This window comes from Xenopus laevis, chromosome 6L (genome assembly GCF_017654675.1).
Source record: "Xenopus laevis strain J_2021 chromosome 6L, Xenopus_laevis_v10.1, whole genome shotgun sequence".
Taxonomy (NCBI): Eukaryota; Metazoa; Chordata; class Amphibia; order Anura; family Pipidae; genus Xenopus; species Xenopus laevis.
The window spans coordinates 158,237,430-158,367,813 of NC_054381.1; the positions used below are offsets into that span (position 1 = coordinate 158,237,430).

Genomic DNA, 130,384 nt, shown 5'->3' on the forward strand with positions numbered 1-130,384 from the left:
GCTTTGAGGAAATTTTCAGATATTTCATCAAAACCGACAATTGTGGGAAAGCCTTGCGACTCAGTAGTTTGGAGCAGAAAGGCATGGGTACCCATTTTAGATTCGGTAGAATGTGTACTTTCCAAAAATATATGGGTTTTGGGGGGTAAACATATATTTCTGTTTTTTACCCCACAAAAATGCAGTCAATTTGTTGATCTTTCATTAGCTGAAGTTACCCACGGGACTGTTTGTATGCGCTAACTTCATTTTGGGGCCTCTAAATGCCAGATACTTTGGTAAACTTATGAACAATGGCCACCAAAATGTTCAGAGGAACCCTGGCAATCATATTTAGGGTGCTTTTTCTTAGTACGTAATGACACATGGGTGATATGGTGCTGGGAAGTTGAAGCTTTGAGGCAATTTTCAGATATCTCACCAAAACCGACAATTGTGGGAAAGCCTTGCGACTCAGTAGTTTGGAGCAGAAAGGCATGGGTACCCATTTTAGATTCTGTAGAATGTGTACTTTCCAAAAATATATGGGTTTTGGGGGGTAAACATATATTTCTGTTTTTTACCCCACAAAAATGCAGTCAATTTGTTGATCTTTCATTAGCTGAAGTTACCCACGGGACTGTTTGTATGCGCTAACTTCATTTTGGGGCCTCTAAATGCCAGATACTTTGGTAAACTTATGAACAATGGCCACCAAAATGTTCAGAGGAACCCTGGCAATCATATTTAGGGTGCTTTTTCTTAGTACGTAATGACACATGGGTGATATGGTGCTGGGAAGTTGAAGCTTTGAGGCAATTTTCAGATATCTCACCAAAACCGACAATTGTGGGAAAGCCTTGCGACTCAGTAGTTTGGAGCAGAAAGGCATGGGTACCCATTTTAGATTCTGTAGAATGTGTACTTTCCAAAAATATATGGGTTTTGGGGGGTAAACATATATTTCTGTGTTTTACCCCACAAAAATGCAGTCAATGTGTTGATTTTTCATTAGCTGAAGTTACCCACGGGACTGTTTGTATGCGCTAACTTCATTTTGGGGCCTCTAAATGCCAGATACTTTGGTAAACTTATGAACAATGGCCACCAAAATGTTCAGAGGAACCCTGGCAATCATATTTAGGGTGCTTTTTCTTAGTACGTAATGACACATGGGTGATATGGTGCTGGGAAGTTGAAGCTTTGAAGCAATTTTCAGATATTTCACCAAAACCGACAAATTTGGGAAAGCCTTGCGACTCAGTAGTTTGGAGCAATAAGGCATGGGTACCCATTTTAGATTCTGTAGAATGTGTACTTTCCAAAAATGTATGGGTTTGGGGGGTAAACATATATTTCTGTGTTTTTACCCCACAAAAATGCAGTCAATGTGTTGATTTTTCATTAGCTGAAGTTACCCACGGGACTGTTTGTATGCGCTAACTTCATTTTGGGGCCTCTAAATGCCAGATACTTTGGTAAGCCTATGAACAATGGCCACCAAACTGTTCGGAGGAACCCTGGCAATCATATTTAGGGTGCTTTTTCTTGGTGCATAACGATACATGGGTGATATGGTGCTGAGAAGTTGAAGCTTTGAGGCAATTTTCAGATATTTCACCAAAACCGACAATTGTGGGAAAGCCTTGCGACTCAGTAGTTTGGAGCAGAAAGGCATGGGTACCCATTTTAGATTCTGTAGAATGTGTACTTTCCAAAAATATATGGGTTTTGGGGGGTAAACATATATTTCTGTGTTTTTACCCCACAAAAATGCAGTCAATGTGTTGATTTTTCATTAGCTGAAGTTACCCACGGGACTGTTTATATGCGCTAACATCATTTTGGGGCCTCTAAATGCCCGATACTTTGGTAAACTTATGAACAATGGCCACCAAAATGTTCAGAGGAACCCTGGCAATCATATTTAGGGTGCTTTTTCTTAGTACGTAATGACACATGGGTGATATGGTGCTGGGAAGTTGAAGCTTTGAGGCAATTTTCAGATATTTCACCAAAACCGACAACTTTGGGAAAGCCTTGCGACTCAGTAGTTTGGAGCAGAAAGGCATGGGTACCCATTTTAGATTCAGTAGAATGTGTACTTTCCAAAAATATATGGGTTTGGGGGGTAAACATATATTTCTGTGTTTTTACCCCACAAAAATGCAGTCAATGTGTTGATTTTTCATTAGATGAAGTTACCCACAGGACTATTTGTATGCGCTAACTTCATTTTGAGGCCTCTAAATGCCAGATACTTTGGTAAACCTATGAACAATGGCCACCAAACTGTTTGGAGGAACCCTGGCAATCATATTTAGGGTGCTTTTTCTTGGTGCGTAACGATACATGGGTGATATGGTGCTGGGAAGTTGAAGCTTTGAGGCAATTTTCAGATATTTCACCAAAACCGACAATTGTGGGAAAGCCTTGCGACTCAGTAGTTTGGAGCAGAAAGGCATGGGTACCCATTTTAGATTCGGTAGAATGTGTACTTTCCAAAAATATATGGGTTTTGGGGGGTAAACATATATTTCTGTGTTTTTACCCCACAAAAATGCAGTCAATGTGTTGATCTTTCATTAGCTGAAGTTACCCACGGGACTGCTTGTATGCGCTAACTTCATTTTGGGGCCTCTAAATGCCAGATACTTTGGTAAACTTATGAACAATGACCACCAAAATGTTCAGAGGAACCCTGGCAATCATATTTAGGGTGCTTTTTCTTAGTACATAATGATACATGGGCGATATGGTGCTGGGAAGTTGAAGCTTTGAGGAAATTTTCAGATATTTCACCAAAACCGACAATTGTGGGAAAGCCTTGCGACTCAGTAGTTTGGAGCAGAAAGACATGGGTACCCATTTTAGATTCAGTAGAATGTGTACTTTCCAAAAATATATGGGTTTGGGGGGTAAACATATATTTCTGTGTTTTTACCCCACAAAAAATGCAGTCAATGTGTTGATTTCTCAGTAGCTGAAGTAAAGTCCTGAACAATTTGGATGTGCTAACTTCATATTGGTGTCTCTAAATGCCAGATACTTTGGTAAACCTATGCATAATGGGTATCAAATTGTTCAGTGGACCCCTGGCAATCATATTTCAGGTGCTTTTTCTTGGTACCTAATATAGTTTGGGATATGCGGAGCAGCAAAATAAAACCTTTGAAATGATTTTTCAGAATTTTGAATTTTTTGTTGAAAAACCGCTATGTTCAGACAAGCTTTTATGTTTGGTAGTTGGGAGTAGAGAGACATAGTTACCCATTTTGTAATCGGCAGAATGTGTACTTTTCAAAAATGTATGGTTTTCTGGGGTAAACCTACGGTTTCAGGATTTTTTTGCCTTGGAATCTAAAGCATGCCGTTTTCTGCCTTAGTGCTTTCAAAATTCGGTAATATACTGCCGGGAGTTTTTGCTGTACAGAAATCCTAAATCTCCCTAAAACTATACATATCTGGTATTGGCACGTTCGAGAGACATAAGGCTTTCCAAATCAGTTGGATTTTCATCCGTAAAATGAAATATTTTTCTGGTATAAATTGATATACGATGAAAAATGGTAATTTTTCATTTTTTTTTGGTATTTAGCACTATAAATTTTTTTGCACAGGTGGAAATACATGAAAACTCAGGCAGATTTAGAAAGCTCAGTTTCTACCGAAAAAAACAATGTATAGTTTTCCTAGGTAAACTATAGGTTTCCCCTCAGAAAATGCCCCTAAAGTGAGAGAGCACAAAATGTTTCAAAAACGGCTGGCATTTCGCGTAACCAAAATGTGAAATTCTGCTGGCACTTAAAGGGTTAAACCCCATATAGGCATGGTTGAAGAGTAATTAACACAATAGGGTTAATCCCTCAAAGATTTTGATTGGTTTTAAACAAAGTGGGAGGGACTGATAGGGTATAAATCCCGCAGAGGTTCTGTGGTCTACAGATACACCTATGACTAAGCGCCGGAAGGTGCGAAACGCGTAAGGTGGGCCTGGGGGGACTGAATGTAACCAAATATTTTTAATGATAATTTAAATAAAGGATTTTTTACTGAAAAGTAAGCCTTTGGGACAGCTATCTTTTGGATACAAGGAATTTTGACGCCCTTAAGTAACTCAAAGTGAATAACCCTGTTGATAAGTATGGGGCTCATTTATAAACACTGGTTAAATATGCCCCTTGGCAGTAACTCATAGCAACCGATCAGGGATTAGTTTATTTTTTCATTCAGCTGCAGGTTGATCTCTGAAAGCAATCCTCTGGTAGCCTCTGGCTAGTGTTGCAACCTTTTCTGGAAAAAAAAATACCGCCCTTCCTATATATTTATCTTTATAACCTATTAATAGCATTGGGATCATATCACTGACCTTCCTATATATTTGTCTTTATTCCATATTAATAACATTGGGATCATATTACTGACCTTCCTATATATTTATCTTTATTCCCTATTAATAACATTGGGATCACTGACCTTCCTATATATTTATCTTTATTCCCTATTAATAACATTGGGATCACTGACCTTCCTATATATTTATCTTTATTCCCTATTAATAACATTGGGATCACTGACCTTCCTATATATTTATCTTTATTCCCTATTAATAACATTGGGATCACTGGCCTTCCTATATATTTATCTTTATTCCCTATTAATAACATTGGGATCACCGACCTTCCTATATATTTATCTTTATTCCCTATTAATAACATTGGGATCACTGACCTTCCTATATATTTATCTTTATTCCCTATTAATAACATTGGGATCACTGACCTTCCTATATATTTATCTTTATTCCCTATTAATAACATTGGGATCACTGACCTTCCTATATATTTATCTTTATTCCCTATTAATAACATTGGGATCATATCACTGGCCTTCCTATATATTTATCTTTATTCCCTATTAATAACATTGGGATCACTGACCTTCCTATATATTTATCTTTATTCCCTATTAACCCTTTAAGTGCCACAGAACGTAGAATCTACGTTCTGTGGCAAAGTAACTTGAAATGCCACAGAACGTAGATTCTACGTTCTGCAGCATTTGCAGGTTTGGGAACGGAGAAGCGGCTTCTAAAGCCGCTCTCTCCGTTCCGACTTGTTCCCCAGCCCCTAGGCAACGAGCCTAGGCGGGGAACAAGTGGCCCCTGGGTCGCGATCGCCCAGGGGCCCCAAGGCAGCAGCAGGCACGTGCAGCATATGTGCCCTGCTGCTGCCTGCACTTTCAGAACGGAGGAGTGGCTTTACAAGCCGCTCGCTCCGTTCTTAGTGGCCCAGGTAGCTTCCCCGTCCCCTAGGCAACGAGCCTAGGTGGGGAAAGATGGGCCCCTGGGTCGCGATCGCCCAGGGGCCCCAAAGCAGCAGCAGACACGCGAAATGTGCGTGCTCTGCTGCTGCCTGCATTTACTGAACGGAGGAGCGGCTTGTAAAGCCGCTCTCTCCGTTTCCGACTTGTTCCCCAGCCCCTAGGCAACGAGCCTAGGCGGGGAACAAGTGGCCCCTGGGTCGCGATCGCCCAGGGGCCCCAAGGCAGCAGCAGGCACGTGCAGCATATGTGCCCTGCTGCTGCCTGCACTTTCAGAACGGAGGAGTGGCTTTACAAGCCGCTCGCTCCGTTCTTAGTGGCCCAGGTAGCTTCCCCGTCCCCTAGGCAACGAGCCTAGGTGGGGAAAGATGGGCCCCTGGGTCGCGATCGCCCAGGGGCCCCAAAGCAGCAGCAGACACGCGAAATGTGCGTGCTCTGCTGCTGCCTGCATTTACTGAACGGAGGAGCGGCTTGTAAAGCCGCTCGCTCCGTTCCAACTCGTCCCCCAGCCCCTAGGCAACGAGCGGAAGTGGGGAACGAGTGGCCCCTGGGGCGAGATCGCCCAGGGGCCCCAAGGCAGCAGCAGGCAAGGAAAATCGAGGTGCCCTGCTGCTGCCTGCGCTTCCTGAGCATCAAGCCCCGCCTGCTCACCAGGGCCAAAAAAGAAGACGTCTCCAAATGTTCCAAGTCAGCCTCCTGGACTACCTACAGCCTGCCACCCCAGGTAAGTGCCCCCCCCACACACAAACACACACTTATTGCACTAATACACTTACATTCACACTTACACACACATACATTCAATTTTGGGGGATCAGGGGGGGTCACACATATTCGCAGCACTTACACACGCTTGCATACGCATACAACACGAATACAACACGCATACAACACGCATACAACACGCATACAACACACATACAACACACAATTTGCATATTGTACGCACACATACATTATTTTGTGTTTTTTTTTCTTTTATTGCATTGCCTGTTTTTTTGGCTGTAAAAACTGTTTTATTGCCATTGCGAATAGCGTATTTGCTAATTGCACTGCGCAATACCTTTTGTATGTTATTTCGATGACTATATTGCAATTTCAGTGATATTGGTGATTTTTTAGACATTTTATTGCATGTTTAGCCATTTTATTTCATTTTCAGTTTTGTGTAGGTGTTGTTCGCTTATTTCTATCCGTAAAACCTATTTAGCCATGCTAAAATAATCAAACTTTGATTCTGACTGCTAATTACATTAGGCTAAAAAAAAATCCATAGATTTTTGTGTTTTTGTTGGATTTTACTGATTTTATACCATTTGGCTCTGTTCTTTGTTACTTTGTTTTGCCCATGGAAATTTTGTCTGCTATATATTCATTTGGGGGTCTCTGTGCGCGACATAGTTTGGTTTATCTTTGCATACCAGGCATCAACCTGTTCAGTAGACCCCTGGCGTTCATACTTAGGGTGCCTTTTGCTGGTACGTTACAAAATGTGGGGTATATAATGGGGTAAAATGCAAGCTTTGTGACTATTTTTAGAAATTTCATAAAAACTGTTATGTTTAGCATAGCTTTGCAGGTTGGAAGTTTGCAGTAGAAAGATGTAATTACCTGCTTTAGATTCGTCAGAATGTGTACTTTTGGAAAATGTATAGTTTTATAGGGTCTCCATACTGTTAGGGGGGTCTTATGGTGCATAATACAAATACCGGGTGCTTGTATTGTAGAAGTCAGAGTGTCATACGTGAAAATTCATATGTACTATTTTCATTTGGGGGTCTCTGTGCGCGACATAGTTTGGTTTATCTATGCATACCAGGCATCAACCTGTTCAGTAGACCCCTGGCGTTCATACTTAGGGTGCCTTTTGCTGGTACGTTACAAAATGTGGGGTATATAATGGGGTAAAATGCAAGCTTTGTGACTATTTTTAGAAATTTCAAAAAAAGCGTTATGTTTAGCATAGCTTTGCGGTTTGGTAGTTTGCAGTAGAAAGATGTAATTACCTGCTTTAGATTCGTCAGAATGTGTAATTTTGGAAAATGTATAGTTTTATAGGGTCTCCATACTGTTAGGGGGTCTTATGGTGCATAATACAAATACCGGGTGCTTGTATTGTAGAAGTCAGAGTGTCATACGTGAAAATTCATATGTACTATTTTCATTTGGGGGTCTCTGTGCGCGACATAGTTTGGTTTATCTATGCATACCAGGCATCAACCTGTTCAGTAGACCCCTGGCGTTCATACTTAGGGTGCCTTTTGCTGGTACGTTACAAAATGTGGGGTATATAATGGGGTAAAATGCAAGCTTTGTGACTATTTTTAGAAATTTCAAAAAAAGCGTTATGTTTAGCATAGCTTTGCGGTTTGGTAGTTTGCAGTAGAAAGATGTAATTACCTGCTTTAGATTCGTCAGAATGTGTACTTTTGGAAAATGTATGGTTTTCTAGGGTCTACATACTGGTAGGGGGTCTCATGGCACATAATACACATACCGGGTGCTTATATTGAGTGTCATACATGAAAATTCATATGCCCTATTTGGATCTGGGGGTCTCTGTATGCAACATAGTTTGGTAAATCTATGCATATTGGGCATCAAACTGTTTAGTAGACCCCGCCACATTCATATTTAGGATGCTTTATGCTGGTAATGATACATGCACGGTACGATGCTCGAAAGTTGAAGCTTTGAGGCAATTTTCAGGTATTTCACCAAAACCACCAATTTTGGGAAAGCCTTGCGACTCAGTCGTTTGGAGCAGAAAGGCATGGGTACCCAGTTTAGATTCGGTAGAATGTGTACTTTCCAAAAATATATGGCTTTGGGGGTAAACCTATATTTCTGTGTTTTGACTCCACAAAAAATGCAGTCAATTTGTTGATTTTTCAGTAGCTGAATATGCGCTGACTTCATTTTGGGGCCTCTAAATGCCAGATACTTTGGTAAACCTATGAACAATGGCCACCAAACTGTTCAGTGGACCCCTGGCAATCATATTTAGGGTGCTTTTGCTTGGTACATAATGATTCATGGGCGATATGATGCTGGAAATTTGAAGCTTTGAGGCAATTTTCAGATATTTCACCAAAACCGACAATTTTGGGAAAGCCTTGCGACTCGGTCGTTTGGAGCAGAAAGGCATGGGTACCCATTTTAGATTCAGTAGAATGTGTACTTTCCAAAAATATATGGTTTTGGGGGTAAACCTATATTTCTGTGTTTTTACCCCACAAAAATTGCAGTCAATGTGTGGATTTTTCATTAGCTGAAGTTACCCACAGGACTATTTGTATGCGCTAACTTCATTTTGGGGCCTCTAAATGCCTGATACTTTGGTAAACCTATGCACCATGGGCACCAAACTGTTCAGTGGACCCCTGGCAATAATATTTAGGGTGTGTTTTCTTGGTAAGTAATGATTCATGGGTGATATGGTGCTGGAAAGTTGAAGCTTTGAGGCAATTTTCAGATATTTCACCAAAACCGACAAATTTGGAAAAGCCTTGCGACTTAGTAGTTTGGAGCAGAAAGGCATGGGTACCCATTTTAGATTCGGTAGAATGTGTACTTTCCAAAAATATATGGTTTTGGGGGGTAAACATATATTTCTGTGTTTTTACCCCACAAAAAATGCAGTCCATGTGTTTATTTTTCATTAGCAGAAGTTACCCACAGGACTATTTGTATGCGCTAACTTCATTTTGGGGCCTCTAAATGCCAGATACTTTGCTGCACCTATGCACCATGGGCACCTAACTGTTCAGTGGACCCCTGGCAATCATATTTAGGGTGCTTTTTCTTGGTACATAATGATTCATGGGCGATATAATGCTGGAAAGTTGAAGCTTTGAGGCAATTTTCAGATATTTCACCAAAACCGCCAATTTTGGGAAATCCTTGCGACTCGGTTGTTTGGAGCAGAAAGGCATGGGTACCCATTTTAGATTCGGTAGAATGTGTACTTTCAAAAAATATATGGTTTTGGGGGGTAAACCTATATTTCTGTGTTTTTACCCCACAAAAAATGCAGTCAATGTGTTGATTTTTCATTAGCTGAAGTTACCCACAGGACTATTGGTATGCGCTAACTTCATTTTGGGGCCTCTAAATGCCTGATACTTTGGTAAACCTATGCACCATGGGCACCAAATTGTTCAGTGGACCCCTGGCAATAATATTTAGGGTGCGTTTTCTTGGTAAGTAATGATTCATGGGTGATATGGTGCTGGAAAGTTGAAGCTTTGAGGCAATTTTCAGATATTTCACCAAAACCGACAAATTTGGAAAAGCCTTGCGACTCAGTAGTTTGGAGCAGAAAGGCATGGGTACCCATTTTAGATTCGGTAGAATGTGTACTTTCCAAAAATATATGGTTTTGGGGGGTAAACCTATATTTCTGTGTTTTTACCCCACAAAAAATGCAGTCAATGTGTTGATTTTTCATTAGCTGAAGTTACCCACAGGACTATTTGTATGCGCTAACTTCATTTTGGGGCCTCTAAATGCCTGATACTTTGGTAAACCTATGCACCATGGGCACCAAATTGTTCAGTGGACCCCTGGCAATAATATTTAGGGTGCGTTTTCTTGGTAAGTAATGATTCATGGGCGATAGGGTGCTGGAAAGTTGAAGCTTTGAGGCGATTTTCAGATATTTCACCAAAACCGTCAATTTTGGGAAAGCCTTGCGACTCGGTCGTTTGGAGCAGAAAGGCATGGGTACCCATTTTAGATTCGGTAGAATGTGTACTTTCCAAAAATATATGGTTTTGGGGGGTAAACCTATATTTCTGTGTTTTTACCCCACAAAAAATGCAGTCAATGTGTTGATTTTTCATTAGCTGAAGTTACCCACAGGACTATTGGTATGCGCTAACTTCATTTTGGGGGCTATAAATGCCTGATACTTTGGTAAACCTATGCACCATGGGCACCAAATTGTTCAGTGGACCCCTGGCAATAATATTTAGGGTGCGTTTTCTTGGTAAGTAATGATTCATGGGTGATATGGTGCTGGAAAGTTGAAGCTTTGAGGCAATTTTCAGATATTTCACCAAAACCGACAAATTTGGGAAAAGCCTTGCGATTCAGTCGTTTGGAGCAGAAAGGCATGGGTACCCATTTTAGATTCAGTAGAATGTGTACTTTCCAAAAATATATGGTTTTGGGGGTAAACCTATATTTCTGTGTTTTTACCCCACAAAAATTGCAGTCAATGTGTGGATTTTTCATTAGCTGAAGTTACCCACAGGACTATTTGTATGCGCTAACTTCATTTTGGGGCCTCTAAATGCCTGATACTTTGGTAAACCTATGCACCATGGGCACCAAATTGTTCAGTGGACCCCTGGCAATAATATTTAGGGTGCGTTTTCTTGGTAAGTAATGATTCATGGGCGATAGGGTGCTGGAAAGTTGAAGCTTTGAGGCGATTTTCAGATATTTCACCAAAACCGTCAATTTTGGGAAAGCCTTGCGACTCGGTCGTTTGGAGCAGAAAGGCATGGGTACCCATTTTAGATTCGGTAGAATGTGTACTTTCCAAAAATATATGGTTTTTGGGGGTAAACATATATTTTTGTGTTTTTACCCCACAAAAAATGCAGTCAATGTGTTGATTTTTCAGTAGCTGAAGTAAAGTCCTGGACAATTTGTATGTGCTAACTTCATATTGGGGTCTGTAAATGCCAGATAAATTGGTAAAGCTATGCACAATGGGCATCGAACTGTTCAGTGGACCCCTGACAATCATATTCAGGGTGCTTTTTCTTGGTACCTATTACAGTGTGGGATATGCGGAGCAGCAAAATAAAACCTTTGAAGTGATTTTTCAGAATTTTGATACATTTTTATAAAAACCACTACGCTCAGACAAGCTTTGATGTTTGGTAGTTAGGAGTAGAGAGACATAGTTACCCATTTTGGAATCAGCAGAATGTGTACTTTTCAAAAATATATGGGTTTCTGGGGTAAACCTAATGTTTCAGGATTTTGTGGCCTTGGAATCTGAAGTATGCCATTTTCTGCCTTCTGCTTTCAAAATTCGGTAATATACTGCCGACAGTTTTTGCTGTACAGAAGTCCTAAATCTGCCTATAACTATACATATCTGGTATTGGCACGTTCGAGAGATATGAGGCTTTCCAAATCAGTTGGATTTTCATTCGTAAAATGAAATATTTTTCTGGTATAAATTCATATATTGTGAAAAATAGAAATTTTTCATTTTTTTTTTGTATTTAGCGCTAAAAATCTTTTTGCAGAGGTGGAAATAGATGAAAACTCAGGCACATTTAAAAAAGCTCAGTTTCTCCCGAAAAAAACAATGTATAGTTTTCCTAGGTAAACTATAGGTTTCCCCTCAGAAAATGCCCCTAAAGTGAGAGAGCACAAATGTTTAAAAAATGGCTGGCATTTCGCGTAACCAAAATGTGAAATTCTGCTGGCACTTAAAGGGTTAATAACATTGGGATCACTGACCTTCCTATATATTTATCTTTATTCCCTATTAATAACATTGGGATCACTGACCTTCCTATATATTTATCTTTATTCCCTATTAATAACATTGGGATCACTGGCCTTCCTATATATTTATCTTTATTCCCTATTAATAACATTGGGATCACTGACCTTCCTATATATTTATCTTTATTCCCTATTAATAACATTGGGATCACTGACCTTCCTATATATTTATCTTATTCCCTATTAATAACATTGGGATCACTGACCTTCCTATATATTTATCTTTATTCCCTATTAATAACATTGGGATCACTGACCTTCCTATATATTTATCTTTATTCCCTATTAATAACATTGAGATCACTGACCTTCCTATATATTTATCTTTATTCCCTATTAATAACATTGGGATCACTGACCTTCCTATATATTTATCTTTATTCCCTATTAATAACATTGGGATCACTGACCTTCCTATATATTTATCTTTATTCCCTATTAATAACATTGGGATCACTGACCTTCCTATATATTTATCTTTATTCCCTATTAATAACATTGGGATCACTGACCTTCCTATATATTATCTTTATTCCCTATTAATAACATTGGGATCACTGACCTTCCTATATATTTATCTTTATTCCCTATTAATAACATTGGGATCACTGGCCTTCCTATATATTTATCTTTATTCCCTATTAATAACATTGGGATCACTGACCTTCCTATATATTTATCTTTATTCCCTATTAATAACATTGGGATCACTGACCTTCCTATATATTTATCTTTATTCCCTATTAATAACATTGGGATCACTGACCTTCCTATATATTTATCTTTATTCCCTATTAATAACATTGGGATCACTGGCCTTCCTATATATTTATCTTTATTCCCTATTAATAACATTGGGATCACTGACCTTCCTATATATTTATCTTTATTCCCTATTAATAACATTGGGATCACTGACCTTCCTATATATTTATCTTTATTCCCTATTAATAACATTGGGCTCAAGTATCATTTTTACAGACCAGGCGACAACCCTAGTTATGGCCCACAAGCAAATTGGCTCAGTATTTTCCTTCTCAAAAAACAGACAACTCTCACACAAAATGGAAGGAATCAATAAATGAACACACATTCTTTGCTTCCTTTTCCAGCAAAGTTGTTAAAAACAAATGGCGGGGAACTTGGCACCTCACATTAAACTAAAATAGGCGGGCACTTTGTTTTTCCCGCGCTCCCATCACCCATATCCTATTTCCAACCTATCAAAAGCAAGCCACACCTCCCTGCAACGCCATTGGCTAGAAGCGTCTAAAGCGGCGTGAGCGCACCAGATATGTGGGCGGGAACAATAAACGAACGAACGCGGAGAGTCGTTATGTGGAAGATGTGGGTGGAGCTGTGAGTGAAATCCCGCCTCTCAGGTCTGTGAGTCAGTGAGGTGTGCGCTAGTCAGGTAGTAGGAACTGAGGCGGATGCGCGGCTTTCCCCGCCTCTCTGGGTTGCCATAGAAACAGCCCCGGCTCTGTGGCGCGTCCCTTTCCTCAAGCCCTGGGCTCGGTGACTGGCCCTAGTCCCACCGTCATGGAGGACGCGCTGCCCTACGGATTGCTGGAGGTGTGCGCCCTGCTCGGAGCCCCCGCTGACAGGATCCGGGAGATAGACAAGGTAGGCAGTGTCCACTGCTTAACAACTACAACTCCCGGCATGCCTAGCGAGCCAATTGCCAGTGACATGTAGGAGCTCCTTTATAAACCAAGAGCACTTTATATTCACTGGCGTCTTTCATGTTGCCTCTCACTGTTCATTCAGAGGTGTAACTGCCAGTAAGTTTGGGGCTGCCTGGGCTCAGGAGTTGCTTATGTCTGTTTCATATGGACAGTTAAACAGAACACTACTTCCTGCTTTTCAGCTCTAACTCTGAGTTAGTCAGTGACTATAAGGGGGGCCACATGGGACATAACTGTTCAGTGAGTTTGTAATTGATCCTCAGCATTCAGCTCTGATTCAAAAGCAACAGTTATGACCCATGTGCCCCCCCTCAAGTCACTGATTGGTTACTGCCTGGTAACCAATCAGTGGAAAGCAAGAGAGCTGAAAAGCAGGAAGTAGTGTTCTGGCTATTATGTTACACATCCAGTCACTCCAGCCAGGGCTGCTATCCGTAATCACGGGGCCCCTCACCAGAAAATTATAACCCCCCCCCAAATTGTTAAAACCCAAAACTCACATTGGTGGCCGGGGGCTCTAATGGCCTTCATTAACTTCTCCATTAAAAAAGAAGCCTATTTTCAATATGCATTTCACTAAAAAGACAAAACGCAATCCCTTGCCTGTTATTATCCACTCATTTTGAATACTGATCGCACAAATCTGTCTGCATTACTTTGAAAGCATCAGTCAGTGCTGATCCGGGACAGTAGAAAAGCCGCTTGCAGGGTTGTTTCTGAGGAAGGTAAGCTGCTGTCCTGCCATTCAGAACTTGCGCCGACTAGGTTTCCTTCCCCTTTAATAGTTAGTGTGCTGCCCCTCCCTGGAAAACCAAATAAAAAAGTATTGGGGCTCAGTTTTACCGGCCCCTTGTATATAGAGGGGGCAGTTAAATCTATTTTGCAGTTTGCACTTTTGGTGCAGCATTTGCTGTCGGCACTCGGCAGCCATGTTTCTTACTTTTCATACCGGTGCATGTTGGGATTTGTTTCTATCGTTAGCTGTAGACCTACAGGCTAAATATCCCCCAATAAACTCTAAACAGACCAAATACATTTGCTGCTATAATTAAAGCTGTTGCCTCTCCTCTTAGTTCTTTTTGGTGTAACTCACTTTATGGCAGTGGGAAGTGTATGGAACTCGTCAAGCATTTCTCTTGCAAGCCATTTTAGTTTCTGCATTTATTTTAATCCTTTTTTTTTATTTTGCTTTGTATTCATCCCTTATTATTTTGATCTCCTTTCTTGGGTTTTCAGACACCCAATATTATGTGCCTGTGTAGCATTGATGTAATGCTTTCTTGTGTGCATTGTAATATTCACCATTGATCACTGATGCTCCCCATGCCTATAACATCTTCAAGCCAAAGTAAATTTAAGCACAAGAAAGAAATGAGGCACACAAATCCCTACACGTTTCCCACATAAGTGTGTGTGTGTGTTTTTTCTTGCACTCTGCTTATAAAACAGTTTGATGTTTGCCTAGCAAGAGGAATCTGTGGGGCTCATTTATAAACACTGGGCAAAACTGCACCAGGGCAGTAACCTATGGTAACCAATCAGATGTTTGCTTTCACCTGCAGCTGAACTGAAAAAAGCTAATCATTGATTGGTTACTATGAGTTACTGCCCAGGTGCAGATTTCCCCAGTGTTTATAAATGAGCCTATGTATGTGTTTTTTTGTTTTTTTTTGTGTTTGTTTTCTAAATAATATCAGTTTTAACCCTTTCCCTGCCAGCCGTTTTGTCCTAGATGCGAACATCTACTGCCAAGCAGTTTTTAGATATTTTGCACTCTTTCACTTTAAGGGCCTTTCCTGGGGTGGTCTTTTAGTTAACCCAGGAAAACAATATATTGTTTTTTTCAGGACAACCTGAACTTTCACAATATGCAAGAACTTTGGTGTAATTCTACTTCTGTAAAAAAATATTGGATTCTAAGTGTCAAATAAAATGAAAAAAATCATGTTGCACGAAGAACAATCACATATATCAGAAACATCATTCATTTTATGTACGAGAACACAGCCGATTTAGAAAGGTCTATGTCTCCTGAACGCGACAATACCAAATATATATAGTTTTATGGAGATTTCTCACTTGTATAGCTCAAAGTCTCCAAGCAGTACACAACCAAATTTCCAAAGCAACACTCCCCAAACGGCATACTTTTTATTTCAAGGCCAAACATTCCGCTAACAGTAGGTTTACCCTAGAAAACTACCCATTACTAGAAAGAACAGATTCTGGTGAATCAAAAATGGGTAGAAATATCTTTGTACTCCAAACCACCAAGTTGCAATTGTTTCCTAAAGTTATAATGTTTTATAGAAATTGGTGAATTTTTTGAAAAATGACCTCAAAGCTTCCACTCTACAGCAACATATCTCCCACACATCATTAGGTATCAATGTAAAACACCCCAAATATAAAATCCTGGGTCCACTAAACAGTTTGATGCCCAATAGATGTACCCAAGCACGTGGCATAGGAGGCCCCAAAAGGAAGACCCCCCGTTTGTTCTGTCATTTCAGATACTGCAAAATCAACACATTTACATCGTTTTGGGGGGCGGCAAAGGTAGAAAAAAGTACGTTCACCCCAGAAAACCATATATTTTCGGAAAGTACACATTCCCCTGAATCCAAATTGGGTATGCATGTCTTTCTACACCAAAGTACCAAGCGGCAAACCATTCCTAAATTTGGTGATTTTGGCGACATTTCCAAAAATCACCTAAAAATTTCTACCCTGCAGCATCGTATTACCCACATACTTTTAGGTATCAAGACAAATCACCCCAAATATGAAAGCCTAGGGTCCTCTGAACAGTTTGATGCCCAATATATATAGGTGTACCCAAGCACGTGGCATATAGGGGCCCCAAAAGGAAGACTCCCATATGGTCTGTCATTTGAGGTACTGCAAAATCAACACCTTTACATCGTTTTGGGGGGGGCAAAAGTAGAAAACAGTAAGTTCACCCCAGAAAACCATATATTTTCGGAAAGTACACATTCCCACGAATCAAAATTGGGTATGCATGTCTTTCTACGCCAAAGTACCAAGCCGCAAATCATTCCTAAATTTGGTGATTTTGGTGACATTTCCAAAAATCACCTCAAAATATCTACCCTGCAGCATCGTATTACCCACATACTTTTAGGTATCAAGAGAAATCACCCCAAATATGAAAGCCTAGGGTCCTCTGAACAGTTTGATGCCCAATATGTATAGGTGTACCCAAGCCCGTGGCATATAGGGGCCCTAAAAAGAAGACCCCCATATAGTCTTGACATTTCAGGTACTGCAAAATCAACACATATACATCGTTTTGGGGGGGGGGCAAAAGTAGAAAACAGTAAGTTCACCCCAGAAAACCATATATTTTCGGAAAGTACACATTCCAACGAATCCAAATTGGGTATGCATGTCTTTCTACGCCAAAGTACCAAGCCGCAAATCATTCCTAAATTTGGTGATTTTGGGGACATTTCCAAAAATGACTTCAAAATTTCTACCCTGCAGCATCGTATGACCCACATACTTTTAGGTATCAAGAGAAATCACCCCAAATATGAAAGCCTAGGGTCCTCTGAACAGTTTGATGCCCAATATGTATAGGTGTACCCAAGCACGTGGCATATAGGGGCCCCAAAAGGAAGACCCCCATATGGTCTGTCATTTCAGGTACTGCAAAATCAACACATATACATAGTTTTGGGGGGAGCAAAGGTAGAAAAAAGTACATTCACCCCAGAAAACCATATATTTTCGGAAAGTACACATTCCCACGAATCCAAATTGGGTATGCATGTCCTTGTACTCCAAAGTACCAAGCCGCAAATCATTCCTAAATTTGGTGATTTTGGGGACATTTCCAAAAATGACTTCAAAATTTCTACCCTGCAGCATCGTATTACCCACATACTTTTAGGTATCAAGAGAAATCACCCCAAATATGAAAGCCTAGGGTCCTCTGAACAGTTTGATGCCCAATATGTATAGGTGTACCCAAGCACGTGGCATATAGGGGCCCCAAAAGGAAGACCCCCATATGGTCTGTCATTTCAGGTACTGCAAAATCAACACATATACATAGTTTTGGGGGGAGCAAAGGTAGAAAAAAGTACATTCACCCCAGAAAACTATATATTTTCGGAAAGTACACATTCCCACGAATCCAAATTGGGTATGCATGTCCTTGTACTCCAAAGAACCAAGCCGCAAGCCTTTCCTAAATATGGCGATAAAAGCAACAGTTTTTACATTTTTGAAAATTGCCTAAAAATATTGCAATTGGCCGCATTTATCTCACCCAATTTTTTACATACAATTCTAAAACACCATAAATACTGATGCCAAGGGTCAACTGAACCGTTTGATGCCCAATATGCATTGATATACCAAGGCAGCTGGCATGTGCGGACCCAAAATGAAAATAGTGCATATGATTTTCTCCGCTGCCGATTCGCCTTCTGTGAACATAGACCCTTGACTTCATATTATGTGCCTCAAGACCCTCCTAACAGCAAAGACCCCCCAAAACCATATATTTTTGGAAAGTACACATTCTGACAAATCCAAAAAAGATAAAGACGTCTTTCTACACCAAACTGCAAAGCTTTTCTAAACGCAGAGGTTTTTACATTTCTGAAAATCGCCTAAAATTGTTGCAGTTTGCCGCATTTATCGCACACAATGTTTTACGTATAAAGAAAAATCACCCTAAATATGGACGTCAGAGGTCTACTAAATAGTTTGATGCCCAATATGCATAGATTTACCAAAGTATGTGGCGTGTACGGACCCCAAATGAAAAACATGCCTATGAATTTTCACGCTAGCCAACTAAGCTGCAGCAAAGAGAGCCCCAACTGTGCGTTATGTGCCATAAGACCCCAAAACTGTAAAAAGACCCCCAGAAACCCATATATTTTTGGAAAGCATATATTCTGGCGAATCAAGCTAAGTAAAATAAATCTTTCTATACCAAAGCACCAAACAGCAAAACTATACTAAAGATACATAAGGAACAATAATGCATGGATAAAATTGCAATAAAACCACAAAAATAGCGTAAATCAATGAAATAACAAAATAATTGATCCGGCAGCGTAATTAGTGGCCGAAATCGATTATCCAATAGTCACGCTGTCAAAATAACATGCTTTTAGGCAAAACAAACAGTACAATGAATAAGTAAAAAAAAAAAAAAAAAACACCTGTTTGTGAGTTTTTGTGTATACATATTTGTGCACTAATAAAAGTTGTCTGAGTGTGCAAATACATGTAATTAAGTGTAAATAAGTGTACAAAATCGACCAAGTGTGCTAAAATAAAAAAATAAAAAAAATAAAAATACAAATTTTTACTAAAATGTTTATGTAAGTGTATAAATGTACTGTAGGTATGTGTAAGTGCAGGTAAGTGGGTAAAAAAACGTGCACTTACCGTTTTTGTAGCAGGAGGATCGCTGGAACCGAAGGACGACTCCTGGCAGCGTGTCTGCAGAGTTACTGCGCAGCAGGAAGTGAGTGGGCGCGTGGTGCGACGAGAAGGAGGTAAGCCAGCAGCAGCAGCGCTTACATTGCGCTTCTGCTACTTTGAAGTCGGATCTACGACAATCGCGTCGCAGATCCGACTTGACAGCCCCCCAGCCACGTTGCCCAGGGGGCTGTCTACCCTCCTGACTCTCTGCAGAGGCGGCAAAAGCCGCCGATGCAGAGAGAAGGGCTCAGCTGCAATAGAACGTACGAGGTACGTTCTTGGCAGCCTGAGCCCTGAACCGCCAGCACGTATGCCGTACGTGCTTGGCGGTTAAAGGGTTAAATTCATTGTCATACAGAGTAGCCATTGAGCAGCTTGTAAATCTACAAATTGCATTTCTTGGTTTTTCCGCACCTTCTAACCACCCACCACCACTGTTTAGAAGTCCTTTAATCTTAGACGTGCCGACAGCTCTTAAAAATTAACATGAAATTTGTACCAGAAAGAAAGGAACTGTAAAGAAGAGCTAACGAGGTCGGACAGCTTTGTTAATAAATATAATTCGATTGTGTGTGTAACTTGGAAACCATAGAAGGAATAATTAATGCCTTAAAACTTTTTTTTGATATGTAAATTCATTCAAAATAAATTCATTGTGTCCACACTTTGATATGTTGTCATAAACAATTAAGAGTAATAAATGAATAAAGTGCAAGGAGTGCTAATTACGTAAGCCACAGTTCACATTCCACTAGTCTGTAGAAGAAAAAGAATATTATATAATTGCTGTGACCAATCTCCCTTATCACAGTAGCCACATGGTTATATAAACTTGAAGAACGCAGTATAACTTTACTTTCCTCTTGTGTATCCCTAAATCAGTGATCCCCAACCAGTAGCTCGTGAGTAACATGTTGCTCTCCAACCCCTTGGATGTTGCTCTCAAAGCAGGAGCTTATTTTTGAATTCCAGGCTTGGCGGCAAGTTTTGGTTGTATAAAACCAGGTGCACTGCCAAACAGAGCCTCAATGTAGGATGACAATCCACATAGGGGCTACCAAATGGCCAATCACAGCCCTTATTTGGCACCCCAAGAACATTTTTTATGTATGTGTTGCTCCCCAACTCCTTTTACTTCTGAATATTGCTCACGGGTTCAAAAGGTTGGGGATCCCTGCCCTAAATAATAATTGTTGAATGTGGAAGTGGCTTGTTGCAAAGGAGACCAAAGGCATTTAGCAGAATGTACAGTTGGGTCTGTTACATCAGCCTGTATAGATAATACTGGTGTATTTATATAGACCTTTCTGATGAAGCTTATTTAATGTTACCCTTTCCTTCTCATTTAAAGGGGGGGTTCACCTTTAAGTTAACTTATAGAATGGCTAATGCTAAGCAACTTTTAAATTGGCCTTCATTTTTCTTTTCTTTTATAGTTTTTGAATTATTTGCCTTTTTCTTCTGTTTCCAGCTTTCAAATGGGGTTCCCTGACCCCCCCCCATCTAAAAAAACAATGCTTTGTGAGGCTACAAAGTTATAGTCTTGCTACTTTTTATTACTCCTCTTTCTATTCAGGGCCTCCAGTCTGTTATTCAAATCAATGCATTCCATATTACCCTAGCAACCTGATCGCTGAAATTGCAAACTGGAGAGCTGCTAAAGAAAATGCAAATTGTCTCATAATATTGCTCTCTACACCATACTAAAAGTAAATGTAAAGGTGAGCAACCCCTATACAGTTTGTGCATCAGAATACAGTAGGCTCGTGTGTGCACACTGTAAGACGACATTAAACAGTTTATTATTAGTAATATGTTTTAATAAAGCTGCTGTTTTAGCCAGACTTGCCTTTTCTGATTATCACTATGAATCTCAGGTCACCAGAAACAGATAGACCCAGACATTTTCAGGGATTTCTACAATTACTGGAAGGAAACTGAAGCAGAAGCAGAAGAGAGCCTGCCTCCCCATGTAACGGAGAACCTGGATAAGAACGAGTGCGTCTACAAGCTGTCCAACTCCGTCAAGACCAACTTTGGGGTTGGGAAGATTGCGATGACTCAGAAGCGCCTGTTTCTCTTGCTTGAGGGAAGATCTGGCTTTGTTGAAATCGCTCCCTTCAGAAACATAGAGGTAAATGATACTACCATAGTGTCATCTCTTAAAGTGGTATTGGAAGGATTTATCTTATTGTTTGGTACAGTTCAGTGGGGTAAATACATATATTTTGTTTGGTTTGGGGTAAGAGGGATCAAAAACGTAATGAACAAGTTGGTGGGACTCTTATAAACAATGGGCAAATTTGCACGTGGGCAGTAACCCATTGCAACCTATCAGTGATTACTTTAGTTTGGGTTCACCTCAAGGGAATTTACGTTTAAACTGCAATACTCATAAACTGACATCTACTCCCAGAAGTAGACCCGTACAAACGTATGACCAGTAGAATATCTGTATTCCAAGTCAATTAAAGGACCAGTAACAGTAATTTAATTTAAAAAAAGTGTTTCTTTTTAACAAAACACCAACACAGTTTAAACTTTTAATTCGCAAAGCTTTTATCAAGAAATGACTTACAGATTCTCTGCATGCGCTCCTCTTCTGAAACGGCGACGATCCATCGTGCGGCGCTCGAGATCTCCTCCCTGGCTATCTCCTATAGAACGCAGGGAGGTGAAATCGAGCGCTTTGCAAATCAACAGTTTAAACTGGTGGGTTTTTTTTTTTTTTGTTAAAAAGAAACAAATTATTCTGTATTCTCTCTTTTCATCTCCCCAACAGTGTTTTAAACATATTGAAATGAGTGTGGGTTTTGTTTCTTTCTTGCACTGTAGGAAGTTAAAATCACCACTGTTGCCTTCCTTGTGCTGCGGATACCAACTCTTCGAATTAAAGCCACAACACAGAATGTGATCTGTGGCCCCTAATGATCAAAGAGATGTGGGCTGGCAGGAAAATGGCCGACGACCACAAGGTATGAGTTAGAGCAGGCATGTCCAAAGTCAGGCCCGGGGGCCAATTGCGGCCCGTTTTAAAATTTACACCGGCCCTCAGCCTCCATCATGAAAATAATAATAATGTGGCCCCCCAGCACAGTGCAATCAGGAATCGCGTAGCCATAGCAGTAATATTGGGGCATATTAGTGAAAAGATCTGCCACTTGGTCTATACTGTTGCCTGTGTGCTGAAGGTGTTAGTAATAGACACGTACTGGAACGTAGTGACTTGCTGCTCTCGCATACTTCTTTAGGGCTGAAGGTGCAATAGACCTACTGATGTGCCAGTACAGTACACTAAAGACATATGCGAGAGCGGTGCATCACTGTGTGCCAGTACGTGTCTATTGCCAACACCTTCAGCACACAGGCAGCAAGATAGACTAATCATGTGCACCGATTTCAGGATTCTGCCTTTTTCTGTAAGATTCAGCCGAATACTTCTGCCTGGCTGAACCGGCATAGTAGCGCACTCAGTGAGTGTCCTCTTATTAAAACGTGCAAGAAAAGTTAATAAAGAAAATAAAGTAATTAAAATGTTATGCTGGCCATGCCGTAGGGTATAGCTCAAGGCAGCGCAAATTTTCCACTTTACTTATCACTTTGCATAAACCCCACTATGGTGTAACTGGTTTCCAGGTATTGCAATACTGGGGAAAAAGCAGGTCTGGGAAAATGGTGGTATTCATAAGATTGGTGATGTATGGAAACAAGGAGAAATGATCATGTTTGATACCTCTAAGCAAGGTTTTCACCTTCCCAACAATCAATGGCTGCAATACTTACAAGTGAAGAGAAATTTAGTAACGCAGCACAAGAAACAGCCAATCCAGATATCCCAAAATCTAGAACAAGTAATGCAAGGTTCCTCTAAAGGCCTAATAACATATATATGTAGCTCTTCATAACAAACTATTCAACAAGGGGGAAATGGGAAACTGACATGGGACCTATAGACGATGAAAACTGGGAAGAACTCCTAGATTCCCCAATTATGGCTTCCCTTAATTATAGTGATAGACTGATACAATTATACTTTGTCCACAGAACATACTATACCCCTGCTAAGCTACACCAGATATTCCCACAAACTTCTTCTGAATGTCCTAGATGTTATTCAGAAAATGTCACACTTCTTCATATGGTGTGGGACTGTACTGCCCTGAGCTCATACTGGACTAAGCTGGATGAGCAAAACTCAATCCTAGAAGGGCAAGTCCCAAGAACCCCCCGAGCTTGTCTGCTGCATGTAGGGCTTAAAGAACTGTACACACAATATCAAAGTTTGCTTAGTCAAGGAATGTCTATTTCTAGGGAAAAATAATAACAAAAAGGTGGAAAGAGTCACTGCCTCCCACACATGCACAATGGCTGTCCGAAGTCAACCACCTATGCGCATTGGAAAATTTAATATACAAATCTAGAGGTTCCACTAAAAAGTTTCAAAAGAATGGTTGGAACTAACAAATATGACTCAACGGATTCAAAATGACAAGGGAAAAGAAATAGATGGTCAAACCCACTTAAAGTGATACACTAAAAAACGACTTTTTAAAATACGAATGTACATTAAAAGTTAGTGTTAGTTGAAGTTTCTAAACCTGACTTTTGCCAACCTGACTCTCTTCTCAACCTGTCAGAGTTTCTAATGCTAATGGACTCACGAAGCATAAAATTGCTCCAACTGCACATGCACTGACATGCTGGTCTCTTTTGGAAGATTTCCGAAGAGAATAAGATGGCGCCTGTGGATTCCGAAGCCTGAATCTGCACCGAGGGGTAAGTAAAACGTTAGGGGCATTTACCTAGGGTAACACTTGGGCTTGAGGAGGGAGAGGGTCTATGTAGGGTAGGGTTTTTTAACTTACCGGTTGAATTCTCCTTTAAATGCTAGGCTATAACATTGTTACTAATGTGATTTTATAATACAAAAGGTTATGCATTCCTGTTATTTGTACAATTTGAAACCTGTCATTGTAATACAATACTGTAAGCAAAGATGACATTTTATATTATTTTATTCAATAAACTTGCCTGATTTAAAAAAAAAACAAAAAACTGTTATGTTATGCTGATATTTTGATTTGGTACTCAGGATAGTGTGTGTGTGTGTGTGTGTGTGTATTCAAATACAAGAGTCCTCTGCACTCAACCTATTATCAATATATTTAAGACAGCAACATACTGCTACAAAAAAATGCCTTACCCTTTAAACAAAACAGGGATTGTTTGTCCATATATTGCAATATATTTAAGCTGAACAACTACGTCAAAGTCATCCCATATCTGGCCAGTCCTACGCTTAATTTTCATCTGATTCATTAAGAATTCTATGGTTTAATTATACATTTTATAAAAGGGACGAATACATTTTACCTGCAACTTACTAGCTGCTTTCAAAGTAAACCTCCATACTTGGCTGCCCTTTTATTAGACACCAGTGGGATCTGACTATAGTTGGAGGGGTGGGAGCTACAACATGGAGCTGGTCACTGCTCCTGTATAAACTATAACAAACAAAGGAAAGTTGCGCGCTCTCTCTCTCTCTCTCTCTATACCTATCTATATACCTATACTACCATAGTTTTATGGGATCTCTCTGTACAGACTATGAGCAAATTTATGGACTGTTCCTGCTGAATTGTGCTTAGTACAGGGGAATACCTATGCTGCCATAGTTTTACGAGATCTCTCTGTACAGACTATGAGCAAACTTAAAGTGGCCATACACGGGCAGATAAAAGCTGCCAACAGACCGTGTCTGCAGCTTATTGGCCTGTGTATGGGGCCCCCCGACGTGCTTCCCCGATCGAGATCTGGCCGAAAGTCGGCCAGATCTCGATTGAATGGGACGAAAAATCCCATCGGATTACGGCCGCATCTATTCGTTGATGCGGTCCCGCGATCTGACCGCCCATTACTATTCGCCCATTACTATTCGCTAGGATCCTAGCGAATTATAATATATTAGTAGCAAATGCTAAATGATAAGTGAACCCCACTTTATTATATCCCCCCTGCACAGGCCCCTCCCCTATCTGACACCGCAATGATAACCCCACCTCCCCCCGAGCTTAAACTTGGTGGATTTTTTGCAGGATTCCCCTGAACCAACAGACACAATGGACACGGTTCTTTAGAGGACACAAGGGACTCTCAAGTGTGGGCGACAGGTGACCTGTGATTTTCCATGGGGTCGGAGGGCTCAGACTGGCAAAGTGATGTTCCCGATGGCATCACTGCCCATAATGACTGCACTCCATCCATGACTACAACTACAGCTGGGAAGGTAAATTCTCACATTGGAAACATGGGAAAACAAAAACTTCACCCAGAGCTTTTGTCTCTCACCATCTCCAGCGCCACAACCACCTCCTTGGACTCCACCTTCAGTTGTACTGTGTGTGTGCCAACCCTGAACTTAGCAGGAGAAACCCGAGAGCTCTGCACGCAATGCCCAGGGCAACCTGCTTTTTGAAAAAGGCCTTAGAAGTACAGTATTTTACAAGGGGAATGAGTACTTTGTGGGTAAATAGATCGCTATCCTCAACGTTTCTCTGGTAGAGTCAGAGAGCTACAACAAGACGTTACCTCTACTCAACAGAAGATAAAGAAGCAATGGTCTCAGCTGAAATACAAGCCAGAGCATGTCTTTATATGACCGAGCTGCTACAGTAAAGTTGTCGATATACCAGTGAGATGTGATGGGCTACAAGAAGGGCCATCTATACATGTGGTCAATGCTTTATGTGCCAAGGAGCATGAGAGCAGTGAACAGGGCCCCGGCATTGGTGGGCCCTAGACCCTAGGGCAGAGCCAGTTGCTGTGTGAGTACCAGTGGGCCCACTGACTCCCTGCCCACCTGTCCATTTGACAGCCAGCCTGTCCGCCCTTCACTCAGCACTCACATAGCCTGGCAAGTGGCAGTCCTGCGATAGTAATGGGGACCCGGTCACCTGGACATGACAGCTGGCTGGCACTTGCGGAGTGTGCTGTGTCTGCACGTAGTGTCTGACTGGGCCGCCCCCCCGTGGTTCCTCTTCATGACGCGACTGGCCCGAAAAAGGGCCAGAGGCCCATAGAACATAGTGCAGTGAGGCAGGTATCAGGTAGCCCCCCAGTCCGACCCTGGCAGTGAGCATCTGATTAAATCCCCAGGAACCAGCTCCAGATCAGAAACAGAAGAGCAGGGACCTAGGACCTCCAAAATCAGTAGCACAACTATAGACCGGTGATCCCCAGCGAGTGGCTCATGAGCAGAGCCGCCATTAGAAATCACAGGGCCCCGTATAACTAACACCCAGCCCCCAAGCCCCGCCCTAGATCCCGCCCACTCCACACAACAGTTGAAAGACCTCAAAGACATCAGCGCTAAAAAAGGTAACCCCCCCCACACACACTCGCAAGTTATAAAAAGCTATTGATGATCCGGGCCCCCTTTACATAAAAAACTGTGGTGCCAGGACCCCCTTACAAGTTAAAAAAAATTGGGGCTCCAAAGAATATTTTTATTAAAAACATTGGTGGCAGGGGCCTATAGAATATTAAAATTATACATTGGTGGCCAGGGGGTTGAAAAAAATAAAAAAACACAAATTGGTGTTCAGAAGAATTGAACTCGTGGCTTCAGGACTTAAATTTCGGCTGTTTTCGTGACTTCGGTTCTTTTCGGGACTTCGGCTGTTCGGCACTTGCGCATTTCAGCTGTTTGGGACTTCGAAAATGGCCGCAGGCTTCGGCGCTGTCAAGGCTCTTTCAAAAGTGCAGCACTGCCGGGCCCTCCTTCAGGCCCGGGCCTGGGACACTCGTACCCCCTGTGCTCCCCTGATGGTGGCCCTGCTCATGAATAACATGTTCCTCGCCAACCCCTTGGATGTTGCTCCCAGTGGCCTCAAAGCAGGAGATTATTTTTGAATTTCAGGCTTGGAGGCAAGTTTTTGTTGTATACCAGGTGTACTGCCAAACAGGCTCCTGTAGTCTGCCAGTCCTCATAGGGGTCACCAAACAGCCAATCACAGCCCTTAATTGGCACCCCAGGAGCTTTTTTTATGATTATGTTGCTCACCAACTCTTTTTTCCACTTTTAAATGTGGCTCATGGGTAAAAAAGGTTGGGAACCCCTGCTATAGAGGAAACAGACAGGGGATGGGGGCCCAGATCATGTGGTCTGCTTCCCCAATAACCCCCCATCCCATACCTCCCAACATTTTGAAAATAGAAAGAGAGACAAAAATTTGCTGAGTGGACCACAGCAAAAACATTTTTTTTTAAAAAAATGGCCACTCCCATTTTGTGGCCACACCCCCTAATTACCATGTTCATTTTACAAAATGTGGCAGGTTATAAAAGTTTAAACACATTTACATTAATGAAGGTGAAGTGCCCTTTAAGCGGCAAGTCACAGTTTCCCCAAGAGACCTGCTTATCTTAAATTGTTACAATTGTTTCTTTGCTTCTCTTAAATTGTTACAAAAGTATCTAAGTGCACTTGCCACGTATTCTGGGACCGCTGGTTGAGCTGTCAAAATCAGTAGTCCCGTTGTTGGGAGGTATGTTATCCTCTCTCTCTCTCTCTCAAGTGGGTGGGAAGCCAGGGACACAAGCTGGCTGGTGGGCGGAGTGAGGGTCATGTATGGGCTGCAAATGTTTTTATGGGAGGGTCTAGTGCATTGTCGTTATGCCCATAGGCTGAAGATTGTTTTTTGGTTTGGGGAGGCTAATTAAAGGTATGTTCTCTACTGTTGATTTCTTAGTCATAATTGCACACAAATTCAACTTAGTAGAATAAATAGAGTCATCGTAATGCAAAATGCCTCCGAAAAACGGCATAACTGCAGTGCCAGTGTCATGCGCATCACCCCTGAAACATGTGGCACAACATATGCCGTGTCCTTGTATAAAACCAACTGGCACAGCTAAAAGATACTGGGCCTTAAAGCAAAATCATATTAAAACACTTCATTTTTAGGAAGAAGATATTTTTTCTGGAAATTTCAACACAACACATATTTATTTAATATAAAAATATAGTTTTATTTTATTATATTTAAAAAAATAAAAATAAATGGAAATAAAATAATTTGATACAGGTAGTGGGATCGTCGTTTGTGTCGCTTGAATGTGCTGGAGTATCAGCTGCAAACTGTAGCTCTGTCGTCGCAGGTTAGATATTCACTGGAAGAAAATGGAATGATATTAATCTTATGCCCTGTGTGTGGATGTGTAAAGTGGGAGCCCTTCTTAATAGATGGAGACACAGTGATACCTCCTATAAGAACATCCAGTAATCCCAATATTTTATACGTTACCAAAAATTCACAAGAATTTATATTTCCCCCCTGGGAGGCCTATATTGGCCAGTAATGATTCTAAACTACCACTAATCATTCTAAATTGTATCAGACTGGAAAACTGCAGGTTACACACAGGGTTGACTGTGGGCCCCCGGCTCTTGTGGGCCCCGCTGGCCCAGTCCAGTTCTCTACACTAATCTTGTTGCCACAGGTCGCGGCAAATTCAAGATATACAGGTGCGGCAGGGGGGCAGCGGCTCATCGGGGGAACTTGGCAGCAGGGGACCAGGGCCCCCCAGTCCGACCCTGGTTACGCACATACGTATGCAATAGTCCTGGTTGAAGTGATGAAGATAAAGCAAAAATCTTACCTTACTTATGAGGCTTTACAGTCTTTGGTGAGACTTTCTTAGATTTAAATGTTTTCCAAGGCTTGGTGGGACGTTTTACTGCTGTCTTTGCTCGAGCTTTTACAGGAGGTGCCTTCTTTACTACAGCTTTTACTGGAGGTGCCTTCTTTGCTCGAGGTTTTACTGGAGGTGCCTTCTTTACTACAGCTTTTACTGGTGATGCCTTCTTTGCTCGAGGTTTTACTGGAGGTGCCTTCTTTACTACAGCTTTTACTGGTGATGCCTTCTTTGCTCGAGGTTTTACTGGAGGTGCCTTCTTTACTACAGCTTTTACTGGAGGTGCCTTCTTTACTACAGCTTTTACTGGAGGTGCCTTCTTTACTACAGCTTTTACTGGAGGTGCCTTCTTTACTACAGCTTTTACTGGTGATGCCTTCTTTGCTCGAGGTTTTACTGGAGGTGCCTTCTTTGCTCGAGGTTTTACTGGAGGTGCCTTCTTTGCTCGAGGTTTTACTGGAGGTGCCTTCTTTGCTCGAGGTTTTACTGGAGGTGCCTTCTTTGCTCGAGGTTTTACTGGAGGTGCCTTCTTTGCTCGAGGTTTTACTGGAGGTGCCTTCTTTGCTCGAGGTTTTACTGGAGGTGCCTTCTTTGCTCGAGGTTTTACTGGAGGTGCCTTCTTTGCTCGAGGTTTTACTGGAGGTGCCTTCTTTACTCGAGCTTTTACTGGGAGTGCCTTCTTTACTCGAGCTTTTACTGGAGGTGCCTTCTTTGCACCACTGCCTTCTTTAGTCTCCTTTCCAGCCTCTGAATCATGTTTTTTGGATTTTTCCTTTGAACTTTTCACAGTTTTTGCTGGACCTTTTACTGCCAGTACCTTCTTTGCACTACTGCCCTTTTTAGGTTTACGTTTGACCAGTGATCTTTTCTTTTGGGATCCTTTCTTGTAAATTTTTTAGTCTTTGCAGGCCCCTTTCTGGTACAAGTGCCTTCTTTTCACTACTGCCTTCTTTAGCAATTTCCTTTTCATCCTCTAAATCACCTTTCTTTGGATCAGCCACAATTTCCGTGGCATCTTTTTTAGTTGATGGTTTCTTTGAGGTTCTTGGCCTTACAACTTTCATAACCCTGCACACAAAAAGTTAAATATTACTGCCTTGTTAAAGGTACATTTTTTGCCAGATGTGTTTCTTGTGTTTAATAATGAAGTTGAAACAAATAAAGTTTATCAGACTCACCTTTTAGGTTTCCTAGCTGGGCGTCTGTCTTTTCGCTTTATTTTCTTTTTAGTACCATCCTGCTGAGTCCTGCACAAACAAAAAGCAGAAATTACCATCCAGTTTGAATGTTGGTATGAGTACAGCACTGTGTGCCAAGGAACTGATTGAACTGAGCATAATTATCATTTAACTTATTGATAGAGGGCTTAATAACCTAGGTCTCGCCAACTACCTCTGGGCTACAACTACATGATGGAAAGGAATGAATGACTGGAGAGATGTAGGTGTACAAGTATAAGGGGAAGGTGGGCTAAATATCAGAAGCGTTTATAAAAGGTGGTTTTCTCTTTTTAACAACCTTCTTCTGCCTTTTGTTTAATCCTAAACAAACAGTGGAAATGACTATAACTGACTGCAGGTCCCATTGTTATTCTGCATTTGTGACATTGCACTGAAATTGCAACTGCAAAGATTTTTGTGAATCTTGCATGAATCATAGCAAGTATATAACTTCAACAATGGACTAAGACTAATAAGAAAATGGCAAAAATTTAAGTTCCAACGCACTTGCTCTTCTCTGGCTTCTCTTCTTCTGCGGCATCTTTTGGCTCCTCATCTTTCGCAGGAAGCGGTTTTCTAAATAAACACAAAGTTTGCACATAATTAAAACATGTCATAATTTGGGGAGATTATTACAAATCAAGCCACCTGCACTAGAAATTCAATTCTGATCTGTTGGCCTGCGGTGCAGGCGCTGTAGAAATCATAAAAATGATTGATTGTATCTAGACACAGACCATATAAACTTATTCTAAGTCTAAAATATTATTATTATTCCTGTTAAATATATAAAGAAAGCCAAAACAATTTAGGAGTGAAGTCTAGACATCAGAGTTTGGAAACTTACAGCTTCTGTTTAAGAGCCGTAGAGGATGGTTTCTTGGGAGCTAATTTTTTCTTAGAAGACTTTTTTGGAGGTTCTGGTACATCTTCAGCCTCCTTGTCTTCTGCTTTGTCAGTGGTCTTCAGTTTCTTTTTAGAAGACTTCTTCAAAGGCTTTGGGACATCTTCAGCCTCCTCGTCTTCTGCCTTTTTCTTAGTGATCTTTTTTGGAGGTTCTGGTTCCTCCTCAGACTCCTCCTCTGTCACTACAGGTTTTTCTTTTTTAGCGATCTTCTTTTTAGGCACTTTCTTTTGTTTAACCCTGCACAACAAGAGTAGCACACACATAGTAACTCATTGGATCCCTATATTTAATTATTTATTTATTAAAAGTCTGTGAGCCTAAAATACACCTAACTTATAAAGAATTAATTTGATTCACCAAGGATCTTTCTGTAAGCCATATGGACATACTTTTACAACTGCCCTACTGGGGCCATTGGGTGACATATAACTCAACAGCTGGAGAGGGGCAATGAAATATTAATGAAAGCTAATGGTTAGGGGTAGTTGAGGCCTACAGAAAATACAACATTTAAGCCAAGAAACTCACTTGATTGGCTTTTGCTGCTCTTCCTCTGCTTCCTCTTCTTCTGATACAGACTCATCTGTCTGAGTAACATCGGACCTGAGCAAACAAAAGGTTTAGATGATTAAAAAAAATTCTGGTTACCCCTCCAACAGCAGACAGAGCAAAGTCCTGAATTTAGGGTTAGGAAACTTACTGCTTCTTTTTCCGAGTTTTAGAAGAAGGTTTCTTGGAAGGTTTTTTCTTAGACTTTTTTGGAGGTTCTGGTTCCTCTTCAGACACCTCTTCTGCCACAACAGGTTCTGCTTTTTTAGTGGTCTTCTTTTTGTGCACTTTCTTTTGCTTAACCCTGCACAAACAAGAGTAGCACACAAGTAGTAAGTCATTGGAACACCAATTTTTTTTCTGGCATCAGTAAAACAACAGCTTCAGGTCATGAGATTGATGTCACTTAAAATACTCCCATTTTATAAGGGGTGTTCATTTGATTTGTTAAGGATCTTTCAGTAACCATTTAGATATATTTCTGCAATTGACCTACTGTGCCCACATTGGGCTGTTAAGTGACCAGTAACTGAACTGAAGGAGTGGGGAACTGAAAATATTACGGCTAATGGTTAATGGTGGTTGCAGCCCCCTGGGACCTATGAAAACATTTTAAAAAATCAAACCCAGAAACTCACTTGATTGGCTTTTTCTGCTCTTCCTCTGAAGTCTCAGGCTCTGCCTCAGAAGTCTCGGTCTCTTCTTCTGGCTGAACAATGATGGACCTGAACAAACCAAAGTTTCAGATGATGAAAAATTCAGATTTAATGGCAAATTATTGAAATAAGGTGGAAACTGCATGTACCTAGGAAATGTATTCCCTACAACTACTTCTAATTTATAATGCTGACATATTGCTTTAAAACATTCTTTGTAATAAATACTATTAAAGAAGCTCTTTATAGTACTTAAAAATTATATTATCTTGAAATTATTGGAAGGGTTTTTCACCACATCCATCTTATATACCCTTCTGACAGTGCAATGTTTTACTGAAGGTATAGTCTGGCTGTGAAAGATTGATTGCACCCAGACACTGACCCTATGAACTCTGATACTTCAGTAAAATGTTGGTATCCATGAAAAATATCAATTAAAAAAGCAATCAGATCAGACCGTTTAAGAGTGAAATCCTGAATTCAGACTTAGAAAACTTACCGCTTCTTTTTCAGAGCCTTAGAGGAAGGTTTCTTTGAAGGCAGCGTCTTCTGTGAAGACTTTTTAGGAGTTTCTGGTTCTTCTTCAGTCTCCTCCTCTTCTGACACTGCAGGTTCTGCTTTTTTAGTGATTTTCTTCTTAATCACTTTCTTTTGCTTAACCCTGCACAAACAAGAGTAGCACACAAGTAGTAAGTCATTGGAACACCTACTTTTTTCTGGCATCAGTAAAACAACAGTTTCAATAAAGTCGTGAGATTGATGTCACTTAAAATACTCCCATTTTATAAGGGGGATTCATTTGATTTGTTAAGGATCTTTCAGTAACCATTTAGATATATTTCTGCAATTGACCTACTGAGTCCACATTGGGCTGTTAAGTGACCAGTAACTGAACTGAAGGAGTGGGGAACTGAAAATATTACTGCTAATGGTTAATGGTGGTTGCAGCCCCCTGGGACCTATGAAAACATTTTAAAAAATCAAACCCAGAAACTCACTTGATTGGCTTTTCCTGCTCTTCCTCTGAAGTCTCAGGCTCTGCCTCAGAAGTCTCAGTCTCTTCCTCTGGCTGAACAATGACGGACCTGAACAAACCAAAGGTTCAGATGATGAAAAATTCAGATTTAATGGCAAATTATTGAAATAAGGTGGAAACTGCATGTACCTAGGAAATGTATTCCCTACAACTACTTCAGGATCTAATTTATAATGCTGACATATTGCTTTAAAAATTCTATGCCATAAATACTTTTAAAGGAGCTCTTTATAGTTAAAAATTATATTATTTTGAAATTATTGGAGGGTATTTCACCACATCCATCTAATATACCCTTCTGACAATGTTTTACTGAAGGTATAGTCTGGCAGTGAAAGATTGATTGCACCCAGACACTAACCCTATGAACTCTGATACTTCAGTAAAATGTTGGTATCCAAGAAAAATATCAATTAAAAAAGCAATCAGATCAGACCGTTTAAGAGTGAAATCCTGAATTCAGACTTAGAAAACTTACTGCTTCTTTTTCAGAGCCTTAGAGGAAGGTTTCTTTGAAGGCAGCGTCTTCTGTGAAGACTTTTTAGGAGTTTCTGGTTCTTCTTCAGTCTCCTCCTCTTCTGACACTGCAGGTTCTGCTTTTTTAGTGGTTTCCTTCTTAATCACTTCCTTTTGTTTAACCCTGAACAAACAAGAATATAACAGTTAGTAACTAATGACGCCACTACTTTATTTCCGGCATCACAAACATTCCAACTTACAACAATGTTATGAGTGGACTTCAACCTAAAATCTATTAATTCTCAAAGGATCTTTCAGTAAACCACCTGGACATATATTTACAGTTCTCCTACTCTGTCCACATTGGGGCCATTGGTTGATATGTATCTGAACTGCAGGAGTGGGGCTTTGAAAACATTACTGAAATCTAATGGTTGATGTCAGCTGTAGCCCTCTGGGATCTATTTAATATAAGTGGAAACTTACACAACTGCTACTGTTGCTTTTGTCCTTGGTTTTCCATGAACTATCAGCCATTCTTCATCTTCTGGTGAGGTCGTCTTCCTCAGCTTGTAATAGAGAAACCTGCAATAAAATACAGTTCCATAAGTGACTCTGAAGCAGTTTAGAGGCTGCAATAATCAAAAATGTAGAATTATTATATGTAATAGATTTAATACCAGGATTTAAACAACTACCCAAGTACCTGAGTGGCACCAGGTAAATTGTCCCGAATCCCTAATTGTAAAAAGAAATAAAAAACAAGTGACTCACCATCCAAAGGCTTCACCCGCTATAATTATGGCAAATAGAACTATAAACACAACAAATATCCATGTCTTGCTAGAAGTATTGGTGCTTTCGTCTGGTGTTTCTTCAGTTCCATTAATCTCTCCAGCTCTAGCGCTTAGTAGTGTTCCGTCTACTGGGCCACGTTTCTGGGCCACTTCTGAAATACAAAAAATGATGGTTCTGTCACCAATGTGGGGTCTAAGATATTTATACTAATTATCGACTAGTACCCCGGCTCCTGGTACACAATTATAATCACTGAGGGGTGTCTAACATTTGCACCGCTCTGTGATTAAAACTTTCCTTTAATAGGAATAAGTAATGAATTGGATTTTTATCCTTTGTAACATTTCAACAAAAATTTAGATTCTATTTAACACAATATTATATGATATCCCCATTTTAAGAAAATAAATATATTTAATATTTAGGCATTGTTTGAAATTCTAGTTAAGCTTCCGATCTTTACCTAAATTCCTCTTCATATCCATAATCTGGACAGTAATTTCTGGAACAGGCTCATAGAGGATTCCATCAGCAGTGAGCCGAACGGAATAATTGCCCCAGTCAATGCTCTTGGCAGGACTGATAATCAGAGAACAGTTGCCTCGTCGTAGGAGAGATGGAAACACCTTAAACCTCTTCCTAGACTTGCTGGAAGCCCGCTGTTTGCTCCTAAAGAGACTGATCAGGGGGATGTAGCTTTTTCCTTCATCAATCGTTTTAATCCATTCTAAATGCAGCTGCTCATGGTTTATAGGAGAATCCGCTGTGAAGGTGCAAGGGATCATATTCCAGGAATTCACCTTCAGTTCTACATGATCTCTGTATAGTGTAACATGTTTTATCTTCACAGCTAAAGGAGAGGGAGAAAAAAAGTGTAATTATTTTATTCCATCAGCCCCTTACCCCAAAAATCAAAGCTGCTGAAATTGAAAAGACAAAGTTCTCTATGTCTAGTTTCTCTACTGACCTGATGTTGGATGAAGGATGAGAAAGAAGAGTCCAAAGATAAACCACATCATTGTTCTACGGTGGCTCACTGGGGTCTTGTTACTTCTGTTTCTGAGGGATAAAAAGAAAGAATAATGTAAGGGAAGGTACATCAGTATTATCATTTATTTATCTACCTCATCTGTTCAGCATACTGCTACAACATTTATAATGTACCTGTTGGTAGAGAATATAATAGATGACATAGAGTAGTGCTGTTATTATTATTATTATTATTATTACTACATTCATTTATTAAGGGCAAGTATATTCCACAGCACTTTGCATAAGGCAAACAGAAGATAAACAGGTACAACTAATCACTAACACCTCCTGAACTTCCAGAACAGGCAAAAAGCCATTAAAAATCAGCCCACGATTTCCTAAAAATTACAAAACAATACATCTTAAAAAACCTGTCCCCCACCTCCCGCCATAGTCTACCTACAGCCCCACATTACCTTGGATTGTTTTTGTAAAATAAAATAAAAAATAAAAAAATTAATATTCCTTGCATGGAGAACGGTGGTGAGATGTTCATCCGACGCAGGAAATATAGAGAATGAGCTGCGCAAACCTAACAACTAACATCTGCACCTGGGTAACTATGGTAACAGGATAGGGTGATTATGACATCATACAGGACACCTGGGTAACTATAGCAACAGGGCATTGTTATTATGACATCACAAAGGGTGGATGATTGGATCTTTTTGTGTTTACATTTAGTTACTATAGCAACAGGATGGTCATTATGACATCATATGGGACACCTTGGTAACTATAGCAACAGGGCATTGTCATTATGATATCACAAGTGTGGATGATTGGACTTTTTTATGTTTACATTAGGTTTCTATAGCAACAGGACAGGGTCATTGTGACATCATAAACTGGATTTAACCGGTTACCATCTCCTTCAAAAGCTGCTTATGCCAGCCAATAGAACCTCTCAATGGCAACCTAAAAATGATCAGAAAGTGTCTTCTATCTACCAGAAGCCACTTACTACCAAATGTGCAACCACTTTGAGCTGCATGAACCAACATTGTCCCATTAATAAAGAATTAGTAAGGTTTTGTCGCAATGATACATTCTCTATCGCCATTATAATAGGGACATTTTTATGGTACAGATTAGTGATGTGCGGGCTGACCCGATACTCGCGGGTCGGGCAGGTGCAGGCCACCTTCAAATGCCGGCAACTAACTTCCGGGTTCCGGTTTTATAGTCTCGAGTCTGCTAGCTCCGCCCCTTGTGTGACGTCATTGTGATGTCAGTGGCGGTGCGGGTCTATAAAAGGACCCCGGAGGGGCGGGCTGCAGCAGGGCGGGTCAGGAAAACCCTGACCTGCACATCACTAGTACAGATGTTCTAAGAACAGGACAGAGTAATTATGACATCATTCAGTATATTCATCATACAAAACAAGTCACAAAAGTAAAAAATTATACCTAATGGCAACGTGTCTGTAAATACCCGTTCAATTGCTTGTACCGAAAAATATGTGTAAAAAATGCTAATCTATATTTATGTGAATGTTTTTGCATCTTTAGGGTTTAATTTAAATTTGAAGTATCTGCTTAATTAATACCCTCCTTTATTGTTTTCTCTCTGAGTTGTGTATATGATGTATATAATATGCTGTGTTTGGGTATTTTGTATCTGTATGTATGTGTGTTTTCTGAGATTGTACCTCTTTTAGAGATATTAAGAGGCATATTTATCAAGGGTCGAATGTCAAATTCATGTGAGTTTTTTAAACTCCCTTAAATTCGACTGGGGAAATGTATTTTAAAAATCGTGTTTTTAAACTTGAGAGAATTTAAACGACCTTAAAACTTTGAAAATTTTTCTCCCAAAAAAACTTGAATGTCAAGAAGTCAACAAACATCTCCAAATTTATCCCTGGACTTCTCCCATTGACTTTTACAGTAATTCGCAGGTTTTAGGTGGTGAATAGTCAAATTCTAATTCTTAAAGGGCTAAATCACAAAATTTGAATTCGATTTAAAAAAAAAAAATTGAATTGAGTTTGGATAAGTCCCTAGTCAAATTTGATAGTTTTGACTAAAAAAATTCCATATCGACCCTTAATAAATCTGCCCCTAAGAGTTTGATTTTCTTTTCAGAGACATTTTCCTTTCTTTGCTTTAATTTAAATGTTTTGTATCTTGTTTCCTATTGGTCATGTCTCTCTATAAATACCTACTTCCTGCGAGGTAAAGATAGCCCATGATTAAGTGCCCTGGGGTGCTCAAAACCCATAGGACCAATTGAGATACTGTTCCTTTTTTTAATGAATCTACAATAAATATTATATTTTTAACTTTAATTTTGGTGTCCTTGTGGAATCTTTCTGAGTGCCCAATACCCGTCTTTTTGTATGATGCTGGCTTATCCTCTCCCTAAGCTGAGGGTCTGAGGCACCTGGACCACCTATTCAATGTGGTGAGTGATCAACATATTCCGTGTCCAGTGCCCTTCATTTTTGTTATGGTCACAGAACAACCCCTCCGTGACTTCTAATATCCTTATCATTTACAGTAGGGGGTACATTATCCCTTATAATACATGAGTGATACTCAGAGTTCCCTGTATAACTCAGCCTGCAGCCTTGTGCCTTTATATGGTCACAGAACAACCCCTCAGTGACTTCTAATATCCTTATCATTTACAGTAGGGGGTACATTATCCTTTATAATACATGAGTGATACTCAGAGTTCCCTGTATAACTCAGCTTGCAGCCTTGTGCCTTTATATGGTCACAGAACAACCCCTCAGTGACTTCTAATATCCTTATCATTTACAGTAGGGGGTACATTATCCCTTATAATACATGAGTGATACTCAGAGTTCCCTGTATAACTCAGCCTGCAGCCTTGTGACTTTATATGGTCACAGAACAACCCCTCAGTGACTTCTAATATCCTTATCATTTACAGTAGGGGGTACATTATACCATATAATACACGAGTGATACTCAGAGTTCCCTGTATAACTCAGCCTGCAGCCTTGTGCCTTTATATGGTCACAGAACAACCCCTCAGTGACTTCTAATATCCTTATCATTTACAGTAGGGGGTACATTATCCCTTATATTACATGAGTGATACTCAGAATTCCCTGTATAACTCACCCTGCAGCCTTGTGACTTTATATGGTCACAGAACAAACCCCTCAGTGACTTCTAATATCCTTATCATTTACAGTAGGGGGTACATTATCCCTTATAATACATGAGTGATACTCAGAGTTCCCTGTATAACTCAGCCTGCAGCCTTGTGCCTTTATATGGTCACAGAACAACCCCTTAGTGACTTCTAATATCCTTATCATTTACAGTAGGGGGTACATTATCCCTTGTAATACATGAGTGATACTCAGAGTTCCCTGTATAACTCAGCCTGTAGCCTTGTGCCTTTATATGGTCACAGAACAACCCCTTGTGACTTCTAATATCCTTATCATTTACAGTAGGGGGTACATTATCCCTTATAATACATTAGTGATACTCAGAGTTCCCTGTATAACTCAGCCTGCAGCCTTGTGCCTTTATATGGTCACAGTCCTAATAAATTGTAATGTTTTAAAAGTCATTGGTGCCAATTAATATGTTGTGTATATTTACCCTGTTTTTGCTGTTCCATATATATATATATATATATATATATATATATATATATATATATATATATATATATATATATAGATAGATAGATAGATATATTGTACTGCCTGTGGCAGCTCCCACACATATGTATAAATATAGAAATACAAAGAGGGAATGCTCTGGGCACACAATAATCTCCACACTCATACTGTACTCCTTTTAAACAGACAGCACCAGACCAATGGAAATTTTCTTAAAAAGTATTTTTTTGAAGGTCTTTATTCAGATGCAATACAGCAACATTTCAGGCTTAGATTAGCCTTTCCTCAAGCTGATAATGCCTGAAACGTTGCTGTATTGTGTCTGAATAAAGCCCGTTAAATAAAAAATTTCCGTTGGTCTGGTTTTCTATTTGGCTGCAAGTGGCTGCCTGGGACGCACACCTAACAAGACTACCTATGGATGGTGAGTGCTGACTTCTTATCCTGCACACTCATACTGTACTGTCTAAGGCAGTGATCCCCAACCAGTAGCTCATGAGCAACGTGTTTCTCTCCAACCGTTTGGATGTTGCTCTCAGTGTCCTCAAAGCAGGAGCGTATTTTTGAATTTCAGGCTTCAAAGCCAGTTTTAATTGCATAAAAACTAAGTACAGTGCCAAATAGAACCTCCTGTAGGCTTCCAGTCCATATAGGGGCTACCAAACAGCCAATAACAGCCCTTATTTGGCACCCAAGGGACTTTTCATGCTTGTGTTGCTCCCCAACTCTTTTTACATTTGAATGTGGCTCACGAGTAAAAAAGGTTGGAGACCCCTGGTCTAAGGGAAACAATATGGCAGCTCCATCCATATATAGTGGATGCCGCATTCTATTTACTGTAGGCACCTGGGAGGCATTACTGGTTAATACGGAAGAAGTTATTTGTCTAATGCAAAGGTAACAGGACAGACTCAAATTCTTTTCAAATTCTAGTAGATAATTCATCCAGGATTTAGCAGTGATTTTGCAGTGAGTGTAGTTAAATCCCAGGCAAGATTTGCATGAAGTCCCAGTGCCCCCTATTGGCCATAGGTGGGTATTGGCACAGAAACCTTTGGCTGAGGAACATAAAAGTACAATTTAGGCAATGAGATGTGATTGGGGGAAATGATGGAAACAGAAAAGAGCAGGGAATTGTGCCACAGGGAAGGGTCTATACATGGCAGGACTGGGCAGTGAATGAAGTTCAGCCTAAAGACTTCTATAATGAAAACAGCAGTTGATAAGAAATAGATGGGATTGGCACCACATTATATCCCTCGGCTGATTACTGACACTGTCTCTGCTACTAGACTGGCACATGAGCATCACAGAAACTGCACTTCATATGCAGAGCTGTTCTGCAGGGCACAACTGTAACTCACAGTAACTGCTCCAATAACATTATCACATGGACTTTGTGTGTCTCCTGCACATCAGCTTTATGCCCTGATCCTCCCAGGCTCCTCTGTGCTTGGGGTGTCCTACTCCTTACCACTAGGGGGCACAATATGTGTGTGAGTAAAAATACAGGAGCTGTGTCATATATGTATTTATTTATATAGTGGTGTTTATATACACAGCACTGTACAACAGGACAATACATTCATAGAACAAACAGGGGTCAATGCAGTAATAAATACAAATAAATATAGTTACATTAAAGGAATTTTTCAGTATAAAAATAAAAACTGGGCAAATATATAGGCTTTCCAAAATAAAAAATCTTTCTAATATAGTTAGTTAGTCAAAAATGTAATGTATAAAGGCTGGAGTGACTGGAAATGTAACATAATAGCCAGAACACTACTTCCTGCTTTTCAGCTCTCTTGCTTTCCACTGATTGGTTACCAGGCAGTAACCAATCAGTGACTTGAGGGGGGGCACATGGGTCATATCTGTTGCTTTTGAATCTGAGCTGAATGCTGAGGATCAATTGCAAACTATGCTATATTGAAATAAAAGCGGTTTTAATGAAAAACCTGGAGTGCTGCAATCTATATACACTTAGATCAATTGCAAACTCACTGAACAGTTATGTCCCATGTGGCCCCCCTTATAGTCACTGACTAACTCAGAGTTAGAGCTGAAAAGCAGGAAGTAGTGTTCTGGCTATTATGTTACACATCCACTCACTCCAGCCTTTATACATCACATTTTTGGCTAACTAACTATATTAGATACATTTTTTATTTTGCACAGCCTATCTATTAATCCAGTTTTTATTTTCATACTGAACTGTTCCTTTAAAGATTTAGATCTTAATTTTATAGAGACAAGTGGAAACATGGTGTTGCCCTGTAGAGCTTGCAATCTAAGTGGGTGGGTAAGTGCAATACAAGTGCCAGTACTGGGTCACATGTTCTGAAAAGAAAGCGGAAGGAATCTCTCCAGAGGAATTCTGGGATGGGAATGGCATTCCCAATGTATGGAGCAGCAAGGCAGAAAGGGTTAAGGAGGGGTAAAAGTAGTAATAGTGGGGGGTGAAACCAAGAGGAGGAGACGGCCAGGAATGTAAAGAGACACAAGAGTAGAGATAGACTGGGGTGCAGAGGAATAAAGGGAACGTTAAAAGGAGGAGTTTATAAAAATATGATAAGGATTTTAGCAGGGGAGTGGCCTGTTCTGTCTTGGATGAGAGGAGGAGGAGTCTTACATCAGTTCTAATTAAGTTTAATACTGCCTGTAGTGGGGAGAGATGGCAGTTAGGGAGGCCAGTTAGTAGCAGGTTACAGTGATCTAGTCGGGATAGCATGAGAGCATGCATGAGCACATTAGCTGATTATAACATTATTGATGTGACAGGTTTTGACAGTAGTATTAATGTGGGCAGAGGAGGGAACCCAAGTTCACAGGCACTGTTTGGAGGTGACAGGGTTAATGAGTGATCAATAGTAGAGATAATATAGGAGGGAGGAAGAACAGACTGATTTGATGATGATGATGATGATTTTTTCAGTGTTAAGGCCCCCATACACAGACAGATAGAAGCTGCCGACAGATTAAGTCCACAGCTTATTGGAAGTGTATAGGGGCCCTCCGACAGGCTTCCCTGACCGATATCTGTCCGAAAGTAATTGCAGATTGTCTCAGAATATCACTCTTTACATCATACTTAAAGTTAATTCAAAAGTGAACAACCTTAAAGGGGAAGGAAACCTAGTTGGCACAAAACCCCCCCCCCCCGTGTGTTGCCCACCCTCCCCCCTGGCCTACCCGTCCCGCTGGGCAAATGCCCCTAACTTGTTACTTACCCTTCTGCGCAGGTCCAGTCCAGGGAGTTCACCGACGACATCTTCTTCCACGCAATCTTCTTCCTGCTGTGAACGGCATTTTGGCGCATGCGCAGTATTATCATTTCGCCGGTACGATCTACTGCGCATGCGCCAAAAGTCACGCGCATGTGCAGTAGATCGTACCGGCGAAATGATCCTACTGCGCATGCGCCGTTCACAGCAGGAAGAAGATCGCGTGGAAGAAGATGCCGTCTGTGAACTCCCTGGACTGGACCTGCGCAGAAGGGTAAGTAACAAGTTAGGGGCATTTGCCCAGCGGGACGGGTAGGCCAGGGGGAGGAGGGAGGGTGGGCAACAAACGGGAGGGGGGGTGGGGGGTTTGCACCGACTAGGTTTCCTTCCCCTTTAAGGGGCAGATTTATCAAGGGTCGAATTGAAAATTTGAATTTTCTATTTTTTTTTTTAATTCCAAAACTGTCAAATGCGAATAGGGTATTCCTAAAATTTGATTCGAGTTTTTTTTCATTCAAATTTGATTTTTGAGATTTATCATACACTGGCCCTTTAGGAACTCGAATTTGCCACCTAAAACCTGCCAAATTGCTGTTTTAGTCAATGGGAGACGTCCTGGGATCAATTTGGAGTTGTTTGCTATTTTTGTCAAGTTTTTTTCATAGAAAAAACTTGAATCAAGCTGCCCCAGTCATGTTACTTGTGCTGTGATAAACTTCAGTCACTCTTTACTGCTGTACTGCAAGTTGGAGTGATATCACCCCTTCCCCCCCCCAGCAGCCAAACAACAGAACAATGGGAAGGTAACCAGATAGCAGCTCCCTAACACAAGATAACAGCTGCCTGATAGATATAAGAACAGCACTCAATAGTAAAATCCAGGTCCCACTGAGACACATTCAGTTACATTGAGTAGGAGAAACAACAGCCTGCCAGAAAGCAGTTCCATCCTAAAGTGCTGGCTCTTTCTGAAATCACATGACCAGGCAAAATGAGCTGAGATGCACCTACACACCAATATTACAACTAAATACACTTGCTGGTTCAGGAATGACATTTTATATTGTACAGTGAATTATTTGCAGTGTAAACAGTGTCATTTAGAAATAAAAACTATATCATAAAAATCATGACAGAATCCCATTAAGCTGCTGTTTTCTGATAAACTCACACATTCATCTCGCCGTCACTACACGGAAACAATATAACATATACTGGAAATGGACTTTGAGTTTCCCACTGTTAAAACGCAAGCAGACCTTCCTGGTGAATTGTCTTTAGTACAAAGGAATACTTATCCTATCATAGTTTTATGGGATCTCTCTGTACAGACTGAATTGTGCTTAGTACAGGGGATACCTATGCTGCCATAGTTTTATGGGATCTCTCTGTACAGACTATGAGCAAACTTGGGGGACTGTTCCTGCTGAATTGTGCTTAGTACAGGGGAATACCTATGCTGCCATAGTTTTATGGGATCTCTCTGTACAGACTATGAGCAAACTTAGGGGACTGTTCCTGCTGAATTGTGCTTAGTACAGGGTAATATATATGCTGCCATAGTTTTATGGGATCTGATGATTTGAATAAGAGACTGGCATACAAATAAGAGACTGGCATACAAATAAGAGACTGGCATACAAATAAGAGAGGCCTGAATAGAAAGAGAAGTTATTAAGCAATATTAATATATTTGTAGCCTTACAGAGCATTTGCTTTTTAGATTGGGTCAGTGACTCCCATTTCAAAGCTGGAAAGAGTCAGAAGAAAAAAGCAAATAATGAAAAACCTATAAAAATAAATAAATAATGAAAACCAATTGTAAAGTTGCTTAGAATTGACCTTTCTATAACATATTTAAAGGTGACCCACCCTGTAACGCAGCACAGGCACAAGACTCCTGTGGAAACCAGAAATACAGGTTTCTGAGATCATGAGTGAGCTTTTTTCCTGTCTCTCTGTGAATTAGTTCTGCCTCTCTCAGGGCAGCACAGGAATGCTCTTCTACTCGCAGATGTCTGATAAGAAGAACAGTTAAGTCTCTGAGAGCAACATGTTAAATGACTGTAAAGTTGGCCATACATGTATCAATTACTATCTGAAAATTCAGCATTAAGATGTTCAGCCACCTTCAAAGGCTCCCAATAAAATGTTTCCATCCTGTCCGATTGGTGAGATGATCAGGCTTTTGCTGATATCGCTTCATCTCCCACCATACATGCACCGAATATCTTACAAAACGTTGTTTCATATAATAATATTGGTGTGTGTATGGCCACCTTAAGGATAACGCCACAATTCCTACTTTCTTTTCTGCTCGGTTGGCAGTGACACATTGGAAATGGGCTGCACCCATGGGTGCTCCTGTGATTGGAGAGGAAATGTAAAAGGCAAAGAAGTAGAGCTTTTATGGCAACAGAGAATATAGGTCAACTGGCTGGAACAAATAGAGGCCCTTCTCGAGCCTGGAAAACTCCTGGTAACCTGTTCGACCAGCCTTGTGAAAGATACTTGGATTGCCCTATCTAATTATCCCCCACTATATATTGAATAGAAGGTTGTGCTTCAGCCGTGCTGTAATGATGGTAAATCATGTTACGAGGTTAGGCACCATCTGCTGTTATGGTTAAAGTGCACCTGGCCTTATTTCCAGTTCTGCTTGTTGTACAGAACAGAAAATACCCAAAACCCCTTTTGATGACGTGCGGTTTCAGTGATTACCTAAAGAGGGGTATTTTCAAGCCCCATGTGCAACTGCCCTAAAGGTGTAGTCTTATACACAAAGACATTTTTCAAATACCAGAAATGCAAGTGAAACTTCTCATGTGTTGAAATCTCCGTGCATTATGCAAACTGAATTATATCCTTCCAAGAACAAGTACATGAAGCTTTAATCTCTTTCTACACTTACCTACTTAAGGTGGCCATACAAGCTACAATTACGATGTTTCCAGGGAAGATGGTTCGTTCAATACACACGTGTAGAGCTGAATTGTCAGATACTGTATACAGATAGAAACAATAGAATTCTAACTGTATCTAACAATTCAGCTCTAACAATGGCCGATGTTCGAGTGTCTTCAAAGGCACCCGAACAAAATTTTCTGGCCAGCACGATCAACAAGTCAACCGATATCCAACTCTTCTGCCGACATCGGTCGTCTCCCACCATACACGCACCGAATATACCGTATATACTCGAGTATAAGCCGTCCTGAGTATAAGCCGAGGTACCTAATTTTACCTCCAAAAACTGGGAAAGCTTATTGACTCGAGTATAAGCCTAGGGTGAGAAATGAAGCAGCTTCTGGTAAGTTTCAATCAAAAAATTTAGGGTTTCTGCTCCCATTGGAGGTGCCGGCGTCTCGTTTTTGGATGCCGGCTACCATTCTTGGACCCCGGCGAATATTCTTGGAGACTATTCTTGGACGCCGGCGACTATTCTTGGACACTGGCGACTATTCTTAGACGCCGGCGACCGTTTTTGCGCTTGACCCGAGTATAAGCCGAGGTAGAGTTTTTCAGCATATTTTGGGGGCTGAAAAACTCGGCTTATACTCGAGTATATACGGTAAGAGTAGGAAAATTAGTTTAGTATGATATTATCTGTGTGCCTATGGCCACCTTTAGACAAACTATAAGGGTATAATGCATACTTCTATACAAAGACAACCAAAAAAACCGCACCAGTATAACCTGCTCTACTAATAACAATAACCTAAACCAATGATTAAGTATCTAACATCAGGTGTATATTGTTATAAAGGACACAGTAAAGGATTACTTTTGAATAAAACCCATTGATTGAGTTCCTGGCCTGGATTAATTTGACAAAGACAACTGATCTCCAGTTAAAAGGTTAGTCTATAAACATTTAAATTTGTACATGAGGGACCCACCCTTGTGTATCAATACAGACATAAAGAGAAGGATGTGTTATTGGAAGGATGAAATACAATTAGCATAATGCCTTTCTTTTTCCACAGTATCATGTACACAAGCATTTTCCTTTTCTGTTTTCCTTTATACATATAGTTGGGATCTGAAATATTATTACTTACAGTACAGTGTGAGGGTATAGTCCAAATAGAACACCCCCTTATTGCAAATTTCTATGTATACATATGTGTGGGAGCTGCCATATTGTTGCAAAAGATGCTGGAACTTTATAAATACGTTTTAATAAATATAATAATAGTTGTTGGGTGTGAGAACTATGAAAAAAAACCAATACTGGCCCCTAACAGCTGACAACTATGCAAAGAATTATTTGGATGTAATTCACCTCTGGCTTTCATTATGTTTTATGTCAGAGCTATTCTGGAAGATAATTTCAAGTCAACTGCTCCTTTAAGAGGAAACAAACTATACCCTATTTAAAAATACAAGTTATTTCCTTGTAGCATTAAAACTGTAGGATTTCCCAAAGTAGAGCTTTATGTCCAAACAGCTGAAAATACCTTGTGTTTGAAAAACAAACATAGTATGGAACAACACATTCTTTGGCCTATTTAGCAAAATTCAAATTTGTGTAGTTTTAGAAGTTTCTTCAACTACGACTAAACTCACATTTTAAAAAAAAAAAAGAATGAATGTCTACTTTTTTATTAAAAGATCTGACTATAAAAAGCATGAACAAATTAAAAACGCGGAAGGAATCCAAATGAGAGTATGAAAACCTCAAAATCCTAGTTTACACCGAATTTATTGTGTGTACAAGCAAAAGTAACTTCAAAAACTTTATAACCGTAACATACCTAAATATTTTACAGTTTGCTATGCATAGCTCCCATTTACTTCTACATGACCTTGACAGCTTTTTAGCTGGTGGAGTTTTACATTATAGTATTTTGTGTGTATTACACTTAGGGGTTTATTAATCAAAGGTTGAGTTTTAGAGCTTTGTGAGGTTTTTTTTATACATCGAATGAACTCACAACTCAAATGTTTACGAATTTATGAAAGAACTCGAATGTAAAAAACTAGAATCAGCGAATTTGGGGTGAAAAACTCAAATACTCGAATTGATCGAGTTTTCAGCAAAAAAAAAAAAACCTCAAACTGCTCGAATTGATCAAGTTTTCGAGTAAAAAACATCGAAAAAGAAAGACTATCGAACATTATTAAGGCTTACGAACATCTTCAGTTGGTTCAAGGGACCTCTGCCATTGACCTCTATATGAACTAGACAGATTTTAGCTGGAGTATTTTCGGATTTTAGCTATTTCCAGCTTTGAGGGAAAATAAATCTTGACTGAGAAATACCTTTGAAAACTCTAATTTTTCACGTAAAAATAAAATCGACCCATAAAAAATCCCCTTAATATATATTAAAAATGTAATAAAACCCTTCTTTACATGCAAGATTTTTAGTCCTACAAAGTTCAAATTGAAAAAATAAAAAGTAAAAAAATTGAATAAATCATCCTCATAAACTCTGGCAGGGAAAACACTGGTTCAGTCCCTATTGAGAGGTGGATTTCAGTCCTGTCAATTTGCACAAATATGGGACAGAGAGTGGACAAATCATGGGGTTCTCTGCTAAACTATGTGTCATATGCTTAAATGTCATATATTTACATTGCCCATTTCCCATCATGTTCTGAAACAGAAGTTACTTAGATATAACCACAATATCCCTGGGGGCCCCACACTCCTACCACAGTTTTGTATTGTTAAGAAAAATGACAGGGGAAATGTTAACATGCAAAGCAGCAGTAGCTGGGCAATAATACATAGATATTTAGGGGCTTCCTTCCTGAATTACACTATAACATTGTTTTGATTCAACACTAGAGAGGGAAATGAAAAACAAACCAAGATAAGTTCTCTGACAAATCGTACTGTAACAGGGCCACTGGGTGTGGGATCAGAGAAAGACGCAGCCTTATAGAGACCAGCAATGGTGTTGCGCTTCCGTCAGCTACAAAGGACAGCAAAGTGCAAGAAATGCGTCCAGTATATTCTTGAGATTCTATAACCAAAGACTTAACTGTGTTCTTGACATTCCAGAAGCAGCTTTAGATGTTTGAGTTTGTTTTCGGAGGGCTTTGGCTGAAAACTCGAATCGATTTGTGGGTTTTTTTCTGCGGAAAACTTGATCAATTTAAGTTTTTGGGTTGCAGGACCCGAACTCGCACATTCGTGTTTTTTGCCATTGAAGTTGTTTTCTTAAATAAGGTACCATTCGAGATTTGAGGTAGAAAAAAACTCTAAATAACCCCCTATGACTTTTAAAGGGTTTTCTTTTGAGTTAACTTTTAGTATGATATGAAATGCCCTATTCCTAGCAACTTTGCACTTGGTTTTCAGTATGTATTTTCTTTCATGTTTTTTTAAATCAAAATACAATTAATGATCAGCACCACAGGCTATGGAAAAAAAACCAAATAACAGAACCTAGTGCAATATTGTTAATATTCAGTGCAATCACCAAAGTGTTACAACACTAATTTGTGTGTGTCTTGAACCATAGAAAGTCTATGCACAGATTTTTGTGTGTGTTTTAAAGTGCTATATTGATTTCTGCAAGGTGCTATCTCCAATTTAAATTATAATTAAATCAAATGAAGTGCTTTTGGTGCTTGCTTCAAAATGTAAAATGGATTAAAACAAGGTGCAATAGTGTTTTCTTTAATCAGTAAAAATCAGCATGTGGCTTTTCCACTCTCTGGTGGGATTGGCAATTTACAAGATTCCTGTTTTCTAAACAGCTATGAATATCAACTCCAGGGTATTCCTTTTTCTGTAAAGACATTAAAGAGCATGTTTTTTTTTAATTATATGCCATTCTCTTCTGACTCTTTCCAGTTTTCAAACGGAGGTCATTGACCCCAGCAGCCAAAACTTATTCCCAAGGGCTTTTTTGACTTGGGGCAGGAAATTTACCTCAGGTGGCATTTTACCGTAGAAATCCTGTTCTCTGACACCTGCTGAGAGTTCACTTTCCCTTCAAATGTATTTACCCTCTCTGTGTCCTCTCCGTTCTCTGTAGGGGCAGTTGTATAGTTCAGCAGCCACGTTTCCCGTTGAGTCAGTGTATAGGGTGGTGTAACAGGGGCTAAAATATAGAGCCGAGTGCAACACTGAATACAGTCTATGCAAGTGCAACTGTAGGTTCTACCAAAAATGAAAATTGTGTCAGAATATCACTCTCTACCTCATACTAGTCAACTCAAAGGTGAACAAACTCTTTAATAAGTATGGGGCTCATTTATAAACACTGGACAAATGTGACCCTGGGCCAGGGGCGTAACTACAGAGGAAGCAGACCGGCTGCAGGGGGCCCCAGGAGTTATAGGGGGCCCCATGAGGCCCTAATTAATGTGCCATTTCAATATATATTGTTAAAATCAAAAACATATGGATATTTGGGGGGGGGGCTAAAATTAATTTGCTGAAGGCCCAACGCCATCTTGTAACGGCACTGCCCTGGGCAGTATAGTAACCCATAGCAACCAATCAGGGCTTAGCTTTTTTTTCAGTCAGCTGCAGGTTGAACACTTGGAAGCAATCCTCTGATTGGTTGCCTGGGTTATGGGTAGGGTTGCCACCTTTTCTGGAAAAAAATACCTGGTCTTCCTATATATTTATTTTTTCCCCTATTAATAACATTGGGATCAACCATCAGCCAGGTGGCAACCGTATTGTGGGCCCAGTGTTTATAAATGACTCCTAGAGGCAAATTCCTTCTCAGATGTCCCTATCACAAGCCCAATAAGTTTATTAAAGTAAAACACACTACTCGCTGAATAGAAACTGCGGGAAACTTCACGCCTCAGGTTAAATTAAAATGGGCGGGGACTGTTTTTCCCGCGCTCCGATCACAAGGAGCCACGTGATTCTCACTAAGCGGCCAAGCTATCCGAGCCAAGCCACGTTCCTGCAAAGCTATTGGCTAGAAGCGTCTCAAGCGGCGTTACCAGAATCACATAGAGGGCGTGGCCAATTGTTTTGGAGACACAATGCCGGACTAGTCAGCAGGTATCTGGGAGGTGGGCGGGAAGAATGAACGCGGAGACTCGTTATGTGGAAGATGTGGGTGGAGCTGTGAGTGAAAGCCCGCCTCTCAGGTCTGTGGGTGGGTGAGGGCAGGTCTGTGAGTCAGTGAGGTGTGCGCTAGTCAGGGAGTAGGAACTGAGGCGGATGCGCGGCTTTCCCCGCCTCTCCTGGTTGCCATAGAAACAGCCCCGGCTCTGTGGTGCGTCCCTTTCCTCAAGCCCTGGGCTCGGTGACTGGCCCTAGTCCCACCGTCATGGAGGACGCGCTGCCCTCCGGATTGCTGGAGGTGTGCGCCCTGCTCGGAGCCCCCGCTGACAGGATCCGGGAGATAGACAAGGTAGGCAGTGTCCGCTGCTAAACAACTACAACTCCCAGCATGCCTAGCGAGCCAGTTGTTATTGGAGTGCAGCATGTCCCTTATATTCAACTAGAGACCCCAAGCTTATTCCTCTCTTACACTTCTAGCAACTCCCAGTGAGCCTGTGTGACGTTGTGCTGCTGGGAGTTGTAGTTGGGCTCCAGCTGTACTAGTGCCAGTACTTGTGAAGTGGTGACATGTAAGAAGCTGCTTCATAAAGTGACAGCTACAGCAGCCCCAGCTTACACTGACTGTTCATTAAGAACTGGAACTCCCAGCATGCCTGGCGGGGTGCATGGGAGTTGTAGCGGTAGTGCCAGGAGTTCCTTATGCCTGGGGCCCTGGTACAGAAGGGGCAGTAGCAGCTGCACAATCCAACACTTGCTTTATGGTTGTCTTTTGGGAATGATAAAGCCCTGCATGCCTAGCTGGGGGCTACACAACAAGGAACAAGCAGTTGAGCATCAGCCAAAGTAGCTAAAGGCGTGTGGGACCTCCTGAATTAGGGCAGAAACTGCACTAACAAAGCACTAGCACATAAAGCACTAGCACATAAAGCAATAACATAAACAACAAACATATAAGGCACTAACACATAAGGCACTAACACATAAGGCACTAACACATAAATCACTAACACATAAATCACTAACACATAAATCACTAACACATAAATCACTAACACATAAATCACTAACACATAAGGCACTAACACATAAGGCACTAACACATAAGGCACTAACACATAAGGCACTAACACATAAGGCACTAACACATAAGGCACTAACACATAAGGCACTAACACATAAGGCACTAACACATAAGGCACTAACACATAAGGCACTAACACATAAGGCACTAACACATACAGCACTAGCACATACAGCACTAACACATTAGCACTAACACATAAAGCACTAGCACATTAGCACTAACACATAAAGCACTAGCACATGACATAGTACCATGGTTGGGGGCAGATCCTTTGTACCTCTGGTATACAGCAGTCTATAGCACCCTACAGCATTGGCTCCTTATCTGTGAGCTGAGTGGGTAACACCGAGTTATTCCAGTTGTTTGTTAGTTACATCTCCCAGCGTGAAAGCCAGGGATATTGGGGCTTGGTGCTGTAATTCTTTCTTTTCTCGGTGCAATGGAACTGACGGGCTTGTATTTCTCCTATACAGAGTGCAGCTACAGAACCACCCTTTCCCAAAAGTCTTTTGTGATTGTTATTATTCTTTATTTACAAATTGGCACCATATGCTGCAGTAGGTTTGCTTCATGTGACTCTCATGCCCTGTGCTGGGTGGGGGCACTTTGTACGACCAACATTCCGCAGCCTATGCCTGCCACTCGTACCACCCATATGGATGTAACGTTTTCTTTTGTTTGTTGTTAAAGGAACAGGAACACCAAAAAATTCAAGTGTTTTAAAGTAATGAAAATATAATGTTGCCCTGCACTGGTACAACTAGTGTGTTTTCTTCAGAAACACTACTATAGTTTATATAATACAGCCATTCAAGCACAGGCTACACAGTAGGCAACAGATAAGTATCTACTCTGTATCCTGTGCTTGAATGGCTGCCCCCATGGCTACACAGCAGCTTGTTTATATACACTATAGTAGTACTTATCTGTTATCTACTGTGTATCCTGTGCTTGAATGGCTGCCCCCATGGCTACACAGCAGCTTGTTGATATAAACTATAGTAGTACTTATCTGTTATCTTCTGTGTATCCTGTGCTTGAATGGCTGCCCCCATGGCTACACAGCAGCTTGTGGATATAAACTATAGTAGTACTTATCTATCTACTGTGTATCCTGTGCTTGAATGGCTGCCCTCATGGCTACACAGCAGCTTGTTGATATAAACTATAGTAGTACTTATCTGTTATCTACTGTGTATCCTGTGCTTGAATGGCTGCCCCCATGGCTACACAGCAGCTTGTTTATATAAACTATATTAGTACTTATCTGTTATCTACTGTGTATCCTGTGCTTGAATGGCTGCCCCCATGGCTACACAGCAGCTTGTTTATATAAACTATAGTAGTACTTATCTGTTATCTACTGTATATCCTGTGCTTGACTGGCTGCCCCCATGGCTACACAGCAGCTTGTTTATATAAACTATAGTAGTACTTATCTGTTATCTACTGTATATCCTGTGCTTGAATGGCTGCCCCCATGGCTACACAGCAGCTTGTTTATATAAACTATAGTAGTACTTATCTGTTATCTACTGTATATCCTGTGCTTGAATGGCTGCCCCCATGGCTACACAGCAGCTTGTTTATATAAACTATAGTAGTACTTATCTGTTATCTACTGTGGATCCTGTGCTTGAATGGTTGCCCCCATGGCTACACAGCAGCTTGTTAATATAAACTATAGTAGTACTTATCTGTTATCTACTGTGTATCCTGTGCTTGAACGGCTGCCCCCATGGCTTCACAGCAGCTTGTTTATATAAACTATAGTAGTACTTATCTGTTATCTACTGTGTATCCTGTGCTTGAATGGCTGCCCCCATGGCTACACAGCATCTTATTAATATAAACTGTACTTGTGTTTCTATAGCAAACACACCAGTTTTACTAGTGGAGGGCAGCAGTAAATTTTATTCTTATTCCTTTAAAATACTTTAATTTGCTACTGTTCCTTTAAGGTAATGTGAGTGTTGTAGTTCAACGTTGCAGATATGCCCTGTTCCCAGTTGTTGATCGGTACCTTCCAGATTTCCGGTAGCTGTTACATTCAACTTGCATTCTCCATCTGTTGTTACACGATACAGAATCACACTGACAATGGTGGGTGGGGGGCAGGTACAAGTTTCTTCCTTTGTTCAGTAGTTACATTAAAATGCTTTTTTTGTCTATATAGGTAATAAAAACACCCCCTATTATATAACATGTATTTCCACTGCAACAAAACATAAGAACTTCAAAGTAACACTTAATATGTTCATCTTAGGGTGTTCTAGTATTCCTTGTAATACACACTCAGTGGGTCATGTGACATCAGCAAGCTCTAATTTTAATTTATGACATCACAGAGGCCCATTTACAAGGCATTTTACAGGATTCTCGTGGCTCTTGTGTATTATAAGGCGATTTATCACATCCTGCAGAAGGTCCTGTTTGGATGAAGTTGCACATTAACATTTGTGTCTTCGCATTGCACGCTGTTTAGAGATCAGTCGAAATTTCCGGAGCATACGCGCTGGGATCCCTTGTTTATAAGAAGGAAGCAGATACAAGATGCAGAAATAGCATTTGTGTGAAGGAACTAACAAACGGCCTGGGAAATCTGTTTGCCAGCGAGTGATTAATGAGTTGATTAAAGGGGTGATTCATCAGCCTTTATACATTACATTTTTGGCTAAATAACTGTATTGAAAACATTTTTCATTGTGCACAGACAATCTATTTACCCAGTTTTTATACTGAATAATTCCATTAAAGGGGATCTCGACCCCAAAAATTAGGATGTGTATTTATAAGTGACATGTGAACATAATTGTCAATTTTGTAGGTTCTTAGAATTGCAGGGAACTTCGAAAGAGGCTGGCACAGGCCTGGAACCATGAAGTAGTAAAGCCGGAGTCAGTTTTGTAAAAGGCTTTCATTTTATTTTCCATAATTAAGAACCCCGGCCTGACGTGTTTTGTGTTTACCAGGGACACTTAGTCATAGGCTGAGTGTCCCTGGTAGACACGAAACACGCCAAATCCTATTTTATCACATTATTCAAGCAAAATGAACTTTAATTACACTGTATAAATTATTTGAATCTTGTTTCCTTCAGTCTGGGAATTCATAATTATAACAAGCAGGCAGGAGCCATTTTGTGGTCACTGTTATTGAGACAAGCCTTGTATCATCTCAGAATCTTCTTTGTGCACCAGAATGGGGGACCTGATGTCCATCCCCATGTCCTGGCTACACAATTAAATGGTGAAGAGATTGGGGGGAATGTGGGGAGAGCAGTGACATGTAGGAAGTGCTGAATTGAAAGTGAAAGTAATTGTCTGCCCGCCTCTATGCCACGGGAATAGAGGAGGGGCAGACAATATTTGATTGACAGCTGAGATGTTTAAATGAGCTTATAACAGCTATGAATGCTTTAATAAAAAATAGAAATTGAATTTTATGTTTAATTTGAAAAGGACTTTTATCATACTGATTTTTGTGTCTGGGTGACAGGTCCACTTTAATTATGGAAAATAAAATGTAAGCTTTAAACCCTTTTACAAATCTGACCTTTACTACTTCGTGGGTCTAGGCCTGTGCCAGCCTCTTTTGAAGTTTCCTGGTATTTGCTCCCCTTGCTGAAGGTCTGGTCAGGTGCACCCGGGCCCAAAGTATACAGTCGTTAGCTCAAATAACGCATTTAAACTTCGCATATACTGTTTACATAAATGTGTAGTGTCTTAGAATTGCACCTTGATAGGGAACCTAAAGCTGGCCATACATAGCTCAAGCGGATCTCTCCCTGATGTGCTCACTTTGAGGTAGCGATATGGTGCTGATCCGATTGTGGGCCTTAGGGCTTTCAGGGCTTGTAGCCAGATATCAATCAGGGAAGGCCATGGGGACCTTTACTGTACAGAGGAAACCTGTCTCTTATGCTGGACAACTTCCTAGGATGTTTTGGGCGCATTTAGATCTGTGTTTCTGCACCATTTTGTTGTCACTACTGGATCTGGTTGTGGAACGTGCGCCCATCTACTGTTTGGTGCAAGGTCCAAGTGTTTAATCCAATTATCTGTCCAGCCAAATTGCACTGGATTGACTGCATTCTGTGCTTGAACTCAGGCCTGAACAAGTCTTAGAGCACATATGGTTGGATGGTTTGAGTTAATTAGTGAATAACTTGCTGCAAAGTCCATGAAATGATCAAAACAAATAATTGCTACTTTGGGGCTGATTTTCGAATGCTTGAGCCTTCGGGTACTAAAGCCACGCAAGAGTCTTCTGCATCAAATATTCCTGCCCACTGGTTTTTTTTTTCCCCCGAATAGGGTTTTTCAAAAAAAATAAAAAGCTCAGCACCTAAAACCTGACAAGCTTTTTATTTTTTAATGTCGGGAGAATTTGCAGGAAGCCGAGGTATTCAAATTTTAGGAACTCGCTTGTGGTTTTAGTACACAAGTGCTTGAGCCCAAAGGCCCGTCGGAAACTCTGTGCAAGTTTACTAATCATGTGGGGTTTTGTGCTAAATAAACCATGTCAATCTGCATATTTTACCTTAAAGGGCTTTTTAAATGAAGAAGAACTTCAGCAACTTTTAGGTGCCCATTCGGGTAAAATAATAAAGATTGCCAAGGTTTTATCGTCACAAACTCCAAGTGATTAGTAAACTCGCACGGAGTTTTGTTAAAGGGATTCTGTCATGACTTTTATCATGTATTTTTTATTTCTAAATTACACTGCAACTAATTCACTCTACAATATACAATAATATAAAACCAACTAATTTTTTTTAGTTGTAATATTGGTGTGTAGGTGCATCTCAGGTCATTTTGCCTGGTCATGTGCTTTCAGAAAGAGCCAGCACTTTAGGATGGAACTGCTTTCTGGCAGGCAGTTGTTTCTCCTACTCAATGCAACTGAATGTGTCTCAGTGGGACCTGGATTTTACTATTGAGTGCTGTTCTTAGATCTACCAGGGAGGGCAGGGGGGGGGGTAAGGGGTGATATCACTCCAACTTGCAGTAAAGAGTGACTGAAGTTTTTCAGAGCACAAGTCACATGACTTGCTGGGAAACTGACGATATGTCTAGCCCCATGTCAGATCTTTAAAGATTGTTTGTGCCAAAGGGCCTTTGGGGGCCATTTGGGGGAACAAGGGTCCAGACCAGGGGTAGGCAAAAGAAGAGGTACGTGCTTGGCACCCCCACTTTGTTGTGCCCTAGGCATGTGCCTACCCCTAGTTCCTGCCCTGCTTCTGGGTGTGGGTTTGGAACCACTTACTTATTTGACACTTTGACCACTTTGCTATTTTCTATGGGATTTTGTTTAATGAGCATAATATATTTTGAAGCAGTAATGGAGTAAAACTCCATTAGCAGAGCTCAGGTTTAATTATGCTACTTGCCCACAGATCCTGCTTGGCACTGGTATCTTAATAAGTACATTCTAGTGTAGTTTATATGCCAGTCTCTCCCAGACGTCACTCTGTGGATTGGCACGGTGGCATCAGTGCTACCTTTGAAGTCTTTGAAAGGGAAATGTTTTATTGTGCTTGTTATGTTTCACTTGATAATTCTCTTTATTCCGGGTTGGTTAAATGCCAGCAGTAATATTAAAGTGCTTGCCATAAAGGGCCACAGACAAGTGTTAGACTGTTTTGTTTAATGGGTGCAGATATGTTGTGCCAGTATTTTGGGCTGAAGTTGAACAGAGGTAAGAGAAGGTATAGTGGAAGCTTCAGGGCAATATCTAAAGCTGGCCATAGACGCAAAGATCTGATCATACGAATCGAGGATTCTTACGATTTTTGGAACGTGTGTCGAGAGTCCCGACATTTTTTGTCCGTGTATTGCCGATCGTACGATTTTCAGTGGGAGACTGTCACTAGCTTTGGTTGGACATAGATATCGTACGATTGCTGTCAGGGGCAGAACATTGCTGATCTGTTCTTTAACTAATCTGACTGGTAAGACTTTGATCTGAATGGTTAGTGGCGGGTCGGGAGATGGGAAAGTCCGATCGTACGATGATTCGTACGATCGGATCTTTGCATCTATGGCCAGCTTAAAAGTCTCCCAGCATAAGGTTAAGATCTTGGCTCTCGATCCATCCGGAAGGGAAACGATTGTTTTAAAAATCAACAATTAAGTGGTATCAGAAAAGTTTATTCAGTGGGTTAGAGGAAGTGTTAAACAGTGCAGAGCATATGACTTGTGTTATGGCCTCAGGCACAGAATGTGGAACAGTGTCCTGCTGAGTCTGGTTTTGGAGCCTTGTGTGAAACACGAAGACGCCTTATTTGTGACACCTGAATCTGACCTGCTCTGGGTGCCTAAGGCAAGATTAGATCAGTTTCATTCCTCAGAGGCCTTTTGGTTTCTGAAAGCTGTCCCATTGCAGTGCAGACCAGAGAGATCTTGAGACAAGCATAATATAGGTGGGGGGGGGGGGGGGGGACTCGCTTTGATTTATAACTGTATATAAGGAGGGTGCTATGGAACTCTGGTTTTAGCAATACTCTTTGAAACTACATTGGCAGTAGTGATGTGCGGGGCAGCCTGATACCCGCGGGTGCGGGTTGAGCTCTACTTATGCTCTCCCCGCCCTCCATCATCAAATGCCGGCTTCCAACTTTCGGGTTGTCTTTTATAGATGCTGCGACTTCTTACCCCGCCCCTTTTGTGACGTCATCAGCAGGGCAGGACGGCACAGGTCTATAAAAGCAACGCAGAAGTCGGATGTGGGCCAAGGGAAGTCGGGTGCGGGTCGGGGAAATCCCAACCTGCGCATCACTAATTGGCAGGCTCTAGTCTATAGAGCAGTGATCCCCAACCAGTAGCTCGTGAGCAACATGTTGCTCCCCAACCCCTGGGATGTTGCTCCCAGTGGCCTCAAAGCAGGGGCTTATTTTTGAATTCCAGGCTTGGAGGAAAGTTTTGGTTCTATGAAAACCAGGTCTACTGCTAAACAGAGCCTCAATGTAGGTTGACAATCCACATAGGGGCTACCAAATGGCCAATCACAGTCCTTATTTGGCACCCCAAGAACATTTTTCATTTGTTCCCGAGGAGTTCCATGACCATATAAAATAACGAGACACAAGTATCAGTGAGTCATGTGACACTAAGCTCCAATTATAACCAATTACATCATAAAGCTCTGTTTATAAAGATATCATTTACAGGATACTCATGGCTCTCTTAAAGGACCAGTAACATCAAAAAAAAATGTTCAAAAATTCGTTAGAGCACAACAAAAAATGAACACAGAGACAAATGAATCTTTTAAATAGCAAAGACTTTATTAAGAAATAACTTACAGAAAATCCACTTCCTGTCCTCTTCAGAAACGGCGAAAAGGCGACCATCCACACTGCAGCAATCGATTTCTTCTCCCTGGATATTCACTGACATCCTCCTCTCGTTGTGTCCAACAGCAGCTGGTTTCGTTCCTGTGCTGGCGGCGATGAACTGACAGCAGCGAGTCCTCTCGCTTCCCTTCCACTGGCCTGGCCGTCTACAGTCTCCCAACGGCACACTTGTTCCTGCACTTTCACTGTGCATCGGCTTCCCTGCTCCGCTCTCCTCACCTCCCTCTCCGTCTCCCCTCCTCCCCAAGCTGCTGCCTTATCTCCCCTTTGATTTATCTCCCCTTTGATTTCAAGAAACAATAAAACCTCTCTTATTATTCATGCAAACCTTATCCCAGGGATTAATAAATAACGCTCGGTGTGCTTCTAGCGAACATTCTTTTCTCATCTGTTTCTCATACTTCCAAAGTGTCGCCCTCTCACTGTGCCTGCAAAGGGGGAGTCTCTGACCGGCTATTTATTATATATTCTCGGGCTGCAGCGTTATGTCAGAAGGTAGAAGGGAAGGGCAACGGATGAAAAGTGCACAGAAGGTCTACATAGAGCGAGAGACAGAGAGCTTAGACCACTAGACCCCCACAGCCTTCCCAGCGAGGTAGCGATTTTTTCGCTCCTACCCCAGTGCTTTGCGCCTAAAGGGAAATTAAACGTGTAAAACATGGTTTTATTGTTTCTTGAAATCAAAGGGGAGATAAATCAAAGGGGAGATAAGGCAGCAGCTTGGGTAGGAGGGGAGACGGAGAGGGAGGTGAGGAGAGCGGAGCAGGGAAGCCGATGCACAGTGAAAGTGCAGGAACAAGTGTGCCGTTGGGAGACTGTAGACGGCCAGGCCAGTGGAAGGGAAGCGAGAGGACTCGCTGCTGTCAGTTCATCGCCGCCAGCACAGGAACAAACCAGCTGCTGTTGGACACAACGAGAGGAGGATGTCAGTGAATATCCAGGGAGAAGAAATCGATTGCTGCAGTGTGGATGGTCGCCTTTTCGCCGTTTCTGAAGAGGACAGGAAGTGGATTTTCTGTAAGTTATTTCTTAATAAAGTCTTTGCTATTTAAAAGTTTCATTTGTCTCTGTGTTCATTTTTTGTTGTGCTCTAACGAATTTTTGAACATTTTTTTTTGATGTTACTGGTCCTTTAAATGTAATCTATGCATTTAACTGCTAGTAACTACCATTCCTCTGTTGCTTGTAAAGTATGTAATTCTTTTTTTTCTGTTGAAAAACTAGCTGCCTATACTTCCTTGACCAAGCACATATTTGGCTAGCATTTTTTAAAAATTGTTTTCCTAGAAAAAAATTCCCCAAATGTTACCTTTTATACGCAGAAATACAGATTTTATTTTTGGATGATATTTTCACTTTAAGGGGCAGATTTATCAAAGGTCAAAGTTAAAATTCGAATTTCGAGGTCATTTTTGTGTACTTTGACTAGAGAATAGTCCAAATTAGATTTGAATTTGAAAAAAATTCGAAATTTTCCATGTACTGTCTCTTCAAAAATTCATCTTTGACCATTCGCCATCTAAAACCTGCAGAATTACTGTTTTAGCCTATGGGGGACCTCCTAGAACCTATTTGGCGTCAATTGGTTTTTTTTGGAAAAACTTTGAATTGAATGTGCTATTACTTCAATTAGTACGATTTAAATTCGACCTATTCATTCGACTACGGACCTATTCGACCAATAAACCTTCGATTTAATACCGTTGGTCTTTTTGAATTCGAATTTAGAAGTTTTTCAAATTTTATATTTGACCCTTGATAAATCTGCCCGTAATTGTTGTCTTTAAGGCAATTCTTTTTGCTTATTTTATTTCAGTCTTGTTTGGTAATTACTTGCTCCAAAATTCTTTCTTTTGAACTACCCTATTTTTAGAATGCCCATAAATTGTCATAACATAGGCAAACGCCCTTTTTTTGGAATTAATATATATTAATGAATGTGCATTTTGTGTTATTAGATTGAGATTGATATTTGATGAGAAAAATGCAGAATAGGTTTAAAATTACAGAAAAGTTACAAACTTTCTGTCAAGAGAAAAGTCCCCAAAGTTTCTCTAATAAAACAATAAAACAATAACTCTAATAAAACAGTGGTAAACTGGGGTAAAGGACTATTTCTTTAGCAGTAAAAAAAGGTGGTGGGGGTGGGAAGACGGCACAAAAGACTACTATGTATAGTTCCTTTTTCTTTTACAGCATTAATTTGTACAAAATATAAGATTTACAGTAAAGTCTGAAAACTGTGTGAAAAATAAGTAAGCTGCAGGCCCAAAATAGTTACTGTTCCCATAGATGAAAAGTGTAAAGGATAACTGACCGGTTATCCATAGTACAGGTATGGGACCTGTTATCCACAATGATCAGGACCTGGGGTTTTCAGGATAACTGATCTTTTCGTGATTTGGATCTTCATTCCTTAAGTCTGCTAGATAATCATTTATCATCAAATAAACCCAATAGGGTCTTTACTCTCTGTTGTAAAGTTAAAATGCATAAATAAACACTTTAAAAAAAAAAAAAATAAAGCCAATAGGCTGGTTTTGCTTCCGATAAGGATTAATTATATCTTAGTTGGATCAAGTACAAGTGACTATTTTATTATTACACAGAAAAAGGAAATAATTTTTAAAAATTTGGATTATTCAGATAAAATGGAGTCTATGGGAGACGGGCTTTCTGTAATTCTGAGCTTTCTGAATAACGGGTTTCCGGATAACCAATCCCATACCTATACATGGATTGCAGTCAGAATTTGATGGCAACTGTACACACACCACACACTACACACACACACCATGTATGGGGACCAACTGATAACTTGCCTAACCAAAATCTGCCTGAAAAGTTGTTCTTTGGTCACAGTTAAAAAAAAAAACCCATTGGGTGAGGCTCGCACCTGCCTGCTGAGGTCGATACTATACTGACTGGTCACTATAAACCAGTGATCCTCAACCAGTGGCTTGTGAACAACATGTTACTCATTGACCCCTTGGATGTTGCTCCCAGTGGCCTCAAAGCAGGTGATTATTTTTGAATTCCAGGCTTCTTCCTGGAAGAAGAACACTGTGGCAAAGCAAGAGCGAGCAGATCAAAGTCATCCCATATCTGGCCAGTCCTATGCTCAATTTTCATCTGATTCATTAAGAATTCTATATATATATATATATATATATATATATATATATATATATATATATATATATATATATATATATATATATATATATACACATACATACACACGTCCCGATCGGCTATATATAATATAGCCGTCACGATTGGCTCCCTAAATCCAGAACAGGTGCTAAGCTCCCTGGTCACCTGATCAGGAGGAGCCCTCAGCTACTTAGATGCAGCCAGGTCTTAATAAGCGCCAAGCAAGAGGCAAAGGGGCACGATTGTTACCGAGGTTTTGGACCATTTAGGGAATAGAAGAAAAGCGTACTTAGGCAGGCTGGAGTCGGTACAGGCCGGGATTGGTACAGGCAGCGTTCAAGGATAGTCAGGCAGGCAAAGGTCAATACCGGTAGAATTCAGAGTAGTCAGGCAGGCAAGGGTCAGATTTAGCAGGGTTCAGAATAGTCAGGCAGGCAAGGGTCAGATTTAGCAGGGTTCAGAATAGTCAGGCAGGCAAGGGTCAGATTTAACAGGGTTCAGAATAGTCAGGCAGGCAAGGGTCAAAATAGGAATCAAACAAGACAAGAACCGCATCCAGGATACTAACAACAGGCAAAAGTTTGAGCCCAAAGCCCCTTAAAATTTTTTAATTTCGTGCCACTCTGCGTGATGAGGTCACGACGCATAAAACCCAGAAGTGTGCGCCATGCGCGCCCTTGTGATTACCGGAATTTGGAAGGAGAAGTACCACACGGTGGGCGTTCCCGCGGCCAAATAAAGAAATGGAGGTATGAGCCTGGAATAGCACATTTTGCTACGTCCGTGCTTATAGGATTGGAATGTGCATTGTTTTACTTTGTATGACGTAGATGCCATGACAGAACTATAGAACTCGCCCCACTGAAGCAGTGTCGGAGCCTTAGCTAGATGAATGCCTTTTGGTTACATGTCTCACCAACAACTAAATATAGATTCCATTTATTCCAGTGGAGCAGACTACACTATTGTTGTTTGCACCTCCCTTGGAAACAATGAAGCGGGTGTTTATCCTGACGTTGGCCGTTCAGCTGCAGCTTTCTGTTTGTTTTCTTGTCTCATGTTAACTGAATAATCTCATGCACTTCATATATATGTGTCTGTGTATCACAGTGGTGCTTCATATTATTTGGGGTCAGGACCCTAATTTGATCCTTCTAGGATGAGGCACCTCCCAATATTCCTTTACTCCACAAAGGTGGAGAGAAATTACCTATAGGATAATGGGCAATTGGGAGATTCTGTCGCCCTATGATAAATTGGCGCTACTGTGGGTGACAAATCTCCCGTAAATGCTTTTCCACTGGCGATAATTGAATTTACCTGCATGTTGGCTGAAGTTTCCTCATGAGACAACTTCAGAAAAATTAAGTGATGCATAGGTTTTGCCATTGGTTATTTTAATTGCTGGCGGTGGAGAAGAATTTTAGATTTGTCGCCCCCAGAAGCGTCACTTTATCATGGGGCGACAAAATATCCCTGTGGCTAGGGTTGCCACCTGGCCGGTAAAAATGATGGCTGATCCTAAGGTTATTAATAGGGAAAAAACATAAATAGATAGGAAGTCCGGTAGTCTTTTACAGAAAAGGCAACTCTACCTGTGGCCCATTAGCTGATTTCTGCTTCATTGTTTCCAAAGACAGAACCAGCAGTAATATTCACAATTAAAACTATTGAACACTTTTACTACATGTATAATGGGAAGTTGCTCACAGCAATATCGGCAAAAATGTATTTGTGGTGAAAGTAGGGGAAAGCAGCTTGTCTTGGAGCTTGTTTGGAGAAACTTTCTGGGAGTCCAATGACTTCTTGCTTCTAGAGAGAACTTGCTTTGAATGGGACGGTGCCAAGATAGGAAAGCTACTGTTTACACAATATGTTGGAATTCAGTCATATATAGTCGGCCCGTGTTCTCATATTTCTGTCTGTTTCTGCATGCTCACCTTGTTAAACATGACCTTTCAGCGTGCCTCATTACATTACAAAGATAAGACAACATGAATAGAACGGCGTGGGTTCTAATCAACAATCGTTCATTCTATCAATGCGTCTGACACTAACATAAACCATAACGGCCCGAGAAAAGCTTTGATTTCTATCTTTCTGTCTGTATATATTTGTGTTTATAAATAAGGTAGAGACTCCAAGGTATATCCATTAGATATATATATATATAGATATATATGTAGCACCATGGAAAGCCAGCACTCTCGAATAAGAAGTTCATATGCCTGGGTGCAGTATCAAAACTATTATCCACAGAAATCCAAAGGATCCGCACTCACAGGTCTTATGCGTAAAAAAAGGTTTTATTACAAAGCTTACAGCCTAACGTTTCGGCCTCCTCCGAGGCCTTTCTCAAAGTGTATTGGTCACATACAGGAAAGCAATATATGCATAAATTGGCGGGAAACTGCAGTGATGTCATGTCATGATTAGCATAACGAGATAATTAATATTCATATGTGAGATCCCACTATATACAAATTAAACCATTAATGTATTAATATATTATCCTTATCACTTCTGTAATTCATTTAGCCCAACAACTCATGAGTAAAGTTAAAAACAGGTTAAAAACAAAACACAATGTAACCCATATCTAAATCCCAAGTTAAAATTACTTTTTATACTGTTACAATGGTTTTAAGGGTAACTATGTTGCAGAATCTTTGAGGATGTAACTATTATCCATGGTCACATTTCACTTGTAACAAGCTCGATAGAAAGCCTAATGTACTAGATTTGCCTTCTCTTCAGTCGGTCTATAAATAGCGGTACTATAATCCCAGGGGCTTACTCTACTCACTCCCTAATTTTGGACAGTGTTATCTACCCACAATGATGTAATATTTATTATCAATATAATCCACTATTCCCCTAGAGACCTCCCATAACCACCCGTGTCCCGATCGCTGTCCGTGTCATGCATACTTATATTTGTCAAGGATGTATCTACAAGATAAGGTTCCTCGTTTCTTAGGCTTTAACCCACCGCAGTATTAACCCTTATGTTACTTCCCAGTATTATAGTAGGACAAAATTCCCATACATAAATCCCACTGATGCGGTGATATCATAGTTTTAAATGAATAATAAATAATAATACAATTCATACAAATTATAATATAAAAGTGCCCATAAATAAATCCAATTACTAAGTGGGTGAATCTAAAAAATAAATATCCTTATATATAAAATAAATTAAAGGATCTATAAGAATAAACAAACATTTACGTGAACTAAATATCGTGATAAAACTGACATATCTTAATGCATATAGAAAAAACCTTATAAATCAAATTTCCGATTCATATTGTGCAAGAGTACTCTAAGCCTTTAGAAAATCCATGTGTATAGCCCATATTCAAAGGTTCATTACAAGGCTCCAAGTAACATGGGTACTGCGAGATCCATGGTCCGTCTCCAAAGCAAACAGTTAGTGTGTTAAACCGAACATGTTCCTATACGAGGACAACTCTGTGATCTCTACAATCGGCTAGCCTGCTGCCATCTTAAATTGATGTTTTAAGTGATCCCATACAGGGTCGGTCTCTAGGGGAATAGTGGATTATATTGATAATAAATATTACATCATTGTGGGTAGATAACACTGTCCAAAATTAGGGAGTGAGTAGAGTAAGCCCCTGGGATTATAGTACCGCTATTTATAGACCGACTGAAGAGAAGGCAAATCTAGTACATTAGGCTTTCTATCGAGCTTGTTACAAGTGAAATGTGACCATGGATAATAGTTACATCCTCAAAGATTCTGCAACATAGTAACCCTTAAAACCATTGTAACAGAGTATAAAAAGTAATTTTAACTTGGGATTTAGATATGGGTTACATTGGGGCTCATTTATTAACGCAGCGCAGCGCTAAAAAGAGCGCAGTGGCCAGACATTTGCCCAGCGCATGCGAGTATTTAATAATGTAGCGCACGATACCTTAACAGTGCGATTTGTGCGCTAATGTAGACACAAGACAGGTGCGACGTGTGAAACTGCGTATCAGCTGTCGCAGTGCTTATAATAAATTGTGCGCACAGGAAGATACCGCAAAGGTAAGGATTAGTTGTGCTCATGTATGAATGCGCTGCTTTAATTAGTTGCGTCACATATTGCGCATATTGTGTTCACTTAGACGCATCTGCATTTGTTTCTGTGCTAATATTTGTTTGGTTGCAAAGGTGTTTAGCCTACCTGATACCCTTAAAGGAACCTTGGTCAATATAAACATGTTGGGTGGAAGGCGTGGTTAATATGCACTTTACAAGGGTTGTTCATCTTGAATATACTAGCGCAGCTGGGCAGGAATGCGCATTTTGAAGAGCGTTACTATTACGCCACGAAGAGGCAGGCGTAAAAATTGTGGTGCTGTTGCCCGGGTGCAGTTTTGCACATATACAGACGCAAATCTGCGACGGCCGCAGTGCAAGCGCATTGTAGCCACGCCCACAGCCACGCCCCTAACAACCACGGCATCGTTTGCGACATAAATGCCCAATCTTTTGCGCAATGCGCATAAACAAAACCATCGCAAAAGCTCTGTGTTATGCGCAATATCACGCAAATATATTAGCGATCACGCTTGTGATGGCGCAGACAACCTTTTGCGTCCACTTATGCGCTGCGCTGCTTTAATAAATGAGCCCCATTGTGTTTTGTTTTTAACCTGTTTTTAACTTTACTCATGAGTTGTTGGGCTAAATGAATTACAGAAGTGATAAGGATAATATATTAATACATTAATAGTTTAATATGAATATTAATTATCTCGTTATGCTAATCATGACATGACATCACTGCAGTTTCCCACCAATTTATGCATATATTGCTTTCCTGTATGTGACCAATACACTTTGAGAAAGGCCTCGGAGGAGGCCGAAACGTTAGGCTGTAAGCTTTGTAATAAAACCTTTTTTTACGCATAAGACCTGTGAGTGCGGATCCTTTGGATTTCTGTAGATATATATGTATATGTGTGTATATATATATATATATGTATATGTGTGTATATATATATATATATATATATATATATATATATATATATATATATATGTATGTATATGTGTGTATATGTGTGTGTGTGTGTATATATATATATATATATATATATATATATATATATATATATATATATATATATATATATATATATATATATATATATATATATATATATATATATATATATATAATACACGCCATGAATATCCTGTAAATTATATCCTTATAAACGGTGAGTAGTGATGTCATCAGTTATAAACGGTGAGTAGTGATGTAATTTCTGTCACATGACTCACTAAAATTTGTGTATTATAATAAATAAAGTACCCCCAGTTGTAAAATATAAGGATATTAGAAGTTACCTCGGAGTTCCATGACCTGTATAAAAACACTCGGCCTTCGGCCTCGTGTTTTTATATGGTCATGAAACTCCTCGGTAACTAATAATATCCTTATATTTTACAAGAGGGGGTACTTTATTCACTATATAATATATACGTATCAGGGATGCAACAAATTCTGGCGAATCCTTGAATCCTTCATGAAAGATTTAGTCGAATACCAAACCAAATCCTAATTTGCATATACAAATTATGGACAGGAAGGAAAAACGTGAAAAAAAATTTTTTTTACTTCCTTGTATGCGTCAAAAATTACGTGATTCCTTCCCGTAATTTGCATATGCCTAGTTCATCCAGGCATGAGGATTCGCCCAAATCTGTATCCTGCTGAAAAAGGCTGAAGTATGTGTGTGTATGTGTGTATATATGTATATATACATGATTTCTGGGAGTGTAGGTTTTTTTTTGGTGTGATGCATGATTAGTTGTGGCGTTAAAGGGGTGGTTCACCTTTAAGTTAACTTTTTAGTATGTTCAAGAATGGCAATTTTTCAATTGGTCTTCATTTTTTTAAAATAGTTTTTGTTATTTACTCTTTCCACTTTTCAAATGGGCTCCAATCTAAAAAAAAAAACACATGATCTGTAAGGCTATAAATTCATTGCTTTTGCTGTTTTATTATTGTTATTTCTATTCAGGCCCTCCGCTATTTATATTCCAGTCCATTATTCAAATGAATGCATGGTTTCTAGGCTAATTTGGACCCTAGCAACCAGACTGCTGAAATTGCAAACCGGAAAGCTGCTGAATAAAAAGCTAAATAACTAAAAAAAAACACAAATAATAAATGAAAACCAAATGCAAATTTCCTCAGAAAATCACTCTTTACACCATATTAAAAATTAATTTAAAAGTCAACAACCAATTTAAGGGCAAGGAGATTTTCAAGGGAAAGTAAAAGTCAAGGTAAGCAGTCACATGTCAAGATTAAAAGATGAACGATTACTAGACTCTGTTGCAGGAAAAAAAAAGCAGGACAAACACCCGTATGATGGATTAAAACACAGCAGCCAGCCCAATGTTTTAAATTATCTTGAAATTAAAGCTTTAAAACACTACAAATCGGCATTAAAATCCTTACTGTGCATGTGCCATACGTGTCTAAGCAGCTGCTAAATACGGGTATGGGATCCATTATCCGGAAAGCTCAGAATTACGGAAAGGCTGTATCCCATAGGCTCCATTTTATCCATATAATCCAAATTTTTAAAAAATCATTTCCTTTTTCTGTGTAATAATAAAACAGTAGCTTGTACTTGATCCCAGCTAATATATAACTAGTCCTTATTGAAAGCAAAACCAGCCTATTGGGTTTATTTAATGTTTACAGGATTTTCTAGTGGACTTACGTATGATCCAAATTACAGAAAGATCCTTTATCCAGAAAGCCCCAGGTCCTGAGAATTCTGGATAACAGGTCCCATACCTGTATCTGAATCGCAGGTACCTGGCTCCAAGTGCAGCCCATAGAACACAGATATATGTTAAATTATATTAACGCAGGAGAAACATGGGTTGTGAATGATTTAAACGGAGCTCACCCTTCTTGTTGGCGTCTCGGCCGCAGCTCTCGCGATACCCCGGCAACTCCAAGCCGGCGTCTACAAGGCAAAATCTGTGTATCGCTAATTCTGTTCCTGGCTATATAATCGACTCTGTCTCAGCCAATAGTGTAGCGCTCGCAAACCATCTACATGTCTGATCGAAGAATACAGTGCAGTGACATCCATTGTTACCCATAGATAATCGTGGTCCCATTCAATATCACTTATCTTATTGATGGCATCGCCACTATCCCTGAGGTATGAAGTGCCAATAGAGAGGGCACGAAACGCGTTAGTTCGCACCACTTACCCACTGCCTGTCATCACTTATGCAAGTTGAATAAAGCCGCTTTTCAAAGAATAAGTGTGGCGAGTCTTGATGTGGACGGGCCAGCGCTGATTAGCGATACACAGATTTTGCCTTAAATTATATTAACTTCAACAATCCTGGAACACCCTTTTAAATCTGTTTGGGGTTGAACAATTTTAAGGAGGCAGCACTGGTAGCATTTTATCAAGTAAAGGAGCCTGTATGTAAAAAGGGATGAACTCCAAGAAACATTTCTAATATAATTGCTGGGTGCAGATGAAGGTTATTGCTGTGTTGCCTCTTCACGTCATCCATACCCATGCAAAATAATTAACTTTATGCCTTCAGGCTGTTTTTCCTCTTTTCAGCTCTGGACCAAAGCATTAATGGCACAGCATTGCAATCCGCATTACTGAAAAACAAATATTTTAATCCATTTTCATTCATTCAAAATGTGAACTTCATTCCTGCTGCAGGGGGTCAGAATGACTAGAACCAATGGATTCTTGGTAAATACATTCTTGGTAAATATGTGCTCCTTTAAAGGGAGTAAATACAGTAGCCTGCGTAACCGGTATGCGTTGCTGTATTCAAAGCAAAGTCACATAAGCCGTAAAGAATTCATTCTACCCCTTCAATCCACAAACAACACCAACCCCTTCACCCACAAAGCATCCCCTCCCGGAGACTGGTAGTCTAAATGATTAGCTATGAAGTCCGGTAACCTGCCTAACTGATCCTTGTGCTTCCCTTCAATCTGAAGCACCTTTCGGTGGCTGGTAAAAATCATTTAATTCTAGCCGTTCTTGTAGCACCAAGTACCAACCCCTTCACCCACATAGCAACCCCTCCCGGTTCCGTGGAGATATCAAAGCCCTTAAAGGTGGCCATAGACATAGAGATCTGCTCATTTGGCGATGTCGCCAAACGAGCGCATCTCTCTCCGATATGCCCACATATCGGGCTGATCTGATCATAATGGATATGGTCAGATCGCAGGACCACATAAACACATAGATGCGGCCACGATCCGACGGGATTTTTAAACCTGCCCAGTCGAAATCTGGTCGACTTTCGAACAGATATCGATCGGGGAAGCCCATCAGATGGCCCCACACACAAGCCAATAAACTGCCGACTCGGTCTCTCAGCAGCTTTTATCGACCCGTGTATGGGGGCCGTTATTCAAATAGAATGCTATCACCCTGCCTAACAGTTATTACAAAAATGTGCGCCTGATGCGCGTTTTGCACGATTTGATTCAGGCTTTCTTTTTTACGAGACACTAGGGGGGTTAGTTTACTAAAACCCGAGTTTATCAAAATTTTTTTAGAATCAAAGTCGACCCAACTCCCATCCACGAATTGAACTCGTTTATCAATAACACTTGTTGAAAAAGTTGGAGCGAAAAAAACGTTGCAACCAATTCATGCGTCAATTCAAATAATACGAATGACATCCGCAAAAACTTGACTTTATCGAATTGACGCCGCAAAAACTCGCATTTATCGGATTATTGGTAGAAAACCAGCGTGGATCACAATGTCAGTCATCTGCCATTGACTTTCTACATGACCTCCACAGATTTGAGTATTTTTTAAAGTTGGATTTTTAGCAGCTTTGATAATAAATCTCTTAAAATTCTGTTTAATTTTTCCCCCTAAAAAAATTCAAGTTTAGCCCTTTAAAAACACTACCAGAATAATTCAACGTTTAAAAAAAAAATGGGCCCCTAAATCTTCATGGATTTAAACCATTTTAAGTGCAAATAATCTTTTTCCAGCATTGTATTCAAATTTCACTCAAAACTTTGTACAAATTCACAAAATGACTGTCAATGTGAAAGTTTCTGGTTTTCAGAATTTCGTTCTGAATGTTCGAAATCCACCCCTAAATATTTCAGTGAATTTGGAATGAATGCATTTTTTTGTAGTTATACCTGATTCATTGTATCTGGGTTAAAGGGTTTGATATTCTGTAACTAATGAAGGAGATTTAATACAAAGTGTAAGATCTCTGTTCCATATTTCACTTCTGCTGTCAGATGATCACTTCCACCTCCTGCTGCCAGTTCTGTTACTATTGAACAACAGACGGAGTGGAATGAAGCAGTTCAGGTGCCATTGCCCCTATATACTGTATATCTGATTTTATAGGTTTTAGACAAGTAAGACCAGAACTGTATCCCTGATATAATACACAAAAGCCATGAATATCTTGTAAATTACATCCTTAACATAAACGGTGAGTTCTGATGTCATCAGTTATAAACGGTGAGTAGTGATGTCATTTCTGTCACAAGATTCACTGAAACTTGTGTTTTATAATAAATAAAGTACCCCCAGTAGCAAAATATGAGGATATTAGAAGTTACCTCCGAATTCCATAACCTGTATAAAAGCACTCGGCCTTCGGCCTCATACTATTATATGGTCATGAAACTCCTTGGTAACTTATAATATCCTTATATATTACAAGAGGGGGTACTTTATTCACTATATACTGCTGGCCATACATTCCTTTTTAAAACCAATATGGTTCGCCAGCAAAAATTCAGATTTTAGCAAACAGACGAAGAAGAATCCGATAATGCACTAATAAAGCTCTGTTTTACTTAGTTGAATGACAAGGGGAGGCACACTTATCATAGTCAAATTTGAATTCTTGTGAGTTTTTAAAAACTCCCCTAAACTCAAATTCAAAATTCAAACAATCGGAATTTATTTTAAAAAAAATCTAATTTTTTGAACTCGTATGCATGGATTCGACCTGAAAACTCAAATCGAATTAGATTTGGATTTTAAAAACTTGATTCGAGTTCTTTTTTTGTCCAAAAAAACTCTGTCTGGAAGGCTGCAAACAGCTCAAAATTGATCCCTGGCCTCTCCCATTAACTTAAACAGCAATTTGGCAGGTTTTAGGCGACAAATAGTTGAAATTCGAGTTCTTAAAGGGCCAGAGTATGATAAATCTTTATAAACTCCCTAGTCGAATTTAACCGTTTTGACCATAACAATTATTTTAAAAATTCAAATTCAATTCGACCCTTGATAAATCTGCCCCTAAGACTTGGCTGAAAATGGCCTGTATCTCATGCCGACCTTTTAGAATGGTGAGCTTTTTGCTGATGACATTTTGGTTATTGAAACAACATTGCACAAGTCAGCACCCAGGGTTTGAGATCTTCTAAGACATTTTTCATTAAAGGGATCCTCCACCTGCATTCAGCTGCTTTGCCTAGGAACACTGAAGGGGTGACATGACTGCTGGGTCATTTTTTGGCTTTTGGGAATCTAAAGGTTACATTGCAAAAGTTGTAAATCTTTTTCATTCTACTGTGTGTAAGTTTTTGCTATTACATCAGACTAGAGACCTGCAGTGAGCCGGGTACCTGTGGGTTACCCCAAAAGTGGTCTGGTTTTGGGAAGAAAGTTCCCGATTCACCAACTATGTGGGTGGTCACCAACCAGGAAGGTTACCTCATTGATTCGTATCCGAAGTGATAACACTTCCAGTCTGCAGTGATGTCACTTCCGGTTAGTAAGTAAACACTTGCGGGTGTGGGTCATGTAGCTGGTCCGGTTAGAGGGTATAATGGGGTGGTGGGTGCAGGTCAGCGATCTCTGGGTTGGGTCTACCCAACCAGATTCGTGCATGATTCTACATCAGTAGGATTAATCATTGTTCTGACATTTTTCAAAAATTGTTTTATAAGATTTTATTTTTCATATTACAAGCAGTTTTTGAACATTTTTCGTAATTTTAAAGAGTTGTCTCTTTAATTTGAGAAGCAGTAATACTAACTCTATGGGGGGGGGAATTCACAAAAGTGTCGGTAAAATAAGTAACCCCAGAAGTGGCGGTCGACAAATTTGTAAAATGTTGTACGAACGGCAAATTCATGAAGGCAGATTTTACCATCTCTGAATGTCTCGTTAGTCCGACAATTTTCTAAAATGTCGTATATCTTTTCATCGTACAAACGTCATTTACAAAGACTTTTCAAAAGACAATTTGACCGACATTTTCATTTTGGAGAGCCTAAAGTGTCTGAAAAATTGTCGGTAAAAAAAATGAGTTTACGAGTAATTCATAAAAATGTCGGGAAAAAGTGGCGCCGAAAAAACCACGCCCACTTTTAACGACACTAATTCAGAAGTGTCGTACATGTCGGAAAATTGGCGGAGAAATGCTCTGTGAATTTGTCGGCTGTTGCTACGACACTTTCTACGACATTTTAAAGACATTTTTTCGTTCCCGACACTGTTGTGAATTCCCCCCCCATGACTTATGACTTGACTACCTAGTCTAGTAGGAGAATGTCAGACCGATTACACACTGGCCTCTTATACAGAATAAGTCTGGGGCAAAGTATGAGGGACGGGCACCCTCTCAGATTCACTAGAAGCTAAAAGGTTCCGTTGCACATGACTGAATGCAAGCAAGGGTAATCCCTGTGTGTTTAATCTAACGTAATGTTTCAGTGGGCCCACCCCTTCATCAAACATTACAGAATTGGCTGAAGGATAGTGTTTCGTTTATCGTCAGTGGTATATTCTCTGTCTTTTATACAAATAGCTACATACATTAGTTTAAAAAGCTAAATATTTATCAAAAGCCTTAATGGAATCTAAATGGTATACTTGCCGACTACTTCTAATACTATTCTCCTTGATATAATCTTCAATGTGATCTCTTAACAAACATTCAAATAATCTCTTTGCTACAAATGGAAAATGTATAGACCTACCGTATAATCATTCTGTGCTACTACAGTTTATTTCACATACCACTGGCTCTTCCCTTTTTGTATACATTGCGGAAAAGCCATTATTTTTATTTTTGCCTTTCCTATTGCTGCTTTGCCACACTTGTAATATTTTTAGCTCATAAATGATGTGTCACATCTGTAGGTAGATTGTTCTTCTGTGTCATTATGGAAAACAGTACAGTAATGCTTGAAAGCTGTATCATGTTATGAAACATAAATCTTGTGTAATATCCCTTTTATTGTTTTAAGATTTCTGGAGAACTTATGGGTGCTTGTAGCAGAGGCAGCACATGTGTGTTTTACTTTAAAGGAGAACTAAAGCGTAACTAGCTAGAAATGTTGTACATGATGTTTTGTGCTTCTGTACCAGCCCAAGGCAACCACAGCCCTTTAGCAGTAAAGATCTGTGTCTCCAAAGATGCCCCAGTAGCTCCCCATCTTCTTTTCTGCTGATTCACTGCACATGCTCTGTGCTGCTGTCACTTACTGAGCTTAGGGACCCACTCACAATATACAGTACACATAGAATAGAAATGTCACAATATAAGGCTGATTAGTAATTAATACACATAATTACTACATGGCAGCACAGAAACCAGTGCAATTAGCATCAGAATTGAATAATCAGCAAACCTGTAGCATCAGCTTATATTACAGCCAGGGAAGCTCATTTTCTGCTGGATAATTAGTGACGAGCCCTAAGCTTAGCTTCTCAACAGCCAATCAGAGCCCACTGAGCATGTGAGTGTCACAGACACTTTCCAAGATGGTGACCCCCTGTGACAAGTTTGAAGTCCTGGATCATTGCTGTTATTGACAAGCTCAAACTTTAGCCTCGTGCAATAAGTTCACTATATAAAATGTGGCATGTTTAGCCACATTCATTTTTAGGGTTTAGTTCTCCTTTAAGCACCAACGTGGCTTGGTCCATGTCATCACTGATATTATCATTTTGGGTGCATTAACTTCATGTTTTATTGACTACACATCTACAGATACACTATGGGGTTTATTTATCAAAGGTCGAGTTTGTGAGGTTTTTACTACTTCTTTGAAACTCACAACTCGAATGTTTGCTTATTTTTGAAAAAACTCAAATGTAAAAAAAAAAACTCGAATGAATGCAGTCAGTTGGAAATACGCGAATTGATCGAGGTGTCGGTGAAAAAACTGGAATAGCTTGAAATGATCGAGTTTTCAATGCAAACCACCTAAAACAACCCAAAAATCATGAAGGCTAAAAACATCTTCAAATTGTTCTAGGGACCTCTGCCATTGACTTCTTAGTTGGAGTAATTTTGGATTCAAGCTTTTTGCTGCTTCGGGGCATAACAAATTCAAGTTTTTTCTTATCCTGAAAAATTTAATTTTTTAATGAAGCTACCGTCGAAATCTCAAATTTTCAGGAAAAAAACACAATTTGACCTTTGATAAATAACCCCCTATGAATTTTTGGGCGGTGCCCTGTTAATTTCTTGTATCGGCTGTACTTTTGTGTGTAATCTGTGTATTCACTGTATGCACCTATTTATTACACAGTGCTGCAGAACGTTGCTGCTTCAGAAATATGTAATTATAATAATATCTGTGAATGCAACAATTATTTTTTTTGGATGATTAAGCATTGTCTCTACATAAATGAAAGAGTAATATTCTGCATGTATACATGTGCGTGTGTGTTCTAAACTCTGCTCTAATATTGGTATTATTTTTCTCAGGTTGCTCAGAAAGGAATAAGAAGCTCTCAAGTTCTAGAGCCGGAAATTCTCTCCATTTTTGTCCCACCTTTTACATCAAAAGAGGAAACAACAATTTCGCCTTCTGCTCAGAATAACTATCAAAGGTTAGCGAAGAGGCGCTCCTTCCGGAAAAAGAAAGATAAGCCTAAGTCTGAGCATGGGACCGATAAAACGGACAAGAAAGACGTGCCTGCCGAGGACATCACCGTTCCTAAGGATATAGATCTTGATGGCTTGCCACAACTCTGCTTTCCAGGTACTTTTAAACAAACTCACATATTGATAATCAATATGACCCTGTGGTTCCTGAATGCACATAGGGGTATATTTATCAAAGAGTGAAGTTAGAGATCGCCACAGTCCGCTAGAGTGAAATTCCGCCACTCTCCATTCATTTCAATGGGATTTCGAAAGGCGTATTTATCAAAAGATGAACTTTCACTTTTACCAACTGATAAAAACTCTTTTAAAAATCCCATAGAAATGAATGGAAAGTGGCGGCATTTCACTCCACAGAACTGTGGCGATCTCTAACTTCACCCTTTGATATATATACCCCTTATGTATTATCAGTTAGCGGCCTATTTACTAACGTTTCATTTTGTTGGAGCTGAAGTAAGAACCTTACGATTCCAGTGTTACTTTTTTCCTTCTTCTTTTCTTTAAGTTAACTTTTAGTATGTTATACAATGACCAATTCTAAGCAACTTTTCAATTTGGTCTTCATTTACAGTATTTATTTTTAATTATTTGCCACCTTCTTGTGACTCTTTCCAGCATTTAAAAGGGGGTCACTGACCCCCGTCTAAAACCAAATGCTCTGTGAGGTCACAAATGTATTGCTACTTTTTATTACTTGTGTTTCTATTCAATTCCTCTCCTATTCATATTCCAGTCTATTATAAGTATTATTATAAGGATACAGGTATGGGATCCATTATCCAAAAACCCAATATCTGGAAAGACTCCACTTTATCCAAATAATCCAAATTTTTAAAATTGATTTCCTTTTTCTGGATAATGGCTTTCCAGATAATGGATAAAAAGAAATAGGTACTGGCACCCAGGGGACAAGTCCCTTGTATGTTTATTATGTCACTCAAAAAAAGTTTCGGGAACATTGGATTACATATACTGCTTGGATATACTGATCAGGAATGCTAGAGGGGGTCAGCATAGGTTCTTCTGTAATCTGATTACTGGAGGCCAAAGTGATGAATCCACCCAGTTTGGCCCATATCTTGTTTGGTTCTTTTCCGTATTGGACAGTTGAAAAGTTCTGGGCATCCAAGTCCTAAAGCCTTAAAATGTGTCTTCTCTGCTGAATATTATGTATATGTGTCACACCATTGCTTTGAATGTTCTCCGTGTGCTGCTTTTTGTCTAATTTTAATACAATTTTTTTTTTTGACAGGAGGCCTTCAACCTTCCTCAGATCCTAAAGAACACTGTTTCCATTTCTTAGTTTTTACAGATGTTATGGGGAAAAGGACGTATGGAGTGGTCATGCAATACTATAGATCTGTGCAGGTATCTCTTCTGTGCTGTGTATCATGCAATAATTGATCAGCGGAGGGTTAAGATTTTTTTTTATACATAGGCATCCTTGGGCTGCTTCCTACCTTGGGCATGGGTCCACAGGTGCCTATATAGATAATACATCCCACTAGATAACTACAGTTGGAGCTTTAGGCACAGGGGGGATTATTATCATAGTTACATGGTTAAATCGGGTTGAAAAAAGACAAAGTCCATCAAGTTCAACCCCTCCAAATGAAAACCCAGCATCCATACAATAACCCCTCCCTACCCTCACATCAATTCTATATACCCATATCTATACTAACTATAGAGTTTAGCATCACAATAGCCTTTGATATTATGTCTGTCCAAAAAATCATCCAAGTCCCTCTTATAGTCATTAACTGAATCAGCATCACAACATCACCCGGCAGTGCATTCCCCAACCTCACTGTCCTGACTGTGAAGAACCCCCTACGTTGCTTCAAATGAAAGTTCTTTTCTTCTAGTCTAAAGGGGGGGGGGGCTCTGGTACGGTGATTCTCTTTATGGGTAAAAAGGTCCCCTACTATTTGTCTATAATGTCCTCTAATGTATTTGTAAAGTCTAATCATGTCCCCTTGCAAGCGACTTTTTTTCCAGAGAAAACAACCCCAACCTTGTCAGTCTCCCCTCATAATTTAACTCTTCCCTCCCTCTAACCAGTTTAGTTGCACTTAGTCTCTGCACTCTCTCCAGCTCATTTATATCCCTCTTAAGGACTGGAGTCCAAAACTGCCCCCATACTCCAGATGAGGCCTCACCAGGGACCTATAAGGAGACATAATTATGTTTTCATCCCTTGAGTTAATGCCCTTTTTTATACAAGAACTTTATTTTCTTTAGTAGCCACAGAATGACACTGCCCAGAATTCGGGTATCGGGTAAATTCAGTAATTGCAATGCTCAATGCTCTGTTAGTAGTACAGCTTCTAGTAAACCTACTGAGTACTGTGGCCTGGTTCAGATATCGTCTGTTCTAATGTGAAACAGAACTTTTTGCCCTTATTTGGAGAAATTAAAAACAAACTCTATTATTGTGCCTTTTTAAGGATGCAACAAGCCTTCATAATGGACAGATCTACTGGGATTATAACGCGAGTCACACAAAGGCCGGTGGAACCTTTATTCCTTATGCGTTGTGTGTCATATCAAGATTTCCGTACTACAGTGCACTAAAAGATTGTCTTTCGTGGTAAGTTCTTTGTCTGTTCTACACTTTTAGTGAGGCTTATTATAATCTGAAAATCATATCTAACCTTGTTGTATTCTTCTCCAGCAACCTCCAGGACAGTAGTTTTCATTTCAAGCCTCTTATTTACATCTCACATTTGGTTGGGGCCCCTTTTAGCTCATAACAAGGTTACAGATAAGTGAAACCTTTGCTTTGTATTGATGTCAGCCATATTTCTCCCTAAGACCAATGGCAAACAACGTTTTTCAGTTGGTGTATCTCAGCCTGCTGAAAAATCACCTCTGCCTGCCTCTTGCACCTCCTATTTGCTCAAATTTGTGGAAATGCAGGTGCGAGCAGTGTGAAAATGTTTTGGTCTTAAAAAGCATTTCTCATTCAAGTAAATAGGAGACAGTCATTAACTTAAAAGGGTTGTTCACCTTTGCGTTAACTGTTAGTATGATGTCCAGAGTGATATTCTGAGACAATTTGCAATTAGTTTTCATTATTTATTATTTGTGGTTTATAACTTATTTAGCTTTTTATTCAGCATCTCTCCAGTTTGCAATTTCAGCCATCTGGTTGCTAGGGTCTAAATTACCCTAGGAACCATGCATTGAATTGAATAAGAGACTGGAATATGAATAGCAGAGGACCTGAATAAAAAGATGAGCAATAAAAAGTAGTAATAAAGGAATGGGACCTGTTATCCAGAATGCTCGGGACCTGGGGTTTTCCGGACATAATTTGGATCTGCTAGAAAATAATGTAAACATTAAATAAACCCAATAGTTTGTTTTTGCCTATAATAAGGATTAGTTATATCTTAATTGGGATCAAGTAACGGTATGGGATCTATTATCCAGAATGCTTGGGACCTGGGCTTTCCGGATAACTTTCCGTAATTTGGATCTTCGTACCTTTAATTCTTCTAGAAAATCATTTAAACATTAAATCAAATAGGCTGGTTTTGCCTCCAATAAAGATTAATTATATTTAAGTTTGGATGAAGTACAAGGTACTACTTTATTATAACAGAGAAAAAGGAAATCATTTTTTAATATTTGAATAAAATGGAGTCTATGAGAGACAACCTTTCCGTAATTCGGAGCTTTCTGGATAACGGGTTTCCGGATAATTGGTCCCATACCTGTACAAGCTACTGTTTTATTATTACAGAATAAAAGGAAATCATTTTTAAAAATGTGGATTATTTGATTATAATGGAATCTATGGAAGATGACCTTTCCGTAATTCTGAGCTTTCTGTATAACAGAGCATTTGTTTTTAGATGGGGTCAGTGACCTCCATTTAAAAGCTGGAAAGAGTCACAAGAAGAGGGCAAAACAATTTTAAAACAATTAATAATGTAAACCAACTGAAAAGTTGCTTAGAATTAGCAATAATTACATACTGAAAGTTAACTTAAAGGAAAACTATACCCCCAAAATGAATACTTAAGCAACAGATAGTTTATATCAAATTGAATGACATATTAAAGAATCTTACCAAACTGGAATATATATTTACATAAATATTGCCCTTTTACATCTCTTGCCTTGAACCACCATTTCGTGACTCTATCTGTGCTGCCTCAGAGATCACCTGACCAGAAATACTACAACACTAACTGTAACAGGAAGAAGTGAGGAAGCAAAAGGCAGAACTCTGTCTGTTAATTGGCTCATGTGACCTTACATGTGAATCTTACGATCTCAGGGGGCGGCCCTTATTTTTTAAAATGGCAATTTTCTATTTATGATTACCCAATGGCACATACTACTACAAAAGTATATTATTATGATAATGGTTCATTTACATGAAGCAGGGTTTTACACATGAGCTGTTTTACTCAGTATCTTTTAATAGAGACCTACATTGTTTGGGGGGTATAGTTTTCCTTTAAAGGTGAACTATCCCGTTAAAAGTATGGGAGCTGTGCCATGGGTCTGGTTTTTATTAGGGATGCGGCCAGGATTCTGCCTAGTTCAGCAGGATTCGGATTCAGCCGAATCCTTCTGCCTGGCCGAAATGAACCCGAATACTAATTTGCACATGCAAATTAGGGGCGGGGAGGTAAATCGCGTGACACTTTGTCACAAAACTAGGAAGTAAAAAATGTTTTCCCCCTCCCACCCATAATTTGCATATGTAAATTCGGATTCTGTATTCAGCCGAATATCTTGTGAAGGATTCGGGGGTTTAGCTGAACCAAAATAGTGGATTCGATGCATCCCTAGTTTTCATCTTAACTGACACTTGGGGGCACATTTATCAAGGTCGAATTCGGCCCTCGAAGTTAAATCCTTCGAAATTCAAATATCGAATTCGAAGGATTTAGCGCAAATGCTGCGATCGAACGATTTTAAGCGATCGATAGAAGGATTTTTATTCAATCAAAAAAATGTTAGAAAAGTGCTGGGGAAGGCCCCCATAGGCTAACATTACACCTCGGTAGGTTTAAAGTGGCGAAGTATGTAGTCGAAGTATTTTTTAAAGAGACAGTACTTTGACTATCGAATGGTCGAATAGTCGAACGCTTTTTACTTCGAACGTTCGAATCATTCGATGGTCGAAGTACACAAAAAATACTTTGAAATTCGAAATTTTTTTCATTCGAATCCTTCACTCGAGTTTAGTAAATCTGCCCCATAGTCTTGGCCCCTCAGCCACTGCTGCAGGCCCTCCCAGTGTAGCCATCCCCATAGTTTGGGAACCACTGCTCTAAGTTTTACGTCACTTTTTTTCTTTGGGGATTCTATCAGTTAAGCAGACCATTGGGAGGCCTATACACGGGACTATATACTGGCTAGTTTTTCTATGGCAATTTTTAGACTTAAATTTTCCAGCACTTTATGAGTTTGTTATTTGTTATGTCTGTGTCTCCTTTAGCTTATTGATGCAGCTGAAATCTTGCAAGGATTCAGATACGGATAATCGCATCAAGGAATTTGCAGCAAAACTGTGCCTGATACCAAGCCCCCCACCCGGACCCCTCAACTTGGTAACGAAAGCACTATATTATATATACTGTAGTATAACGAAAAGCTCTTTACTTCATCTTAGTCTTTATTATATAAACCTTTACTGTCCTGTGTGGGAGATTTCCTTGTGTGCTTTCTCAGCTCCAGGCTTAAAGGGAAACTATCGTGAAAATGAAAATGTATTATAAGCTTCATCATACTGAAATAAGAAACTTTCTAAATACAATCAATTAAATATTCTGCATCATTTTTCTGAAATAATCAAGTTTATCTTCACTATTCCTCTCTCGGCATCTGTTTCTCTTCATTCTCTCTTCATGTAGCAGTTGGGTGTCAGATAATCACTGACAGTTAGATCCAATATATCTTATAGGGGGGCTCCTTTTGCCTAGAAGATGTATTAGAGCTCACTCTATTAAACTCACCAGACATCATGTCTCTCTACATGCAGGATTTGTGCAAAAGGCAGTTATTTTGTTAGATTTTGTTTGTACTGGAATCAGTTATTTGAGTGGACTCTAATACATCTGCTAGGAAAGGAAGCCCCCCATATAAGATATATTGGATCTAACTGTCGGTGACACCCAACTGCTGAATGAAGAGAGAATGAAGAGAAACAGATGCGGAGAGAGGGATAGTGAACATAAACTTGATTATTTCAGAAAAATTATGCAGAATATTTAATTGATTGTATTTAGAAAGCTTGTATTAAATTTTTATTTTCACGATAGATCCCCTTTAAAGGAACAGTAACACCAAAAATTTAAACTGTTTTAAAGTAACTTATATATAATGTACTGTTCCCTGGGACAAATACAATTGGTGTGTCTGCTTTAGAAGCACTACCATACTTTATATAAACGAGCTTCTGTTTAGCCCTGGGAGCTGCCATTCAAAGCACATGTTTCATAGCAGATGCACTCTGCAGAATACCATTACCGTATATTCTTTTACAGAGCTTATCTGCTCAGAAACCTGTGCCTTTTCTCTTTCTTCGGGTTAAACGGCTGCCCCCATTGCTACACAGCTGCATATTTATATAAATTATAGTCATTTTTCTGAAGCAAACACATAACTTTTACCAATCCAGGACAATAGTACATTATATTTTAGTTACTTTACAACACTTACTTCTACTTTTATTTATATCTATACGGCAAGGCATCTTTGGTCAGTCCAGAGCTGCAGATGCACAGCTGGGCCTTAAAGGGGTGGTTCACCTTTAAGTTCACTTTTAGTATGTTATAGAATGGCTTATTCTAAGCAACTTTCAATTGGTCTTCATTATTTATTTTTTTGTTGGTTATGTGCTTTCTCGTTTTGACACTTGTCACTGACCCCATTTAAAAACAATTGCTCAGTAATGCTACACATTTATTGTTATTGCTACTTTTTATTACTCATCTTTCTATTCAGGCCTCTCCTATTCATATTCCAGTCTCCTATGCACATCAATGCATGGTTGCTAGATTACTGAAATTGCAAACTGGAGAGCAGCTGAATAAAAAGCTAAATAACTCAAAACCCACAAATCATGAAAAATGAGAACCAGTTGCAAATTGTCTTAGAATATCACTTTCTTCATCATGCTAAAAGTAAATTTAAAGGCAAACAACCCTTTTAATACCAGATATAAACTTGAAGCAGAGCAGGACTTTGACCATTTGTGAGGTTCCAGGGTTTCCATCACTCGTGGGATTTTATATTGACTTCCTTCTGTTTTAAGTGCTTTTTTCCTATGAATTTGAATACCGGGAACCAACAACTCATTATAAAACAATAGAAAAAAAATTTCCACTTAAGATTATTGAGTGCAGTATAACAGTAAATTGCAGATTGTCAAAACATCCTCTGTCTGTGTGTGTCTGTGTATCCTGCAGTAAAAAATAGCAAACCCAATAATAACATTTACCTTTTATTTCTGTGCTTATTTCATACCTTCTACTAATAATATAAAAACAAATGTGGTGGTGGCATGCTGTGGGTACACAACCTCTGTTTCAGGCTGGGGATACTATAGATAATATAGGAGAGTCATACTGGAGATACTATAGATATCATAGGAGAATCATACTGGGGATAATATAGATATTATGGGAGAGTCATACTGGGGATACTATAGATATCATAGGAGAATCATACTGGAGATACTATAGATATCATAGGAGAGTCATACTGGGGATACTATAGATACTATAGGAGAGTCATACTGGGGATACTATAGATATAGGAGAATCATACTGGAGATACTATAGATACATAGGAGAGTCATACAGGGGATACTATAGATATCATAGGAGAGTCGTACTGGAGAGACTATAGATACCATAGGAGAGTCATACTGGGGATACTATAGATCTCATAGGAGAGTCATACTGGAGATACTATAGATATCATAGGAGAGTCGTACTGGGGATACTATAGATATCATAGGAGAGTCATACTGGGGATACTATAGATATCATAGGAGAGTCATACTGGAGAGACTATAGGTATCATAGGAGAGTCATACTGGAGAGACTATAGATCTCATAGGAGAGTCATACTGGAGATACTATAGATACCATAGGAGAGTCATACTGGGGATACTATAGATATAGGAGAATCATGCTGGAGATACTATAGATATCATAGGAGAGTCATACTGGGGATACTATAGATACCATAGGAGAGTCATACTGGAGATACTATAGATATCATAGGAGAGTCGTACTGGGGATACTAAAGATATAGGAGAGGCATACTGGAGATACTATAGATATCATAGGAGAGTCATACTGGGGATACTATAGATATCATAGGAGAGTCGTACTGGGGATACTAAAGATATAGGAGAGGCATACTGGAGATACTATAGATATCATAGGAGAGTCATACTGGTTATACTATAGATCTCATAGGAGAGTCATACTGGAGATACTATAGATCTCATAGGAGAGTCATACTGGTTATACTATAGATCTCATAGGAGAGTCATACTGGAGATACTATAGATATCATAGGAGAGTCATACTGGGGATACTATAGATATAGGAGAGGCATACTGGAGATACTATAGATATCATAGGAGAGTCATACTGGAGATACTATAGATATCATAGGAGAGTCGTACTGGGGATACTATAGATATAGGAGAGGCATACTGGAGATACTATTGATATCATAGAGTCGTACTGGGGATACTATAGATATCATAGGAGAGTCGTACTGGGGATACTAAAGATATAGGAGAGGCATACTGGAGATACTATAGATATCATAGGAGAGTCATACTGGGGATACTATAGATATCATAGGAGAGTCATACTGGGGATACTATAGATATCATAGGAGAGTCATACTGGGGATACTAAAGATATAGGAAAGGCATACTGGGGATACTATAGATATCATAGGAGAGTCGTACTGGAGATACTATAGATATCATAGGAGAGTCATACTGGGGATACTATAGATATCATAGGAGAGTCGTACTGGGGATACTATAGATATAGGAGAGGCATACTGGAGATACTATAGATATCATAGGAGAGTCGTACTGGGGATACTATAGATATAGGAGAGGCATACTGGAGATACTATAGATATCATAGAGTCGTACTGGGGATACTATAGATATCATAGGAGAGTCGTACTGGGGATACTAAAGATATAGGAGAGGCATACTGGAGATACTATAGATATCATAGGAGAGTCATACTGGGGATACTATAGATATCATAGGAGAGTCATACTGGGGATACTATAGATATCATAGGAGAGTCATACTGGGGATACTAAAGATATAGGAGAGTCATACTGGAGATACTATAGATATCATAGGAGAGTCATACTGGGGATACTATAGATATCATAGGAGAGTCATACTGGGGATACTAAAGATATAGGAGAGGCATACTGGGGATACTAAAGATATAGGAGAGGCATACTGGAGATACTATAGATATCATAGGAGAGTCGTACTGGGGATACTATAGATATCATAGGAGAGTCATACTGGGGGAACTGTAGATGGATTCTCCGTTTAGGAGTGTGTTGCATCCACTTGTTATTTATCTTGTCTTGTATATGAACTTCAGCCACAAACTCGGCTACATGTCCTGTGTGGAGCAGGCATGGACTGTGTAGATTCTGGCAAATTCCAAAGGGGCTTCTGGAAGATTCCATAGACACTCATTCACTTATTGTGCACATGAGAGGCTGTTTGTGTGGGTCTAGACTTAATATATCAGGGCCTCTGAAGCAAACCCTAATTGCTTCAGAGGTTGTGCTGAGGCAGGAACAATGGCACAAATATTCTGGTATTGCAATAAGCGCAACAGCTACGGATAATGATATACCAACTAATCCACACAGTTTTACAGCCATACCTAAACACCCGGAGGAGGCTTTATTACATTAAACAATTAACGCCCTTGCCAAGGTGCAATATTCCTTAATCACACACTTTTTTTACAGCTACTAAACAGGTTATAGCAAAAGCATGGTTAACCCCACAATTGGCCTTTTTCGGAAGTCAAAGCTAGAATGGATAGGGTATTCGTTATGGAACATTGGACAGACAGCAACAATTCACGAAGGTTTGGGAACCATGGATCCAGTATCGCTACCCAAGCGAATTTGACTACATTATTGTCAGCGCCGGATTTCATTGACGGCCGCGCGGTCCGACCAGGCGGCCGCACGGTCCTAGCGCCCACCTCACCTCCCCTTCCCAGCGCGCCGGTGAAAAAACGCCAGCGCAGCTGCTGTAATTGAATGGGGACGCACGCGTCCCCATAATGCGGCTGGGCGGCATGCCACCCCTATTTTTTTGCCGCCCTTGGCCCGGGCCTATGCGGCCTTGCCGCAAATCCGGGCCTGATTATTGTACTGAGAAGGGGACAAAGCTGACCTTAGCAGAAAAAACAGCAAACATGATGTTTAGCAGATTTAACTTGCCCCAGAGCAAGCACCTGTGGTTATTTCTTTGTTAGTTATCTCCCCTTTTTATTTTCAATACCCCAGTTGTATTTGCTATTTTTTAAATATATACATCATACAACCACCCCAATTATAGTGATCTCACATAAGCATCTTTGATTTGAAAAATGATACAAAATAATACATTGTGTGTTCAACAACTAATACCATATCTGAAAATAAGCTGTAATAACAATAATGTAATAATTCGTAACAGCAATAAGGGGAAAACATATGTAATGTTGTAACATAAAAAACATTAAAACAATAAAAAAATATATATCCGGGCCTATTTTAAAAATCTCCGTTCGAACCAGATCTGGAGCATGTCTAGTGGCAAGTGACATTCTATCCATTCAGCAAGTCCCTGATGAAAAGGACTACGTGAGATAAAAATCTCTATATAGGTGGTGAGTAGGACCTCACAGGTACATTATATTCGCCAAACAATGTATTTTAAATATATAAGCCCTACTTATGAACAGAGTATATTTGTTCTGAACGTTATTTATTCTGTAGGAATATTATTCCTTTAAACACATTTTATACTATGGTGCCCATGGAATTATTAAATTAGGAGACCTTGTACAGCACAGTGTGCCAACTTGGATGTGATTTAGCAGATCTCTGCCACTCTGTGCTGGACTCTGAGGCTGTTTCTCACAATACTTTCCCTTTATACATGTAGTTATTCACTATGGGTTGGGTTAGGCCAGTTTCCTGTGGATTCCACCCAGTGGCTATAAAACATCGGCAATTCAGTACAAAAACATTACCATAGCCAACTAACCAAACAGATAAACACTTTTTTTTTTTTATAGAATGGTGTTAAATAATTTTTTCCTTCTCTCCCCACTGCCAGAAAAAAACTGTGTTAATGTCGGTGCAATTAATACCCAGCGCCTCATGTCCATGACTAACACAGCTGCCGCTACACTCATGCACACAGCGTGCTATTTATAAACTCATGGACAGAATTGCTTACATTTGGTCAAAGTCTCCCATTTTTTCCTACTTCAACTATTTATAAACACTGTTTGAGACAAAAGCACTGAATTGGCTCTCCTGGCAATCCAGCATCTTTGTCTACTTGCTTACTTACATGCTTAGCCTTTTTATAAGAAAATATCTGCCTCAAAGGAACAGTAACACGAAAAACTTTATGCTTTAAAGGAATGATATAGTGTACTGTTGTTCTGCACTGGTAAAACGTGTGTTTGCATTAGAAATCTAACTATAGTTTATATAAACAAGCTGCTGTGTAGCCATGGGGGCAGCCATTCAAGCACAGGATACACAGTAGATAACAGATAAGTACTACTATAGTTTATATAAAGAAGCTGCTGTGTAGCCATGGGGGCAGCCATTCAAGCACAGGATACACAGTCATAACAGATAAGTACTACTATAGTTTATATAAAGCTGCTGTGTAGCCATGGGGGCAGCCATTCAAGCACAGGATACACAGTAGATAACAGATAAGTACTACTATAATTTATATCAACAAGCTGCTGTGTAGCCATGGGGGCAGCCATTCAAGCACAGGATACACAGTAGATAACAGATAAGTACTACTATAGTTTATATAAACAAGTTACTGTGTAGCCATGGGGGCAGCCATTCAAGAACAGGATACACCGTAGATAACAAATAAGTACTACTATAGTTTATATAAACAAGCTGCTGTGTAGCCATGGGGGCAGCCATTCAAGCACAGGATACACAGTAGATAACAGATAAGTACTACTATAGTTGATATAAATAAGCTGCTGTGTAGCCATGGGGGCATCAGCAGACAGCAGAGAAGCTCTGTAGAACATAATGCTGTTATCTGTTATCCACTATTTAACCTGTGCCATATAGACTTGTTCTCTAACTATAGTTTATATAAACAAGCTGCTGTGTAGCCATGGGGGCAGCCATTCAAGCACAGTATACACAGTAGATAACAGATAAGTACTACTATAGTTTATATAAACAAGCTGCTGTGTAGCCATGGGGGCAGCCATTCAAGCACAGGATACAAGGTAGATAACAGATAAGTACTACTATAGTTTATATAAAGAAGCTGCTGTGTAGCCATGGGGGCAGCCATTCAAGCACAGGATACACAGTAGATAACAGATAAGTACTACTATAGTTTATATAAAGAAGCTGCTGTGTAGCCATGGGGGCAGCCATTCGAGCACAGGGTACACAGTAGATAACAGATAAGTACTACTATAGTTTATATAAAGAAGCTGCTGTGTAGCCATGGGGGCAGCCATTCAAGCACAGCAATGCATTATGGTTCTGTATGTTCCACCACACTGCAACTAATATCATCTTTCTATTATTTTCTTTTTATCTCCATTTTAGGTGCTCAACATGAAACCTCTTCAGGTTGTTTTCCCATCAAGAGAAGACTTAGACAGTCCTTTAATCGACTTGGATCTTCACCTTCCTTTTCTGTGCTTTAGTCCAAAACAGGTGTTAGAGGTAATTATTGTCCCCTTCAGCCATGTGTGTATGACAATATTGTGTGTGTGCTTTATTTCCACGAGGCACATTGCTACTTTTCATGTTATTTCATGCATGGTTTTAGAATTGAACAGGTGAAAAAAAAAGAAAAAAATAATGCAACGAGGAATTAAAAATGTAAAAACAGTTTAAAGGGATGCTGTGGTGGTAAAAAAACATGATCCAAACGCATCACTAATGTATAGTGCTGCTCCAGCAGACTTTTTGCACTGAAATCTGTTTTTCAAAAAAGCAAACTGATTTTTTTAGTTTTTAATTTTGAAATATGACACCTCCTTAGCGAAAAATTCGGCCAATTACCAAACTGAATCCAAATCCTAATTTACATATGCAAATTAGGAGTGGGAAGGGTAAAACGTTTTTTACTTCCTTGTTTTGTGACAAAAAGTCACGTGATTTCCCTCCCCACCCCTAATTTGCATATGCAAATTAGGTTTTGGATTCAGTTCGGCCAGGGAGAAGGATTCGGCGGAATCCGAATCCTGCTGAAAAAGATGGAATCCCCAACGGAATCCTGTATTCAGTGCATCCCTATATAAAAATATAATGTAGTGTTGCCCATCACTGGTAAAACTGTTGTGTTAGCCTTTTTTCAACTTCCACCATGGCTACACAGCAGCTTGTTTATATGAACTATAGTAGTGTTCTGAAGCAAACATCAGTTTTACTAGTTCAGGGCAACACTACATGATATTTTCATGACGTTAAAACACTTTCATTTTTTGGTGTTACTGTTCCTTTAAAGTATGAAGATCCAAATTACAGAAAGTTCCATTATCCGTTAAAACCCCAGGTCCCGGGCATTCTGGATAAAAGGCCCTATACCTGTATAAGAGGGGACTTCTTATTAAACTATAATGTTATTATGGTGTAGGTTGCACTCATTTAAGCAGCTTTGCAATTGCTCTTTATTGCTTTTTTTTTTCATTATTATTAATTATTAAAACTTCCCTAAGTCATCACTTCTGCCTGAGTGGCTTTATTTCATTACCAGAAATCGTTCCACTTCCGATTCTGCACATTTAATTTTGTCTTCATAAATTCCACATTTCCACAAATATATCTCCTTGTGCACTTCCCCTTTAAAGCTGAATTTGGGCTCCTAAGGTTCTTTTGTTTTGGTATCTGTCTTCAATTCATAAATTTAATGTTGATTTATAAAAGCTGCCATCCCTAGCTGGTAAAGTGATGCCCTGTGTGTGGGTGCCAGGTACTAAACTCTTCCTTATGGCCTTGTCTCTTCTCTCTTGCCAGATCATGTCGTGCATCCTCACTGAGCAGAAAATTGTCTTCTTCTCCTCTGACTGGGCTCTTCTTACTCTCATTGCCGAATGCTTTATGGTTTACCTGCACCCCATGCAGTGGCAGCATACATTTGTGCCCATTTTATCACGTCAGATGTTGGACTTTATCATGGCACCAACGTCCTTTTTAATGGGGTGCCATCTGGATCACTTTGAAGAGGTTAAGAAGGTGAGTAACTGGAATGAATGTCTTGGCTGTGGACTCACAGAAACATTTATCCCCTTCACATCATTTATCCTGACTCTGCCTTTTGGTTCTTAGTTTAAAGGAACAGTAACATCAAAAAATAAATGTTTTTTTAAAGTAATAAAAATATAATGCAGTGTTGACCAGCACTTGGTTAAACTGATGTGTTTACTTCAGAAACACTACTATAGTTTATATAAATAAGCTGCTTTGTAACCATGGGGGCACCTATTCAAGCACAGGATACACAGTAGATAACAGATAAGTACTACTATAGTTTATATAAATAAGCTGCTCTGTAGCCATGGGACAGCCATTCAAGCACAGGATACACAGTAGATAACATATAAGTACTACTATAGTTTATATAAACAAGTTGCTGTGCAGCCATGGGGGCAGCCATTCACGCATAGGACATTTAGTAGATAACAGATAAGTACTACTATAGCTTATATAAACAAGCTGCTCTGTAGCCATGGGGGCAGCCATTAAAACACAGGATACACAGTAGATAACAAATGAGTACTACTATAGTTTATATAAATAAGCTGCTGTGTAGCCATGGGGGCAGCCATTCAAGCAAAGGATACACAGTAGATAACAGATAAGTACTACTATAGTTTATATAAACAAGCTGCTGTAGCCATGGGGACAGCCATTCAAGCACAGGATACACAGTAGATAACAGATAAATACTACTATAGTTTATATAAACAAGTTACTGTGTAGCCATGGGGGCAGCCATTCAAGAACAGGATACACAGTAGATAACAAATAAGTACTACTATAGTTTATATAAACAAGCTGCTGTGTAGCCATGTGTTTTACCAGTGCACGACAACAGCACATGATATTTTCATTACTTTAAAACACTTGAATTTTTTTTTGGTGTTACTGTTCCTTTAACTGTAGTGACAGATTTCAGAATGGTATAAAACTTAGGAGATCTGTGTTTGATAGTGGCAATAAAGAAATTAATCTATTTACTTTCATTTTTAAGGAAATGTCTCTATATTACCATAATTTTACCTTATCTTATAATTCTATTTTTGTTAACTAGAGATTTTTCTTTACTCATCACATGACTTGTGACTTCTTACTGGCCAAAGGCTCAGGAGGACAGACACTCAGATTTTACAAATTTAGGGAAAGTACCCAGTTGTTAAAAAGATGTATAAATGTGTAAAGCCTAAGTAAGCCTTTGAAGTACAGTTGTCTTAAAAAAAAAAATAATGACTGCACTTTTTATTGAGGGTGAGTGTACACTTCATTCAATCTTTGTACACCGTAATACCTATGTACCACTACTTATGCACGGAGCACTGTACAACAGAACAATAAATCAATAGAAAAAACATGGATCAATACAATAAAAACAAATAAATACAAAATACAGTTACATTAAAGATTAAGAGCTATCTGGAGATTAGATCTCACAATAGAAAAATTCATACACTTTCTATTCATTCCTATAGGATTTTTTAGAATTGTATTTATCAAATGGTGAACTCTTCTTTTTACCTTCACCTTTTCACTTATTTAAAAACAATTCTAAAAATCCCATATGAATAAATAGAAATGGAGTGATTTTTTCTGTGGTGAGCTCTAATCAAACATTTTACCCCTAAACTCTGTAGAGCTTACAATCTAATGAGACACTTTTATAGGCATCTTTTGCAGTCTGGTTAACCCAGACTGTGGGTGTCAAAAGCTCTTTACTAGCTCTGGACAGATTTGCACTATGGCAGGAGCCCATGAACGGGAAAGTAACAATTTGATTAGTTGCCATGGGTTACTGCAATAGTGCAAATTTGAGTATTCCTTCTTATAAGTGCAATGTGCTGCTTGCCTCTCTGTATTGTTTGTGTCCCTGACCTTCATTCCTGTGATTTAGGAAGCAGAGGATTTGGTACTAATCAGCATTGATGGCGGGACTATATCTTACCCTCTGTCTAGTGAAGAGGAGACAGAGGTTCCGGATGTCCCTGTAGAAGCTGCAGAATCCTTCATACAGAGGTAACCAGGCTTCCGAATGGGATGTATAGATAGATAGATAGATAGATGTATATATGTGTATATATATGTATATATATATATATATATATATATATATATATATATATATATATATCCATTTCACTCTGATACCGGCACTCTCGATAAATGCAGTAAATGTGCCTGGGTGCAGAGACAGCAAAATAAACTAAATATATCCAGAAGAATCTGCACTCACGGGTATTACTAATTAAAATTTAAGTTTTATTTTTAAAACACAGTCTGACATTTTCGGCCGACCCACGGCCTTTCTCACTTTGATCGGCCAAAACGTCAGACAGTGTTTTAAAAAATAAAACTTAAATTTTAATTAGTAAGACCTGTGAGTGCGGATTCTTCTGGATACATATCTATCTATATATGGATATATATATATATATGGATATATATATATATGGATATATATATATGGATATATATATATATGGATATATATATATATATATATGGATATATATATATATATATATATATATATATATATATATATATATATATATATAATTATAGGCGTATTATTCTTCCCAATGGGATTATTCTTCCCAATAATCCTTTTAGAGAACATTTTTGCATTAATGTCCTCAATGCAATGGGTTATAATTGGATTGGGGAGTTGCCAAACCAAGAAGACCGTGTGACGGTGTGTCCCTCATACAGGATCGAGAGCCTTCAGATGCACTATGACTTGGAGATGGCCCACCTTGGCTCTTTCATGGAGCTTGGCGAGTTACGAATGCGTAAGAGACTCTGGCAGCACAATCTCAATAATGAAGTGCAGAAAATCACCCTGCAGCTTATTGTGGACATATTCAGGTAGTGCAAAATCTATGTGCGTGTACAAATGGGCTTTCCTACTCATGTGGGAGGTCTGATATCTTCCTAAATGAGAGAGACAAACTGTGGGGCTAACAGGGGATGTGTTCCTACAAGGGTAAACAGATTATGGCAGAATTGTTGTCTTATTTCAGAGTACCTGGTGTGATGTGAATTTGCGAAACTTTATATAGGTACAGATGCTTTTGAAGTGACACAGAAAAACCTAATAAAAAAAGTATTAGTGCTCAGTTTTACATGCCCTCTATTTAGACTTGATGTAAATTGTAGTGTGCAAAATTTGCCCTTTATTTAACCCACCAAGAGGAATCTATGTGCCTTCTTCTTTTTTCTGCTTTCTAGACGGCATCTGTATTAAAATCATTATGTCATTAGTCTATTGAGCCCCTGAGCAGCCTGTAAAATCTCCTGGATATCTGCCGCAGTCACTCCATCTAGTCATCTTGGCTATGTAGCATCTCCCGTCCTTTATGTTCAAGCTTCCTTCTCTTTTTCTCCTTCAGTATTTTGTTGTTTATTCCATTTCTCTGACTTTAACAGGGATGTGAAAGCCCATCTCAATTTTGAACACCGAGTATTTAACAGTGAGGAATTCCTGAAATCCAGAACAGTAGGAGACCAGCCATTTTATAAAAAGGTATGGGGAATGCAGAGAGGAAGTAACTTATTTATTGGAACACTTATATCTGAATGGGTCTATTGCTGCATCTTTTTCTTTGTCCCACGACATATCCTGACCCCTTATTACAGCCTACAGGTATCCTGTAGACCGATTTACAACTGCAGTTTGTAGCCAGAGCAGAGCAGGCAGACAACTTTTTGCAGCACTTAAAACACAATTTTTAATTGTGTTTACAGACTACTACTGACTCTAGTATGGACAGTCTGTTTCCACCATAACATGTATGTGCATGTTCTATTCAGCGGACACATGTCTTTCTTGGTGCAGAAGGCTGCTCTAGCAATGCCTGTGATTGGGAATAGGGTATTTCTCTGCATAAAATAAATGTGATTGCTGTGACATAATTGGGGAATTTGAAAGGTTAATTACTTGTCATTTTCTGTACTTACTCAGCATGCAAATATATATATTTTTTTGTAGGTCTTAGACACATACATGTTCCATTCATTTTTAAAAGCTCGTCTGAATAAAAGAATGGATGCTTTCTGCCAGATGGAGTGGAACACCTCTTCTGAAACAAATGGGTAACACTGTCATATTTCATTTACTAAACTATCTGTTTCCGGGCTTTATGGGTTTAGACTCCCCTTTCAGATCTAAAATGTGGTCATGGATCCCAATAGCATTTATTATAAGACTCACATTAAGGTTGGGCTTCCTGGACTATCTAGGACAAGATGTTTTTAATTTAGACCATGTCACTTGAAATATGTTAAAAGCGTCTTACTTTGCAAAAGATGTGGATTCTGTGGCCATAGGATCTATAGCAGTGATCCCCCAACCAGTAGCTCGTGAGCAACATGTTGGTCCCCAAACCCTTGGATGTTGCTCCCAGTGTCCTCAAAGTAGGAGCTTATTTTTTAATTTCTGGCTTGGAGGCAAGTTTTGGTTGCATAAAACCAGATGTACTGCCAAACAGAGATTCCTGTAGGCTGCCAGTCCACATAGGGACTACCAATAGCCAATCACAGCCCTTATTTGGCACCATCCAGGAACATTTTTCATGCTTGTGTTGCTCCCCAACTCTTTTTACATCTGAATGTTGTTCACTGGTGAAAACGGTTGGGGATCCCTGACTTATAGTATATCCCATACATGCTTATGTCAGCACCTTGCTGGATGAGGATGCAATCCAAGGCCACCAGGACTGATATCCATTTTAGCAAAAATTGCAAACTAATTATTCAAATCTAAAGTCTTTATTAGTGTTTTTTTTTTTATCTTCAGCACAATGTCAGTTTATTGTTTATTTCCTTAGACGATTTAGTATGCTGTTTGACAGCCCAAGAAGGGCCACCACAAAAATGAGACGCTTTCGCCCAGAGCACATGTTCAGTAAGAAGCTTGTCATAAGTATGCCGAATCTGCTAGAAGCTAAGGAGACTGAGGTTCCCAGGCAGTGGTCTCTCAGGAAGCCAGACCCTACTAATGGTAAGGATGATTGTTTATCTTGAAATGTGTCTATAGAGGAAGCATGTACACTTCTATCTATGCTAGCAGTTGAAGTCCAACAAAACATTGCTGTTCCCAGTATACCAGTAAATAAACCTTCTATAAACATCTGGACTTAATTACAAAAACAAATGCAAAGTCCAAAACTGCATACAAAAGTATTTATGTCCCCACAAATTCTCTCTACCTTCATCAAAACTCTGGTTCATAATAACGTATAGGTTGCACAGATGTAGAAGGGCCCTGAAATTTATTATATAACAGGAGGTGTTGAGGTGGCCAGACACTGGGCGATAAAAGCTGCCAAGTGTATGGGGCCTTCCGACAGGCTTGCCTGACCGATATCTAGCCAAAAATTGACTTCTTATAATCCTGGCATAATGATCCAACCATTGGGCTCTAGGGCCCAAGATTGGATTAGCCCAATATCGCCCACTCAAGGTGGACACATCTGGGCAAGATCTGCACATGTACTGCCCCTTACTTGCAAGGTTACCGTTACCGTTTCACTGTATGGTGGGGATTCAAATTCCAGTTACACGTTCAGGATCTTATCTGTAGTTTCAAGAGGCACAAATCAGTATTAATTTACATTTTATCTAGACTGCTACTACTTATCTCCAGTACTACTGCCTGACACTCCTGTGACTGATTAGCGACGAGAGTGAAAGAGATAAGTAAACGAAGAGCTAGGGTACAAAAAACACTTCCTCTGAACATTTTAAATACATAACTAGGATTATAATGAAATACTAATGCACAGGAAATGGCATAGATGTAGCTCACTTTATATGCTATTAAAAACAAAGGGTCTGGGAATAATGCATTGCAGACATATAAAAAAAATCTGTGACTTTCATGGCAAACTTGTGTGGCTGCATTTTTCTTTTGAAAATGACTGAACTTTAACAATACTGCTGTGTCATAAATAGCAGAAATATCTGTTCTGCATGACTTGAAATACAAACATATTGGTATGAAACAGGAAAAAGAACACATTCCTCATTAAAACAAATGCATATATAAATAGGGGCATGAGTACCCTGTACCAGGTATTAAGTGAACAATTCAACGTAAAAATAAAAACTGGGTAGGTAGATAGGCTGTGCAAAATAAAAAATGTATCTAATACAGTTAGTTAGCCAAAAATGTAATGTATAAAGGCTGCAGTGACTGGATGTGTAACATAATAGCCAGAACACTACTTCCTGCTTTTCAGCTCTCTAACTCTGTGTTAGTCAGTGACTATAAGGGGGGCCACAAGGGACATAATTGATCATTAGCATTCAGCTCAGATTCAAAAGCAACAGCTATGACCCATGTGCCCCCCCCACACCTCAAATCACTGATTCGTTACTGCCTGGTAACCAATCAGTGGAAAGCAAGAGAGCTGAAAAGCAGGAAGTAGTGTTCTGGCTATTATGTTACACATCCACTCACTCCAGCATTTATACATTACATTTTATCTAACTAACTGTATTGAAAACATCGGTTCAGTATACAGCTGAATCTTTCGTGAAGGATTTGGGGGTTCAGCCGAATCCAAAATAGTGGAATCGGTGCATCCCTACTGTTTACCCAGTTTTTATTTAAATACTGAACTATTCCTTTAAGCACCTGCACTAAATGTTTGATGCCTTGACATACATTTATAGATTTGGGCTACTAAAGTGCGAGCTTTATACTAGGTTGTATATGATGATAATAAAGATGTCTAATATACTTAAGGTAAATGCTGTACTGAGTATTATAAATGTTGTGCTATTTGGGTTTCTTCAGACGTTTCTCTCATAAGTCTCATAAGTAATCCAGTATCTATGCAAGTGCATGTATTTACAAAAACAGGGGTTATTAGTTACAAAGTTATGATCATAAAATTGGTAAGACCCCAAACCACATCATGGTAACCCCATATGGAGGTCCCTAACTATTTACGTCTGATCATAGTATTCTAAGGCTGGCACCTTCCTGCATGGTGGCATTTTTTGGGATTTGTCTCAGTCAGAGGGCTTAGTCCCCCCCCCCCCGCTATTAGCTTTTATAAGAGAGAAATTGCCTAGACCACAGCATTGGTTCTACAGGCTTGATTCTCACTAGCTTGTGGCTTTTAAGAGAGAGAGAGAGACTACCCAAACCAACACCTATTTTTAAAGGCATGGGACCACCATTTAAAGGGACGGGTGTGGGGTGATACAACCACATGGAAGCTTGGCCTGCAGCATAACGGCTAGACTTCAGAAAGAATACTGTAACTCTGCTACAATGCAAAAAAGGTGTTTTGTGGGAGCACTCCAGGGCCAAGTAAAAATATATTTAAATACAATGGAAGTGCTACTGATCTGGCCAAATTAACTACAAACATAGAGAAAATGGGCAACCATGTTCAGGATAGGTGCAGTTTGGCATTGGCCAGGATGACTGTATAAATGACCTGTCTAGTGTGGAAGTGTTGCCCAGTGCTGGCCACATCAGACAGGGCAGGTCCAGCTGGAACATTTCTGGCCCAGTTATCACTACTAGTGAGAATGTAATTGATAAATCTCACAATGGGGCTTTGTTCCTTTAGATAAAACTCAAACTCTGTGACCTTAATGAATACGTGGATTTGTGTGCCTTGCCCCATCGGCCGGTGTATGAATCTCTTTATTCAGAATGCCAAGCATTCTTCAGTTTACTTATTCAGGGCTTGCGTGGTGTCCATCTCTATTCATGTAGGTATAATTTCAGCGAGCAATCTCCCTTATCACAGTAGCCAACGCAGTATATCTTTACTTTCCTCTTGTGATTTCCTTAAATAATAACTGTTGGAATGTGGAAGTGGAAGGAGACGAAAGACATTTAGCAGAATGTACAGTTGGGTTTAGTGTGTTTGTGGAAGTAATCTTCTGTAGTTGTGTAATAGGGATCTTCCCCAGATAATTGAAAGCACTAACTGACTCTCGTTTGCTATTCTGTGCACTGCTGTTCTGACTACATGTCCCCCCCGAAACAATGTTCCTGTAATCATCTCTCTTTTTCCAGCAAAGCTTTCCCACAATGCCCTGCATGTTCTGTAATTAACAGACCTGTAAAGAAGGAAAATTGTAGTAGTGTGTAAAGCATTGTGGGAAATTGAGTGTAGGGCTATGACTAATATTAGGCAGAACCAGCAGTGTAGGGAACATCCAAGAACAGACATTGCTCTGAATAGCTTTCAAGTCTAGATAAAAGCATTAGCATTTTATTTTGATGCTCCCGTGTCTTTTAAGTCTAATAACCGGCCTTTTACTTTCTCTTACAGGAGTAAAACCACAAACGAAACCTGTTTATACTTTCAAGCTGCCGGAAATAAATTTCCCACTTTTGGGTCGATGTGTGCAAACCTACTACACAGAGCTAAATAACTACCTCAACAGAGAAATTGCCTGCCTGCCCCCTGATAACTCTACACTGCTTGCCAGATATTATTACCTGCGTGGCCTGGTCTATTTAATGCAGGGAAAACCAGTGCATGCACTTTCTGACTTTCAGAGCTTGTATAAAACAGACATTCGAATCTTCCCGGTCGAGTTGGTGAAAAAGGTTGTATTGTCTTTACCGGCGTCCGATCGGCAGCAGGCAGAACGCAAGCCGGAACTCAAGAGACTGATTAGTCAGGTACTGGAGACGGAAAGGGAGGTGACCAAGATGGACGACCACGTGAAGAAGTTTTCATTGCCAAAAACACACATGCATCTGGACGATTTTGTGCGTCGCATTCAAGAATCAGGGATTGTCAAAGATGTTGATACAATTCACAGACTGTTCGATGCTTTAACTGTAGGTAAGAATAAACCTGATTTAATTGGTTTCGCTGAACAGCAGGTACAACCTGAGAGGAAAAGCAAGGGGAAATATTCAGAGTGTTAAAGAAAATAATATTGAAAGGCTCAGTATGACTTTTAATAACTTTCACTTTTACTGTGATAAATGTGAAAGATTTCGGCACACGCCACACACGATCCGAAAATCTTACGAATCCTCGATTCATACGATAGGATCTGTGTGTCTATGGCCAGCTTAAGACTCCATTAAAAAGTGCATTATTAGTAATATCTTCCTGTAAAGCTGTTGTTTTAGCTGAACTTACCTTTGCTAATAATCACTATGAATCTCAGGTCACCAGAAACAGATAGACCCAGAAATTTTCAGGGATTTCTACAATTACTGGAAGGAAACTGAAGCAGAAGCTGAAGAGAGCCTGCCTCCCCATGTAACAGAGAACCTGGATAAGAACGAGTGCGTCTACAAGCTGTCCAACTCCGTCAAGACCAACTTTGGGGTTGGGAAGATTGCGATGACTCAGAAGCGCCTGTTTCTCTTGCTTGAGGGAAGATCTGGCTTTGTTGAAATCGCTCCATTCCGAAACATAGAGGTGAGTGATACTTCCATAGTGTTCTCTCTTATAGTGGGATTCTAAGGATTTATCTTATTGTTTGGTATAGTTCAGTTGTAAATACGTATACAGGTATGGGATCCGTTATCCAGAAAATTCCAAATAACGGAAGGGCCGTCTCCCATAGACTCATCTCTTCCCAGCAGTTATATAGTCTTATTTAGTCAGGATAAGGGATATTTTCTCCAACACTCCTTTATTTTCTCCAACACTTCCAACAGAATGCGGTCTACTCCTACAGAATGCTGTATTCTCTCTTTTCATCTCTCCAACAGTGTTTTAAACGTATTGAAATGAGTATGGGTTTTGTTTCTTTCTTGCACTGTAGGAAGTTAAAATCACCACTGTAGCCTTCCTTGTGCTACGGATACCAACTCTTCGAATTAAAGCCACAACCAGAAAGGAGATATTTGAAGCCAACTTGAAAACAGAATGTGATCTGTGGCACCTAATGATCAAAGAGATGTGGGCTGGCAGGAAAATGGCCGACGACCACAAGGTATGAGTTATAGAGTTCTTAGGTCAGTTATTTCCTATTACATTTTTGGGAGCTGAATTTATAAACCAATGATGTCATATACAGAGATCTATGCAGATCTTGGGCATCACAGGGGCCATAAAAATCTCAGGTGGCGCGTCTGGCCTATACCAAGAACAAATATGCACATTACTCTATATAAATAAGGATGGAACCCCTTCATAGACATGTGCAATCACTGTGATTCCTTGTAGGACAATCAAGGGAATATTTCACTGCAGGGTTCCATTATGATTTTTGTCACAGGCCCGATGTCAGCCATTAGTCCACAATCTGCTTTAGATCAAAGGAAAACTGTTGTGGGAAAACATGTTTTTTTCAAAACACATCAGTTAATAGTGCTGCTCCAGCAGAATTCTGCACTGAAATCCATTTCTCAAAAGAGCAAACAGATTTTTTTTATATTCAATTTTGAAATCTGACATGGGGCTAGACATATTGTCAGTTTACTGCCTCCAGTCATGTGACTTGTGCCTGCACTTTAGGATGGAAATACTTTCTGGCAGGCTGTTATTACACCTATTAATGTAACTGAATGTGTCTCAGTGGGATTTTACTATTGAGTGCTGTTCTTATATCTACCAGGGAGCTGTTATCTTGTGTTAGGGAGCTGCTATCTGGTTACCTTCCCATTGTTCTTTTGTTTGGCTGCTGGAGGGGAAAGGGAGGGGGTGATATCACTCCAACTTGCAGTACAGCAGTAAAGAGTGACTGAAGTTTATCAGAGAACAAGTCACATGACTGGGGGCAGCTGGGAAACTGACAATATGTCTAGCCCCATGTCAGATTTCAAAATTGAATATAAAAAAATCTGTTTGCTCTTTTGAGAAATGGATTTCAGTGCATAATTCTGCTGGAACAGCACTATTAACTGATGTGTTTTGAAAAAAAACATGTTTTCCCATGACAGTATCCCTTTAAGATCAGGCTTTGGGAGAAAATAAGGAGGATTTTAATATTAACTTTAGGGTCAAATTAAATTGTCGAATTATCAGTCGAAACTGACGCGGGGGCCAAGTATTACGGCTGGAACTGACCTATGAGATCAGTGCATACATGTCCATCTTACCTCACTTGCTCCATCTCTGTTGTTTAAATATCGCTTGTAAATCTTGGTAAACACATAAATCTTCTGTATATAAAAATGTGTCTTTTAGTCCATTTCATAACATCACTGAGAAAAGGAACCGGCATGTCATGGAAGTTCATTAATCGTAACTGAGACTAGCAGAGATAAGGAAGTGTAGCTGAGACAGAGCAACCAAAACACTGAATGTAATTCATAAATGAATCAATAAATAAAACCGGCTAGTGTCGGAGAAAACACCCCCTTGCACTGTCATTGCTTCTGTATTACAAAATCAGTGGAATTGTTACAACTAGCTAATGACTGTTAAATGTTTTGCCTTTTTATTGGATAGGATCCACAGTACATCCAGGAGGCTCTGACGAATGTGCTGCTGATGGATGCAGTTGTTGGCTCGCTGCAGACCACAAAAGCCATTTATGCCGCTTCTAAACTCTCCCACTTTGATAAGATGAGGAACGAAGGTATTGGCTTTGCAACACATCCTCTTTCTCTGGAAATTATGAAATTTTCTTGCACTCTATGCAATTTATTTGTAACTGTTCGTGCCTCTTAGCCCACTGAAGTATTCACATGAGATAAGGAATACATCCGACCGATGGATCATCACCACAGACAAACATTCAGTTCATATTAGCACAAAAGACGGTTTAAGGTTATATAAATCCAAATAGAGATGCTGATTCATTCAGTATTCACTTTGATGAACCTTCATGCCACACAATGGGGAACATTTATTAACATGAGCCAAATTGCACAGCACCCATCAACCATTTCATTATTCTTGCAGTCGACTTATTTGCTGATTGATTGGTTGCTGTGGGTTACTTACCTGGGGTAAAATGAATGAGCAAAAATGTTTCTAAAATGCTTCTCGACATTAATAAAGCACTAACATTTTTAGACTTAAAATGTGATTTCAGAAAGCGGAAATGAAGATGGTTCCGCAGACCAGCGTTTTTAAAAATCCAAAGCTTTATTCATCCATTGGTAAAACAGGCACATTGCAGAACGTTGCTTGATGCATTTCGGACGAGTGCACCCTTAATCATCAGCATAATGATTATGATTAAGGGTGCATGCACCCTAAACGCATCAAGCAACGTTCTGCAATGTGCCTGTTTTACCAATGGATGAATAAAGCTTTGGATTTTTAAAAACGCTGGTGCGCGGAACCATCTTCTTTTCCGCTTTCTAAAATTATGCGGCTTTGGACGCCGAAAGATTCTAGCACCCAACCAGCTACAAGCCACAAGTCTACTCTAATTGATGCAGGCGGTGAGTCAGCAACACTTTCCTTTTCTCCCTTAAAATGTGATTTGTCTGTTTGCTCACAGTGCCCATGATGGTCCCAAAAACAACTGCTGAAACCCTAAAGCACAGAATTAACCCTTCCGTTGGTGAAACTGTCCCGCAGTCGGTTGATGTGCTGCTGTATACACCAGGTAATATGTCTCTTTATTGTTTTTGGAGCTAATGAACCCATTAACTTGCATGATAAGCATTCTTTACAAATACACTGTCGTTTTTACTCCTTTTCTGGGTCCTTTTATACATTTTTAAATGATAAGTGAATGTAAAATTGATGAGAGTGCTATTCTAAGAACGTTTGCAATGTACTAGGGATTCACCAAATCCACTATTTTGGATTCGGCCGAACCCCCGAATCCTTTGCGTAAGATCCGTCCGAATACCAATCTGAATCCTAATTTGCATTTGCAAATTAGGGGTGAGAAGGGGAAAACATTTTTTACTTCCTTGTCTGTGACAAAAAGTCACGTGATTTCCCTTCCCAAATTAGGATTCAGCTTTGGTTCGGCCGGGCAGAAGGATTCAGCTGAATCCGAATCTGAAAAGTTTCTTAGAACTGGCCATTCTATAACATACTAAAAGTAAACTGGAAGGTGAACCACCCCTTTAAGTAAATGCCTCATTATATCTATGGAAGGGGAGAGGGGAAGGCATTGCCATTGTACTAGTGATGCACCGAATTCACTATTTTGGATTTTTCCAAACCCCCGAATCCATTGCGAAAGATTCGGTCGCATACTGAACTTAATCCAAATCCTAATTTTCATATGCAAATTAGGGGTGGGAAGGAGAAAACATTTTTTACTTCCTTGTTTTGTGACAAAAAGTCACGCTATTTCCCTCCCCGCATATGCAAATTAGGATTCGGATTCAGTTTTGGCCAGGCAGAAGGTTTGGTGAAATTCTGCTGAACAAGGCTGAATCCTGGATTTGGTGCACTCCTAACATATACTGTTAATATGAATGAATTTTGTTACAACAGCGCCACCTGCTGGTCATTTTCCCACCAGTCTGACCAGCAAGTAGTCAAGGAAGTTGTCAGGAGAAAGGAAGAGGCTGCTCTGATGTTCTTCTGCTTAGTAAAGATTTGAGAAAGGTTTTTAATTATTTAAAAAAAAAAAAAACCACCGTAGCACCACAGTATTCTATGAGCAGTTTCAAGTGTAATCGCCATGTTTTTTCCCATGTTTTGTCCAATGGATTAAAACTGATGCAACTGAGCTTGCACTTCAATACAAATCCAACACAATTGTGTTGAAAATGTTCCGGTTGGTATCATTATTGCCATTAGAGTGCCAAGTGTGCTTGATTGGTATTGTGCAGGTCACTCTGGGTACCCACAGCGGCCTACTTAATAGGCGCAACAGCAAATGCGAGGCAGGCAGTGCTGCAACTATACACACACGTATCTATCTGTGTATGTGTGTGTATATATATAATACACAAAAGCCATGAATATATTGTAAATGATATCCTTGTAAACGGTGACTAATGATGTCATCAGTTATAAACGTTGAGTTCTGATGTCATTTCTGTCACATGACTCACTGAAATTTGTGTATTATAATAAATAAAGTACCCCCTGTTGCAAAATATGAGGATATAAGAAGTCACCTCGGCTTTCCATGACCTGTATAAAAACACTCAGCCTTCAACCTCGTGTTTTTATATGGTCATGGAACTCCTCTGTAACTTATAATATCCTTATAATTTACAAAAGGGGGTACTTTATTCACTATATATATCATTGTGGGTATGGGTTATAATGTAGCAGGGCACTGTAGTGTTGTACTCTAACAGGAATGGTTCTTCAGGCCAACTAGATGCTTCAGGAAGAGATGATACCTCCAAACTCTGGTGTGCTCTAGGGGAAGGAAAAGTGGTTGTCTTCAATGCTTCTACTTGGTCTGTCCAGCAACACAACGTTAAAGTAGGAAATTCTAAACTGGTAAGTACAAAGCTAATGCGCCATGTTAGCGTTAGTTTAAAGAGCTACTGACACCAGAAATTAAACTCATTTTTACATTTATCATAATATTGCCTTTGAAAGCAACTTATAACTTGAAGTATTTACACAAAGCTTTTACATTACCCATCTGACTCCCCATGTTCCTGTATGAGGGGGCTGCCATATTTGTGCAGCAGGAGGCCGTTAGCATTAGAAACTCTCACTGACCGGCTGAGATGGGACAGTCGGGTTGACAAAACTGTCAGGTTTAGGAACTTCAACTAACAATTACTTACAAAAAGAGAACTATCAGCAAAAAACGATCAACATGACCTATAGGTAACTTTTAATGTACATTCATATTTTAAAAAGTAGTTTATTAGTGTCCGTATCACTTTAATTTAGCTGAAATCTTGTCATGCTAATAACAGCATCCTCCATAAGAAAATCTCTAGTTAATCTCTACAGCCCCCAGCGCATGTGCACCCCTTTCCTTATCACTGCATTTCCCTTTGCAGAAGTGCATGGTGGGAGTGGAGCAAAGTCAGGTTTGGATTGGATCGAGCGACTCTTCCATTTATATCATAAACACTCACAGTATGGTGTGTAACAAGCAGCTGACTGCCCACCGCTCAGAAGTAGTCGATATAATCACAGATGAGACCAGGACTCAGGGCAGGTAAGGCAGACGCATCACTGTTTAACAGTTGCACTTAAAGTGGACCTGTCACCCAGACACAAAAATCTGTGTAATAAAAGTCCTTTTCAAATTAAACATGAAATCCAATTTCTATTTTGTATTAATATAATTATAATAATTATATAATTAATATAGTGTAATTAAAGTTCATTTTGCTTGACTAATGTGATAAAACAGAATTTTGAATATTTTTTTTGGGTGATGGGTCCCCTTTAATGGAATTTTGTCCCCAAATACTAGGGGAATGATTTATTAAATCTCTAATTTATCTCAGTTTTTTATAAGTCGACCAAACTCACTTCCACAAATTGAACTCCTTTATCAATAATTTGTCTTGAAAAGAAAAAAAATTGGTAAAACAAAACTAAGCGTTGACTGGTATCGTACGTTTGACGCCCTGAAAACTCAACCAATTCAAACTTGAATTTTTAGAGATTTATTATACCCCAAAGCTGCTAAAAATACTCCATCTCAAACCTGTTGAGGTCATGTAGAAGTCAATGGCAGATGTCCCTGAAGTTGTTTCTTGACATCGTGATCTGCGCTGGATCCGATTAAAGCCGAGTTTTCGAAGTGACAATTCGATAAAGTTGAGTTTTCAGAGCATCAATTGTACTATTCGAATAGACGCAGACGTTTGTTGAGATGTTCTTTTTCTCCGACTTTTTCAAGAAGAATTATTGATAAATGAGTTCAATCCGTGGATAGGAGTTTGGTTGACTTTGTTTTAATTAAAAAAAATGAGATTAGAGTTTTAGAAAATAACCCCCTAACTATGATCATCCTTGATCTGTCTTACACTAATCATTCTGACTTTGTTGCATGGGAAGACTCTCCTACTCCTGCAGTGTGGATGGGAATATTTTGGCCTGGGACATCAGTACCCTGAAGCTACACCACAAATTCCAGCTGGCGAGCAACACAATCAACTCCATGAGGCTGTACAAGGATCTCCTCCTGTTTTGTAAGTTATTACATTACATTCACCATGTTGTACACACTTCTTCCCAGTCTTCTATTGGTTGGCAGTATTCCTTCCTGTTCCTTTGATCTCTTGAGGTTGTGAATCAGGGGGTGCTAAGGCAAAACAAGTGCAAATGGCATAGGGCTTTTGTACTTCCAGTAACCTTGCCCTAGCACCACTCTAGCTGTGATTAGTGCAAGGGCACAAGTATCCCCTGCACTCCTCTGAGCAGATGTATGTGCAGTAGCTTTGCACACTTCGTTATACCATACAATGTATGCGCCTGCCCAGAGAGGTACAGGGTAGAATTGGGAAATGGAAACAACATGGTGGCGTGGCACCCTAGAAGAAAGGCACACACTGGTCCAGGCTACAAAATTATCAAGTTTGCCTCACTAAGCAGTGTTTTAAAGGATAAGTACCGTAAACCTTTAAAATAAGTGAATGTAAAATTGATGAGGGTGCTATTTGAAGCACTTTTGCAATGTAGATTCATTATTCATTTATTTTTTAATTCCAGGATATTAAAGAATACATGTACTGTTACTATGAATGAATTTTGTTACAACAGCGCCACCTGCTGGTCATTTTCCCACCAGTCTGACCAGCAAGTAGTCAAGAAAGTTGTCAGGAGAAAGGAAGAGGCTGCTCCGATGTTCTTCTGCTTAGGAAAGATTTGAGAAGGGTTTCTAATTTTTTCCTAAGCAGAAGAACCTCAGAGCAGCCTCTTTCCTTCTCCTGACAACTTTCTTGACTACTTGCTGGTCAGACTGTTCAGAAAATGACCAGCAGGTCAAACAAAATTGTAACAAAATTCGTTCATATTAACATGGATCCTTTAATACATTGGAATTATAGAATAAATAATGAATGAATGTACATGGCAAAAGTGCTAATAATAGCACCATCATCAATTTTACATTCACCTATTTTTAAGGTTTACTTATCCTTTAACCTCAAGGTCTTCTTTAATAAATACAGATGTTGTTGATCAAGGGATAGGTCTAATTGCTGCTGGTATCCCCCCCCCACCCGTAAATAAGTCTCTGCTAAAATTGGAGTTTTCTCCTTCCTCTGGGAATTATTTGAAAAAATGTGGAAAATGATGAATCCATGTCTTTTATCGCTACCTTATTTGTATCTCTGTTAACTAACATCTTTTCATTCCTTCAGGCACGAGAGAGTGCATTCTTGTCACTAAAAAATCAGGAGTGGTATTCCAGAAGGTGGACATTGCTGAAAATCTCAGGAAATTGGGCTCGTCTTTTTCTGGCATACAGTTATTTTCAGAGGTGGGTAATGGACTCACTGTTTATTATTTGCTTTGCATGCACTCTGTTACTGATCCCACTGTCTCCTTCTTTGTATTTGACTTGTCCTCTCTTGTAGAAGGGTCAGCTGTGGGTGTCTTATGCTGCCAATAATGAAATATCCATCTTTGATATGAACAACTTATTCAAGCCTGCGCACAAGGTCATCCTCCAGGACTGTACTCAGATCACTTGTATGCTGAGAGTCAAACAGCAGGTAATGAGCCCAGCGCTTTCTGTAAAGTGTTTGCTAAATGATGCCACCCTCTCTTTTTAGTGTATTATCTTTCTTCTTTTGATTATAATATATTTATTGTACCAAGGGCTCACCATTTAAACCAGGGGTAGGCAACCTGAGGCTCCGGAGCCTCATGCGGCTCTTCATCCTGCTTGTTGCGGCTCGGTCTTGCAGCTCAGGTTGGCTATACAGCCCTCGCAGGGCTGTATAGATGTCCCAGGAGTGAGAGGCAAGTCAGAGTCGCAGCAAGATGATTCATCATGGTCCTTACCGTGGTCACAAACTCAAGACAATAGAGGGAAGATCAGCATTGAACTTCAGAAACAGAATTTACATTAAACAGATGAGAACACTAGCATTTAATAGGGCTATTCAGTGTTTAATTTATTTCAAAGTAGGCCTACACATACACACTGCACTTCTGTTTGTTGTATTCTGTTGTTGTAACAGTTAAAATTAAAAAAAGGTTAAAACTTTTAAAAGTTTATAATCTGTTTTATGTTTTGCGGCTCCAGACTATTTTTCTTTAGTGGAAGAGGGGGCAAAATGGCTCTTTTGATAGTAAAGGTTGCTGACCCCTGATTTAAACGTTGTGCTGCTTGTTAAGTAAGAGTATTGACTCTTTGTTGATTGAATACATTTTCCCTCTCTGTACTGCTGTGCAGGAGAATCCTCACCATCTCAGAAGCAGCCAAGAACTGTCAGATTATTGTTGCCATATTGCTAAATGTCCATTCAACTGTCTCATTATATTACAGTGACACCTAGTGGCAAATTGGGAAATGTTGAGCAGTACAAAGTCGTTCTGTAAAAATAAGTCAAATCAACTGGACTTTTCTTGAAGACGTTTTAACAGTCATCCAACTGGCTTTCTCAATTCAGAATAACTTGTAAATAAGATATTTGTGGAATAAATACCCTGGAATGTTGCTCCAATCAATATAACCTGTTTATCATAATCAGCAAGGATGTCATGAAGTTAGGTGTTGATTGTATTAGCATGATTGGAGATTTGAGATGTTATTAAAGGAGAACTAAACCCCCTTGCTAATAAAAATCCCTACCCTCCATAGTCCCTGCTCCCCCGGCACAGGTGTTCACACCAGTAAATGCCCCTAAGCAGGTAAAAAAAAACCCTCATTGCAGAATCAGAGTGGAGCTCAGGGGGGCCATCTTCAGCACTTTGGGAATCTTCAGAAAGTACGTGATGTATCGGCTTATGCGCAGTTGTAGCAATATACAGGCCCCAACAACTGCGCACGCCACGAAAGCCACATAAATTGCCGAAGGGACCCAAAGATTCCCAAAGAGCCATGAAAGATGGCGCCCGTGAGCTCTGCTGCGCTGACTCTGCAATGAGGGGTAATTACCAGCTTAGGGGCATTTATTTGTGTGGACACCTGTGCAGGGAGGGGGGACTATGGAGGGTAGGTGTTTTTATTAGAAAGGGGGTTTAGTTCTCCTTTAAACCTTCCAGGGAGAGGTGCCAAAACAGCATTGTATGTGGCAGACAATAAAGAATACAGAGTAGGCTCAGACACCAAACCTGGCTTCTAATAGAAAGACATGAAAAGATTTTCTTAACTCTGTGTTAACCTTTTAAAGGTTATCAATATATTATATATATTATATATATTGATATATATATCAATATATTTAAGACAGAGACATTTTGTGCATACAGCTACTGAAAATGCCTTACCCTTTAAACAAAACAGGGATTGTTTGTCCATATATTGCAAAATATTTAAGCTGAACAACTACGTCAAAGTCATCCCATATCTGGCCAGTCCTATGCTCAATTTTATCTGATTCATTAAGAATTCAATTGCTTCATTATACATTTTACAAAGGGACTAAGTTTTACCTGCAAGTTACTAGCTGCTTTCAAAATAAAACTCCCAAACTTGGCTGCCCTTTTATTAGCGGGATCACCTGACTATAGCTGGGAAGGGTGGGAGCTACACCACTAATTTAAAAATTCCTTGTTTGTTATAGTTAATAAAAACCCCTACCCTCCATAGTCTCCCCTCCCTGCTTCCCTGCGCACAGGTGTTAGCACCTGTAATTACCCCTCGTTGCAGAGTCAGCGGAGCTCACGGTCCATCTTCAGCGCTGCAGTAATCTTCAGTAATTAAGCGGCCTATCAGCGCTTGAGCAGTTGGAGAAGTCTTCCGCTTCATGATAAAGAAAGTGACGAATTAACAAATGGCCGGAAGAAGACCCGAAGATTACGGAATGCCGGAAGATGGCGCCCGTGAGCTCCGCTGCGCAGGGGATAGGGGTTTTTATTAGTTGGGAGGGGGGTTTGAATTCTCCTTTAAAGACTTGTTATATAGACCAGTTGGTTTCTGCCTATATTCACAGAGATGCAGTATGTGCTAAATGCCTTAGAAACAGAATCCGACAGCCAAAAAGAACCAGTGGGGCTGACCATTAAGTGCTTAATTCTTGCTATATTCTTTTATTACCTTTTCTGTCAATTAGGTTCTCCCTTTCCCAGTTCTAGCCATGTTTTACTGAACCTGATAATCCTCTGGAAATATTTAAATAATTCTGTTATTACATCTCTCTACTGCAATGAACTTATTCAGGTCTTGGACCCTTTGCTGATCGTCGGCTTCTTAATACCGTTAATCACCTTGGTTACCCTCCTGTGGGCAGTTTTTCTTTTATTAATCTCTCTCTCTCTCTCTCTCTCTCTCTCTGTAGACTGGGCCTTCAAAACCGAAACTAATATTCAGTACTCAAGGGGAAGGCTTTGCTAGTTTTTTCTGTTGTCCCTGAATTGCTTTTACAGATGCGTATTCTACATTTAAAGGATAAGTAAACCTTTAAAATAAGAGAATATAAATTTGATGAGGATGCTATGCTAAGCACTTTTGTCATTTACATACTTAGGAAAAAAATTACAAACCTCACATCTTTCCTAAGCAGAAGAACATCAGCCTCTTTCTTTCTCCTGACAACTTCCTTGACTACTTGCTGGTCAGACTGGTGGGAAACTGACCAGCAGGTGGCGCTGTTGGAACAAAATTCATTCACATTAAAGGGATACTGTCATGGGAAAACATGTTTTTTTCAAAACACATCAGTTAATAGTGCTGCTCCAGCAGAATTCTGCACTGAAATCCATTTCTCAAAAGAGCAAAAAAGATTTTTTTATATTCAATTTTGAAATCTGACATGGGGCTAGACATATTGTCAATTTCCCAGCTGCCCCAGTCATGTGACTTGTGCTCTGATAAACTTCAATCACTCTTTACTGCTGTACTGCAAGTTAGAGTGATATCACCCCCTCCCTTTCCCCCCAGCAGCCAAACAACAGAACAATGGGAAGGTAACCAGACAGCAGCTCCCTAACACAAGATAGCTGCCTGGTAGATCTAAGAACAGCACTCAATAGTAAAAACCCATGTCTCACTGAGACACATTCAGTTACATTGAGAAGGAAAAAACAGCAGCCTGCCAGAAAGCATTTCTCTCCTAAAGTGCAGGCACAAGTCACATGACCAGGGGCAGCTGGGAAATTGACAATATGTCTAGCCCCATGTCAGATTTCAAAATTGAATATAAAAAGATCTGTTTGCTCTTTTGAGAAATGGATTTCAGTGCAGAATTCTGATGGAGCAGCACTATTAATTGATTCATTTTGAAAAAAAAAAAATTTCCGCATGACAGTATCCCTTTAACAGTACATGTATCCCTTAATATCTTGGAATTAAAACAAAATAAATAATGAATGTACATTACAAAAGTGCTTAGAATACCGCTCTCGTCAATTTTTCATTCACTTATTTTAAAGGTTTACTTATCCTTTAAGCGCCCAAACCCTTCTTCATTCCTCTGGTTTCCTTCAGTCGCTTTGCACTGGTGTAACACTATCTGTATCTGTGTTTCAAGTCTGTCTCATGCAAAGAGACTTGGATATTTACTGTAATAATAATGTTTAGGATGTAAAGTGTAAGGCTTTTTAGGAACAAGTCTCATGCTGTTGTCATTTTCCCCTAGATCTGGGTTGGTAGCAGGGGGATCTCCCAAGGCAAACAGAAAGGAAAGATCTACGTCATTGATGCAGAGAAGAAGACGGTGGAGAAGGAACTGGTTGCCCATGTGGATATAGTGAAATCCCTCTGTTCAGCTGAGGACAGATATGTTCTGAGTGGCTCAGGAAAAGAAGATGGGAAAGTCGCTATCTGGAAAGTAGAGGATTTGTCTTTGATAACGTTTCAGATTTAAATTTGGCATTAGACATGACTGGTGAGGACTGTGCTGTGCCTTGTTCTGGATCAGACTACAAACTGATGAGCAGCTGTCGGATGGGAGGAACAGTCTTCAACACATGTAATATTGTCCCTGCTGGAAAAAGGGATTTACTGAACAAGATATCTGTTCCCTGTCACAGCATTATGTGCATTATCAGGATGTATCAAGTAGGAGCATGAATCTGAACCTCCACTATCCACAGCTCTGTGTCTGCTCGAGAACTTCATCTGCCTTCCAAAACAATTTTGTTTACTTTGTGATTTCAGTGGCCTGAGCAGTCGCATTTAGGCAAACACCTGTTATTTATGTAGAATCGGCGAATTCGAATTTTATTCCATTCTGAAAACAGATCATCTGCCTGAAGGAACCTGAGCTGGATGGTTCCACTCACACTTGGGGCAATCTCTGCTATAAACTGTGCTAGTCCGAAGGTAGGCCTCATATATACACACACACACACACACACACACACACACACACACACACACACACACACACACACACACACACACACACACACACACACACACACACACACACACACACACACACACACACACACACACACACACACACACACACACACACACACACACACACACACACACACACACAACACACACACACACACACACACACAACACACACCCGTGTGTGTGTATATATATATATATATATATATACATACACACAATGGTGTTAACCAAAAGATTCATATATCAAGTGGAAATGAAAGCACTCGGGAGCCATCAAATTGAAGCACGTTTTACTATAGATGTCCGTACCTATTGATCTATAGTAAAAACTTGCTTCAGTTTGATGGCTCCCGTGAGTGCTTTCATTTCCCATCTAAGATATAGGTATATATAGATATATAAATATAGATATATAGATGTATATAAAATGTTTCAATGTCCTCAATATATTGATAATGGGTTGAGTGCAGAGGATGTGTGTATATGTATATGTATGTGTGTGTATATATATATATATATATGTGTGTGTGTGTCCAAGTCCATGCTAAATTATGTCTGTGCATAAAAAATATTTTGTGTGTTTGTACATAGGGGCATATCATTAAGGGAATATTGCCAAGGGCTTTAAGGCTCTGCTTTAAGGTATTATAATTTAGGAGGTACATTCTGTTACACCAAAAAACTACCAAAAAAAAGGAATTTCTAAAAAGTGTTTGGTAGTTATTTTACTTTTTTTCTTCAAATACTGTGTATTTATGTGTTTTTTTGTGCTACCCAGCCTTGACAAATCTAAATATTTGGTGCATCAGTAAGAGCCATCTGTCCTCTTCATACCCCAGAAATTGCAGGTCTGTGTAGGCTTCATTATGCAGCCACCAAACAGGTCATTTAAAAGTCACAACTGGAACTGGATTTCTTTCCTTGGACATCAGTTGACCCAGAAAGCAGGCGAGGGTCTTACAGTTTAGCACCTGAAACCTACATAGGTGTTAATGAGGGTAGAGCACTCCTAATTACTACTATTTAAAAGTCAGAAAGTGACCCTGCAGCAGCTGGTAGAATAAACTCACACAATATAAAACTGCTCTAAACTTACCAGAGGGCAGATTTAATCAGCACAGCTCCATTATTTCATTTATAGTAAAAAGGTGAATGGGTAATTATTTCCTTGCCCCCTAAGCTTGTTCATAGTCATTACAGCGAGATCCCATAAAACTATGGCAGCATAGGTATTCTCTGTACTAAGCACAATTCAGCAGGAACAGTCCCTACGTTTGCTCATAGTCTGTACAGAGAGATCCCATAAAACTATGGCAGCATAGGTATTCCCTGTACTAAGCACAATTCAGCAGGAACAGCCCCTAAGTTTGCTCATAGTCTGTACAGAGAGATCCCATAAAACTATGGCAGCATAGGTATTCCCTGTACTAAGCACAATTCAGCAGGAACAGTCCCCTAAGTTTGCTCATAGTCTGTACAGAGAGATCCCATAAAACTATGGCAGCATAGGTATTCCCTGTACTAAGCACAATTCAGCAGGAACAGTCCCTAAGTTTGCTCATAGTCTGTACAAAGAGATCCCATAAAACTATGACAGCATAGGTATTCCCCTGTACTAAGCACAATTCAGCAGGAACAGTCCCCTAAGTTTGCTCATAGTCTGTACAGAGAGAGCCCATAAAACTATGGCAGCATAGGTATTCCCTGTACTAAGCACAATTCAGCAGGAACAGTCCCCTAAGTTTGCTCATAGTCTGTACAGAGAGATCCCATAAAACTATGGCAGCATAGGTATTCCCTGTACTAAGCACAATTCAGCAGGAACAGTCCCTAAGTTTGCTCATAGTCTGTACAAAGAGATCCCATAAAACTATGACAGCATAGGTATTCCCTGTACTAAGCACAATTCAGCAGGAACAGTCCCCTAAGTTTGCTCATAGTCTGTACAGAGAGAGCCCATAAAACTATGGCAGCATAGGTATTGCCTGTACTAAGTACAATTCAGCAGGAACAGAGTTCATAGCCATAAGATAGTTGCCCCAATACTACTTTGTGCAATTGAATTTGTCCCTCAAATTAATGTAATTGTCCATGTCAGGACCATGTCTGTGTGAATTAGTTGTTGGTGTGTTTCTCTATAGGAGGGTGTAATACAGAACTCAAGGAGTATTTTTAAATGAATCTATTTATTATTCAATTCTAATGTATCCAGATGGGAAGAGATAAACTGTGCTAATCAGAGAACACTAGTAACTGGTGGTGGCTATTCAGCCTTGTGTAGGCAATTTGCCACAGTTTGTTTATACAACATTTCTGTAACTAGAATTCAAGGGCAAATATACCAACAATTAAATCTAATTCTGCTGTCTTAAAATGATTCCAGTGTTCAGCAATATCTTTGTATAAACCACATTTATATTTAAAACATGAATTTACATTTTATTTTTTTTTATTTTTTTTAGAAATGCAAGCAGAAATAGGAAATAATGATATATTTTTCCTTTAAGTGTGCGATCCAGCCAGATGTACAGCCACAAAGCCAGTTCCGCACTAATCAAGTGAAACTCCGCCTCTATATTCATATCATTTGTGCTCAACTGCACCCGTGATGTTACCCATAGCAACCGAGAAGAAATTTGTTTTGTTCAGACTAGTTGAAAGCGAAGATCTGATTGGCTGCTATGGGGAACTGCACTTCTGTAAAAAATCATTTATTAAAGGATAAGTAAACCTTAAAAATAAGTGAATGTAAAATTGATGTTGAGTGCTATTCTAAGCACTTTTGCAATGTACAATCATTATTTATTTATTTTTAATTCCAAGATATTAAGGGATACATGTGCTGTTAATATGAATAAGTTTTGTTACAACAGTGCCACCTGCTGCTCAGTTTCCCACCAGTCTGACCAGCAAGTAGTCAAGGAAGTTGTCAGGAGAAAGAAAGAGGCTGATGTTCTTCTGCTTAGGAAAGATTTGAGAAAGGTTTCTAATTCTTTTCCTGAGCAGAAGAACATCAGAGCAGCCTCTTTCTTTCTCCTGACAACTTCCTTGACTACTTGCTGGTCAGACTGGTGGGAAACTGACCAGCAGGTGGCGCTGTTGTAACACAATTCATTCATATTAACAGTACATGTATGCTTTAAAGGGATACAGTCATAGAAAAACATGTTTTTTTCAAAACACATCAGTTAATAGTGCTGCTCCAGCAGAATTCTGCACTGCAATCCAGTTCTCAAAAGAGCAAACAGATTTCTTTATATTAAATTTTGAAATCGGACATGGGGCTAGACATTTAGTGAGTTTCCCAGCTGCCCCCAGTCATGTGAATTGTGCCTGCACTTTAGGATGGAACTACTTTCTGGCAGGCTGTTATTTCTCCTACTCAATGTAACTGAATGTGTCTCAGTGGGACCTGGATTTTACGATTGAGTGTTGTTCTTAGATCTGCCAGGCAGCTGTTATCTTGTGTTAGGGAGCTGTTATCTGGTTACCTTCCCATTGTTCTTTTGTTTGGCTGCTGGGGGGGAAAGGGAGGGGGTGATATCACTCCATCTTGCAGAACAGCAGTAGAGAGTGACTCAAGTTTATCACATGACTGGGGGCAGCTGGGAAACTGACAATATGTCTAGCCCCATGTGAGATTTTAAAACTGAATATAAAAAAATCAGTTTGCTCTTTTGAGAAATGGATTTCAGTGCAGAATTCTACTGGAGCAGCACTATTAACTGATTCATTTTGGAAAAAAACATGTTTTCCCATGACAGTATTCCTTTAATATCTTGGAATTAAAAATAGATAAATAACGAATATACATTATAGAAGAGCTTAGAATAGCCCCCTCATTCATTTTACATTCACTTATTTTAAAGGTTTACTTATCCTTTAAATTTTTTAAGCTGCTATATTTTATTATTGAATGGCATTAATCTCTCTAAAGGAAACAATACCGGGTCTTGCTTTAATTTTTTTAGCCAAATATTTTGCACATTCCTGTTTCTCTATCCTATATAATAAAGTTGAAGTGTCTCTGCGTCCAGTCCCTGTGTCCGTGGGATTGCGCTACTGCACATGTGCCCCACGGACCGTCTCTGGCGATTTTTTTTTTTTAGACTAGAACAATTCTGTTTTTATAAATGTTTGACTACATATGTTCTAGCGCCCGTTAATTTAACGGTCTTAATGTCTAGTGTTTATATAAATGTAACATAAAATATATATAAAGAACTTTATTCTGCAATAAAACACCATTATATAAATAACAACCAGCCCCTGATCACGTTTGTGTGTTGACATGAGATATTAGAATATAAGTGGGAGGGCAGAACCAACATTGTGTATGTGCGGGGGGGGGGTAAATAAAAACCCCCATCAGAGGCCCATGAGTGACTTTGGGATGATCAGCGGCTCCTGCCTGACTCTGCAATGGAGGAATCCCAGGAGAACTGACGTGAGTCTGTAACACTGAATTCCATAGAACTGTTGCATTTCATAAATTATGCCAAATTTACTCTTGTACAGGTACCTGTTGTCCAGAATGCTCGGGACCTGGGATTTTCCACATAAGAGATTTTTCTGTAATTTGGATCTTCATACCTTAAATCTACTAGAAAATCATATAAACATGAAATAAAGCCAATAGGCTGGTTTTGCCTCCAATAAGGATTAATTATATCTTAGTTGGGATCAAGTACAAGGTAGAGTCCTGCGCATAACCAATTTCTAAGACCCGAAACGCAACCTGCAATATTTACCCACTTTGATCTGCAAACCCGCCAACCACCATCAAACAGGAAGTGATGTTGCTGCAAACCAGAAGTGACGTCATCAGAAGTGGGCGGGGACAGAAACACGTTTGTAAAACTGTAAAAGGAGTAAAATATAGACAATATTACAAAAGATAAAAAAATTTAGATGAGACGCGAACTGCAGACCCGCATCTATACCCGAACCTGAAAATCCTCCCCTCATTCCGCAGGGTGCGGACCCCTCTGCAGGACTCTAGTACAAGCTACTGTTTTATTATTACAGAGAATAAGGAAATCATTTTTAAACATTTGGATACAATGGAGTCTGAGAGACGGCCTTTCTGTCATTCAGAGCTTTCTGGATAACAGGTTTCCGGATAAGGATCCCACACCTTTACCAGTCAAAAGTTATAATTCACATTGTTATATTATAATTAAATGATAGACTGAACTCAAAATCACTGCATTTCATGCTTACCCAGCACTTAATTATAGGCCCATATAGGGAATTCAATGGGTTGTTCACCTTTAAATTAACATGATGTAGAAATATGAGACAATTTGCAATTGGTTTTCATTTTTTATTATTTGTGGTTCTTGCGTTATTTAGCCTTTTATTCAGCAGCTCTCCAGTTTGCAATTTCAGCCACCTGGTTGCTATGGTCCGAATTCCCCTAGCAACCATGCACTGATTTGAATAAGAGACTGGAATATGAATAGGAGAGGCCTGAATAGAAAGAGGAGTAATAAAAAGTAACAATACATTTGTAGCCTTACAGAGCATTTGTTTTTTAGATGGGGTCAGTGACCCCCATTTGAAAGCTGGAAAGAGTTCGAAGAAGATTTTGAAAACTACAAAAAATGAAGGCCATAAATACGGAGTTTTTATTGTTTCGTGTTTTTTGTACATTTCTTTTCCTCTGCAGAAATCATAACCATTATCTAGTTGCTAGGCCTTGGTTTGAGTAGCAACAGGGCAGCAGTCAGGAGCTCATGAATGGAAGATGAATGGTAAAGGGCCTGAAAAGAAATACAGAATAATAATAAAATAGTCAATCTGTTTATTTAGTTGCCTGGGGGCCTAGTGATCAGATGGCGCTTTCAGTTGCCGGCCAGAAAGAGACCGGAGCAAAAAGCTCCAAAAACCATAAAATGAGGATCAAAGGAAAAGTTGCTGAGGTCAGTCCCATGTAGAAATATTTAATCAGGTTTATTGGTGCCCGAGTGTTTTATACACAGTGACCAGTAGGTGGCGCAGTTTATGTTTGAATTGACCTTGTTGTCACATGGCAGCAATACTCTCTGCAAAGGCTTTATTATTATTATTACTGTTATTATTATGATTCTGACTATTAATATCCACAGCTATTTGATAAGCTCCAGCAAGTGCCGCGGTGCTGTACAGCACAATGGGCATCAGTCAAACCTACAGGTTATAGCACGTCGGTGAGTCGTAGTTCAACAACATCTGCAAGGCTACATGTGTGATATTCCTGTACTACACTGGCAGCTGGAGGGTGAGTCTGTACAGTTACCTGCACTTGTACCAGTAGGGGCCCCGTATGACCTTGCAGAGTGTGGGGCCCATTCCATAAGGAGCGTTGCCCGAGGCCTCGCACATCTCCCTGAAGCAGCCAATCCCGGCAAGGCACTGAGTCACTGAATGCAGGTGTCTGGCAGCCAATAGGAGCGCAGATCCAGCAGTGATAGGAACAAGAATTAGAATGTGGTGCATGCGGTGCTGCTCACATCCTACCCAGCACTTCCCACTCTCCCAGACTCTACTTAAAGGGATACTGTCATGGGAAAACATGTTTTTTTCAAAATGAATCAGTTAATAGTGCTGCTCTAGCAGAATTCTGCACTGAAATTCATTTCTCAAAAGAGCAAACAGATTTTTTTATATTTAATGTTGAAATCTGACATGGGGCTAGACATATTGTCAGTTTCCCAGCTGCCCCCAGTCATGTGACTTGTGCTCTGATAAACTTCAGTCACTCTTTACCTCTGTACTGCAAGTTGGAGTTATCACCCGTCCCCACTGTCCCCAGCAGCCAAACAACAGAACAATGGAAAGGTAACCAGACAGCAGCTCCCTAACACAAGATAACAGCTGCCTGGTAGATCTAAGAACAACACTCAATCGTAAAATCCCATGTCCCACTGAGACACATTCAGTTACATTGAGTAGGAGAAATAACAGCAGTTCCATCCTAAAGTGCTGGCACAAGTCACATGACTGGGGCAGCTGGGAAACTGACAATATGTCTAGCCCCAAAAATAAATATAAAAAAAAAAATCTGTTTGCTCTTTTGAGAAATGGATTTCAGTGCAGAATTCTGCTGGAGCAGCACTATTAACTGATGTGTTTTGAAAAAAACATGTTTTCCCATGACAGTATCCCTTTAAAGTAGGAATGCACTGAATCCAGGATTCAGTTTGGGATTCGACCAAATCCTTCTGCCCAGCCGAACTAAATCCAAATCCTAATTTGCATATGCGAAGAAGGAAATCGCGTGACTTTTTGTCACAAAACATATGGAAATTAGGATTCGGTTCGGTATTCGGCCAAATCTTTTTCAAAGGATTCGGGGGGCTCGGCTGAATCCAAAATAGTGGCTTCGGTGCATCCCTAACTTAAAGTGGTGGTTCACCTCTAAGTTAGCTTTTAGTATGTTATAGAGTGGCTGATTCTAAGCAACTTTTCAATTGGTTTTCATTATTTTATTTTTTTTATAGTTTTTGATTTTTTTGCCTTTTTCTTCTGACTCTTTCCAGCTTTCAAATGGGGGTCAATGACCCCATCTTAAAACAAATGCTCCGTAATGCTACAAATGTATTGTTATTACAACTTTTTATTACTCCTCTTTCTATTCAGGCCTCTCCTATTCATATTCCAGTCTCTTATTCAAATCAATACATTGTTGCTAGGGTTAATTGGACCTTAGCAACGAGACTGATGATATTGCAAACTGGACAGCTGCTGAATAAAAAGCTAAATAAGTCAAAAACCACAAATAATAAAACATGAAAACCAATTGCAAATTGTCTCAGAATATCCCTCTCTACATCATACTGACAGTGAAAAACCCCTTTAACCATAGTGCAGAACTGCTGTTCCTGCTTAAAGGGGTTGTTCATCTTTAAATTAACTGTTAGTATGATGTAGAGAGGGATATTCTGAGACAATTTGCAATTGGTTTTCATTGTTTATTATTTGTGGTTTTTGACTTATTTAGCTTTTTATTCAGCTGCTCTCCAGTTTGCAATTGCAGTTATCTTGTTACTAGGGTCCAAATTCCCCTAGCAACCATGCACAGATTTGAATAAGACACTGGAATATGATTAGGAGAGGCCTGAATAGAAAGAGGAGGAATAAAAAGTAGCAATAACAATACATTTGTAGCCTTACAGAGCATTTGTTTTAAGATGGGGTCAGTGACCCCCATTTGAAAGCTGGAAAGAATCAGAAGAAAATGGCAAAAATTTAAAAACTATAAATAAATAATAAAGACCAATTGAAAAGTTACTTAGAAATGGTTATTCTGTTATTTACTAAAAGTTATCTACCCCTTTAATCTCTCCCAGGGCTCAATATGGAGAGACATCTGTACAACATTAGAGTGCTGGGGGAGCTGGAGAGTGCACTGAGCTTGTGGCGCCTCGATCCTTTCAGGGGTGTCACCCATAAGGGCAATGCACTTTGCTGTAGTCACTATGTGGTGTATTGGCCCCCACATTATTCACAGTGCATTAGAATCTGCATTAGTGTGTATGTGCCTTTAAAATAATCTCAACTGCTATTTCTCCCTGTACAGGCTTTTGGAGATCATCTGCACAAGCCATTTGATTGGTCAGTTTTTTGAGGGATCCTGTTTAAAGGGAAAGTCCTGAACAGCACCACTGTCATTCCAAGCCCATTGAACCAGTGCCCAACTACACAACAGGCTGACACTATAATGAACATTGTGGTTGTTGCTGAGTCCTGGTGCAGGCTTGAAATCCGTTCCAGTCAGCAGCAGCACAAAGTATTTATACCTTCTCTTTTGGCAGAACCCGAGCAGATCCATTGCCCAGATCCAATCCCCTTCCTCACACTGTACTTGTCAGTCATGAGTCGGGCCCCGAAGCAACACGTTGTATAACCATGACGATGATTGATGTGTATGGCAGCTCCCACGTGTACATGAGTTATGTCATACAATTCCTAAAGTGCATGGAATGGCTTCTTTGTACTTTAAGAATGTACAGTATAGCATCCAGTTGCAGCCAATCAGATCACTGCTTTCATGATTCCAAATGCACTAGAGCAGTCAAAGCTGATTGGCTGTGCAGTATCAATATTATACGGTGTCTATCCATTCCCCTAGAACTGTGGCTTTAGAAACAGAATTCCTGCGTTACATGTGGGAGACGAAGAAGCGACTGACAGTCAGCGTTAGAGCTCAGGGTTCCTTATGACTCACCGGAGTTTCTGGTTTGGTGAGTTGCACATTTGTCACTTCCTGCTGCTGATTTACAGGAGAACTAAACCCTAAAAAATGTGGCTATAAAATACCATATTTCATTTAGTGAACTTATTGCACGAGGCTAAAGTTTGAGCTTGTCAATAGCAGCAATGATCCAGGACTTCAAACTTGTCACAGGGGGTCACCATCTTGGAAAGTGTCTGTGACACTCACATGCTCAGTGGGCTCTGATTGGCTGTTGAGAAGCTAAGCTTAGGGCTCGTCACTAATTATCCAGCAGAAAACGAGCTTCCCTGGCTGTAATATAAGCTGATGCTACAGGTTTGCTGATTATTCAATTCTGATGCTAATTGCACTGGTTTCTGTGCTGCCATGTAGTAATTATGTGTATTAATTACTAATCAGCCTTATATTGTGACATTTCTATTCTATGTGTACTGTATATTGTGAGTGGGTCCCTAAGCTCAGTAAGTGACAGCAGCACAGAGCATGTGAATCAGTGAATAAGCAGAAAAGAAGATGGGGAGCTACTGGGGCATCTTTGGAGACACAGATCTTTACTGCTAAAGGGCTGTGGTTGCCTTGGGCTGGTACAGAAGCACAAAACATCATGTACAACATTTCTAGTTACTTCTTTAGTTAGGCTTTAGTTCTCATTTAAAGGAGAAGGAAAGGCTAAAAGTAAGTAAGCTTTATCAGAAAGGTCTATATAAATACACCAGTAAACCCTCAAAGTAATGCTGCTCTGAGTCCTCTGTCAAAAGAAGCACCACATTTCTTTCCTTCTATTGTGTACTCATGGGCTTCTGTATCAGACTTCCTGTTTTCAGCTTAAACCTCCAGGGCTTGGGCTTGAGCATGCTCAGTTTGCTCCGCTCTCCGTCCCTGCTGTAATCTGAGCCCAGAGCTATAAGTGAGCAGGGAGAGACTCAGGCAGGAAGTGATGTCACACCAAGCTAATACTGCAGCTGCTATCCTATTGAGAGCTTTTTACTCGGGTATGGTAAAACATTCTGCAGAATAAATATAGTGTTATAGCTTGCACTATTGTGGCTAATCTATTGGCAATAGCTTTCCTTCTCCTTTAATAAATCTGCCCCTTAGTACTGAATGTTATAGGTGATATAGACTGTAGCAGAAATACCAATGGGCTGATGGGAACTGTCCCCATCTCCAGCGTAATCCAATTGGTTGAGCCTTTATTTTATTTTCCTGGACTTGAATTCTTTGTGCTGCTGACTGCAAAGAATTTCAAGCCTGTATAAACCACATCATTCGTTATACTCTCAGGCTGATGTGTAGTAGATGGGCACTGGTTTGATGGACTCGGAGCAGTAATGGCCTCGCACACACCTGCATGCTGCTGACTGCACAGCTATACACAATCCATCAGGTCCTGAAATGTATCTCCAAAAATAGTGGGTATGGCCATAGCAGGGAGTCTGTTTGTTACACTACAACTCCCAGCAGCCCCTGAGTGCAGCAAAAGCCTTTCCCTACACCACAGCCACGAGATAATGGCCAGTACTAAAATAAAAGATTATCTATTGCTATTTCCAGAAAAGTCCTAATCCCCATTAGACGTCAGCGAGTCTCATTCATCACTCCCTGCGTCTCTCTCTAATCTGGGCCGGCCCTGGGCAGTGCAGGGAGGGGCTAACAGGGGATGCTGGGATTTGTAGTTTCCCAAAACCACGGAGAATCCCCGTCGCCCTGATGAGTAACACATAGCAACCAGTCAGCAGTTGGTTAAAGAGGATGGTCGCCTTCCAACACTTTTTCCAGTTCAGTTGGTTTCAGATTGTTCCCCAGAAATAAAGACTTTTTACAATTTTTATTCCATTTTTCTAATATTGAAGTGTAAGTCTTATTTTTCACCTTCTAAAGCAGCTCTGGGGGGGTCGCCGACCCTGTAAACTGATCTAAATTTATACATTTAGGGGCAGATATAGCAAAGGTCGAGGTGAATTTTCGAATGAAAAAAATTTGAATTTCGAGCTTTTTTTGTGTACTTCAACTAGGGAATAGTCCAAATTCGATTCAAATTTGAAAAAAATTAAAATATTGAAATTTATCATTAAAAATTCGACTTCGACCATTTACCATCTAAAACCTGACAAATTGCTGTTTTAGCCTATGGGGGACCTCCTAGAACCTATTTGGAGAACTTTAAAAAATATGATTTTTTTTGAGAAAAACTTAGAAATGCGCTATTACTTTGATTCTTACGATTCGAATTCGGGCAAATATGGACCTATTCGATCAAAAACTGAGCTATTCGACCAAAAAAAAAAACTTGAGACTTGATTTCGGCTGGTCTTTTTGAATTCGAATTCTGAAGTTTTTTCAATTCGAAATTCGATCCTTGATAAATATGCCCCTTATCTTTGTCCCTGCTGAGCAGAATCCCTGGGTTTCATTACAGGCAGCTGTTAGAATTGATACAATAGTTACTAATACTCCAGAGATGCTGCTGAGAAATGGATCAACTCAATGTAGCAAAATTGTAAGGGGCAAATTTACTAAAGGGCGAAGTGACTAAATAGGGTGAAAATTCGCCAGCGTGACGTCATTTCGTTACTTCGCCGATTTACTAATGGTCGCTGGCGTAACTTCACTAGCGAAGGAGATAGACTCTAGTGGTACTTCGCTCCCTAACGCCTGGCAAATTTGCGCTCTGGCGAATGGACGTAACTACACAAATTCACTAAGATGCAGATTTTACTGACCGTTACCTCTTGCGCCAGACTTGCCTTCACCACCTCAGACCAGGAGAAGTGCAACAGAGTAGATAGGACTTCCTCAAAAAATAGTTAAAAATTTTTCCAAGTCCCAAAAAACGCTGGTGATAGGCTGCAAAAGAGAGTAAATTTTTTCTGGATTAAATTTTTTCTGGGGTAACCAGCCTCCCCCCCTACATTTCCTAACATATAGAACATAGACTATATGTGTAGGGCAATATAACAACTCTATTTTATTTTATTAAGGTTCCCTGGGCTTGTGTAGTGTAATGTATTTGCTGCAACATATACGTCCATTCAACTTTAACTTCCCGCTGTATGCGAATTAGCCAACACTAGTGCAACTTCGCTTCACTTGCCGTAGTAATGATAACGCAACTTCGCCAGTGTTCGGCGCCCTGGACACAACTTCGGATTTTAGTGAATTAGCGATGTCCTGGCGAATCTACGCCTGGCAAAGTGTTTCGCTGTGTGCGAAGCCGTCGCTGGCGAATTTTCAGAGGTTAGTGAATTTGCCCCTAACTGTTCAGAATCTGCACCTGAATTACTGAGCTGTCAGACTCAAACACCAGAGACACCAACATTCAACTTTACACTTAGATTTTGGAAAAACAGTAAAAAATAAACGATGGAAAGTAATTGAAAAAAGTCTTTATTTCTGGAGAACAATCTGAAAACGTGTTTGGAAGGTGCACATCCCCTTTAATACCCCCTAGGACAGGCAGAATGATGGAAGGAAACATCTGATTGGTTGTACAGGGGTCTACACTGGCCGTGTTTCTCCGTAACTGCAATATATATATATATATATTTGTGTATTATACAGTTATCAGTAATATTGTGAGTCCCAGTTACTGGCCGGGCCTTGTGCACAATAAGTAGCAGATCAGCTCCCAGGCACTTAGCTCCTTTGTGTGGATTTCCTCTCCCCCTACAATTAGTCGCATTGAGTGAGCAGTGCACAACTCCCTGACCCTCCCGTAATACTGACCTACCAAATGTCAGCACATTCCCATGGATCTATTGTCGTTTACTTTCCCTCCTTCTCATTCAGAGTTACATAGAAAGAGGGGGGCCCTCCTGACTCTCCTTCTCCCCACTCCAAAAATGCCACCAGCCCTCTTCAAAGATGCCCCAGTAGCTCCCCATCTTCCTTTCTGCTGATTCACTGCACATGCTCTGTGTTGCTGTCACTTACTGAGCTTAGGGACCCACTCACAATATACAGTATATCTCATATAATATATTAGTTCTTAATTCAGATTCACATTACATGGCAGCATAGAAATCAGTGCAGTCTGCATCAGAGTCTAGCGGTGAATCCTGCATGTGGTGGTCAGCAGCCAATTAGGGTCTGTATCTGGGAGGAGCCAAATATAGATGATCGCAATAGCCCCTCCCACTCACTTGTGGATTGGCTGGGGCGAGTATAAAAGGCAGCAGCAAGAGTGGCTATTGCCATTACTACTGATGGGGTCAACCGAATGTAAGATTTACAGTTGTTCTATATTCTTTATTTTATAAATACAATTTATGGAGTGTTGCAGTGACTTCAGTTTAAGTGAAGGATTAAGTTCAAGCTCCGAGGTCTGGTTGTTAAAGGCAAAGCTTAAGAGAATTCATGGCCATTGGCTGAGATGGTAACAGGTGGGTGTGGTTATTGCTCATGAATTTGGTTATAAATGTTTAAGTTGGTGACAGTTTTGCTCGGCAACATTGTTACTATTGCTAAGCTGCTTGTAATAAAGTCGCTGGGGACTATTTTATCCAATGAAGTCTCGTGTGTTTTATTGGGCAAAACAAGGTGCTGTTTATTATCCCAATGATTCATAATCAGCGCTGTAGCATCAGTTCCTATAACACATGTGACCTCACTTTGATGATTTCCCATGATCCCTAAGTTTAGCTTCTCCGCAGGAGCAGCCCAGAGCCCACTGAGCATGTGCAGAGCCACTGACTCACAAGAGATGCCGAGCAAGATGGGGAGCTGCTGGGAGCATTATTGTTATAAAGCTGCTGAACCTCTGGGCTGGTACAGTATGTCCAGTATATAAAATAAAGCATTTCGAGCCATTAAAAAGCTTTATTTCTCCTTTAAGTGGAAATGTCCAACTTGAAGCCCTTTCAGCAGATTTTGATTTGGGGAAGAGGCAGGGATATTAAAGAGATCAATGTTTTGTGCCATACAGTAAATTGTGTGTAAATGGTCACAACTTGTACCTGCAAAGTAATGGAGGAGGGTCATTACATACCTGCAACCCCCCCCCCACTCCTACTTATGATTCCACCTCTGTTGGGCCCTCACTTCCACTGGACCCCAAACCCCACCACAAATATCCCTCAAATAATTGCCTAGGTAACAGATAATCAAATAACGTGACCTATTATTCTGAGACTGGGACGGTGACCAATCACAATGAGGATCTTGTGTCACATGGTGCTACTCCAAGCCCTCCCTGAAGAATTTACATACAGCCGAACTACTACTATTGCTCCTACTAACCCTTCCCATGGGAAACACTACCTCCTCTCAGTCCATTCTCCCCTCCTCTCTAACAGAATAATAATAAGCTCCAGCCACTGCACAATCTGCCCCACTTGAGGGGTATGGGGGCAAATAATTCAATGTCAGCAAGTGATGAATTTATTATAAGGACTTTATCATCTTCTGGCATTAAACTGTCATCCATGACATCACACATCACCCTCTAGTGTTACACTGTCACCCATGACATCACACATCACCCTCTAGTGTTACACTGTCACCCATGACATCACACATCACCCTCTAGTGTTACACTGTCATCCATGACATCACACATCATCCTCTAGTGTTACAGTGTCACCCATGACATCACACATCCTCCTCTAGTGTTACACTGTCATCCATGACATCACACATCACCCTCTAGTGTTACACTGTCACCCATGACATCACACATCACCCTCTGTCACCCATGACATCACACATCAACAACATGCTGTCAGCATTTGTGACTCCCGCTCATTGTATCTCACAGAGGTGCTCAGATGAGCAGATCAATGTCAGCAGCCAGTGATAGGAAAGTATAATTGGCAGGTGCAGGTGTCCATGAGTTTGGGTTTACGGAGGATGGAGGAAGCTGCTGCTCTTATGTTTATGTTACTGGCCCCGTGTGTTTGAATTTTCAGTTAAGTGAAAGGAAAATGTTAGTGTTTCCTTCTCTTCCTACTTGGGGATCTTGAAAAAGTGAGGCCTAGTTAGGAAGGAAGGGCAGCTGTGAAAAAGCAAAACATGTTTCCAGCAACTAATTAGTCTTGTCTGTATAATGATCCAGCAAACTGCCGACACCAGCAATATTTATTAGTCACTTCCCCCAGCGCAATACAGTACTGTAGCACTGCTGCACCACCTATACACAGCTGCATGCTGATCCCTACTGTAAGCAGCAGTCCTGTCATGCTTTATGGCAGCTGAGATTCTAGCTATCTGTATAACAGAACATTCTGTCCCAGTGGCTGCACAGATCCTATCTGATCCCCATTGGAAGCAGCAGTCCTGTCCTGCTTTATGGCAGCTGAGATTCTAGCTATCTGTATAACAGAACATTCTGTCCCAGTGGCTGCACAGATCCTATCTGATCCCCATTGTAAGCAGCAGTCCTGTCCTGCTTTATGGCAGCTGAGATTCTAGCTATCTGTATAACAGAACATTCTGTCCCAGTGGCTGCACAGATTCTATCTGATCCCCATTGTAAGCAGCAGTCCTGTCCTGCTTTATGGCAGCTGAGATTCTAGCTATCCCTCTATCCTCAGTTTTTAAGGTATGTGGGTGGATGGAGGAGCTTGAAGGGGGAGGGGGGGTTACTGGGCTGGGGGTCCCTCAGGTTGCAGTCCTGGTGGACCCTGGACACCCCAGTATAACACTAAAACTACAACCCCAAGCACCAAGATTATTATTATTAAGGGCTCTTACAGACGAGTGTTTTTACCTGCGCTCCCCTGTCCCATTGGAAAAAATGTAATGCGTCTATTCCTGCGCTTCCCTGCAGCTGAACGCAGAAAAACGGAACGCAGGGGAGCGCAGGTAAAAACGCTCGTCTGTAAGAGCCCTAACAGCCAAGACTTTTTCAACGGTGCCTCGCTAAAAAATACCCCTAACTGATGTGCCCCTTAAGTTAAAGCTGACACAGCACTATATGGAGTTATGAGGGACCTTTGAGTCCAGTTACTCATGGCAACCAATCAACAGATAGCTTTTACCTGCCTAATGCACTCTAATTAACACTCTAATTAACACATCTGATTAACAAAATTAAATGTTGTTCAATTACAACACCAACAGGAAACAGCAGTTCCTAAACAGCTGAGAGTTGGACATCCCAATTGTGTGTAATGATACAGTATATAATAATAACTGTTACCCAATAAAATACGTCTTTTATACGTTTATCTTTTGTGCCCCCCACAAGGGGCCACTTGTGATGCTGAGCTCAATAAAGGGCCAAATTTCATAATCTCTTCAAGGGTCTTGGGACAACAGTTTCAACTCAAGGGTCACTGGGCTTTAGCTCGGCAATTGGGGATCAATCTGATACTGGAGGGTGTGTGGGAGTTAACGTGTTAATATAAGAACCTCCTTAATACAAATCATCATAAAAGACTTTCATTTCTCTCCAGTGCTGAAGCCTCGCTGGTTACATGATTGCTCCGATTATTCTATTGAATCCACTTTATTTCATGTAACCGATTATCTTAAAAGAGAAAAACAGCCAATGAGAGTGGGGAGAGCTCCCGGGGGAACAACACTAAAGCCACAATGTGTGCCACTTGAGAAGATTCTTTTGCTGTTTTATTTTAAAGAGATACAAACCATCCCAAATCCTTATACAGGTACAGCCAGCCCACCTGTGCCTAGTGGCCACTCACAATGGGACTACTGTAAATGATAAGGATATTAGAAGTCACGGAGGGGTTGTTCTGTGACCATATAAAGGCACAAGGCTGCAGGCTGAGTTATACAGGGAACTCTGAGTATCACTCATGTATTATAAGGGATAATGTACCCCCTACTGTAAATGATAAGGATATTAGAAGTCACTGAGGGGTTGTTCTGTGACCATATAAAGGCACAAGGCTGCAGGCTGAGTTATACAGGGAACTCTGAGTATCACTCATGTATTATAAGGGATAATGTACCCCCTACTGTAAATGATAAGGATATTAGAAGTCACTGAGGGGTTGTTCTGTGACCATATAAAGGCACAAGGCTGCAGGCTGAGTTATACAGGGAACTCTGAGTATCACTCATGTATTATAAGGGATAATGTACCCCCTACTGTAAATGATAAGGATATTAGAAGTCACTGAGGGGTTGTTCTGTGACCATATAAAGGCACAAGGCTGCAGGCTGAGTTATACAGGGAACTCTGAGTATCACTCATGTATTATAAGGGATAATGTACCCCTACTGTAAATGATAAGGATATTAGAAGTCACTGAGGGGTTGTTCTGTGACCATACAATTGAGCTGACAGTATACTGTATATAATAAATAAATAAAAGTAACAGCTGACAGGGAGCCAATAGGGTGATAAGCTAAAGTTCCGTATTTTTTGAAAAGCCTTATTGCTGGTCACATGACACAAGAAGTAACAGATCAGTGACAGGACAGAGCCACTGGGGTCACAATGAAGAATCACAAGGTGCAGGGTCCCTTTAAGAGCTCTCTGAGGCACATCCACCTGCCATTACCCGAGCTCCGCCCCTAACTACATTGAGCTCCTCCCCAGCCCCTCGCTTATCTGTAGCCACGCCTCTCTCGCATATTCATGAAAACGTCATCGAAACGCTGAAGAGTCGTTCCCAAAAGGGGAGGGGGACTTTCACGTTCCCCTCACTGTTCCACCGTTTGTTGGAGTCTCCGCCCCTCCTCT

At 39.9% G+C, this 130,384-nt stretch overlaps 2 protein-coding genes across 3 annotated transcripts; one reads left to right on the forward strand and one right to left on the reverse strand.

Annotated features, from left to right (window-relative positions):
- Nucleotides 1-13,154: 13,154 nt before the first annotated feature.
- On the forward strand, nucleotides 13,155-112,303 carry dennd3.L (DENN/MADD domain containing 3 L homeolog). Of its 2 annotated transcripts, none has more exons than XM_041566660.1 (23): nucleotides 13,155-13,461; nucleotides 75,528-75,804; nucleotides 76,963-77,078; nucleotides 78,161-78,303; nucleotides 81,175-81,286; nucleotides 88,587-88,706; nucleotides 90,003-90,221; nucleotides 92,134-92,255; nucleotides 92,952-93,107; nucleotides 93,669-93,765; nucleotides 94,231-94,334; nucleotides 95,069-95,241; nucleotides 98,543-99,064; nucleotides 99,399-99,655; nucleotides 100,005-100,175; nucleotides 101,636-101,765; nucleotides 102,639-102,746; nucleotides 104,427-104,560; nucleotides 105,079-105,239; nucleotides 106,091-106,224; nucleotides 107,398-107,516; nucleotides 107,614-107,751; nucleotides 111,784-112,303. In XM_041566660.1, exons 1-23 carry the CDS (start codon nucleotides 13,378-13,380, stop codon nucleotides 112,009-112,011), a joined length of 3,825 nt encoding a protein of 1,274 aa, XP_041422594.1. In that variant the 5' UTR covers nucleotides 13,155-13,377; the 3' UTR covers nucleotides 112,012-112,303. The 2 variants fall into 2 exon arrangements, with proteins under 2 accessions (XP_041422594.1, XP_041422593.1); XM_041566659.1 differs by lacking the exon at nucleotides 13,155-13,461 and adding an exon at nucleotides 50,186-50,523.
- On the reverse strand, nucleotides 27,501-34,885 carry LOC121394774 (ABC transporter F family member 4-like). Its single transcript, XM_041566768.1, has 16 exons — nucleotides 34,780-34,885; nucleotides 34,293-34,467; nucleotides 34,005-34,103; nucleotides 33,538-33,699; nucleotides 33,022-33,108; nucleotides 32,523-32,684; nucleotides 32,003-32,089; nucleotides 31,895-31,898; nucleotides 31,516-31,724; nucleotides 31,344-31,418; nucleotides 30,756-31,052; nucleotides 30,416-30,484; nucleotides 29,867-29,935; nucleotides 29,612-29,756; nucleotides 28,653-29,571; nucleotides 27,501-28,163 (listed from the first exon to the last, which is right to left on the reverse strand). The coding sequence occupies exons 1-15, from the start codon at nucleotides 34,799-34,801 to the stop codon at nucleotides 28,654-28,656; spliced, it is 2,580 nt and encodes an 859-aa protein (XP_041422702.1). The 5' UTR covers nucleotides 34,802-34,885; the 3' UTR covers nucleotides 27,501-28,163; nucleotide 28,653.
- Nucleotides 112,304-130,384: the final 18,081 nt, after the last annotated feature.

What these genes read in the sequence shown, in the direction of transcription:
- dennd3.L (XM_041566660.1), top strand. Translation starts at nt 13,378, where the DNA reads ATGGAGGACGCGCTGCCCTACGGATTGCTGGAGGTGTGCGCCCTGCTC. An exon ending in AATACTATAGATCTGTGCAG is followed by an intron (nt 77,079 to 78,160) that starts GTATCTCTTCTG and finishes TGCCTTTTTAAG; the next exon opens with GATGCAACAAGCCTTCATAA. An exon ending in GTTCGATGCTTTAACTGTAG is followed by an intron (nt 99,065 to 99,398) that starts GTAAGAATAAAC and finishes TATGAATCTCAG; the next exon opens with GTCACCAGAAACAGATAGAC.
- LOC121394774 (XM_041566768.1), bottom strand. Translation starts at nt 34,801, where the DNA reads ATGGATATGAAGAGGAATTTAG. An exon ending in AAAGCAACAGTAGCAGTTGT is followed by an intron (nt 33,700 to 34,004) that starts GTAAGTTTCCAC and finishes TTGTTTGTTCAG; the next exon opens with GGTTAAACAAAAGGAAGTGA. An exon ending in GAGCAGGAAAAGCCAATCAA is followed by an intron (nt 32,685 to 33,021) that starts GTGAGTTTCTGG and finishes TTGTTTGTGCAG; the next exon opens with GGTTAAGCAAAAGAAAGTGA.